The sequence below is a fragment of the Mustela nivalis genome, assembly GCF_964662115.1.
Source record: "Mustela nivalis genome assembly, chromosome: 18".
Taxonomy (NCBI): domain Eukaryota; kingdom Metazoa; phylum Chordata; class Mammalia; order Carnivora; family Mustelidae; genus Mustela; species Mustela nivalis.
In genome coordinates, this window is record NC_139037.1 from 17,339,066 (window position 1) to 17,471,460 (window position 132,395).

The 132,395-nt window shown below is 45.3% G+C and overlaps 6 protein-coding genes across 11 annotated transcripts in view; 4 read left to right on the forward strand and 2 right to left on the reverse strand.

Moving 5' to 3' along the window:
- NFATC3 (nuclear factor of activated T cells 3) overlaps nucleotides 1–43,083 on the reverse strand; it is a 134,869-nt gene extending 91,786 nt beyond the window's left edge. Inside the window, 1 exon segment of the mRNA XM_082711664.1 lies at nucleotides 42,426–43,083. Within this exon segment, the coding sequence (XP_082567790.1) occupies nucleotides 42,426–42,528 (103 nt within the window). The 5' untranslated portion in view covers nucleotides 42,529–43,083.
- A 4,996-nt stretch (nucleotides 43,084–48,079) lies between these two features.
- Nucleotides 48,080–100,769, reverse strand: DUS2 (dihydrouridine synthase 2). Of its 4 annotated transcripts, none has more exons than XM_082711728.1 (16): nucleotides 100,682–100,769; nucleotides 88,622–88,764; nucleotides 75,161–75,206; nucleotides 71,868–71,959; nucleotides 71,011–71,054; nucleotides 69,790–69,850; nucleotides 65,473–65,520; nucleotides 58,542–58,607; nucleotides 58,286–58,356; nucleotides 55,995–56,081; nucleotides 54,499–54,667; nucleotides 52,277–52,398; nucleotides 50,872–51,021; nucleotides 50,067–50,154; nucleotides 48,874–48,947; nucleotides 48,080–48,632 (listed from the first exon to the last, which is right to left on the reverse strand). In XM_082711728.1, the coding sequence occupies exons 2-16, from the start codon at nucleotides 88,745–88,747 to the stop codon at nucleotides 48,395–48,397; spliced, it is 1,482 nt and encodes a 493-aa protein (XP_082567854.1). In that variant the 5' UTR covers nucleotides 88,748–88,764; nucleotides 100,682–100,769; the 3' UTR covers nucleotides 48,080–48,394. The 4 variants fall into 4 exon arrangements, with proteins under 4 accessions (XP_082567854.1, XP_082567856.1, XP_082567857.1 ...); XM_082711730.1 differs by lacking the exon at nucleotides 100,682–100,769 and adding an exon at nucleotides 97,572–97,647; XM_082711731.1 differs by lacking the exon at nucleotides 100,682–100,769 and adding an exon at nucleotides 96,626–96,700.
- A 59-nt stretch (nucleotides 100,770–100,828) lies between these two features.
- On the forward strand, nucleotides 100,829–102,675 carry DDX28 (DEAD-box helicase 28; the record flags this gene model as incomplete). Its single annotated transcript, XM_082711739.1, has 1 exon — nucleotides 100,829–102,675. The coding sequence occupies one exon, from the start codon at nucleotides 100,829–100,831 to the stop codon at nucleotides 102,446–102,448; it is 1,620 nt and encodes a 539-aa protein (XP_082567865.1). The 3' UTR covers nucleotides 102,449–102,675.
- A 3,034-nt stretch (nucleotides 102,676–105,709) lies between these two features.
- DPEP2NB (DPEP2 neighbor) lies at nucleotides 105,710–108,247 on the forward strand. The gene is made up of 2 exons (XM_082711770.1): nucleotides 105,710–106,171; nucleotides 107,302–108,247. Exons 1-2 carry the CDS (start codon nucleotides 106,105–106,107, stop codon nucleotides 107,604–107,606), a joined length of 372 nt encoding a protein of 123 aa, XP_082567896.1. The 5' UTR covers nucleotides 105,710–106,104; the 3' UTR covers nucleotides 107,607–108,247.
- A 7,213-nt stretch (nucleotides 108,248–115,460) lies between these two features.
- Nucleotides 115,461–121,310, forward strand: DPEP2 (dipeptidase 2). 3 transcript variants are annotated; one of them, XM_082711746.1, is made up of 11 exons: nucleotides 115,461–115,617; nucleotides 116,456–116,811; nucleotides 117,145–117,271; nucleotides 117,554–117,683; nucleotides 117,763–117,904; nucleotides 118,193–118,262; nucleotides 118,381–118,557; nucleotides 118,879–118,963; nucleotides 119,591–119,666; nucleotides 120,712–120,847; nucleotides 120,944–121,310. In XM_082711746.1, the coding sequence occupies exons 2-11, from the start codon at nucleotides 116,570–116,572 to the stop codon at nucleotides 121,199–121,201; spliced, it is 1,443 nt and encodes a 480-aa protein (XP_082567872.1). In that variant the 5' UTR covers nucleotides 115,461–115,617; nucleotides 116,456–116,569; the 3' UTR covers nucleotides 121,202–121,310. The 3 variants fall into 3 exon arrangements, with proteins under 3 accessions (XP_082567872.1, XP_082567871.1, XP_082567873.1); XM_082711745.1 differs by having other exon boundaries at nucleotides 116,526–116,811; XM_082711747.1 differs by having other exon boundaries at nucleotides 116,526–116,811; nucleotides 117,581–117,683.
- A 5,163-nt stretch (nucleotides 121,311–126,473) lies between these two features.
- LOC309853557 (dipeptidase 3-like) lies at nucleotides 126,474–131,083 on the forward strand. Its single transcript, XM_082711733.1, has 11 exons — nucleotides 126,474–126,607; nucleotides 126,782–127,191; nucleotides 127,549–127,675; nucleotides 128,163–128,292; nucleotides 128,374–128,515; nucleotides 128,752–128,821; nucleotides 128,946–129,122; nucleotides 129,411–129,495; nucleotides 129,975–130,050; nucleotides 130,508–130,643; nucleotides 130,736–131,083. Exons 1-11 carry the CDS (start codon nucleotides 126,497–126,499, stop codon nucleotides 130,976–130,978), a joined length of 1,707 nt encoding a protein of 568 aa, XP_082567859.1. The 5' UTR covers nucleotides 126,474–126,496; the 3' UTR covers nucleotides 130,979–131,083.
- The last annotated feature ends 1,312 nt before the right edge of the window (nucleotides 131,084–132,395 follow it).

The window sequence follows — 132,395 nt, forward strand, 5'->3', positions numbered from 1 at the left end:
CATTAACCGGCATCCCATAATTTAACTATCTCCGAAAGTCCTAGATTTTTGAACTTTAAAGATGATCTGTGGTTGGTTACCACATTCAGAGTTTTTACATGTATTAAAACAAAAGAAAACAAAAAACCCTGTGTTTAATTAAACCCTGGCTCTGCCATTCCATAGCTGTACAAACTCGGACAAGTTATTTAACCAGCTTGAACCTTAGTTTTCTAAGGCAGTTTTTTTCTTTAAAACCGTGAAGAGGTGGGGCACCTGGGTGGCTCAGTGGGTTAAAGCCTCTGCCTTCGGCTCAGGTCATGATCTCAGGGTCCTGGGATCGAGCCCCGAGTCGGGCTCTCTGCTTAGCAGGGAGCCTGCTTCCTCCCTCTCTCTCTGCCTGCCTCTCTGCCTGCTTGTGATCTCTCTTTCTGTCAGATGAATAAACAAAATATTTTTTTTAAAAACCGTAAAGAGGTGATCAGGGTATCAATTAATACACCCGTGGCAATTTTAGAACAAGCAACCTAATATAACAATTAATATTTAGCAAGAACTCACTACATGTTAATCACCTTGTCTTTCCCTTTTTAAAATTCAAGGTGGATATATCATACTTTTTTAAAATTCTGAAGTATTTCTTAATAAATTATAACACCCTATTTATTTATTTATTGTTTGACAGGCAGAGATCACAAGTAGGTGGAGAGGCAGGCAGAGAGAGAAGAGGAAGCAGGCTCCCTGCCGCGCAGATTGATGTGGGGCTTGATCCCAGGACCCTGGGATCATGACCTGAGCCGAAGGTAGAGGCTTGAACCCACTGAGCCACCCAGGCGCCCCTGTAACATCTTTTTAAGTACACCACTCACTCCACTCTCTCAGCTCCACTTACTGAATCAAGATAAGTAGGAAGATCAGAGCTCCAAAGAAGAAAACCCATATTTGACAGTGACAAAAGCTTTAAAAAATAAACTTTTGGTAAGCATAGCATAAGGTATTGTTTGTATACCCGAAACTAATGTAACATTGTGTGTCAACCATATTCAAAAATTAATTAACTGAACAACAATAATAAGAGGTTTGGGGAAGGGATGCCTGGGTGGCTCAGTTGGTTAAGCCGCTGCCTTCGGCTCAGGGCTCCTTGCTCAGCAGGGAGCCTGCTTCTCTCACTGCCCTCTGCCTGCCTCTCTGCATGCTTGTGTGTACTCTCTCTCTCTCTCTGGCAAATAAATTAAAAAAAAAAGAGAGAGAGAGAGAGAGATTTGGGGAAAATGGTGAATCACTTGTAAGGGGTATTGGGTTTCTTTTTGACGTGACGGAAAAAAAATTTTTTTTAAGATTTTATTTATTTATCAGAGAGAGAGGGGGAGAGAGCGAGCACAGGCAGACAGAATGGCAGGCAGAGGCAGAGGGAGAAGCAGGCTCCCTGCTGAGCAAGGAGCCTTGCTCAGCAGGGAGCCTGATGTGGGACTCGATCCCAGGACCCTGGGATCATGACCTGAGCCGAAGGCAGCTGCTTATTAACCAACTGAGCCACCCAGGCGTCCCCGGAAAAATTTTTTTTAAAAGATTTTATTTATTTACTCGACAGAGAGAGTGAGAGAGAGGAGAGAGCACAAGCAGGGGGAGCAGCAGAGGCAGAGGGAGAGGGAGAAACACTCTCTCCACTGAGCAGAGAGCCCAACAAGGCGCTCTGGGATCATGATAAGCCAAAAGCAGACATTTAACTGACTGAATCACTGATGTGCCCTGGAGTAATGAAAATGTTCTAATACTGACTGTGGTGATGGTTACCCTACTCTATAAATACACTAAAATCAATGAATGGTACACTTTAAATGTGTGAATTGTATGGTATGTGAATTATATCCCAATAAAGCAGTTATGAAAATATAAATCGAAAACATGTTATCTATATTTTATCACAATTAAAAACTTTTTAAAGTTAAAAAGTTGTTTCTTATCTAAGAAGATCATAAACAAATGCTATCACCTAACACTTGACTAATATTTAACATTTTCATGTATGTCTTTGTCTACATGGGTATTTTTTTTTACATAGCTGTGGATTATAATATTTTGGAGATTTTTTTCCTAGCCTTTCATTGAAGTACAAGATACATCACAGAAGTGCAGACATCCTATAGAGCTTGACAAATTGTCACAAAGAGACATACCTTGTAATGGTATCTTTAAAAAAAAAAAAGATTTTATTTCTTTCTTTATTTATTTGAGAGAGAGACAGCATGAACAGGGGCCGGAGGGAGGGGCAGAGGGGGAGGGAGAAGCAGACTCCCCACTGAGCAGGGAGCCCAACATGGCAGGACACTGAGATCATGACCTTAGTTGAAGACAGACACTTAACTGACGGAGCCACTCAGGTGTCCCTGTAAAAGCATCCTTTAAAAAAACAAAACAAAACTCAAAAACCCCCACTTTGGCTTGCTTCCAAGTCGTTACCCACCTCTTAAGAAAGAGTAATCATTATACCGACTTCTAATAGCCTAGATTTGTATAACAAACAACTTGACTTTCAGTGGTGTTTTTTTTTTTTAAGATTTTATTTATTTATTTGACAGAGAGAAATCACAAGTAGGCAGAGAGGCAGGCAGAGAGAGAGAGGAGGAAGCAGGCTCCCTGCCAAACAGAGAGCTCGATGTGGGGCTCAATCCCAGGACCCTAGGATCATGACCTGAGCCAAAGGCAGAGGCTCAACCCACTGAGCCACCCAGGCACCCCTTGATTTCCAATGTTTTTTATATTTTATTGAGGCTTATAAAAAGTTGCTAAGTAATTTTCAAGGCCATGTGTTAAAAGGTCAAGAGTCAATGATCATCGCTATTTCCTATCTGTTATTTTGATAAATAATATAGCACTGAACATCTCTATACACACAGCTTTTTCTCTTCTTTTGAATCCCTTTCCAAGAATAAATAAATACCTAAAGGTGGAGTTTCTAGATCACAGGGTACCCATTTTAGCACATCTACTATGTACAGACATTTGTTTCAAAAGACTTGTTTTAATATGCATCATGTGAAGGACATGAGTATCAGTTTTACTTTAGTTTCTCCAACCAGGATGTTACTTTAATTTTAATGTAATTTAGGAGTAAAAATGGTTCTGTATGAAATATAATGTTTCCAGACTGCAAAAAACAAAATCCAATTAAATGTAGCTGAAGGGAGGGAAGGTATTTTCCAATGTTAACAAGAGGTCCAAAGATAGGGCAATTCCAGAACTGGTTATTTCATCAGTTCAACAAGGTCACTGATACATCAATGTATTTCTATATTACCATTCCACTTTTGGGGTGCTAACTTTGTGTTGTGCACTTTCAACCACATATGTGTATTTTGTCCTAAACCAGAAGCAACATGATCGTTCATTTAAAAAAAAAAACTTTTTTGAGGATTTTAATTTGTCAAACAGGGAGAGATAAAACGCAAGCACAAACAGGGGATGTGCTGAGGAAGGGGCCAGATGTGGACTCAATCCCTGGATCCTGGGATCATAACCTGAGCCCAAGACAGAAACAACCAACTGAGCCACCCAGGTATCCCTAAAAAAAAACATTTTTTGAGTAGCTGCTACAGAACAGACATGTTCTAGACACTGAAAACACAAGAGTAAACAAAGTTCCCATCCTCATAGAGCTTCCATGCCACCATGAAATAAAACGTCTTTAAAAATGGAGTCCAGGTGCGCCTGGGTGGCTCAGTGGGTTAAAGCCTCTGCCTTCAGCTTAAGTCATGATCCCAGGGTCCTGGGATCGAGCCCCGCATCGGGCTCTCTGCTCTTCTGGAAGGCTGCTTCCTCCTCTTTCTCTCTGCCTACTTGTGATCTTTGTCTGTCCAATAAATAAATTAAAAAAATAAAACATATAAATAAATAAATAAATAAATAAATAAATAAATAAATGGGGCCAAGCGGCCAGCAGGGGGAGCTCTCACACCCTCCAAGTCTTCCTCAATTGCAGCCCAAACAGGAAGAGATGAACAAAGCAAGTGAACACCAGTTTACCACCCCAAGGAAGGGGAAGAGAAGTTTTTCTCCTCCCCCAGGCAACAGCTCAGCCAATGACAGTCTGTCACAACAGCCAAAGAAAAGCCTCTATACTTTGAGCTCCAGTTAACGTCAATGGGCTTTTTGATTAAAACAGCCCAACTCCCCCACTTTCCTCCATAAAAATCCTTTCCATTCCCTTTTCTCAGATTTGCCTATGGTTTTGCTATAGCTTGCTTGTCTCAAATCACAATTTTCTGCTACTCCAAATACTCCCATTTTAGCTGGTAAAATAACTGGCAGCTTTATTTTTAAAGTTAACACCAGTAACATGTCAGGTAGTAATACTTATTGTAAGGAAAAATAAAATAGAGGAAGGGGAATCGAAGTGAGAAAAGGACCAAAGTTAATTTAGATAAGGGGTTAAGTAAGAAAAGGATTTTCTCCAGTATCTGAGGAAATACCAAAAGAATAAGAGGAACAGAGCTATACAGAAATCTATGGGGGAAACACTACAGGTGGAGGAAATAGTTGAGTGCAAAGTCCTTAAGACATAGAATTTTGGGGTTTTATGAGAAAAAGCAAGAAGGCCAATGGGTAAAGAACCGAGAGGGCAGAGTCAGGCCTGAGGGTGGAGGGTCACTGGCTAGTAAAGTAAGGCTTCACAGACCATTAGAACAACTGATTTTTATTATGAGATGAGAAACCACTGGAGGGTTGTAAGCAAAGGACTGTCATAATCTGATATATAACAATGTGACCTATATTTAAGAGACTATTGAAATAATCTAAGTACAAAATAATGGAGCATAGACCCTGGGTGATGGTAGGTTGTAAAAGTAGAAAAAGTAGTAAGAAGAGAGGTGGAGTGTTTTGTTTGTGAGGTAAAGCTGACAGAACTTGGACTGGATGTGAGAAACACAGGTGAGGCAAGGATGACACCAAGGTTTGGGGCCTGAAAGAGTGTGAGAACAGTGTTTATAATTACTGAAATAAAGGAGAAATTTGGGAGACAGAACATCAAAAATTCTCCTATGGACATACAAAATGTGAGATGCCAACAAGCTTTCCAAGTGGAGATATCAAGTAGATAGTTTTATAGAAAATCTCAGGTTTACCACATAGGTTTGGGAGTCATTAATGTACAGATAACATTTAATCCTACAAAGACCAGAACAGAGGGGGCACCTGGGTGGCTCAGTCGGTTAGGCGTCTGCTTTTGGCACAGGTCATGATCCTGGGTCCTGGGATCAAGCCCCACGCCGTTGGCCTCCCTGCTCTGTGGGAAGTTTGCTTCTCCCTGTGACCCTAAACCCCTCATGCTCTCTCTTTCTCTCTGAAATAAATAAAATCTCTAAAAAAAAAAAAAAGACCAGAACAGAGGACAAGGGAGTAAGTGCAGATGGAGAAGAAAGCATGCAACTGAGGCATAGGAGAGCCCAAAGTTTAGGAATCAGGGAGAGAAAGAAAAATGAGGAAAGAAAAGGGACAGTCACAGAAATAGAAGAAAACCCAAAAAGTGTGACATCTCAGAAACCCAAGTGCTCATTTATTCAACAATTATTTATAATGTCATTACTATTTTCTAGGAACTGTCCCAAATGCTAGGTATATAAGTAGTAAATAAGTAAATATATAAATAGTAAATAAGATATGCATGGTCCCTGGCTTCATGAAGTGTACAGTCTCAGGGGACATTGACAAAAACAAAAATTAAACATTGTAACTACTACTAAATGGCAGAAATTTCAGAGACTAAAGAAGCAATCTACTTGACAGAGTGTACAGGGACAGCCTTTTTGAGAAGGTGGCATATAAGCTAAAACCTGAAAGATGAATAGGAACCAGCAAGCAATGAAAAGGAGGCTTAGGTAGAGAAAACAATAGTTCAATACAAGGGTTATAAGCAAACAGTCAGATAAGACTTTGGCTTCTTTAGGAAGTGAAAGGCCCAGTATGTGCCTAGAGCCAACAACAGAAGGGCGAGAACAGAAAAGAAGCAAAAGCTAGAAGGATCATGGTAAGAAGTGTGAATTTTATTCTAAAGATAATGGAAACCATAATAGAGTTTCAAAAGGAGAGTGACATAATCTCTATATTATTTGAAAATAACTTTACCTACTACATATCTAGTACCTAGAAAATCCCTGATGCTTATATGTATTTGTTCAAGTTGTTGTCATAAATGTCTTATAGCACTGCAGAGATATGAATACAAAATTTGGAAGAGTGCTGCTTCATCTTCTTCCCAAGTGTCACCAAAGCCCAAGCGCTAGGAATGATACGAGCAGATACTACAACCTCTCTATAATAGTTCTAGCTCCAGATTTCCAACTCAACAATTCTCAAATTCATGGTGCCTTCAGAAACTTGACCATCTCAAGGCTTATTTGCTCCGTGTCCCTTGAGCCACTAGGAGGTCACACACAGGCATGCAGTAATCTGTAAATGTCTTAAACACCATATAGCAAGTGTTGGCAAAATATAGCCCGTGGCCAAACCTGGCATCCACCTGTTTCCATATAGCCTACAAGCTAAGAAGAGTTTCAAATGATTGAAAAAAAAAAAATCAAGTAATACTGTTACATGGCACAAAATGATGTGAAATTCATATTCTGGTGTTCACAAATAAAGTTTTAATGGAACACATCCATGCTCATTTGTTTGGGTATCATCTATGGTTACTCTCACACAACAAGGGTAGAGCTGAGCAGCTGTGAGAGGTAACTGCTTCCCACTGCTACCTGCTCCACTAACAAACTGCAGTGACACAGTTTTAACTGGACAGCATTCTGAATGCAATGCATATTGACATACTGCGACGTCGTTTTAAACTTACCAGTAAACACCTATCAAATCAAAACAGGACAGAGAAAAGCGGACTTCAAATCTAAGTTACACTTCCAGGGCACCCGGAATGTGGGTTATTTTGCTATCAAATTAAATGGCAAGGTATTATATTTATCATCCAATGACATTATGGCTGTGCTATAAGAATACCCTATACATCAGCAATACCACAGTAAATTCATCACAACAGCTCAACTCACAGGAAAATAAAATTTAGGGAGAAAAAAATCCCAACAACAACAGAATACCTTATCATAGCAGAATTTCTTTACAAAAGGGAAAGAATAAAAATGAGGCTGCAACTGAAGTTAGTTTCTGAATGGCTCATTTGTTAGCCAACCACAGAAAACCATCTTCTAATGGTAATTCATTTAAATTGTTTGATTGCAGCAAGTGAAGAGACTTGCTCAGAGAAAATAAACTTGTATTAGCCTTTCAGCAAGCATGGTTGATTGAAAAATTGAGGACACTGGTAATAATATCAGTAGGCAATTGCGTAACAAGGCAAATGGTTTCAAGTCATTCTCCTTGGCTCCTGATGTATAAAAAGATGTTACAGGTACAGGTTACGTTCAATTACTATTTAAGGGTAAAAGTGAAATTTAAAGTGACTGAAGAATTAGCTTGTATGAATAGTCTGTATGGAACAACTTTAGGCAAGAATATTTTTTAAAAAGTTGAGAAAACAAGGACGCCTGGGTAGCTTAGTGGTTAAGCGACTGCCTTCAGCTCAGGTCATGATCCCAGAGTCCTGGGATCGAATCCTGCATCAGGCTCCCAACTCCACGGGGAGTCTGCTTCTCCCTCTCACCTTCTCCTCGCTCATGCTCTCTCTGTCTCTCTCTCTCTCTCTAATTAATTAATTAATTAATTAAATTTAAAAAGTTGAGAAAATAAGAGTTTAGTACAATCTTCATGGATGCTACTAAGATGTATTGTAACTGGTACTGGTAAAAATATGAGAATATTATGATAGTAATATTATGAACAACTGTACACCACCAAATTAGACAATCTACAAGAAATGAGCAAATTCTTACAAACATATAAATTACCAAAACTGACTCGGAAGAAATAGGAAAATCTCAACAGACATATATCAAATAAAGAGATTCAATCAGTAGCCAAAAAATCTCCCAACAGAGAAAGTCCAAAACAAAATAGCTTCACTGGTGAATTCTATCAAACACTGAGAGAACATTCCATGAGGCCTTTATTACCCTGATACCAAGCAAGACAAAGATACAAGAATACTACAGATTGGGGCGCCTGGGTGGCTCAGTGGGTTAAACCTCTGCCTTGGGCTCAGGTCATGATCTCAGCGTCCTGGGATGGAGTCCCACATCAGACTCTCCGCTAAGCAGGGAGCCTGCTTCCCACCCCTCTCTCTGCCTACTTGTGATTTGTCAAGTAAATAAATAAAATCTTAAAAAAAAAAAACACTACAGACTAATATACCTTATGAATATAGACATAAAAATCCTCAACAAAATACTACAAACATTTTTTAAAGATTTTATTTATTGAGAGAGAGAGAGTGACAGACAGCATGAGTGGCAGGGAGGAGGAGAGGCAGCTCAGACTCCTAGATAAATTCTAATATTCTTTTCCATTTCCTATTTTTCTCTTTGCTTAACTCTTTGGAGAATTTCTTCAGCGTGATCTTTCAGTTTTTCTTTGAGTCTGCCATTCATTATTTTAATTTCTAGGAGCTCTTATTTCATCTTTTTTTTTTTTTTTTTTTTTAAGAGAGAGCGAGCATGGATGCATGCAGAGGGAAAGAGCCAATGCAGGGCTCAATCTTGATCTCATGACCTTGAGATCGTGACCTGAGCTGAAATCAAGAGCCTAACACTCATCCAAATGAACTACTCAGACACCCTTCATCTTTTTATAAAAGCCCATGTTCTTGTTTCAAGGTTACAATATCTTGTTTTTTTTTTTTTTCTGAGGTTACTGAGGTTAGGTTTTGTTTTTATTTTTGAGGTTTCTACCTTGCTGCATAGTCTTTTCCCTTCACTTCTCTTTTTGTCTTTAAGGTTGAAGCTTTTCTCAGATGTTCAATGATCAGTAGCCACAGATCATAGCTTATTTAAAATAAGCTATCTGCTTATTTTAAAAAATGAGGCACCAAAGCCTTAATGGCAGTTATGTGATCACAATTGGCACTTGCTAACTTGTAGGCCTAATTGTAGTTTTACTAGGTTACCTTGTTATGTCATAAACTGTAGGTCTTTTCTCTTAGGCTAATCAGACTCGCAAGAGAAGACTCTTTTTTTTTTTTTTTTTAAGATTTTATTTTTTATTTGACAGAGATCACAAGTAGGCAGAGAGGCAAGCAGAGAGGGGCGGGGAAGGATTCGGGGCTCAATCCCAGGACCATGGGATCATGACCTGAGCAGAAGGCAGAGGCTTTAACCCACTGAGCTACCCAGGTTCCCCGAGAAGAATCTCACTATTGTATAAGCCAAGGGAGAGAAGAATATTGGGGGTTTTAATATGCAAGTTTTAAACTTCAATTTCATCAACTCTGTTTTCAGTATGGTTAGCCTGGGGTTTTTTTTGTTGTTTTTTTAAGATTTTATTTATTTATTTGACAGAGATAACAAGTAGGCAGAGAAGCAGGCAGGCAGGTGCCGGGGCTCCCCGCTGAGCAGAGAGCCCGATGCAGAGCTCGATCCCAGGACCCTAAGACCATGACCTGAGCTGAAGGCAGAGGCTTAATCCACTGAGCCACCCAGGCGTCCCGGTTAGCCTGGTTCTTAATAGTCCTGTTTTACCTCTTGAGAAAATCTCCAGTGTTCTGCCTAGAGAGGTGGTCATCCAGTAGTGTGAAGGGAGGCAGTGAGAGAAATTGGGAAGGTCAGTGACTCATTAAACAAACACTGTGCCAATCTTCTTTTCATTTTTACCTTCACCAAAAGTACCTGGTAGTTGATTTCCTAAGTGTCTGGAGTTCTTTGTTGGAAATTAGTTTTCACACTTTTCAGTTGCTTTATCAGTTACCATGTGTTTGCATTGCACCTTCTAAAAGTTCTGTTGTCATGGCTTCATCTTCTGTTCTTTTTGTTCTTGTGAGTTTACACCCTTAAAAAATATCCTTGGGGTACCTGGGTGGTTCAGTCGGTTAAATGTCTGACTTCAGCTCAAGTTATGATCCTGGGGTCCTGGGATCAAGTCCCACATTGGGCTCCTTGCTCACCGGGGAGCCTGCTTCTCCTTCTGCCTCTGCTGCTCCCCCTGCGTATGCACACTCTCTCTCTCTCTGAAAATAAATTTAAAAAAAAAAAAAGATTTTTTTTTTTTAAATGCTTTTAGAGGGGTGCCTGGATGGCTCAGTCGGTTGAGCGACTGCCTTCAGCTCAGGTCATGATCCTGGAGTCCTGCGAGACAGAGTCCCGCATCAGGCTCCCTGCTTGACAAGAGAGTCTGCCTCTCCCGCTGACCTTTCTCCACTTAATACTCTCTCTCTCTTTCTCTCTCTCAAATAAATAAATAAAATCTTGAAAAAAATCCTTTTACAATCATTTAGTGGAGATTCAGTAGGGAATGGGCAAATGTATGTCTTTGGTCCTCTTTCTAGAAGTTCTTTCAATTTGTTTCTGTTTTTACTGAGATAAAATTTACACAACATGCAGTTAACCATTTTAAAGTATATAATTAACTATTTTCAATTATACAATTAAGGGGTATTTGGTGTATTTACAATGTTGTGCAATTGCCAGCTCTCTTTAGTTTCAAAACTTTTTCACCAGCCCTTAAAAAAACCCATACCCATTAAGAAATCATTCCTCATTTCCTTCTCCCTGCATCCCTGGTTACCTCTAATCTGCTTTCTATCTCTATGATTTGCCTATTCTAGACACATCATCTAAAAGGTATCACAGAGTATGTGATCTTTTTTTAATCTGGCCTCTTTCCCTTACTCTAATGTTTCCCACATTAATCAAGGTTGCAACATCTTTGACTACTCTGCTCCTTTTTATGACTTCCATTGTTTGTATGCACCATAATTTGCTTCCCCATTCATCCACTGATGGACATCTGGATTGTTTCTACCTTTTGGCTATTAATAAATAATGTTGCTATAAACATTTGTGTACAAACGTCTATTAAGACAGTATATTTACATTCTCTTGGGTATGTACCTAGAGGTAGATTTGCGGGGTCTTATGCTAATTCTGTGTTTCACTTTTCTGAGGGACTGTCAAATAGTTTTTCCATAAAACTATACCATTTTACATTGCTATCACTAATATATGAGGGTTCCCATTTCTCCACATCCTTGACACTTACTATTATTTATTTATTTTCTAATCAAAGTGACCCTAGGGTGCCTGAGTGGCTGAGATTGTTAAGCATACGACTCGATTTCAGATCAGATCATGATCTCAGGGTGATGAGACAGAACTCCATGTCTGGCTCTACTCTTTGCAGGGAATCTGCTTGAGAGTCTCTCTCCCTCTCCCTCCGCTCCCTCCCCCAAAAAAATAAATAAAATCTTGGGGGAAAAAAATTAAAACCATCGAAGTGGGTATGAAGTGGTGTCTCATTGTGGTTCTTATTTACATTTCTTTAATGACCAATGTTGAAGGGCTTTCTTTCTTATTTAAACTTATTTATTGGGGCGCCTGAGTGGCTCAGTGGGTTAAGCCGCTGCCTTCGGCTCAGGTCATGATCTCGGGGTCCTGGGATCGAGTCCCGCATCGGGCTCTCTGCTCGGCAGGGAGCCTGCTTCCCTCTCTCTCTCTCTGCCTGCCTCTCCATCTACTTGTGATTTCTCTCTGTCAAATAAATAAATAAAATCTTTAAAAAAAAAAAATAAATAAACTTATTTATTTATTTACTTATAAAGTAGGCTCCATGCCCAGAGTGGAGTCCGACATGGGCCTGAACCCACAATCCCGAGATTAACTCAACCAACTGAGCTACCAAAGTGCCCCTCAAACATCTTTTCTTGTGCTTGTTGGCAATTTATCTATCTTCTTTGGAGAAAGGTCTATTCAGTTCCTTCACCCATTTTTAAAATTGGGTCTTTTTGTTTTTGAACTGTAAGAGTTCCTTATATATTTATATATATTTATATATTCTGGATACTCAAACTCATCAGATATATGATTTGCAAATACTTTCTTCCATTTTCTAGGTTGTCCTTTCTTTCTCTCTCAATTTTCAGATTTTTTTTTTTTAAGAGAGGAAATCAACTTTCTGAAGGGAAAATGTCATCGTAACACAGAATCATCTGCAGAGGGGTTTGGTGAATGGCATTTTTCAAGAACTATTTTTCAAATTTTTATTCTTGAAGTATGATTGATAAAATATTATATTAATTTCAGGTGCATAACATAGTGATTCCACAATTCTTTACATTATGTAATGCCTACCACATAAATGTAGTTACCATCTTTCACTAAACAATGTTATTATTATTTGTTAACTGTATTCCTCATGTTGTACTCTTCATCCCTGTGACCTACTTATTTTATAACTGGAAAACTGTACCTCCTTAAACCCCTGCATCTATTTTGCCCATCCCCCTACTGTCTCTCTCTGGCAACCACCAGTTTGTTTTCTGTATTTATGAGTCTGTTTGTTTCTTTGTTTCTTTGTTTGTTCTTTGAGTGAAATGATTTCACATATGAGTGAAATCATATGCTATTTGTCTTTCTCTTTTTTTTCACTGAGCATACTACCTTCTAGGTCCATGCATGTTGTTATAGGTGGCAAGATTTTATTCTTTTTATTTTTTTAAATATTTTATTTATTTGAGAGAGAGTGAGAGAGAAAGCACAAAAGGAGAGTCAGGGAGAAGCAGACTCCCCACTAAGCAGGAATCTAATGCGGGACTCAATCCTGGGACTCTGGGATCAGGACCGGAGCCAAAGACAGATGCTTACCCAACTGAGCCACCCAGGTGTCCCAAGATTTCATTCTTTTTTATGGCTGAATAAGGACTTTCCTTATTTTCTTTATAGTATCTTTTGATGCACAAAAGTTAATTTTTAGGAAGTCCATTTCATCCAGTTTTTCTTTTGTTGCTCCTCTTTTAATATCAATTCTAAGAATCTTTTCCCAAATCCACGAAAATACACCTATGTGTTCTTCTAAGAGTTTTATAGTTTCAGCTCTTAAATTTAGGTCACTGATCTAGTTCGAGTTAATTTATGTATATGGTGTGAGGTGGGGTTCAACTTCATTCTTTTGTATGCAGTTATCCAGTTGTCCCAGTGCCATTTGTTGATTTATTCTTTTTCCATGTAATCATTTTAGCACCCTTGTCAAAAATTAATTGGCCGTACAGGTGCCAGGGTGGTTCAGTTGGTTAAGTGCCTGCCTTCAGCTCAGGTCATGATTCAAGAGTCCTGGGATCAAGACCAGTATCAGGCTCCCTGCTCAGTGGGAACCCTGCTTCTCCCTCTGCCTGCCACTCCCCCTGCCTGGGCACACGTACTCTCTCTCTGTCAAATAAATAAAATCTTTTTTTAATTAAAAAAAATTAAATGGCCATAGATATTTTCGGTTTATTTCTGTATGCATTTATGTTCTATTTAGTCTATATGTTTATCCTTACATCAATACCACACTTCTTGATTACTGCTTTGAATTAAGTTTTTGAATTATGAAGTGGAAGTCTTCATGCTTTTCCCTTTTCGATATTGTTCTGGCTGTTCTGAGCCCCTTTCAGTTCCATATAAATTTGAGGATTGGTCTCATTTCTGCAGAAAAAGCCACTGAAATTTTGGTACAGACCACACTGTCTAAACTGCTTTGTGGAATATTTCAGTGTTAAAATTAAATCTTCCAATCCATGAACAAGGGAATTCTTACCACTTATTTAGCTTTTTAATTTCTTTCAGCAATATTTTGCAGTTATCAGTGTGTAGGTTTTCTACCTCTTTAGTTAAATTTATTCCTAAGTATTGTATTCTTTTGGAGACTGATGTAAACAGAATTATTTTCTTAATTTACTTTTTGTACTGTTCCTTGTTGGTATATGGAAGCACAACTGAATTTTATGTGTTGATATTCTACCTTCCAACTTTCCTTAATTTATTAGTTCTAATTGTGTTTTGTGGATTCTATGGGATTTTCTATATATAGACTCATGCCATCTGCAAAGAGATAGTTTTACTTCTTCCTTTCCAATTTGGATGCCTTTTATTTCTTTTTATTGCCTAACTGCTCTGGCTAGGACTCTGAGTACAATGTCGAATAGCAGTGGTTAAAGTGGCATCTTTGTTTCGTTCTTGGTCTTAGGGAGAAAGCTTTCAATTTTTCACCATTAAGCATGATGTTAGTTATGGGGTTTTCATAAATCCCTTGATCATTTTAAGGACGTTCCCTTCTATTCCTAGTTTGTTGGAGTTTTTTTTTTCTTTTATCATGAAAAAGTACTGAATTCTGTTAAATGTTTTTTTTTTTGTATCAATTCAGATGATCCTCCAATTCTAGTGCTGTAATGATTAATGTTCATATGTTGAATCACCCCAGCATTCCTGCCCTAAATTCCGTTTGTTTGTTTTTTTAATATGCTGTTAAATTTGGTTTTCTAGGGCACATGGGTGGCTCAGTCGCTTAAGCATCTGCTTTCGGCTCAGGTTGATCCTGGGGTCTTGGGAATCAAGGCTCCTTTCTCGGCAGGGAGTCTGCTTCCTCTCCCTCTGCCTGCTGCTTCCCTAGCTTGTGCTCTCTGTCTAAATAAATAAATAAATAGATAGATAAATAAATAAATAGACAAATAGATAAATAAATAAATAGATAAATAGACAATTAGATAAATAAATAGATAGATAGATAAATAGATAGATAGATAAATGAATGAATGAATGAATGAATGAATGAATGAATGAATGAATGTAGGTGCCTTCGGCTCAGGTTATGATTCCAGCATCCTGGGATCAAGCCCCGTATCGGGCTCTCTGCTCGGTAGGGAGCCTGCTCCCTTTCCTTTATCTGCCTGCCTCTCTGCCTACTTGTGGTCTCTGTCAAATAAATAAAATCTTAAAAAAAAAAAAAAAAAAGGCAGTATGTTAGAATCAATGTGGAATTTCACACAGGTACTCATACTATACCCTACAAAAGCAGAAAGAAAATACTTCCTAAAAAGAGATTTTTTTATTTATTTAAAGATTTTTATTTATTTATTTGACACAGAGAGAGAGAGCACAAGTAGGCAGAGAGGCGGGGGGTGGGGGCGGCAGGTGAAGCAGGCTACCCACTGAGCAGACAGCCCAGTTCTGGGCTCCATCCCAGGACCCTGAGATCATGACCTGAGCCGAAGGCAGAGACCCAACTCACTGAGCCACCCAGGCACCCCCAAAATTTTATTTATTTTAAAAGACTTAATTTATTTGAGAAAGAGAGTGAGAGAAAACAAGAGTGAGGAGGTAGACAGGCAGAGGGCAAGGGAGAAGCAGGCTGTCCACCGAGCAGGGAGCCTGACATGGGGCTAGATCCCAGGACTCACAAGCAGTGGGATTGGGGGAGGGAGAAGCAGGCCTCCCGCTGAGCAGGGAACCCAATGCAGGGCTCCGTCCCAGAGCCCTGGGATGGTGACCTGAGCTAAAAGGCAGACCCTTAACGATTGAGCCACCCAGGTGCCCCTAAGAAGAGTTTTAAAAAGTAAAGGAATCCTTTAGGTCCTTTTGCTGCTGAAAAACAGTAGTAATGAACAATTGTTCAAAGGAATTCTCACCCAAAAAGAAAAAAACAGGAGAATCATTTGGTAACCATCTACTTAATATTACGCTCAATTACAGGGACAAAGTCAATAGTGAAGAAAGGTTCTGCCACCACAGCTTAACATCCACATGTAGGAAAAAATAAGTACAGTCAATTCACAGTCATCTAAGAAAATATAGAATATATACTAGTATGATTTTGTTTAAAAAATGCCAGGACAATTTAATTTTTTCCTACAATAGCCATTATAGTGGCCTACAAAGAGAACAATTAGAAAATCAAATCTACCTAGATTATAAATAATAAGCCTTTGTTTGAATCCATTGCATGTGACATTCTCAACAACGGGGAAAGAAATCATGGTAGCAATTAGGTATACAAATTGTTGTTTTGGAAATAGTGACCCACAGATATCAACATTTAGATAGCTTGTCCTTTAGTACAACATCAACATTAGTAGCTTGTCCTTTTTAAGTTACTTATGAATAACCAATATAACTATTAAATACATACTCATGTTTCCAAATGTTACAATGGATTAGTATTATTAGTATTTGTATAATACTTGTATTAACTATAACGGCAATGGCAACTACTATAAAAGACAAAATTCTAAATTACCATGAGAAACTGTGGGAAAGTCTCTTAAAAGCAGAGAAAAAACGGGTGCCTGGATGGCTCAGTCAGCTAAGCATTGAGTCTTGGATTTGGCTCAGGTCATGATCTCAGGGTTGTGAGATGGAGCCCGCATGTTGGGTGCCGGGCTCTAAGCTCATGAGCATGGAATCTGCATGGGACTCTTTTTTTTTTTTAATTAATTACTTATTTATTTATTTTTGTAAAAGAGAAAGAGCATGCACATGAGCATGAGTGGGGGAGGGACAGAAGGAGAAGCAGACTCCCCACTGGGCAGGGAGCCTGATTCGAGTCTTAATCCCAGGACTCTGGGATCATTACCTGAGTCTAAGGCAGATGCTTAACCAACTGAACCACCCTACTTGAGGTTCTCTCTCTTCCTGTCCTCCTGCCCCTCCTCCACTCTCTAAAAATCGTGGGGCATCTGGGTGGCTCATTTGGTTAAGCAGCTGCCTTTGTCTCAGATCATGATCCCAGAGTCCTGAGATCGAGCCCCAAGTCAGGCTCCCTGCTCAGCAGAGAGCCTGTTTCTCCCTCTCCCTCTGCCTGGCATTCTGCCTACTTGTGCTCTGTCAAATAAAAAAAACTTTATATAAAAAAAAAAATAAGTAAATAAATAAAATAAAAAAATCTTTTTTTAAAAAGGCTGAGAGAAAACAACAAAGTGGTCAAATTATGATTCCAACATTAATACAGACTACATTAAGACCACACTAGACAAATAATGGATTGTGTATTATATTTAGAAAGTAGTGTAGAATAACACAAGCCCAAGGCAGGGTGGGGCTCAAAAGAGAAAACATGATGAACACTAAGTTTGGAGTCAAATACACCACTTAATAGAGGCCTTACCTTCTTCAAGTTTATTAATTTATCTGAGTTTCAATTACCTTATCAGTAAATTGAGGATAATATCTATACTGAAAGGTTGCTATGAGTATTCTTGATAATCTGTATCAATATCCAGCATCAGGGTGCCTGAGTGGTTCAGTGGGTTAAGCCTCCGCCTTTGGCTCAGGTCATGATCTCAGGGTCCTGAAATCAAGCCCTGCATTAGGCTCTCTGCTCAGCAAGGGGAGCTTGCTACCCCTCTCTCTCTGCCTACCTCTCTACCTACTTGTGCTCTCTCTCTCTTTGTCAAATAAATAAATAAATAAAATCTTTAAAAAATATATCTAGCCTCATATCTGGAACATCACTAAATAAATGTTTATGTATCCAACACATGCATACATATATAACATTTAAAAGAATGGAAGCAAATCTGGTTCTCAATAATCTGTGTATTACTACTGAGTATAATTTTTATTAAGTCAACAATAGAGTTCTACTGCTTAAAAAAGCATATTATCAGAGTTAATAAAAGCTAAATATAAGAACTTTAAAAGTAGTCATCTAATAAACCACATCGGTAAGTCCTTTACTATAGTGATATGAATGTTAACCCTTACGCTTCCAATGAGTGTACACGATCCATTATTTCAGAAACCAATGTCATGTACTATAGTCCCTCCATTTCTCCCCAAACCAGGATTATCTTTTAGATATCATTTCTTCTCTTAATCCCTTACTACTCTACACTTTCCCCCTACATATCAGGCTACTAACAAGGATGACACCAGACTCCTTTCTGTTCTCAATCTCTTACAGGGCTGGTTCCCCTGAGGACACTGCTTCTCAGGAAGTCATCGTAGTATATAGTTGCTTATTCACCAATTCTCAAATGTGTGCTCTGGGGCCAAAAGACAGAGCCAACAGCACTCTCTCATCTATTTCCACACACCTCTCCCAGCTTTTGCAACATTTCTTACCAGTCTTTGAAAGGTCCACACCATCCAGCTAAATCATCTTCCATCTGTTATTACCATTATCCAATGTCCTCTAGGTCACTGGCATCTGTAACAGGTTTCCTCTACAATCCAAGTCTATTTGACCCTAGGCATCTTCAACATCCAAGTCCTCCATCACCACCTCACTTCAGCCTCTAATTCCCATGAATTTAACCTGGACTTAGACATTGCCTGGGCCGATTTTGCTACATATAATCTTAAAATGCTAAAATTCCAATCTCTTACCACTATCCCTAACTATTCATCACTCTTTCTCTTACTCTATTATACCAACTGTGTTACCTCATCTAGATGCACAGTCTTTTAACCCTTCCCCTTTCTCTCAGTCTTTCACCTCCTGGTTTTACTTACTATCTTATCTAAACTATATCTCCGATTCTAGCACTTCAAATGCCTTCTTCCAGACAGCTCATTTTCGTCTACTCTTTGACCTTCCACCCAGCAGATTTCAACCCAGAATCAATCCAATCATTTGTTTTTCTGTTATTAAACATAAGTTAAGTATCGCTGGGGGAATGGATGGGGCAGGAGTGGTAGGCAGGCAGGAAAAGACAAGACCAGTACAGACTGGAAGAAACACAAATAACAGAGAACCACTATCTCCTACACCACCCTCAAAAATATGATCTCTACAAATGCCTATATTTATCCTTTTCATTTCTTCCTTTCTCAGTAAAAAAGTGACCCATCTCCCATATAAAGCTATTCTTCTCCATCTATGCTCCAAATTCCATTCCCCAGTCCCGTCAGTTACCTTCTCTTTCATTGCTTCAACATTCCCCTTCTCACCACCCACTACTTCCTTCAATCTCTCACTTCCTTTAAGAAGTTTCCCTGAGATCTGAGTTCTTCTCTAGGGTCTTCACTCTTCTTCATCTAAAATACTGTTTTAAGGGACGCCTGGGTGGCTCAGTTGGTTGGGCGGCTGCCTTCGGCTCAGGTCATGATCCCAGCGTCCTGGGATCGAGTCCCACATCGGGCTCCTTGCTTGGCAGGGAGCCTGCTTCTCCCTCTGCCTCTGCCTGCCACTCTGTCTGCCTGTGCTTGCTCTCGCTTCTCTCTCTATGACAAATAAATAAAATAAAATCTTTAAATAAAATAAAATACTGTTTTAAGATGGGGGCAATTTTGATCCCCAGACTGCCAATGTCTGGAGGCAGTTTTGGTTGTGATAGCTGAAGGGGTACTACTGGCACAAAGCAAGTAGGGGCCAGAGATGCTGCAATGTACAACTCAGCTCCCAAAACAAAGAATTACCCAGTCTAAAATGTCAATAGTACCAAAGCTGAGACACCATGCTCTAAAAACTAAATTTTCAGGAGAGCCTAAGTGGTTCAGCCCATTAAGCATCCAACTCTTAATTCTGGCTTAGATCATGATCTCAGAGTCCATGAGATTAAGCCCAATGACCCTGGGATCATGACCTGAGCCAAAGGCAGATGATGCTTAACCAACCGAGCCATCCAGGTACCCCAATAAATAAATCTTAAAAAAAAAAAAAATACTCTCTTTCCAACTCCCTCTGCCTCTCCCCCCTCTAAAAAATACAAATACATTTTCAGAAAAAGTCATGTACTGTTATTGTCTCCACTTTTCACTCATTTTTCAATTTTATCTGGCTTCAGGTCTCATCCATACACTGAAACAGCTCTTAATAGAGAATGAACTTTTATCCACCTCCCTGAAGAAGTAGATGTTAATTACTCCTCCTTAATGTCCTCTACTTGAAAAGCAACAATGAAGACATGAAAGCTGAAAATAAATCAAACAGAAAGTAGAGAAAAATGAAAAAAAAAAAAAAGCAAAAAAAATAAAATATGATGCTTTAAGAAGACCAAATAAAAACTTAGGTTCACACAAAAACCTGTGTGTAACAGTACAGAATTATTCATAATTGCCTAAATCAGGAAGAACCAAGATGTCTTTCAATAGATGAATGTATAAACTAACTCTGATACATCCGTAGTGGAATTCTTCACAGTGATTAAAAGGAACTAGCTATTAATTCATACAATGACATGGATGCAACTTAAATACATTTTACATCGTGAAAGAAACTATACATAAAAGGAAGAGGGAGTGACTGTAAAGGTGACTCATGGGAGGATTTTTTTTTTCATGGGAGGATTTTTAAGATAAGGAACTTTCTATGTGGCAATAGGGTAAGGAACACATAACACTATGCATTTGTCAAAATCCACAGAACTGTACATCACAAAGAATGAGCTTTAATGTATGCAGATTAAAAAAAAAGCCGGTCGCCTGGGTGGCTCAGTGGGTTAAGCCTCTGCCTTTCGCTCAGGTCATAATCCCAGGATCCTGGGATAGAGCCCCACATCGGGCTCCCTGCTGAGTGGAGAGCCTGCTTCCCCCTCTCTCTCTGCCTGTCTCTCTGCAGGCAGAAATCTCTTGTGATCTCTCTGTCAAATAAATAAAATATTTTAAAAAAACACAAAATCAACCATGAGTTTTGGGGGGTGGGGCGGTTCCAGGATGGAATGCACACAATGTAAAAAGAATGTACTATATATAGTATATGTTATAACCAAAAAAAAGTCTCTGGAATATATAAAGAACTCTTCCAACTGAACAACAAAAAGCCAACTCAATTTTAAAATGGGACTATTTTTAGGACTTGGATACAAATTTCTCCAAAGAAGTTATACAAATAGCCGGTGAACACATGAAGAGATGCTCAGCATCACAAGTCATTAGGGAAATGGTAATTAAAATCACAGTGAGAGACCAAAAACAAAAAATAACAAGTATTAGTGAGAATGTGGATAAACAGGACTCTTGTGCACTGCTAATGGGAATGTAAAATAGTGTGGCTATTGTGGAAAACAGTTTGGCAGTTCCTCAAAAAGTTAAACACAGGGGCGCCTGGGTGGCTCAGTGGGTTAACCCTCTGCCTTCAGCTCAGGTCATGATCTCAGGGTCCTGGGATGGAGCTCCACATCGGGCTCTCTGCTCAGCAGGGAGCCTGCTTTCTCCTCTCTCTCTGCTTGCCTCTTTGCCTACTTGAGATCTCTTTGTCAAATAAATAAATAAATAAAATCTTTAAAAAAAAAAAAAAGTTAAGCACAGAATTAATATATGACCCAGCAATTGCACTCTTAGGCACATACCCATGAGAAAGGAAAACATGTCCACAAACTTAGTATATCAATGTTCACAGAAGCACTTAAACAACTGAAAGACCTACACATTGAAAACAATAAAATATTACTGAGAGAAATTATATAACAGCAATATAATAACAATGATATATAAGAAATTAACAAAATACTTTGTTAAATAAATATTTTTATTTTGTAAAATAAAAAATTTTATCTATAGGTTGGAAGATTCAATACTGACATCAGTTCTCCCAAAACTGGTCTATAGATTCATCATAGTTTGGAACACCTGGTGGGATGAGCTGGTAAAGTATATGACTCTTGATTTGGGGGTCATGAGTTTGAGCTCCATGTTGGGAAAAGAAGTAAAGATTACTTTAAAAAAGTAGATTCAACATAATCCTAATCGAAATTCCAACAGATTTTGTGGCTTAGTCGGAGGAACGTCCAACTCTTGATTATTGGCTCAGGCTGTGATTTCAGGGTAGTGGGATCTAGATGCATCCAGCCCCATGCTCAACAAAGAGTCAGGCTGAGGTTCTCTCCATCCCTCTGCCCCTCCCCCATTGCGTGTGCACAAGTGCACACACAAACACGTGCTTGCTCTTCCTCTCTCTCAATCAATCTTAAAAAAAAAAAAAAAAAAAACAGTAGATTTTTTTTTCCAATAGAAATTGACAAGCTGATCCTAAAATTTACATGGGAAAGCAAAAGCAAAACGGATTTAGAATAGCCAAAACAGTTTGAAAACTAACAAAGCTGAAAAAGTGATACCGATTTCCAGTGATTCTAAAAGTACAGTTATCATGAGCATAGTATCAATAAAGGACAGACACATTTTAACATAAAACAGAGTTCAAAAATAAATTCATACATATGGTGGACTTATTTCTGACAAAGGTACAAAGGCAATGCTGGCAATGCCTTTTCAACAAATGGGCCTGGAAAAACCGGATATCCATATGGAAACAAACAACAAACTTGGGTCCACATGTCACACCATACACACACAAAAAATTAACTCAAAATAGATTGTAGACCTAAATGTAAAACCCAAAACTTTAAAACCCCCAAAAGAAAACTGAGGAGGAAATCATCGTGAATTTAGGTTAGGCAAAGACTTCTTAGATGTCACATCAAAAGCACAATCAATAAAAGAACAAATTGATAAATCAAACTTTACCAAAACTAAAAGCTTCAATCATACATATGGGAAAAAAAAACCTAAAAGCTTCTATAAAACACACTGTTCATGAAAAGACAAGACATCTATTAGGAGGAACTCTTTGGAAAGCATAAAAGTGATAAAGGACTTGTGACCAAAAAAGTAGCAAACTCTCGGGGTGCCTGGGTGGCTCAGTGGGTTAAGCCTCTGCCTTCAGCTCAGGTTGTGATCTCAGGGTCCTGGGATCGAGTCCCGCATCGGGCTCTCTGCTTGGCGGGGAGCCTGCTTCCTCCTCTCTCTCTGCCTGCCTCTCTGCCTACCTATGATCTCGCTCTGTCAAATAAATAAATAAAAATCTTAAAAAAAAAAAAAGTAGCAAACTCTCAAAACTGAATAATAAGAAAACAATCCTACTCTAAAAGAGGCAAAGAGGGCACCTGGGTGGCTCAGTGGGTAAGGCCTCTGCCTTTGGCTCAGGTCATGATCCCAGAATCCTGGGGTCCTCATCGGGCTCTCTGCTCAGCAGAGGGAGCCTGCTTCCCCCTCTCTCTCTGCCTGCCTCTCTGCCTACTGGTGATCTCTCTTTCTCTCTGTCAAATAAATACAAATAAAAATATAAAAGCTGAAAAAAAATAAAAGAGGCAAAGACTTGGACACTTGACCAAAGATGATATAGAGAGGATTAAAAAAATGCTTAATAATATTAGCCATTAGGGAAGTATAAATTAAAAACCTAATGAAATATCATCATACACCCATCAATATGGCTGAAATAAGAAATAGTGATGATACCAAATACCAACTAAGATGCTAAGAAACTGGGTAATCTGTGCACTGCTGGTGGGCATGTATAAATCTGGCAGTTTCTCATAAACTGTTGGGAGTTTGGGAGGCAACTGTACTTTTAGGCATTTAAATGAGAAATGAAAACTTACAAACAAAAACCTGTATATAACTGTTCATAGTTACTTTATACGCAAAAGCCCATTAAGTGGAAATAACCAAGTGTTCTTCAGTAGGTAAAAGGTTAAATAAGTTGTAATACAATTCCTATCATGGAATACTTCTCAGTAATTAAAAGGAACAAACTTGGGGCACCTGGGTGGCTCAGTCGGTTAATCATCTGCCTTCGGCTCAGGTCATGATCTCAGGGTCCTGGGACTGAGCCCCGCTTCAGGTGCCCAGTTTGGTGGAAGGCCTACTTCTTCCTCTCCCTCTCCCACTCCCCCTGCTTGTGTTCCCTCTCTAGTGGTCTCTCTTTCTCTCTCTCTGGCAAAAAATAAATAAAATCTTTAAAAAAAAGAGGAACAAACAATACAGACAACAACTTGGAAGGATCATCCAAGAATTATACTGAGTGATAAAAGCCCAACTCAAAAGGCTAACTACTGTAAGACTTAATTTATATAACATTTTCTTGAAATAAAATTATGGAGATGGAGAATAGATTAGTGGTTGCCAGGAATTAGATAATGGGGTGGGGAGGAAGGAGGGAAGTGGGTGTGGTTATAAAGGGGTTAGTGAGATGGAACTTTGTGGTAATGGAACAGTTCTGTATCTTGATTATGATGGTGGTTACACAAATCTACACAGGATAAACTGCACAGAAGCACACACACACACTCTCTCTCTCTCTCTCTCTCACACACACAACTGCATGTAAAATTGGTGACATGTGAGTAAGTTTGGCGGGCTGTAACAAAATCATTTTCCTGGCCTTGATATTATACTATAGCTATGCAAGATGCTATCACTGGTAGAAACTTAAGTGAAGGACTTTCAGAACCTCCCTCTGTACATATATTTTTGCAACTTTCTGTGAATCTATAATTATTTCAAAATTTGAGGGTTTTTTAAAATAGGCAAAAAAATCTCAACAGACACTTCACCAAAAGATATACAGATGGTTAAAAAAAAAGCACATAGAAAGGATTATAAATACACACACACATTATATGTATATATACGTATACACTGAGAAAATATAAAATCAAACTATAGGAGATAGTATATACAAGGAGATAACTACTATCCACTTATTAAAATGCCTGAATTTAAAAAAAAAAAAAACTGACCATACCAGATGTGCAGATATGTATTTCCATTAAGAGGAATGTAAAAGGATACATCCACTTTGGAAAACAGTTAGGCAGTTTCTCATCAAGTTAAACTTATACCTATCATATAATCTAACCATTCTGTTCCTAGGTATTTATCCAAGAGTACAGGAAATATGTGTCTACATAAATACTTACACATGAATGTTTACAGCAACTTTGTTTATAATAGCCAAAATCTGGAAACAATCTAAAAGTCCATCAACAGGTGAATGGATAAACAAATTATGGCATATGCATACAATGGAAACTATTTTCCAATAAAAATGAATAACTTACTGATAAACTAACATAGAAGAATCTCAAAATAACAATGCCCATTAAAAGAAGTCAGACCCAGGGGCACCTGGGTGGCTCAGTTGGCTAAGCATAGGATTTCGGCTCAGGTCTTGATCTCAGGACTGGGGAGATCAAGCTTCTCGATCAGTAGGGAGTCTGCTTGAGAGTCTCTCCCTCCCCTTCCCTCTGCCTCTTCCCGACCCCCCCTGACTTGCTCTCTCTCAAAATAAAAATAAAAGAAGTTCAGAACCTGCTAACCCCGCTCCCCTGACAAAGTGATGTAGTTATGGAATATAGGTGAGGTTGGTGGGGTTAGGTCTCAAGCCAATGACCAAGAAAGAATTCTTGAGACATCTTTAGTGCAAAGCGGTGTTTTTATTACAGCACAGGGACAGGACCCACTGGTAGAAAGAGCTGCACTGGGGTCATGAGGAGTGACCCATGATATACTTTCCCCTCCCTCTGCTCCTCTCCACCCCCACAGCTCATATTCTCTCTTAAAAAATAAATAATAAATAAAATCTTTAAAAAAAAAGCTTATCAGACTACACATTTTTAAAAAAGATTTTATTTATTTGTCAGAGATAGGAGTGCATAAGTAGGGGGAACAGGAGGCAGAGGGAGAAGCTGGCTCCCTGCTGAGTCCTCTAGGACTCATCCAACCTGACCTGAGCAAAAGCAGGCAGACGTTTATAACCGACTGAGCCACCCAGCCATCCCAGACTGTACACTTTAAATAAGTACTATTTATTACTGAAGGAGATCAGAATATACCACCCCAAAATATGCCACTTTGACATAAGGATTATTTGAGCTGAAGGCAATTAAAAATATGCCACTTTGGCATACGGATTATTTGAGCTGAAGGCAGACACAGGAAGAACCCTGCTCTCTCCTTCACAGCCTAAAAGCAGGGCATAAATTTTTCTTTCATAAAGGGGACATAAATTTCCATTGTAAAGTGTTCTCCCTCTTCAGTACCCGGAGGAGTACTCTAATCTGCACAACAAATCTTACTAAACAGCCCTTATTTACCATACATTTCCTAGTCACCTTCCTCCAACTAACACTCTCCTCCCCAGAAGTCCAAACTCCCCTTTTACTTTGTTTAGTCTCCACACCTTATCACTCTGGTAAATTGGTATAGAAGTCTCCCAGATTTTTAATAATGTTTGAAACATTTTATTCAACATTTTATTAATATCTGAATCAACTTTCCCTCTCCTTACCTCCAAATATGCTGCTTCTCCTATCACAACTGACCTGAACTAGAAAAGAAGAAATAATTCTAGTCTCCTTCCTCTATTTACTTAACTGATAACAGGTCCTATTGACTTCTTTCCCCTAAATCTATCTCAGCTTTATTCCCACCTTGCCATCTCTACTCTCTGCTCTTATCACTTCTCAGATACATTGGCTGCCCCTACCACCCAGCCCCACTCCCCCAATTCCTGTCTTAATCCATGATCCAATTTAGCCTAGTGATCTGAGCCACAGATTTGGTGTCCTTCCTCAGCTTCAAACCCTTCATTGGCTCCCTACAATCTTCATTCTAAAATTCAAATTCCTCACTATGACCAAATAGATTTTCCTTCTCTGTCCGAATTTGGATGCTATAGCCTGATCTGCAACCTTTCCAAATTAAAGAACTCTCTAACTTGGGTCTTTGGATATAGTCATCAATGAATCTAAAATATACTTCCTCCTTTGTCTATCTAGGAAACTCATTCTACTGGATTCAGCTCAATGTAACCTCTTCTCTGACCTCTCAAAGTTGTCATTTATGGAGTGCCTGGGTGGCTCAGTGGGTTAAAGCCTCTGCCTTCAGCTCGGGTCATGATCCTGGGGTCCTGGGATTGAGCCCCGCACTGGGCTCTGTGCTCTTCGGGGAGCCTGCTTTCTCCTCTCTCTCTCTGCCTGCCTCTCTGCCTACTTGTGATCTCTGTCTGTCAAATTAAAAAAAAAAAAAAAAAGTTGTCATTTATGCATTCAGAGGGCCTTCTCTCAGTACCTGTATTACATAGATATTGCTTCCGTTATTTACATGTCCACTCCAATAAACTGAACTGTATTCACATATAATATTGATACAATAAATTTTATTAAAAGATTGAATGGTTTTGGGGGCACCTGAGTGGCTCAGTTGGTTAACGCAACTGCTTTCGGCTCAGGTCATGATCCTGGAGTCTCAGGAAGGAGTCCCATGTTGGGCTCCCTGCTCGGTGGGGAGTCTGCTTCTCCCTCTGACCTCTCTCCTCTCAAGCTCTCTCTTTCTCTCAAATATATAAATCTTTTTTAAAAAATTGAATGATTTTGTTCATTTATTCAGCTAATGATTTTGAGTTCCCTTCCCTCTCAGTTACTCTAAGATTTCATACAAAGTCCTATCTAGTTTTTAACCTACTCTTCCCAGTACATACATATCCTTCTATTTCACCATTTAACAAATTCTAGGTTCCTTTCAGGCTAGCCTTAAAGACAATGAATAAAATAAAACACGTAATGCTATTTTGAAAAATCTGGATTGGCTTAACTAGATGACTGTCTTTATGCTACCCTATACATGCATGGCCCTCTGATTCCACTTGTACCATGGAAGGAACATGAATTCACTGTCCCAAATAGCCCACACACCACTCACAGAAACCTATTAGCCATACTTGATTCAGTCTTTCTCTGAATTTACATAAGCTCCCATATCCCAAGAACTTTGATACAGCAAGAAAAAGCAAAAAAAAAAAAAGTAACTGCATAATAAAAGTTGCATTTACATTTTAAAGCTTCTTTGGGCGCCTGGGTGGCTCAGTGGGTTAAGCCGCTGCCTTCAGCTCAGGTCATGATCTCAGGGTCCTGGGATGGAGTCCCGCATCGGGCTCTCTGCTCAGCAGGGAGCCTGCTTCCCTCTCTCTCTCTCTGCCTGCCTCTCCAACTACTTATGATTTCTGTCAAATAAATAAATAAAATCTTAAAAAAAAAAAATAAAGCTTCTTTTATTTTTTTTTTTTAAGATTTTATTTATCTATTTATTCGACAGACAGAGATCACAAGTAGGCAGAGAGGCAGGCAAAGAAAGAGGAGGAAGCAGGCTCCCTGCCAAGCAGAGAGCCCAATGCGGGGCTCAATCCCAGGACCCCAGGATCATGACCCGAGCAGAAGGCAGAGGCTTTAACCCACTGAGCCACCCAGGCGCCCCTGCATTTACATTTTAAAGTTCCTCAACTGCTAACAAGCTGTGGATAGTAAGCACAGAGGATTCTTTTGGTTGATACTCTCCTCCCCACTCCTCAATCTTCTCCTTCCTCCCTAATACATTTTTTCCACATACCTATCTATCCATCCTTCTCTCATGCACCCGTATGCTTCAGGGGAAGTCAACCACATCCTCAGGCCAAGGGATGGGCCTGGCTGGCTGAGAATAATTCCCTCAGTCTTTACCAGTGACTAATTTAGGAAAGGGAATGTAACCCAATTTTGGTCAATGAAACGAAAGGGTAAGTTTGCTGTAGGCTTCTGGAACAGTTCTTCCTAGCTCTTAAAAAGAAAATAGCCAAGCATAGCCGTGTTTGTATCTCTTTCTTCCCCCTACCAAATATATCAACCCCAAATATAACTATTTTGTATATGTTTATTTATTTATTTTTTTTTAAAGATTTTATTTATTTGACAGAGAGAGATCACAAGCAGGAAGAGAGGCAGGCAGAGAGAGAGGAGGAAGCAGGCTCCCCGCTGAGCAGAGAGCCCAATGCGGGGCTCGATCCCAGGACTCTGAGATCATGACCTGAGCCGAAGGCAGCGGCTTAACCCACTGAGCCACCCAGGCGCCACCTTTTGTATATGTTTAAACTAGAAAATTTAAAGTATTACTATTTCTTTCAAATAGCGATCAGATGATAAAAAGTCAATGAAGTTTCAAAAATAACTATCAGCCAACATTTATTAGATTATATAACAAAAGAGCTTTCTTGCCTTTGCTCTGAAAAGGAGAGTTCTGGTAAAGCTCAAAGAACTGGGTATGTGTAAAAGAAGTAGGGAGCACACAAAGAGAAGCCCAAATGGCAGTACTGATCTTGAGAGATAAGAGTAGGTAACAGATAGCAAACTGACCAAAATATCAAAGAAAAAAACTGAATCAGTGTTAGTTGGCTATAGACATAAATCAATTTTACTTGAGATCTAAATTCAACCAAAGAGGGGCACCCAGGTGGCTCAGTCAGTTAAGCATCCGCCTTCAGCTCAGGTCATGATCCCAGGGTCCTCGGATCAAGCCCCGCATAGGGCTCCTTGCTTAGTGCTGCCTGCCACTCTTTCTGCTTGTGCATGCTCTGTGTGTGTCAAGTAAATAAAATCTTTAAACAAATAAAAATTTAAAAAATTCAACAAAAGAAATAAATAGTACATACATATCTTTTGGAACATATAAAAGCAAATGTTAACTTCAAACAAACAACAAAAAAAACTCCCCTAACTAGTAATTTCACATTTTTTAAATTCTTAACTTTTCCCTCATTTAGGTTTAGAGCAATTTTGACAAGTCAAAAAATGCTTTAAATTTTAAATCATAAGTGCAAAATAGCCTGCAAAGTTCACACAACAGACCCTAACCAGAACAGGGGAGGGACTTGTTAAAGAGAAAGGCCAAGTCCTCATTACTGAAAACCTAGAACAGCATGACCTCTTGACCTCCAGATCCACAAGGAAGCAAAGAAAAGAGGCCTAACATCTAAATTCGGGCCTAGCACAGTTAGCTGTGCAGTACCTTCTATTGGCCTGTCTATAATACTGCTACCATTTAAAAATTTCTAGAACAGGCAGGAGCAGAAGCATCACCCCTCAAGCAGCCATTCTGAGCCAAAATCAGAAAATCTAGTCACAAGAACACACAAGTAACTCGTAAGCCCTAGCCCACATATTTTTTGATTTCACGTGCTCATCATGAGTCTTGGTTTCACAAAAGGAAAACCTGAATATATCTGTACTTAAACTCTTTCTGAGAGGCAAGAGACATAGTAGAAAGAGCCTAAAAAACAAAAAACAAAACAAAACAAAAAAACAGGGCCTGGGCGCCTGGCTGGCTCAGTCGGTAGAATACATGACTCTTGATCTCAGGTTGTAAGTACAAGCCCAAGTTGGGTGTAGAGATTACTATAAAACAAAACAAAAACAACAAACAAAAACAGGGTTCAAATGCCCTATCTTCCACTTTACAGATGGTCAAACCCGACACTTGTTTCTTCAGATATAAAACAGAACTAATAAAACAAGGGCACCTGGGTGGCTCAGTCAGTTAAGCATCTGGCTCTTGGTTTAGGCTGGGATCAGGATCTCAGGGTTGTGGGATCCTGCTCAGCGGGGAGACTGCTTGAGGTTCTCTCTCTCCCTCTTCTTCTGCCCACCTACCCGGCCTTGCTAGCTCACTTTCTCTCCCTCTAAAATAAATCTTAAAAAAAAAAAAAAAAAGTGAAAGTAATCATTATCATAAAACTTAGGGATAATATATACATAAAAATACTTTACACATAACAGGTATTCAATTAAATTAAGTATTTATGTAATAGAACAGAAACAGTTCTATAAACCTAATAGAACACAAGTACAAAAAGGAACAGTTACAAAAATGATCAAAATTATAAGCTGTGCAAAAATAACTCTACAATTTTCAAGAAATCAAGCAACTTTTTAGAGAACAAAGGAATAGGAGTCAGAGGTCCTGGGTCTTTGTTTTGCAACTAACTGGTTAAATGACCCTTGGCAAATAAACTTGAACCTCAATATCCTCTATTATAAAATGAAAGGATCATTAGCCAAAAACTATTCTGTGCTTTTTAGCAATGTCACACAACCATAACAAACCTAAACCTAGCTCGACAGTCTTCAAAATAGTGTTTATAAACTGACTCACAGAAGAGAAAAACTATGAAAGGCCATGTGATAGGCAGAGGCAATTCAGATAGAGCAAAAGGTTTCAAACTGACACTGAAAAAAGATGAATAAAATTAAAGATGATAAACTTGTTATTAACATAATGAGGATTATAAAATAGGTAGAGCATAACGAGAAAGACCAGTGAGGAGGCAGGGTATAGATTCAAGGAGCAGGAATCAAAAGATCCACTTGGCTGTGACTTTCAAAAATAATTGGGGGGGAATAAAATTTGAAGAGAAAATTTCATAAATCTAAACAGGAGGTGACCAAGATTTGAGTTGGGTCACAGAGCAGAGAAAAAGAGGAGATAAACTCATATTCAGGAACCGACAAAATTTAGCAACCAAGTAACCCGATAAAAGATAGCAATAAAGTAATCCAATAAAAAATAATTTTAAAAAATGTATTAGGGTGCCCGGGTGGCTCAGTGGGTTAGGCCGCTGCCTTCAGCTCGGGTCATGATCTCAGGGTCCTGGGATCCAGTCCTGCATCGGGCTCTCTGCTCAGCAGGGAGCCTGCTTCCTCCTCTCTCTCTCTCTGCCTGCCTCTCTGCCTACTTGTGATCTCTGTCAAATAAATAAATAAAATCTTTAAAAAAAAAAAGTATTAAAGACTAAAGACATAAGGAAATATGGCCTGAATAACAAGAATATCGCTATGACCTAACATATAATCAGTATTATAAAACCATGTCCTAAAACTCTGTTTTTCAAACAGAAGGTCTGAACAATTTTTTTAATATAATGGAAAAAATGTCAAGGTTATGTCACAGAATAGATGTAAATACTGCTTTATCTGAAACTTCTATCTCAGTTTTCTGTGTATAAACACATATGCCTGTGCTAGGTTGAAACATAAAATGCATTTCTTACTCTTTTTGCATTATGGTCAAAAAAGTTTCAAAACTTTGTATTAGAAAAGTTTTCAAACATAGAGGATAGAATAATATTAAGTCCTCATATATCATTTAGCTTCAACAATTTCTGAATGTCATTTTTTTCCTAAATGTCATTTTTATTGAAATCCTTTACTGAAAGGAGGTGAAAACCATGAAGTAGTATTAATAGCAGAGGAAATACAAGGTTTCCTTAAAACGTATATATTGCAATAAAAAATGAGGAAATAACATTTAGATGAAACTTCCTGTATTTTCCCCACAGGCTTTCCATTTATAAAGGACAAGTTTAATACTTATATTCCTTTAGTATTTAATATGATCTCACAAATGTCAAGGCGTAGACCTTGTTTGCTCTGAAATGTTCACAAAACAAAAAACTTTACGTGTCAACTATTTTTGTGAGTTAATCACTATAAATTACATACCAGGATTAAAAACCTAGTCTTGGGGTGCCTGGGTGGTTCAGTTGGTTAAAATCTGCGATTCTCTTTTTTTTTTTTAAAGATTTTATTTATTTATTTGACAGAGAGAGATCAGAAGTAGGCAGAGAGGCAGGCAGAGAGAGAGAGAGGAGGAAGCAGGCTCCCTGCTGAGCACAGAGCCCGACGTGGGACTCGATCCCAGGACCCTGAGATCATGACCTGAGCTGAAGGCAGCAGCTTAATCCACTGAGCTACCCAGGCACCCAAATCTGTGACTCTTGATCTCAGTTCAGAATCCTGAATTCAAGACCCAGGTGGGCTCCACACTGAGTACAGAGCCTACTTTAAAAAACAAAGAGGGTATATCTGAGTGGCTCAGTCAGTTAAGCGACTGCCTTCGGCTAGGGTCCTGGGATCAAGTCCCACATTGGGCTCCCTGCTCCACTGGGAGTCTGCTTCTCTCTCTGCCCCCCCTCCTCCCACTGGCTCTCTCAATCTCTCTCTCTCTCTCTCAAACAAGTAAATAAAATCTTAAAAAAAAAACTAGTCTTAAAACTAAGATCAAATTCTGGGGCACCTGGGTAGCTCAGTTGGTAAGCATCTGCCTTCGGCTCAGGGCATGACCCCAGGGTCCTGGGATTGAGCCCCACATCAGGCTTCCTGCTCAGTGGGAAGCCTGCTTCTCCCTCTCCTACTCGCCCTGCTTGTGTTCCCTCTCTTGCAAGTCTGTCAAATAAATAAATAAATCAATAGGGAAAAAAAAAGAATAACTTCTCTAGTTTCATTTCATCATAAATCTAAAAAGTTCAAGAGAACTGATAATATTTAATAAATATTAGACTGATGGATATAAGCAAAATAGAACATTAATATTTGCAAAAATAATTTCAAGCCTAGGGAGCCTGGGTGGCTCAGTCAGTTAAGTGACTGATGAGTGATCTCGGCTCAGGTCTCAACCTCAGAATCGTGAGTTCAAGCTCTGTCTTGGGTGCTGAGCCTCGATTAAAAAAACAAAGTAATAATAAATAATAATAATAATAATAATATCATCAAGTCCCTAAATTACTAAACAATAAGTGAATTTTTCTAACCCCTAAAATATTGGAAAACATTTTAAAAATTAAGAAATACCAGGGCACCTGTGTGGCTTGTTGATTGGGCCTCCAACTCTTCATTTCCACTGGGGTCATGGGTCTTGGAATCATGGGCCAAGACCCACCTCAGGCTCCACCCTCTGTGTACTTTTTAATTAAGTGGATAAAATCTTTTTAAAAATTTTTTTTAATTTTTTATAATTACTTTAAAAATATTTTTATTTATTTATTTGAGAGAGTGTGAGTGGGGAGATGGGTAGAGGGAGAGAATCTTCCAGCAGACCCCCCCTGAGCTGCGTCTGGTTCACACCTCCAGGCCTCCAGCGTTTGATCACACCCATGAGATCACGACCTGAGCTGGAACCAAGAATCCAATGCTTATTCCTAAAAAATATCTACTTGAAAGCACACCAAAAGATCAGTTCACTGTTTATTTCTGTGCACTAACTCATCTCACCGTACCACTACTAATACTAATTAAAGAGAGAAATAGGTTTTGTAAATCAGACATATCACAGCTGATTTTTATATTCTGTTTATTTGCTAAACCAGTTTTTGTTTATTTTTTAAAAGGTTTTTATTTACTTATTTGAGATAGAGTGCCTGAGCATGCAGGAAAGAGGGGCAGAAGGAGAGAAGCAGACTCCCTGCTGAGCTCTGAGCCTGATCCCAGAAGGGAGATCACTAACTGAACCTACCAGGTGCCCAGCTAAACCAGTTTTTTTTTTTTTTTAATTACATGCAACAGCAAATCCTATTAACTTCATAATGCTATTTTATTTTGTTGTTGTTCTAAGTAGCCTCGCAAGGAGCCTAATAACAGGGCTTGAACTCAGGACCCCAGATCCAGACCTGAGCTCTGGACACTTAACTAAACCACCAAGGCGCTCCTCAGAGTGCTATTTTTTTTTTTTAAGATTTTATTTATTTATTTGACAGACAGAGATCACAAGAAGGCAGAGAGGCAGGCAGAGATAGAGGAGGAAGCAGGCTCCCTGCGGAGCAGAGAGCCCGACGTGGGGCTCCATCCCAGGAGTCTGGGATCATGACCTGAGCCGAAGGCAGAGGCTTTAACCCACTGAGCCACCCAGGCGCCCCCTCAGAGTGCTATTTTTAAACATTTTTCTGGGACACCTGGGTGGCTCTGTTAGTTATAACATCTGCCTTTGGCTCAGGTCATGATTGTAGGGTCCTGGAATGGAGTCCCACGTCGGGCTCCCTGCTCAGTCGAGTCTGCTTCTCCCACCCCCCTGCTTGTGTGCTCACATGCACACTCTCTCTCACTCTCTCTCAAATTGAAAACAAAACAAAACAAAACAAAAATAACATTTTTCCTATCCTAATCTAACACCTTAAGGAACTTGAAGAGTTTCTCAATGTCATTTTTTAAAACTTTCTATTATGGAAATTTTAAAACATACAGTAAATTCCCATTTAGCTAACATCAGCATCAACAATTTTTTAAAAGATTTTATGTATTTATTAGAGAGAAGGTGAGCATGTAGGCGCACGAGCAGGGTAGGGAGAGGGGCAGAGGGAAAACTCCCTGCTGGGGAGGGGAGTTGGGTTCTGCTCAATCCAGGACCCTGAGACCATTACAGGAGCTATTATATGATTGTCATATAATGTACATGAGCCAAAGGCAGACGCTTAACCAGTGAACCACCCAAGCAGCCCCAACAATTTTTTTTTTAAGTTTGTTTGTTTATTTCAGTAATCTCTACACCCAAGGTAAGGCTCGAACTCACAGCCCCAAGATCAAGAGTCATATGCTCTTCAAGGGAGCCAGCCAGATGCACTTAGCTTCAACAACTTTTGAATATCATTTTTTTCCTGTCATTTTTAATTTAACAACTTTTTAAAAACACTACTGAAAAATATTTATATTTAAGTACAACTCACAAATTGCCCATTAACGTGTTCTGGCCAATGATTAATTACCTTCATGGAAAAAATGTTTTTAGAAATATTTTTTCATATGATACAATAGTGAAAAGTTATTACTCAATATTAATTTCAAAGCTCATTTAATCCTTTTTTCTAATTAAAATAAACAGCAAAGCTGATACAAATTTACCACAGAGGGTATGTCTCAGTCGGTTAAGGGGCTGCGTTCCACTCAGGTCATGATCTCGGATCCTGGGATAGAGCCCCGCATCACACAGGTGGCTCCACAGGAAATCTGCTTCTCCCTCCCTCTGTCTCTCTTTGCCCCTCCCCATCATTGGTTTTCTCTCTCCCAAAAAATTAAAAAAAAATTTTTTTTTAATTTTTACCATAGAATTTAGAAATATAAAAATTATTTTAAGACACTGAAAATTTTAAAAAATCAAAAACTATCACCTGGTTCTGTAACATAAAACATATTCAAATTTTACATTTTGTAGGAAAACGGAGACTTCAAAATTACTTCTCCTGTGTACCAGAGATTTTCTAGCTTTCGAAGACATGTAGTTCCTTTACACAAAGGATAACTGTCCCAATTATTAGATTTCAGGTAGTAATTTAAAGAAAGAAAGTTCAGAGACCATACTACTTAAATCTTATAGGCCCAATTGTTCCTCTCTTCTAAAGTCTACTGAATTCAGGCAAGCAGGTGAGAGCTCTTTATTATAATTATATAAACATTACCAGAAATGCTAAAATATATGCAGATCCATACTATATTTGAGTTAAAATTATGGCTGTTAAAATGCTTACTCTTGCTTGTGACTCTCTTAAAGCTTCCATGAACAAACTTACTCCTCTTAAATTCCAGTGTTACTTGAACCTCATATGGCATGCCTGGGCAAATTTGATGACTTGGATTTTGTTTTAGAAGCCAGGCTTACTGCCAAGTCTGCTGTGTCTACTCCCCTGACCCACCAGGACAGCTTTAGACGACACCTCTCGTATTTATGTTACTGCTGTGAGCAGTCAAACTGCAGCTTACTATCAAATGAGGCTCAACCTACTCAGGTTTCCTAACTCTTACGAGTAATGCAACTAACTTCACCTTCTTATGGCTTCCTCAACCCCACCTCTTATTTAAAATAAAACATCACCATACTGAATCACGAACTACTCAATACTAATAAGGAAAGTAAAGGACGCATTAAGTTCACAATCAGTAACACAACTGCGTATCTTCTCTTAGTAGGCTTCCATTTTATGTACCAGTACTTCATTACATTCTGCAAAGAAAAACAAATTTCACATTTTCCTACCAAAAATGTCTTTATGATCACACTTTACTGAAAGAAATAAATAAAGAGCAAAACTCAAAAGCAGAGCTTGGGATATGCCCTCATTAAAAATACATACGATTACTGGCAAAGTTTACTGGCTGTCACAGGGAAAGGCAAGTCATACGATAAACTGATCCTACAATTTACCTTAAATTAACACCTTAAATGCCCTTAAACGCCGAAGATACAGGTCTTACAAGACCCACAATTGCTTGGCCATGTACATAACACCCAAGTTTTAATTTTTATAACATGTAATATAAATACTACAGTATTACTTCTACTAAATTTAAAAAATATGCCAAAATGTCCCTTTTGTATTGGCAAACAGGAAAACCTAAGAAAGTGCAGGTATAGCAATGCTCTTACATATGATAGATCCATCACAAAATTCTGTTAATATCCCCAGGAGCACCTACCCCTATCAGGAAGTGTCAAAGAGACAGAATATTAAATTATTCTTCCAAGTGAAATAACTGAAATGTTTGTCAGTGACTCGATCACCAAATACATATTCTCACTGCATTCAAGTCTAAAAAAGTTGACCTATGGTATGAAAGTAAGGCTCAGCAGTAATCCTCTCCTCATATACACTACCTAATGCACTATACAAACACACCATTAAATTTCTACAGGAAACCATAGAAGCAACTTCCCTTTTTTCATACTGATTTAAATATCCAATTATACTTAGTATGGTTAGCAAATCAACCAACTTCACACCATACTGAGTAACAGTTTAATTCCAGAAAGTAGAAAAACATAAAAGCAAGTGACCTTCAGTACTTTTATTTAGAAAAATATGAGAAAGGAAGTTAACACTGAAAAGAATAGAAGATAAAATAAAAATGTCTAAGACAAGTATTCCAATTTCTCTAAGCAAGGTTTAATTAACTGGATCTCCTCCCTGTCCCTACTCACTTTCAGTGTCTAAGTTTAGCACAGGGAAAAGGGTCTAGGAAAAAAGAGGAAATAAAAAATAACCTATCAGTGTGTGTGTGCGTGCACACGCGTGTGTGTTAAGAAATGTTAACTATCAGCACTTAATGAGCACTACTGGACCAAAAACTGTGCTAAGAGTTTAAATATATTATCTCACTTAACATCAGATAAAACAAAAACTTTAAGTAAAAATTATCAATAAAAACTGTAAAGTGAGAAAATTATCTTAAATTATAAAAAACACATGAATCAAATTTTCAAGCACTAAACAAAGAACACTACAAATTAAAGACTTTGACAATCATCTAGGAAAAGTTCCTCAGATTTACATAGGAAAAGTTGTGTATTAAAGTGATATCCAATAAAATTACACATATCTTGTCCTAAAGCAAATTTCTCAAAAAAATGCATATTGTATCTAAGATATTTCTCCCCTCTTAAAAAGCATCAATAGAAAAGATACTATGCAGTTAGTATATGGCACACACTCCTCCCGGTGACTCTCATTGAGGACTAGAAAGTCAATATTTAAGAACAGACCAACCCTGAGAGTCAAACTTTGAATTTGAAAAGATTATTATAACATCAAACTAAATTAGAGATACACAATCAGTACCTTCAAATATAGCACCAGAAGCTGCCCTTTATAATGGCAAATAATGTTAGTGAAATGCATTAAACACTAACCAATTTAAAATTTTCTATTTACTATTGAAGTTTATCTTCATCTTGAAGCAAGGTATTAAGTAAAAGAAAATTTAAATAGAATAGTTTGATTCATTATTAACTGAAAAAAAATCAAAACTAGCACTGTCCTCATAGCTAAGGACTCCAGGGACTTAAATTTCCTTTAATGGAAAAATCTCAAAACACCTCACTAAGCAATAATCTTAAAAACTCAGTCATGGAGGGCGCCTGGGTGGCTACGTGGGTTAAAGCTTCTGCCTTCGGCTCAGACTGTGGTCTCGGGGTCCTGGGATCGAGCCCCCCATCGGGCTCTCTGCTCGGTGGGGAGCCTGCTTCCTCCGCTCTCTCTGCCTGCCTCTCTGATTACTTGTGGTCTCAACTCAGTCAAAGGGTCATCTGGGTGGCTCAGTCATTAAGCATCTGCTTTGGGGCGCCTGGGTGGCTCAGAGGGTTAAGCCTCTGCCTTCGGCTCAGGTCATGATCTCAGGATCCTGGGATTGAGTCCCGCATCGGGCTCTCTGCTCGGCGGGGAGCCTGCTTCCTCCTCTCTCTCTCTCTGCCTGCCTCTCTACCTGCTTGTGATCTCTGTCTGTCAAATAAATAAATAAAATCTTTAAAAAAATAAAAAATAAAAAATAAATTTAAAAAAATAAAAAAAAATTAAGCATCTGCCTTTGGCTCAGGTCATGATCCCAGGATCCTGGGATAGAGCCAGGTTGACAAGTACCTTGCTCAGCAGGAAACCTGCTTCTCCCTCTCCCACTTTTTTTTTTTTTTAATTTTTTATTTATTTATTTGACAGAGAGAAATTACAAGTACCCTGAGAGGTAGGCAGAGAGAGAGAGAAGGAAGCAGGCTCCCTGCTGAGGAGAGAGCCCGATGCGGGACTCGATCCCAGGACCCTGAGATCATGACCTGAGCCGAAGGCAGCGGCTTAACCCACTGAGCCACCCAGGCGCCCCTCCCTCTCCCACTTTTATGTTCCCTCTCTAGCTATCTCTCGGTCAAATAAATAAATAAAATTTAAAAAAAAAAAACTGTCATAAATGTATCCAACATTATCAAGTATCAAAACATCTAATTTGTACTTTAACAAGCTTGCTCTTAGAACATTCTCTAAATTCAACTCCTCTACTTATCCGCAGTTCCTATCCATTATCCCTTCCTCCAAATATTTTTCAAAAATCTTCCGTATGGAAATTTACACGTAATACAAACCAAACCCTCAAAGAGATGGAAAACCTTCAGTCCCAAATTACCAAGATCTGCTGTCTGATGGGACTGGCCACTAAAAGCCAAAGAACTGAAAAAAGTCTCAGCAACTTCCTCTACCACAAAAAAAAGTTAGCACTGACTGAAAACTTAAGCAGTATTTATTCATTAATTCAACACATACTGGGTGCCCACTTATGTTAAAGGCACTATGCTAGGCACCAATCATACAACTATGAACATAATACAGACACTATCCCCGCCTTCATGAAACCTTCGATCCAGTAAGGAAGTGAATCCATAAACATGTAAACACACTGATATAACCCCGTACCGACCTTAATTTTGCCAAACTATTTTATTATATTTTATTTATTTGAGAGAGAGAATGAGAGAGAGAGAGCATGAGAAGAGGGAGGGTCAGAGGGAGAAGCAGACTCCCTGCCAAGCAGGTAGCCTGATGTGGGACTTGATCCCAGACTCCAGGATCATGACCTGAGCTGAAGGCAGTCACTTAACCAACTGAGCCACCCAGATGCCCTCTGCCAAGCAATTTTATTCTCATGTCTCATTTTACTGCATTTTACCATCCTAAGAGCATGTCAGTTAATCTACTTGTTCCCTCAAACTACCACACATAGCAGCACCTAGGTGGCTCAGTTGGTTAAGTGACAGCCTTCGGTTCAGGTCATGATCTCTGTATCCTGGGATCGAGCCCCCTATCTGGCTCCCAGGGAGCCTGCTTCTCCTCTCCCTCACCCTCTCACACTGCTTTGGCATTCTCTGTCAAGTAAATAAATAAAATCTTCAAACTACACACTCATCATTATGCTTACTAAAATGAAAACTAATTTTGTGAACAAGTAATTTTGAACATATAACACATCCTTCTCAGGAGAATTTTTAAATTAGCTGCTACGTATTCACAGCAGCACTATTCACAATAACCAAAGGTCCAAATGTCCATCAATGGAGGAATGGATAAGCTGGGGTATGTATACAATAGAATATTATTCAGCCATAAAAACGAATGAAGTAATGATATATTCTACAACATGGATGAACCATGAACTACTATGCTAAGTGAAAGAAGTCAAACACTTTTGTATGACTCCATTTACATGAAATACCCAGAATTGGTAAATCCACATAAACAAATCCCAGATTAGGGACTGGGAGGCCAGGGAGTGGGAGGGAACAAGGGAGAATGAGGAACAACTACTTAAAATAGGTTTGGGGTTTCCTTCTGCAGTGTTGAAAATGTTTTGGAACTAGATAGAAGAGGTTGCACAACACTGTCAATGCACTAAATACCACTGAATTGCTCACTTTAAAATGAGTATGTCATATGTATTTCACCTTAACTGGGGGGGAGGCTTTAAAAAAATAGCTACCATGATATTTTAAAGTGAATTTTTTATCAAATAAAACTGCTCAAGTTTTAAGTTTGGGAATTTCAGGTATAGGTCAAGTTTCAAACCCTAACTCCTCCTAGATCCATTTTAATACCAAAATGGTTTTGGGGGTTTTATGGCAAAAATCATTTCTTAAAAAGCTGTTTTCATAGCTCTTAAATGTTATCCAATATTTGGATGTACATACAATTCCTACTTACATGAGGAAACTTCTTTATTGATCATGAATTTGGTATATAACATACCCTAATCAAGTCTGTGCTCAATAAAAGTCTGTAGAGATCATTAACTGTTTATCTTCTTTATAATAAAAATACTCATTAAAATGGTTTTTTACCTTATTAAATCCCAATAATCTAAACACAAAATTCAGTGCTACTCTCTCCACAAATTCCCCTTTTTCCATTGCTACCTATGTGGTAACACATACCACCACTCAGTCTGCACAGGGGCATAATTATTTGGATTATATGCCCCCCCCCACCCATTTCTCAAGCTCCTTGAGGGGCCTCAGCCCTCTTTTGTGTCCAACACAACACTACAAAGTACCTAACAGTATCTTCAAGGTAACAGGTGCTCAGTCAGTGGAACTGAAATAAACTCAGGCAACAAATAACTACTGTAATTTACTATGTTGAAAAAGACAATGTATAGGGGCGCCTGGGTGGCTCAGTGGGTTAAAGCCTCTGCCTTGCGCTCGGGTCATGATGCCGGGGTCCTGGGATCAAGCCCCACATTGGGCTCTCTGCTCTGTGGGGGGCCTGCTTCCTCCTCTCTCTCTCTCTCTCTGCCTGCCTCTCTGCCTACTTGTGATCTCTGTCGTCAAATAAATAAATAAAATCCTTAAAAAAAAAAAAAAGACAATGTATAAAGACTAAAAGGGTTGATAAGACAAATACTGTCCAAAAAATCCTTAGGCTTTCACGTTCAGATATGTATTTCAATGCAATGCTACAGAAAAGTCTGTGGAACATCAATATCATCATGAAGTAATTCAACTAATACCCAGAAAGGATAAATAGAGATCAGTCTTATCCATCTCTCTTTTGAAGTTCGCCTGCATATGCAATAGGGAAACTGAACTTAATGAACCACAGTATTCCAAACCAGGTCACTTGAGAGCTCTAAGTCCCCAGCCATCCTGTTTCTATTTCCTGATTGGTCTGACCTCCAAGCATTATGGTGCCCAACCTTCCCAATTCACCATCTCTAAAACATCTTCTGAGGTGAGGTTTTGACTGAAACAAAAATTGACTTCCAGAACTTTCTAGAATTATGAAGGCACCCCACTCTTTTTTTTAAATATTCCGAAACATTTTGCTCAAGAAAAGAAATCCAGTTTTCAGAAAAGTCCCGTTATAATTACTCTTCAAATTAAATGTGGGCCATAAACTTGCACAAGTGTTATTAACGCGATGGCATTACTCTCCCAACGAAGTAGATTTAAACAGACATGTGCACGAATTTTTGAGAACTCCTACACCTCAAGAATGTGCTCCTTTCTAACAACAACAAATGTTTAAAACCTGGGATAGATGAAAAGCCAAGCGCGCTTACACTTCACGGGGACAGCTTTTTCTCTGCACCACGCTGGCAAAAGAGCGACAACCAGACGCCACTTGGGCAACGGCCCGGACCCTCGGCCTCCAAACCGCAGGCGTCCACTGGCCACAGGCGTCCCGGAGTCGAGTTCCCCCCTAGTTCGCCTCCAGCCAAGCCCGCGGCCACTTCCACATCGCTGCGACCCACATGCCTCTTCAGCAACTTAAATCCGCTCTTCACTCACCGCACGCACAAACACACAAACATACACACACGGCGTTACTAACCCCAGGACAACCAAGGTACAGGGAAGGGACGAGCTCGTGCGAACCAAGAGAGGAAGGGACGCTCGCTCTCCAGTCCCGCCCGGCACGGCACCCACCTGCAGGCCGCGAGCCCGAGGGCGGCGGCGCCGGCGCCCCGTCCTCGCCAAAGACGAGTTTGAAGTCGAGCTCGTCGTGGGCGCCACAGTTTGCAGTAGTCATCGGCGTGGCCCAGGGTGCTTGCGACTCCTCCTCTGGCGGCGGCGGCGACGGAGGCGGCGAAGGCGGCGGCTCTTCAGCGCCGCTTCATGCCGGGCCGCGCGGGCCAGGAGGTCGCGGTTCCGCGGCAAAGTTTCCGGGCGGGGACCGTGACACCGAGCGTTCCGTTCCAAACTCGAGAGCTGGCCGCGCGCCGAGCCGCACCAGGAGCCGCCGCCACAATCTGTCGCTGGTGCCTACGCCGCCACGGCCACCTTAGCAGATATTCTCCGCCCCCCAACAGCCGCCTCCGCCAGCGCGCTGCCGCGCAGTGTAGCACGCCTAACCCCGCCCCCTACTGCGCGCCCAGACACCTTGCTGCCCATAGGTCACTGGCGCCACAGCTGCCCAAAGGCTCCGCCCCCTCACCGGCCTACCGCGTGATTCCCCCTCCGGGAGAAGGAAGTCACGTGCACAAGGAGCGTAGGATAGCCCCACTACCTCCTGGGAGTTGTAGTTCGGCTGCTATTCTCTCCTTAACTTCTAAACCAGGGCCCTCTAATTGGATTTGAGTGCAATCCAATCCACCCGCCAATCGAAGATCCCTTTCCTTATTGGGCAGAGCTCACGTCGAGTGGGGTTATGGGTTTGGTGATCGGTGGCCGAAATGTTGCTCTGATGGCTAGGTTTCAGGAAGGTGTCGGGGCCCGAGAGGGTTACGTGAACGCCACTCACGCACTCATCCTGCCACCCCAACCCTAATGGTGGAGTCTAGGGATGGCAGGGCTGGGCCGAGCCTTCAGCTAGGTTGAGGCGGAGTCGGAGGAAACCTGCGCAGCTGCCGGAGGAGTCCTGAGTCTCAGCTCCTCAACAATGCAGACCCACCCCTTCGGGGCGGGGCCCACGCCGGGTGGCAGTGCCTTTGTCTGTCCCTACCAGCTGGCAGCTGCTCTCTGGATAGCCGGCGCATTCGAGGCCTCGGCAAAGCCCCACGGGCAAGGTCGGTCCGTGGCTGAAGCCAATTGATCCAAAAAACCGGTGGTGAACTCGCACCACTCACGGGCTCGGTGACCTCCGCATCCCGGTGCACATCCGTGAAAGCGAGAAGACCCACTACCCAAACTGGGTGGTTGTTAGTGGAGAGGAAGTGACACCGTGTCTGAAGAACTGTTTTTCGCTCTCGGTCCCTCCCCAGCGGGCTGGTCTCCCCGTGAGACCAAGGATGCCTCCTCCTGGGCCTGGGGTGGAGGCCGTGCCAAGGGACGCTGATCTCGCTTGTTTACTTAGGGCTCCTTCAAGACCGTGTGGACTGGGAGCTAAGAGAAGTGGCAGTGACCTACTTCCCTAGCTCCAGGCCCCACAGGGCACAGTATCTCTAGAAGCAAGTTGCTGTAGGAACCCAGGGCACTAGGTGTCAGAGGCTTGGGTGCAGGTGCAAGGGCCCAGGCACTCACCCACAATAAGGTGAAGAAGACAAAGTGGAATGCTTTATAGAAAGGTCTCAAAATATGGGGCGCCTGGGTGGCTCAGTGGGTTAAAAGCTTCTGTCTTCAGCTCGGGTCATGATCTCAGGGTCCTGGGATCCAGCCCCGCATCCGGCTCTCTGCTCAGCAGGGAGCCTGCTTCCCCCTCTTTCTGCCTGCCTCTCTGCCTGCTTGTGATCTCTCTGTCAAACAAATAAAATCTTAAAAAAAAAAAAAAAAAAAAAAAGAAAGGTCTCAAAATATGGACGAAAGCCCGAGCTACTAGGGAGCCCTAGGGTGGGCCTAACTAGGCCTTAGGTCAGGACAGGTAACATCCAGAGTAGATGAGATGCTCATCTTGGATAGGTTCATCCCTGAGGTTAGAAAATCTTTCCTGCCCCGTGCTCTGTACACATACCTGAGCTGGACCTAGGGAAGCAGAGATAAATTGGTCTCCCTTCAGGGGTTGGGGGAAAGGAGACCAGCAATTCTATAATTACTGTGCAAAGAAATTAGGGATGTACCAGGATCTCCAGGAAGGTTCATAATCCCCTGAGGTTGCAGGGCCTCCAAAGGACTAAGTAGGAACTGGAAAGATGATTGAGAGGTGAGGAAGATAATCCAGGCAGATAACAGATTTTAAAAACTTAGAAATCAAAAAGCACTGGCACTCAGCAGAAGCCGAAGGTAAGACCAGATGAATGGGCAGAGAGCTACAGTCCACTGCAAAGTATCTAGACTTTATCCTGAGACCAGTAGGGAGCCATGAAAGGATTGAAAGCAACTTACATATTCAGAATTCTGGCAAAGGGGGAGGTTAGGGACACAAGAAAATAACAGGGGTCAAAGAGAGGGAGTAATCAGCACTGTGTGGTTTAAATATCCTAATGAGCAATTTCAGGATGTGTTGTGGTCCCCCTGCCTAGACCGTTCCCCAAAATACCTCCCTAGGTTGTCATCTGGATTGAGAAAACAGACCTTTATCTATCCCCTCTGCCCCATAAACCAGGGACACAACTAGCCAGGCCAGGGGGAATGCAAGAGATAGATTCTGGAGCTATCAGTCCCACCACTGGTAAGGGACCACACACAGAAGCTAGAGATGGCTTAAAAAATTCACCCATTCTTCAAATGCATACATCTATGCATCTGTGCAATCCATCTGTGTATCCCAACCACTGTGCAGCTGGAGAACACTCAGAAGGGATTACATTTTAGGAAGGTTTCTGGTCTGGAAGAAACTGAGAACTCTAACCTAGATAAGGACTGGAGCCACGGTGGGCACTGACTGCAGGAAAAGTGTTATCATCTTTGTCAGAAAGACTGCAATGGCTAAGAGCCCTGCAGGCTGGAACGCAGGCCCACCCCACTCACACACACCAGTACATGAAGTCTCTCTACCCCTTTTCCTCAGCCAGGACCTCCCCTATCAGCTCTTCCTCAGGGCAGCTCAAAAGCTCTTGTAAATGGCAGGAGGCCATCTGACCTGCCTCCAGCCTTCTGAGAGCCCTGTGCAACCAGGTGGCCAGGGGACTACCGCAGTAAATAGGACCCCAGACTGATGGACAAGGACTATGTGGGTTTCTGTATACTCCTCTCCCTCCTGTGTGAATGTGAGTCAAGCCTGAGATTTAGGGGAAGCCATTACTTTCATAGGCCTGGTCCTGAGCCCCCAGTGTTGAAGGCTCTCCTGTGGCCTCTGAGCCATGGGATGGTACAGCTTAGGTTAGCCCAGCCCAGCACTTTTTGTTCCACATTAGGGGAAATAGGAGCCTTGGAGGAAAAGTCAGGGTTTAGAAAAGTTCTTTCTTTCCATGCCACATACCCCATTCAACAAGCTTGTCTGATTGTTCTTTTGTGCCTGCTCCCCACACCCACACCAAGGCTGGCCATAGCGGCCACAAGAACTGCCCTTGAGCAGCTCCCAAGCTGGGCAGAGGCAATACCGGCCAACTACAACTGAAGAACGTTGGATGCTGAGGTCAGCACAGAGTGCTGAGAAGACAGGGTCAGCACTTTGTCCTCAGACACTAGCCCGAGGAGTTTGGACTTGATCCAGAGGGCAGTGGAGAGCCACAGAAGGGTTCTGAGCAGGACTGACAGCTGGAAAGAACTAAGTGTGCAGGGTTAAAAGATTCCCCACTCATCCGTGCATGAAGTCCAGTCTTGCTGTGGCCTTCGGAAGATGTGACACCCCCTCCAGCTTTAGTCATCACTCCTTCTCATGCCCAAAACCATGTGTCCCCAAAATGTGATGAGCTATGAGTAAGTCTTCAGTCTAGGTGGCTGGAATGGATGAATACGTATTATAGACACCGGCCCATAGAGGGCTTTGGGCATCTAAGTGTCCTGAATTTAAGGTGGGAATGGTGAGAACAATGAGAAGAGCTTTCAGACCTGACTGAGCCCTCCCAGTTGGTCCCAGACTTGTGTAGGTCACTCTGAGACCAGGGCAGGTCTCACTCAGGTATGCTAATGTGAGACCATTTGAAGGCCAACATATACCTGGGATATACCTGGGATCTTGGCCAGATATCCTTAGTTATGAAATATACATGAGCCCCTTTCCACCTGCTCCCCTGTGAATGACCCTCTCCCCAGTGCTTTTCCTCGGCCCTCTAACTTCCCATATTCCAGCCTCTCTTTTTATTTTTCTACCCTCTTAACAGCTGAGCTTTACCCTGCCTCTCCTTCCCCAAAGCCCAGAAATAAACCTAACCCCACCAGAGAAGGGGCTTCCCCAGGGAAAGTACACTGGTGGTAGAAAAGGCGGTAAAGCCCAACCCCACAGGAGAAGTGGATCTTAAGACTTGGTATTTGGCTACCACAGGGTCCTTCCACAAGCTCTGACTAGCTCAGGATGCCCAGGGTCCACTAGGGCCACCCTGTCTGCCCTGTTCCAGTTGGGATCTAAGGAAAGGGGGCATTTTAACTTAGACAGTTTTTTTGTGAGAAAAATCAGACAGAAATTGTGCCTAAAGCTTGATGCTGAGACCGGACCAAGCCTCAGCTGTCTCCTAGGTGGGGTCCCTTCTCTTGGAGTGCTAGTCTAGGAAGCTAGGGCAGCCCCAGCGTGAAGTGACCCCATTAGCCACACAGTGCCCCAATCACAGGCCTATTTATCCTCCAGCCAGCCTCCTGCAAGCAGAGAGCAGCTGATCTCCCTCTCCTCTGAGGGCCCTCAGGCCCAAAGAGAGCTAGAAGTGACTTTCCCAAGGTCAGACGGCAATGGGCTCCGGTAGGCGGCTGGTAGTGCGGTAGCCTTATCTGCATACAGGAGAACAAGTGTGAGGGGAAGGGCGGTTCAGGGACTGAGCTGAGACCGAGGCCTCACATGCCTGATCTTCCATTCGGGCCACCAGGGCCAGCAGCCTGGCACAGGGGCCTGACCCCCGGGACAGGAGAGAAACATAGCCTTGGCCTAGAGGGGAACGCCCCTCCCCAAAGAACTTGGGAAAGGGGAGGAGAAGTAGTGTGTTTACAGTGGAGGAAGCGGGGGTGGTACAGGGCAGGGACCTTTGGTCAGAACGCCCCTCCCAGTAAGAGGGGGAGGCCCCATGAGATGTGGTAGCCGTTTGTTTGCTTCTCACTGCCAAGAGGAAATTAAAGATAATCTGCCACTTCCTTCCGGCCCAAGTGGGATAGTGGGGGCTGGTGGCAGGCAGTGGCGTGGGTGGGCAATTGTGAGGGCCCTAAACTGCTGGCATCAGCATCGTGTGTCCTCAGTGTCCCCTGTCTGGAGCAGAGACCTCATCAGGTCTGGGCTCCAGCTAGCTGGGGGTCAAACCCAGGGCCCCCCACACTCACCTGAGCTGGTCCCTTCCGGGAGCACCAGATACCCTAATTGTTCCCCAGATTTTACAGCACATCTCATCATGAAAATTCATTGATGGGTAGTACCTCAGGTTTGCCATCAGTAGAATGGGCTTCTTGGGCCTTCCTGGCCTTCCAAGTCCTGTGTGCATTCAAGATGATACCCCGTCCCCCACTTCCACGCAGACCCAGAAGGATATGCTTTAGGGAACTCCAACTCCGCACAGAGGATGGAAGTAGAATAATTATGCCAGGCCCTGTGTCTGTGTGTGAAGATGCCCAAGGCTAAAGCAGCCAGCTGCGGGGAAGGATGGGCAGATCTTTATTGCACTGTTCCAATGTCAAGATGAGGAGACACCACCTGAAAAGCTCCTGTTTTCAAAGAAAATACTGAGGTCACTGGGAACTCGGCCTTGCTACTCAGACCCACCAAGGGAGATGTGCACCCTAGGCACCCTCTAGCCTGTGCTCCAGGCTGACAGCCCAGGTCAGGACCTCGTAACTCCTGCCAGGAACAGTCAGAGAATTGTCCGATGGCATCTGGTTCGTGGTCTGCACCCACAGACATTTTACGGCCAGGCTCCTGAAGCAGGTGACCAAGGTAGGGACAGTGCTCACCAGCCTCCCAGAGGGCTCTCTTCACCACTTCCCAAGGCCACAAAGAGCTTCTTGCACAGCTCCCCAGGCACCGTGTGCTCCTGATTTCTGGAACCCTCAGGGTCTTGGTCAATGGCCTCCCGCTTGCGCTTGTGCCAGGAAGGGCTCTCCTCGCCCAGGCGACCCTCAGGGAGGCCCCGGCTCCGCAGACAGACGATGGCCGCAGCCTGCTCCGCCAATTTCTTAGACTTGTCCCTGGGCAGATGAGGCAATGGGACAATAAGGCACGTAGGTAGGTAGGCTGGGTGCAGGGCAAGAGGCTGGACAGGCCTGACTCTATAAACCCTTGGCAAAGATTCTAACAAGATTGAGGAAGGGGGTCATTGCCCGGGGATGTCCACTGCCCAGGTACACCATCCTCCCCAAACCCTCTTCTGTCAAGGCTCGGTTCAGGCCCTTCATCCCAAGCCCCATGTCCACTGATAAGGAAACTCACCATAAGGTAGACTGGTACTTTTGCTCAGCAACCGTCACAACAGAGCAAAAAAGGCGATCCAGGGGGCGCTGAACCTGGTGCAAAGAGAGGAAAGGAAATAGGGATGGCTGCATGGGGGCAAGAGGAATGAGCCCTGGGGCTCACCTGCTAGGATCACGTGGAAGACAGAAAAAAGGAAATACCTCCCACCTAAGTTAAATGAAGGCTACCCGTATCACATGGTCCTCCCCAGGAGAAGTGCCTGGTCCATCTGGCGAGGAAGAAAGGCAGATACATAAACAGACAATGACACTCCAGTGTGTCAGGAGGTCAATCACGTACCTAAGCCAAGGGCCATCAGAGCCCTTAGCGCGCGTGACTCTGGATCCTGCTCCTACTGACATCTGGATGGGCCAGGTCACACAAAATGAGGAGAAATTCACCAGATGGCAAAGGGGTGAGAGGGGACAAGGATGGGGCAGAGAAGGTACACTTGGCAGAACAACCAGGTGATATGGTTGGACAAAGAGCTGAGTGGATGAGACAGGAAGCAGAAAGGCATGTGGGGAGCCTTGCGCTCTGTGCTGAGGTGCTAGGACTTGACCCCAAAGATACTGAGGAGAGGAGACTTGAGCAGGAAGGCAGAGGGCAGATTTGTTCTGGAAAAGTCACTCTGGGAGAGGACACACGTCCTGGAAGGAGATCAGAGGTAAGAAGGCTAGTCCAAAGAGACAGAGCAGCCTAAATAAGGCATGGCCATGGGGACCAAAGGAGGTGAAGCAAGACTGTCTTACCACTCCTTACCACTACTCTGAGCCCTACTGGCTGAGGCCTGGTCCAGACACATGTCTGTCTAACTTAGGTTTGAGCATCCTTCCTAAGTAAGCCACCTGGTCCTTTCCAGAGAAGTCTCCCTGGTCTAAGCAATACCACCGGCAGAGACTGGCCCAAGCAGCCCCCTTACGTAGGTCTCAAGTTCAATTTTATGAAAGTGGTCAGAATTTGACAATAAGCCCACTGTCACAGGGAAGGGACTATCACATCAGCAGTCGGGCCGCCAGCAACCACTGCCATGTCCATGGAGGACAAAGCCAGGCTTCAGTCAAGCAGTCTGGAATTCAGGGTACGAGCTATGGGTATGCTGGGAGCAATGGCACCGGCTGTGGGAGGCACTGTAGAGCAGGATGCAGGGCAGGCCACAGCCAAGAACTCACCGTGTCATACACAGGCTGCGCCAGCTTCTCCTTCCGGCACCATTCTAGCAGGCACATCTTGGGGGTGATCTGGGGTGAGTATGCTCTCCTAGGGCAAGGAGGGGAAGGAGTCAGGCCTTGCCCACAATCACCACAGGCTGCTGCCTTAGGATTCCTATACTTATTCCCCTGAGCTCCCATTTCTGTCCTCCCACCAGTGGTGTGGGGTCTGGATTCTACCTAAAGGGAAGATGGGCTTCAGCATGCTTGGGGAACTAGGATACAAAGTGAACTCCCAGCACTCTGAACTCTAGCCTGGAAAACAACTTTCAATAGTCAAAAATGGGTGGCTCAGTTGATTAAGTGCCCTAACAGTTGATCTCAGCTCAGGTCTTGATCTCAGGGTTATGAGTTCAGGAACCCCGCTGGGCTCCATGCCCAGTGTGGAGCTTATTTTAAAAAAAGAAGAAGATCCAGTTTGCCCCACAACACAAGCCAGAGGGATTGGGTGGGGGTTGGGAACATAGGTGGCCAAGCAGTGGTCTGGGATCTAGCTCAGTACCCACCCTTATTATGTCCCCTGAGTTGTGGGACAAGGCGATTCAAGGAAAGAAGTTTGGTCACCCCAGGACAACACCCCTGACAGTGCTGCCTGCCCTTTAGGAACCATCTTCCCCAAACTGCCTTCTTTGGGATGCTGAAAAATGAGAACAAGGATCCAAACGAAGAAGACCTGTGGTCCCTGAACTTGACATTAACCATGTATAGCAATCAGCCAGCTGAGGCCATGGGCCCTGGCCAAGCAGAGGCCAACCTGGAGACCTACCGGTCAAACTTGACAGCCATCTTAATGACACCAGAGGTGTCTTCAGCTGGCTCTGCCGCAGCCTCTGGGGTTCTGGCCAAGAGTTCAGCCCGCCGGGCATTTAGCTCTCGTGTCATCTCCTCATAGAAGGCACCAAGACCAAAGGCCTCACTGTGGAAAGACAAGCAGAGCACAGCAAACCCCTTAGTGGACCCAGCATCCAGGAAACTACTCCAAGAGCCCAGGGTCTCACCGCTGAGAAATGACCACCCCACCCTCCTACCCCCTCCCACACGCACGAAAACACCACTGAGACCTAGCCATCAGGAGGTTCCCCTACCTACCCCTGGGATCAGCCTTGACTGGCAAAAAGTGAGTGTGAGCCTCTGAGGCTGGACACTGGAGGGCAGGCTGGGCTGGGTGGAAAAGGCTGTAAAGGTCACCTCTAGCAACTGAGCCCAGCCTCTCTTCCAAAGAAGAAAACACAAGCAAGTGTCCCCAGCCAGCAGTGAGCGAACTGACCTACACTGAACAAGTGCCTGGATTATACACAGCCTCATCCTCATGTGGGCCCAAGGGAGGAAGAGACAGAGGCCACGACCACTAAGTGGTTCCCCACTTCCTGCCCGAGCCACAAGCAGTTAGGCCTAGCCTAAACTGAGGTACCACCCAGAACTACAGAGTTCTACTCTTTCTCTCAAACTCACAAGATACCCGAGTCAAGCTGGTTAAGCTATGTGGGGTAGGAACAGAACCAACACCACAAGCCCAGGTTTGGGAAGAGAGTTCTGACAACTCTTTCCCCTTCTAGCAAGCATCTTGAAGGCTAAAGCATATTCATGAGGATGGGTGCCTGGGCACAAGTGTGGTTTAGGAAAGTTTCTAAGGAGGGAGGAGGAAAGAGCGTTCAGGCAGAAGACCCAGCATGAGCACAGATGTGGAGCTTGGGAAAACAGACAAGCAGACAGGGAGCCAGAGGAATAGGTACCAGGCCAGGTTGTGAGGATCTACACCAAATGCAGGGGACCAAGGGGGAGCCTCCCAGACTGCAGTTATGGGTTGAGGGCACAGGCTCAGGCCAGGGGCTCAATTCTACAACCCCCATCTCCTGACCATTGGGTCTAGCGTGTGACAGATCTTTTACTATGAAAGCCCCTTCCTCCAGAATTCCCAAGCCCAGCCCCTATATTCCTCCATCCTACCAGCATTCTACTTCCCCAAATTCTGCTGTGAGGTCAGTCCAGGGATGGAAAGTTCCAATGCTTCATTAAGTTTCCTCTTCTGTGAGGAGAAACTGTACCACAGCCCCACTCCTACACATCCACCTCCAGAAGCTGCATCCTTGGTCCCCAACAGTCAGTTTAGGGCTCATAGTCAAGCCTGGCAATGTCTGCAAGGAATGACGGACAGCCATTGCCCCTCTCACCAAATTTCCTGGGAAGACTGGGCAGCATGGAGCAACCTTCCCTGGGGCGACTCCAACTGTTCTCGTAGCATCTGGCACAAGCAGTACTTGGTGTTGGTGTAGTGGTTCTCATACTGTATGGCCTGAGGGAAGAAGCAGCATGAGCCCACTTGCTGCCCAGGCAGGCTCTGAGGCCTAAGCTGTGCCCTGATGGCAGAGAAAGGGGCTCCAAGGGGACAGCAGAGGTGTGCCTGCAGCTGGGGCACTGTGAGCCCATAAGGAAAACCACCTCCATCCTGGCCATCTACTCCTCCAGCGAGCAGTACAAAGCTCAAGAGTCACAGGTGAGATCCAGGGTTAGGAGCACACTCAACCAGACAGGCCAAAGGATGTCCAGAAGTGTGGGGAGCGCCTCCTGCTTCAGCCACCACAGACTACCACAGAGGACTTGCTGCTCTTCCAGAGCAAGGACAGGGAGCAAGTCAGACTCTGGTGTGGCAGGATAGGGGCAAGATTCTTCTGTTTCTATACACAGTGGATACCTTCCTTGCCCACATCTTAAATAACCTGTCTCCAACATCCCACCTGCATGGGAAAGCACAGCACCCTCTACCAATCATGTTCACATGTGACCTGTCCCCTCATTGAGTTTCACAAGTCTCACAAGCGTGAGGGGCAGCTGTCACCACTATTCCTGACAAATGCGGGCTCAGGGAGGCAAGCTGACTGTACATAGCAGGACACTAGAAGCCTGCCTGGCTGGGGCAGATAGAAAAGCACTGGGTGAGAGATGCCCTGGCCCTCTAGAACACCCTCCCAGCCCTCACCCTCTGTATCCTTTTAATATCCCCACCTAGGCCTATGTCTTCAGCACCTGGGAAGGCGGCATGACACGAAGAGGACAAAGCAGAGATCTGCTGGCAAGCCCCAGCTAGTGGCAAGGCCTTGATTCAGCTTGTCAGGGACAGAAGGCACCTGGCTGGACCAGAAGCAGCCCTGCCTTTGCTTGCAAGCCACTCCTTTCCTCCAGGACAACAGCTCTTGAGGAGCTGCCAAAGGACACACTGAGTAGGAATGATAACATCACCTTTCACAGGGAGCAGTACTGAGCTTATCTTCCCTGCTATAGACGTGCCTGCCAGCTGCAAGAGCCAGACAGGTGGCCTGGGCTAAGGCAACCCACCCCCCCTTGTCTCTGGCTGGCCCAGAGTATGGGAGAGCCCAGTAGTCACCAACCTGCCCAACAGGACATGTGAAACCCAGGGAATGAGGGCTTGTAGCATCAAGCAGGGGAGGCTCTAGAACAGAAACTGCCTATCTCTGGACAGAAGCCTCAGGGCCTCCTACCATCGCCAACTTGCACAGTCCTGGGGATACCCATAGGCCATGGTGGCCATAGCAGCCATAGGCATGGCCATGGCCTAAAGAGGGTATGGGCAGTCTGAGGATCTGAGAAGCTCTTGACCCTCCCAGAGGGTGTGAGCCCCAGTATTGAAGAGGATGAGGGCTGGACTCTCTGCTCAGGCTCAACACACCGAAGAATTAGAAGTCCACTGACTATCTCTGCCTGCAGACATGTTCAGAGTCTCACAGAATTCTAGGATTGTGCCAAAGGGACAGGGCAGGTGAACTGGTCAAAAAATTCCTTTGGAGGTAAATGCCTCTGCCACTACCATCGAGATCTCAGTAAGAGGAAAAGGTTAAAGTTAGGCTAGTCCCTAAATCAGAGGGTAAAGGGTTCTGGGAATTAGCAAAAAAAAAAAGTGTTTTAGAAGTGATTCTGACTTATGACCAAAGAGAAGTCTCTATAGAGATAATCTGTCCTCAACAACAGCTACCATGGCTCCTCCAGGCTGTGGCTGCTTAGGCGCCAACCGTTTGGCACGGTTGTCTTCAGTGATACCGACACCACTGTCACTGTGAGTGCATGTATGGCAGGGGGTTATGAGAGAGAAAGGGAAAGACATCACATGTTTGGACCCTGGCAGCATCCAGAATCCAGGCGTCCTTACTATGACCCCCACGCCTGGAAGCTTCAGAAGGAGGTGATGGTAGGGGCAGGCCTCCCCAGCACGCTGTCTCTACACTGCAGTCAGGGAGACCTAATGCTACATTACAAGAGCTAAAAAGAAAAGGAGAGGCACAAAAAGGCTGCTGGGGGCTGGGGGCTCACCCAAGGCGCTTTTTGCAGGAATGTGGCAGACAGTGAGAAATGTTTCTTTTGAAAAAGCGCATAGACGTACATATCGGATGTACTTCTGCATGACCTCCTCCAGGGGTCGCAGACCCTCCTTGAGAAAGATGGACGGGTTCCACATGGCAGCTCGGGCCACCATCACCGAAGAGGCTGCTGTAGCTTGTCGGAAGTCCTCTATGTCCAAATACTTTTGGATGTGGTCGTGAGATCCTCCACTGAAAGGCAACAGGAGAGTGAGGCTGGCCCCATCCTTATACTAGCATTTTCAGAAAAAGGCAATTCTCAGAGCTGCTGAGATTAACTATTTGGATTTGGCCAATCCTTCAGCTACCAGCACTTCGGGAGACCAGAGGTCATAACACACACCCCACTTCGGGGTCAGGAACTCCACGTCAAATAATGCAGTGAAACAGCCTGAACCAGGCCTCACACGTAACAGGTCTCCCAGAGATTTTACCTTCCTGCCTCCTCATCCTAAAGCCATCCCCAATCTGAAGACTCAGGTCTGTCAATAGATGCTGGGATCACAGGAAAACCCCCAGTCTGGGGGGCACCTATGCATCTACTAATGGCTGGGTCAAAAACCACAGACGCGGTGGTGATTATGAGAGGAAGGAAGGAGGCCCAGTTTGGTTGCAATTTCCCTTCCTGCCACTCTGAGGCCCCAAGGGCCCCCTTGGAAACCGCTGTTTGCATCCGTTCCACTAGAAGTGACAGCCTCAATCCAGAGACAGCGTTTTATGTATTGTGGGGAAGACCCTTGGGTGGCAGCAGTAGCAGCAGGACCCAGGCTCTCGAGTAGCCCTACCCTCTCCAAGCCACTCCTACAAGTCCTTGGCCTAGCGACAACCAGGCCTGGCGAAGACCCCCAACCTTAGCTCCCACCCTCCCTCCTTCCCACCAGTCAGGTGTGCCTTTTGTCAGGGCTTCAGGGCTTTGGAACTTCTCTGTTCCCATCCTGTCCTCAGGCTCTGCGCCCTCCTAAGGTGCAAGGCTCCACTGGATCCCAACTGGCCCACATAGCCAGCTCCCCAGTGACAACTGGACACTATCTTACTATTAAGCCTCCGAGCTGGTCATTCGTGCCTCACAAATGTCTCTGCTCCTGGTCCTGTAGCTGCCCAGCATGCTTTGGACTGTGACCTGCCTTATGCCCCCTAACCATACCTCAGTACACTCAGGCCTGGGACTACCCACCCTACACCCTACATACCTAACTCTGGGTGTGACATCACTTTGCCTGGGGCCTGCTGCAGGGGCCGCCTTCTGGCTCTCCCAGTCCCCTGAACACTCCCTTATCTCAACCCCTTTATCAGAACGTGCCTGGCCTGCTGCACACCTACATCAGCCACTCACCAGAGGCCAGGGGACATGATACAGACTTTTCAACCTCATGCCCAACCTCATTTTTTGCCCCACCTTTTTTCCTTTTCCCTCAGATCATTTTTTAATACTATCTCCATCCACTTTTCCTATGTCAGCTCAAATCCCCCAGAGTAAGGTGGAGCATAAAACAGTAAATGATGAAGAAGAGAGGCTTACTTGGCTATGACAGGAATGGAGAGGGCTTCAGCAATGGCTCTGATGGCTTCACAGCTGACAGGGTGCTGAGGTCGTTCCTCCCGCTTCCTTGGAAATACAGAAAAAAGATGGGGCCAAGGGCTGAGGCCATGTCATGGTTCAAACAGTTTACCTTAGTCAAACCCTACTGTCCTCCCTGCTGAACCTCAGGAAGGACACATGGCCATGAAGAACAGGGTTCTGGACTGCAGAGGACGTCTCTCCATGACCTCTGCGGGAGCAGCATTGGCCCCTGCTGGGAAGGCAAGTCCAGCCTTACAGGCCTGCAGGTGAGGCATGGCTGCAGAGGTGGCCTGGCTCCCAAGGTCACACTGCCTTTCCCTGGCTTTCCCTCACCTCTGCCAGAGATGAGGAACAGTGCTATAAGAATGCTGCCTCTACTGCCCCGGCCCTGCCCTCCCTATGAGACTGGGAACAGCTGCTGCCCTCAGACTGGCCACTCCCACACAGCTGTCTATGTTGAGGCCAAGTTGGGCAGCTGATCCTGGGGAAAGGTACCTGGCACAGGGTAGAACCAGCAACCAGGACAGGCCTCTCAGATCATGGCTGTCACAACGAGCCCCAGCAAGGAAGGACCGCAGCCTGGGGCCCCTCTTTCCAAGGTTAACTGCAAGAAGTTCTTGTGTATGAGTCAGTCTTAGGGATACTGAAGTGAGCTCTGATCTAAGTTGTGCTAGGAACAAGCAAAAGAGATGGGTGACCAGACAGCTCTTGTTCAGGTCTTGCCTGGGCCCATCCCTTTTGGTATACTCTTCAACAGAAGGGTCAGGGGCCACAGGACCTCAGAAGGCCTGTCAACCCATCTTCTACCTCCACCTCCCCACAAGCCCCGCAGCCAGTCTAGTCCATCCTCAACAGCTTTGATGGCCTTAAAGCCCTTCTTGAAACGCACCCAAATCTGTCTTCCTGGTGTTTCCAACTACTGGCAAAAAGAAATAGCTATATTTATTCAGAGAATACCATACGCCAGGCACCGTGCCAAGGCTATATATTCATGATCTCATAAAAGCCTCAAGACAACCCTATAAAACAGAAATTATTTTAATTTCCAAATGAGGAATGTGGTACTCAGAGAGGTTAAGTGATTTGTACAAGGATACACAGCCAACAAGCAGCAGAGCCAGGAGACCAAACCAGGCAGCCTGAGCCTAGAGCCTGCTGTGGCAAGTAGGGGCATGTGTGTACGAATGTATGGCCTTTCACCGCCCCCTACTGGCTTCAACCCACAGAGCTCTGCTTTTCTCTTTTCCCTGTTGGGAGTTATGGGTTCTACTCGTCTGAAATGCTAGAATAGAAACAACCAGCAAGCAGTGGGCTGTTCCAACAAGACCCCTGAACCCAAAAGGAGTAACATTCAGAGAAGGTGGGTCACTCTGGCCAAAGTCTGTTTACCTGGGATGTACAAAAGCACATCGTAGACACAGGGAGCAAAACTGCCTGGGAAGCCAAAAGCAGCTGTCAGCATCACGTCAGCTCCCAGAAGACAGCACATTAGCTACAGATACAAGGGCTGTTTCAAGTAGTCATTGTGACAGCTGGCAGTCCAACGAGGGCAGACAAAAGAGACAGTGCCTTTAAAAGAACAGCCATCTGCCTGGGATCATTCAAGGGAGAAGCCATGACCCAACGTAGTGGAAAGAAAATGAGATTCAGAGTCAGAGTTCTAATTCCACCACTTCCTGGCTGCATGGTACAATTCTGAACCTATCACTCAATCTCTACCATTTACACATCCTGAGGGTATGGGCGTTTCTTCTTCCCCTTGAATCTTTAAACTCAGTCTTCCTCTTCTTCGGTCTTTAAACTCAGTGCAATGTCTACCACCAGGAGGTGTTCAGTGAATGAAACAAAGAAGAATGCCAGCCTATAAAGGGTTTGACTGCCCTCAGGACTTATAGGATGTTAAAGAGCTAGGCAGAGGTAAACTGCATGTGTAGAAGAAAAGTTCACTGTCCCCTGGGGTCTGGAGAAGCATTGTTAAGATGGCTGAGGACGAGGGCGCCTAGGTGGCTCAGTCCATTAAACATCTGCCTTCAGGTTGTGATCCCAGGGCCCTAGGACAGAGCCCTGAGTTGGGCTCCCTGCTCAGCAGTAAGTCTTGCTTCTTCCTCTCCCACTCCCTCTGCCCTCCACCCCCCACTCATGCTCTCTCTTGCTATCTCTCTGTGTCTTTCAAATAAATAATATTAAAAAAAAAAAAAGGACGGCTGAGAACCTCCCTCAAGTCAGTCACTAGATATACAACCACTCACCTTCCGTGAACTGTGACAGCAGCGATGCCAGTCCTCTCTATCCGCTTCACAAGGCTCAAGGTATCTTCCAGCTGAGGAAGAGGACAGCCCAGGGTGATTACTGAAGCTACAGAGGGAACAGCTAGCTGCCAGCTCAAAAAAGTGGGTTCACCAACCCCTCCTCCATCCTAATTCAGCTCCTGGAGAATCATTCACCACCCCCCAAATCAACACATCCAGAGAAAATGGACCTTGAAATGTAAAACACCATCCTTACCGATGGCAGGATGCGAATCTTGCAGGTCACAGGTCTGCGTGTCCCTTTGACAAGAGTGCTGAGGATCTGCAGTGAGGAAAACACAAACTATTCTGGAAAAACAACCACAATGCTCATACTAATTAACCATGCTACAGACCTGTGCATCACCATGGCATGGACAAGTCTATGTACATGTATGTGTCCTTCCTTCCCTACACTAGCACCCCCGCACCAGAAGCCCCTTGCCTGGTACACCATGGTGTGCATATGTTTGGTAAGTGGACGAATGAGTGGATCTTCATGCACGCCTACGTAGAACACAGTAATCCTTTGCCAGGTAAACATCAGAATCTTCTGGACAGCCTAAGAAATATAGAACCTTAGATTCCACCCTGTACTTCCTAAATGGGTCCCTAAGTGAGCAGGGCTTAGGAATATGTGTTTTCAAAAGACTCTGTCATTCAGCCATTAAGAAATGAGGAAATCCTACCATTTGCAAGAAACACGGATGGACCTTGAAGTGTTATGCTAAATAAAATAAGCCAGAGAGTTGGGGCACCTGGGTGACTCAGTGGGTTAAAGCCTCTGCCTTCAGCTCAGGTCATGATCCCAGGGTCCTGGGATCCAGCCCCGAATTGGGCTCTCTGCTCAGCAGGGAGCCTGCTTCCCCCTCTCTCTCTGCCTGCCTCTCTGCCTACTTGTGATCTCTGTCAAATAAATAAATAAAATCTTTTTTAAAAAAATAAGCCAGAGAAAAACAAATACGGTATGATCTCACTTATATGAGGAATCTAATAAAAAGGAAAGAAACTGGAAAAAGAAATCAGATTTATGGTTACCAGAGGTGTTGGGAGCGGGAGCTGGAGAAGGTGGTCAAAAGGTATGAACATGGGGCGCCTGGGTGGCTCAGTGGGTTAAGCCGCTGCCTTTGGCTCAGGTCATGATCTCAGGGTCCTGGGATCGAGTCCCGCATCGGGCTCTCTGCTCAGCAGGGAGCCTGCTTCCCTATCTGTCTCTCTCTCTCTGGCTGCCTCTCCATCTACTTGTGATTTCTCTCTGTCAAATTAATAAATAAAAGCTTTAAAAAAAAAAAAAGGTATGAACATACAATGTACGACATAATGCCTGCAGCTAACACTGCTGTATGATACCTGGGAAAGCTGTTAAGAGAGTAGATCTGGGGGCACTTCAGTGGCTCAGATGCTTAAGCATCTGCCTTCAGCTCAGCTCATGATCTCAGGGTCCTGGGATCAAGCTCCACATTGGGCTCCTGGCTCAGCGAGGTGTCTGCTTCTCCCTCTCCCCCTGCTTCTCTCCCCTGCTTATTCTCTTTCTCCGTGTCTCAAATGAATAAACAAATAAACAAGCAAATCTTAAAAAAAAAAAGTATAGATCCTAAGAGTTCTCATCACATTTAGTTTTGTTTTTCTCCTTAAAGTACAGTTGACCCACAATGTGACATTAGTTTCAGAAGAGTTTTTTAAATTTTCATTTTATTGTATCCATACGAGATGAGGGATACAGAATACAGGTAAGCTTACTGTAGTAACCACTTCACAATATATGTAAATCAAATCATCATGCTTGTATGCCTTGAACTTACAGAGTGATGTACATCAATTTCTCAGTAAAACCACAAAATCTTTCCAATTTTTAAAAAAGGTTCAGTCTGGGGTGCCTGGGTGGCTCAGTCAGTTAAGTGTCTGCCTTTGGTTCAGGTCATGACCCCGGGGTCCTGGGATTGAGTCCAGCACTGGACTCCCTGATCAGCAGGGAGTCTGCTTCTCCCTCTCCCTCTACCCCTCCCCACTGCTTGTTTGCGCTCTCATATAAATAAAATCTTTTTTTTTTATTTTTTTAGAGGTTCAGCTTAACACCCTCCCTCCTCAACGTGATTCTAGGGCTCATTCTGACTGAAAAGACATGGCCGAAAGCTTCTTTCCTGCTTGAAACCAATGTTCTCCATGTGCTGTTCCAAGATCTGGCAAATGAGGGAGCCAGGAAGGTTGTACAGGTCCTGCCTGAACCCTGTCCTCATGAGCCTCTATTTCTTTCTTTTTTTTTTTCTCCTCATGTGCCTCTCTTTAGGCGGGCTGGATACACAGAAGTGAAATTGGCAAAGGAAAGACAACATATTCAACACATTAAAAAGTATTAATTTGCAAAGTGATTGCAAAGGACTTCAAAGAAAGATCAAGAAGTCACACAGGAAAGAGTCAGATCACATATGAACCAGAGATCGAGAGACATGCAGATGACAATGAACGTCTGCCGCACTGCTATATTCTTTCCTCGTCAAAAATTTCAGGCTCAGGGCACATGGCTGGCTTAGTTGTAGAGTATCCAAATCTTGATCTTGAGGTCACGAGTTCAAGCCCCACACTGGGTATACAGAGATTACTTTAAAATAATAATGTTAAAAAAAAAAAAATCAGGCTAGGCAAGTTGGAGGGAAGGTGATCAAGAGCCCTCTTCCAAGAACTGGATTGCCGGCAGAGCACAGGGGATGCCCAGACCACTTGCGGTCAGACAAGTGGGGGCAGCAGAGAGCCAGATCGCAAGAACCAGTCAAGGAGGGCTTTCTCTCCAGCCCAAGCAGAGACTGACCCCTCCAGAAGACACTAGACCAAAAGGCTGGGCTGACAAGGCAGGTAGACAGATCACGGACAAGAGAGGGTCTACTGGCCTAATAAGCACAAATGCCAGGGACTGGCAGGAAGGAAAATCCCCAGATGCCACCCCAGGTGGTGGACTGGGCCTGTGGTCCTCTGGCAGGCCTGAGGGGGCAACTATCCTTTGGTGGGGCAGGGGTGGGGTAGGGTGGACGACTGCCAGATCCACTGAGAGACACAATAAAAATTCTCCCTCTAGTCCTGTCCTTCAGGCTGACAGTACCATCTCTGGAAGTTTCCTTTGCTAGTGCTGACTTAGAATCTGCTGATATTTGGTGACTAAAACAACATCAGCTGGTTTGATCCAGTTCTGTTCTACAGAACTTCCTTTGCCATATTTCATCCAAGTAGCTCTAAGCACTTTCTTTTTCTTGTGCATGTTCAGAATCAGGAAGGAAATTAGTAATCAAAATCCCCAGCCACCTGCAAAGGGTCACATTAAGGGGACCGGGTGAATAGAGACTGCTTCTGGCTAGGCTCTAGCATGAAACCCTGCTGGACTCAACTCTCCCAGATCAAAGTCAGACCACCTGTCTTGTGGTTTGAAAGTCTGTGAGGGAAAAGGACCTGAGGTAAGCTCATAACACAGATAACACTGCATATCTACCCACAGTCAGCTAGATCTCCTAGCTGACTCAGGAAAAGCAGACTCTTAGCTCTCCTGGTTGTTGCAGAATGGGTAGAAAAAAAGATGGGAGAGCACAGGCTTGGGAATCACTGGGAACTGAGTTCAAGTCCTGGCCCTACCAACTGTTAGTCATAGCCCCAGTGTACCATGCACAGGGGAATGCCCTGGGCAGCCAGAGGGGCCCATGAAATCTTGGGCAGGGGTGAAGAGAGATATTACTAACTATAGTCTAAAAATGAGGGTTTTTTTTAATTTTTAAGATTTTATTTATTTATTTGACAGACAGAGATCACAAGTAGGCAGAGAGGCAGGCAGAGAGAGAGAGAGGAGGAAGCAGGCTCCCTGCTGAGCAGAGAACCCGATGCGGGGCTCAATCCCAGGACCCTGGGACCATGACCTGAGCCAAAGGCAGAGGCTTTAATCCACTGAGTCACCCAGGTGCCCCTAAAAATGAGGTTCTTAATCTAGGGAGGTTACATCAGAGTTACCTAGCAAGCCTTTTCAAAAGACTAATACTCCTTCCCAGCCACTATCCACCCCAAGGGTATTACAGAATTTCAATAGATAGAATCCTTATTATTATTATTATTATTGTAATAAGATATATATAACATAAAATTTTCCATTTTAAACATTTCTAAGTGTATATCTCAGTAGCATTAATTACATTTGCAATGCCATACAACCATCACCAGCACCTATTTCTAGAATTTTTCATCACCCCAAACAAGTATCTCTATTTTGAAAAAATTCTGCAGGCAGTCCTGAAATGTTCCCACAGACAAAACCATGGACCTAAAACACCAGCCTGGAAAAACTTACAAAGTTCTCAGCCAGGTCACCCAGTCTGCCAGCCAAGTTTGAACATGTATCTAATCTAGTTCACTATTCTTGGGCCCCATCTGGCTTTGTCGTGGAAGCCTGCAACCTCCAAGAAGCAAACCCCATTCACAAGTCCAACTGGTACCATCCAGCCACTCCACCAAATGGAAAAGGAATGGAATGAACTGAGCAGTGTAACTCTGCTGCCTCATGTACAAAATGCGCCTTATCCAAAAAGGGGCCATGGAGAAGACCGAGCCAACAGTATGGGAGGGAGAAGCCAGGAGGCTGGAGGACAGGGTTAACAAAAATGTCTGTGGGCACATGTTGTAAAGCCAAACCATCTCACAATGGGGCCCTCTCCCCAAGTGTGGTGATGAATTTAACATCCACAGTTGTCCAAATCCACTCCATCTCACACAGAGGTGTCTGACTGGAGGTTCCTAAGCCCAGACATCTACTGATGAGACACTTGTTATAAGTGACACCCAGGCACCCTAAAACTGATAGACCATCAAGAGGGGACAACTGATAACCAGGGTAGAGGCCACAAAACCATGGCTCCAGCCTTAGCTCCGCCTGCTACTTATTTGCTACATACTCTTGAGCAAATTGCTTGTATCTCTCTGTGCTTTAGTTTTATTATTCTTTTTTTTTTTTTTAAGATTTTATTTATTTGACAGACAGAGATCACAAGTAGGCAGACAGGCAGGCAGAGAGAGAGAGAGGAGGAAGCAGGCTCCCCGCAGAGCAGAGAGCCCCATGTGGGACTCGATCCCAGGACCCCGAGATCATGACCCGAGCCGAAGGCAGCAGCTTAACCCACTGAGCCACCCAGGCACCCCATAGTTTTATTATTCTTGATCAAACAGACATTAACAAATGTCTCCTCTGTCTATGTCAAGGGGTTGGAGGAACAAATTGAATATACATAGATATATATACTTGCACCTATCTGCACATGGGAAAAATGGAAAGGCAGCAAAGCCGTCAACACACTGGTCTTCCTAGATCCCAAAGACAGCAGGGCTGGAGGAGTACACACGGTCGAGCTGCTGCAGAGCAGCCAGCACAGATACCTGCAGCTTCTATTTAGTGGCGCGTTAGTCCTTGCTGCTCTAGCCTGTGGGAGCCACTAGGAGGCTTAAAGCCCAGACAGGGGGGTGGGAATGGAGAATGAAAACAAAGGAGCTAAGAGGAGCAACAAACAGAAAGCTGAGGACTGAGAAAAAAGTAAAAAGTATGTATGGTGTAGCAGAAAATGTCACACAGGCCCTGGCAGCTCCCAACACGGGTGACAAAAGCCCACCTGTCTGCAAGGCCTCATAAACCTGGTCTTTGGAATCGCCAAGGGAAGGGGACCAGAGGTGACCAAGTACAGCTTGCCTCACATGACACTGGCCTGATGGCTCTCAAAGCTGCTGGCAGACTCTACCAGGAGGGAGGAGACCCATTGTTGCAAGCCCCCTGGGAGAGGCCATCCCCACCCCCAACGCCACTGAGTCTGTCCACAGTCCACACGTAGCCTGGCATATGCTCTCATGAGCTTCTCAGAAGGGACACAGGTCACACAGAGGAGGTTCTAAATACTCCTCAAGGCCCCAGCTCTCAGTCCACATGTTCCTAAGCCCTGAACTTTTGAGGAACTCCAAGGCTGCTGTATGCTCGCTCAGGGGTTCCCAAAGCTGGCTGTACATCACAGTGACTGAGAAGCCTTTTGAAAATTTCCCAGACTCCGGGGGCACCTGGCTGACTCAGTCAGTAGAGCATGCAACTCTGAATCTCAGGGTCATGAGTTCAAGCCTTGCGGTGGACACAGAGCTTACTTTAAAAAAAGGTGGGAGTGGTGCCTGGGTGGTGCAGTTAGTTAAGCAACCAACTCTTGGTTTCAGTTCAGGTCATGATCTCCGGGTTGTGAGATCAAGCCCTGTACTGCTCCGCACTCAGCACAGAGTGTCTGCTTTAGATTCTCTCTCCCTCTGTCCCTCCCACCCACATGCTCTCTCTCAAATAAATCTTTTTTTTAAAGATCTTATTTATTTATTTGACAGACAGAGATCACAAATAGGCAGAGAGGCAGGCAGACAGAGAGAGAGAGAGAGAGGGAGGGAGGGAAGCAGGCCTCCTGATGAGCAGAGAGCCTGATGTGGGGCTCAATCCCAGGACCCTGGGATCATGACCTGAGCTGAAGGCAGAGGCTTTAACCCACTGGGCCACCCAGGTGCCCCAATAAATCTTTTTTTTTTTTTTTTAAGATTTTATTTATTTATTTGTCAGAGAGAGAGAGAAAGAGTGAGCACAGGCAGACAGAGTGGCAGGCAGAGTGAGAGAGAGAAGCAGGCTCCCCGCTGAGCAAGGAGCCCGATGCAGGACTCGATCCCAGGATGCTGGGATCATGACCTGAGCCAAAGGCAGCTGCTCAACCAACTGAGCCACTCAGGCGTCCCAATAAATCTTTTTTTAAAGATTTTTTTTCTTTTTTTTGACACAGAGTGAGTGAGGGAGAGAGCACAAGCAGGGGGAGAGGGAGAAGCAGACTCTCCACTGAACAAGGAGCCTGATGTGGGGCTTGATCCTTGGACCCTGGGATCAGGACCTGAGCCAAAGGCAGATGCTTAACTGAGCCACCCAGGTGCCTCTCAAATAAATACATCTTAAAAAATTTTTTTTCAAAAAAAAAAAAAAAAAATTTCCAGGTGGATTAACTGATTCACTAAATCTTGGCCGGGGGTTGGGGGTGGCAGCAGTGAGGGTGGATATGTGTTCCAGATGACTCTAGTTCCCAGGCACGTTTAAGGACCTCTGCTTGCACTTCTGCAGGACTTACCTTCTCAATCTTGTCAGGGTCTGATAGCAGAGCAGCTCCCATTCCTCCCTAAGGAAAAGCACACAGAGGGTCTTCTTATAGCTGGAGGAAGGTGCTCCCTTCCCCGTGGGATGGCAATGCGGAGTGGCAAGCGGGCACCACCCCGGCACTCACAGCCAAGTTTCACCGGCAATCAGCACTTCTAGTCAAGCAGGAGGAAGCAGCATCCAGGCCCATAATGTCAGAGATCAGAGTTGGATGAATACTGAAAGTCATCACTCTGATCCTCTTTGCAAAACCCACAGATCCATCTACAAGTGGGTGCCACAAAAATTGTTTCTCAGGAGTGCCCATTCTCTACCCAGGGTCTTAGAGTCTTAATAAACTAAACCCTACAATATGGCAAGCCCTTAAGAAGGCAATGAATCCTTTTCCCTTTGGAATGAGATAGAATATGCCTTTGTCCTATCCTCCCAACACTTGTTTTGGTACCATCACCGCCAGCAAAGCCACTTAGAGGAACATAACTGGCAAATCTTGGCCAGGCTCTTCTTCCCTGCCAGCAACAATGCTCCAGACCAATGTCAAGCTCTAGAAAAAGCCCCAGCTAGTGGAAACCAACAACCGAAGGAGCCACTTAAATCTTGACCTTAACAACAGTAGCTGCCTCTTGATGGTGGGATTATTGATGACTAGTCTTTTTTTTTTATGCTTTCACCAAGTTCTGGACAATGGTATGAACTACTTTAACAGTCGGGGAAAGGGAGGACCTTTCCAAAGATGAACCCATTAAAAAATGAGGTAAAGGGAGAAAAACAAATCCAATAAATAAATCCTTTGTCAGTACATAGACTGCATACTGATGAAAGCTCACAGGATGTGCTCAGAAGTTTGACGTTCACGTATTACAGCTTAATTTCATTTTTAAGGATGACAGATTAGAATCGGAGGACCCAGAACCACCACAGACTTGGCCAGCCGGAGCCTGCATGTCAGAGGAAACTGGGAAGGCAGAGGAGCCACTCACCCTGGCCCCGTCCGTCCACCTCACACACAGTCACAGCCTTTCCTTCTGGAATCACAGGATCTAAAATCCAGGCCTTCCACAACAATGGCTTTGTCCATTCGTATTTCCTCCCTCCCTTCCTTCCTATTTAACTTATTTGCTGTTTTTGAATACGTAACACATTAAAAATGTTAAAGGTTCAAAAGGGTAAAAAGTAAGAACTCTCCTTCCCTAAGAAATGAAAAAGTTTTCAATTTGTACCTTTTATAAAGCTTCAGTTTTTGAACCATGAGAAGAGAAGAGGGTGGCTCTTCACGGGCTATGTACTGGTATAGCATACTGGTAGTATCTGTTCTGACTGGTCGGGGCCAGTGCCGTGCCAGATGTTAGCTATTTTGAGGAGCACCCCGACAGTGAGAATTTATTCCTTATGCCAAACCAAATAAAAACTTGGTTTCCTTCCCCAGGGAAAACCAGTGTCACTAGTTTCTTGTGTGTCTTTCCAAATATATTCTATGAAGAGAAATGTAAACATATGTAAACATCCATCCCTCATCCTTCATATATAAATGGTGGTATACAGTATCTAATTTGGCTCCTTACTTTTCCATCCCACAATGTATCAGGGAGATTAATTACGCCAATAATTTAAACTCTGTTCCTTACATATCTCAGAAGCACAAAGGAGTAATTAGAAGACGGCAAAACAAGGTCCCAAGTTTTCCACTCCTCATCAGCAATTTCAAACCTCCGTAATTCCTTGAAATAACTGTCTACAAGGCCCTGTGGTTTTCAAGTATCCAAAAAGCCTTCGCTTCAAGTAATCTTTTGCCTCCTGGCCTAAAGCCAAAGCCCCCAAGCCATGTAACTCCAGGGAGCAGAGGGGCTAACTCTGGGCAGTGGACCCAGGGGAACACCTGCTATGTCTACACTGCAGACCCTGACCACACATCCTGTGATAAGCTTCTCAGCGCCAGCCCCACAGGACTCCTTCTGGTGCCTCACATGCAGCCAACCTGAAGCTGTCCTTGTTACTTGCCCCAAACACACTCTTCCTCCAGCAGTCCCAATGAGCAGAGAGCCCAATGCGGTGTTTGATCCCAGGACCCTGAGATCATGACCTGAGCCAAAGGCAGAGGCTTAACCCACTGAGCCACCCAGGTGCCCCCAAACTTGGACTTCTGATATTTCTAGCCTTTTGGAACAGAGGAGCCATATGATCAGAAGACAAACTGTCCTCCCGGCTGCTGTGCTGGTCTTTCCTCCCTCTACCCAACACTCACCCCACCTCCCCACACCCAGTCTAGTCAGCTGCCACCCAAGGCCCTATCAAATGCTGCTCCAGCTTCACTTCTCCTCTCTCCATCCTCAGTCTCTGCTACGAACCCAGGATACTCATCTCCTAAGTCCATGTCCCTACCCCTAGCCCATTTCTACTCGAATCTACCAGACCTGGCTTTCAAATTAGTATTTCTATCACAGAATATATTTGGAAAGACACACAAAGAAACTAGTCTAGTTTCCCCTGGGGAAGGAAACTAAGTTTCTGATCATATGGCTCCTCTGTTCCAAAAGGCTAGAAATAGAAGTAAAAGTTCGGGGGCACCTGGGTGGCTCAGTGGGTTAAGCCTCTGCCTTTGGCTCAGGTCATGATCTCAGGGTCCTGGGATCAAACACCGCATTGGGCTCTCTGCTCAGCAGGGAGCCTGCTTCCCCCTCTCTCTCTGCCTGCCTCTCTGCCTACTTGTGATCTCTGTCAAATAAATAAATAAAATCTTAAAAAAGAAAAAAAAAGAAAAGAAAAGAAAAAGAAGTCCAAGTTCAGCTAATCTGGCCCTAACCAAGATTTTCAATCCTGTGCTCCTCTGCTTCCTCTTTGTCTTCTACTCCCCAACTCTCGAGTCAAATCAAGGTTCTCTGCCTCTGTCGCATCCTGGCCTTGCCGGCCCCCTGCTCATCCACTCCCTCTGCCTGCAGGGTCCCAGGTCATATCAAGGACCACATTTCCCTAGAAGATACTCTGTTTAAGGGCTGCCTTTCTACTCCTTTTTCCGAGCTGCCCCCGCACTCTGCTCTGATCTTCTGATAATGACAAAGGGAACACAAGCATTGCATCCTCTATTTTTTTTTAAAGTATATCTCAGTTTTATTCAAGAAAAAAACCCTGTTCCTAATTTTTTCTTTTAACGTTTACATCATTAATTACTCAGGCTTGAGTGCTTTGTGTCTGCAAATAAAATTTTTCCTGAAGTGTTTACAGATAAGTCACATTGCATCACAGCCTTTACAAGTAAGGATTTGTGTCTATTTTCTAAAAATACAGATATTCTTGAGGCACCTGACTGGCTTAGTCAGTAGAATGTGTGACTCCAGTTTCACGGTTGTGAGTTTGAGTCCCATATTGGGTATAGAGATTACTTAAAAATAAAATCTTTAGGGACAGGGTGCCTGGGTAGCTTAGTTGGTTAAGTGTCTGACTCTTGATTTCAGCTTTGGTTATGATCTCAGGGTCATGGGATCAAGCCCCACATTGGCTCCACGCTCAGCAGGGTCTGCTTGATATTCTCCTCTCCCTCTCCTCTTCCCCGTCCCCCTATACATTTTTTCTCACTCTCTTCCTCTAATATAAATAGATAAATTCTAAAAAAAAAAAATCTTTAGGAGCACCTGGGTGGCTCAGTTGGTTGAACATCCAACTCTTGATTTGGACAAAGGTCATAATCTCAGGGTTGTGAGAACGAGCCCACATTAGGCTCTCCACTGGGCGTGGAAACTGCTTAGGATTCTCTCTCTCCCTCTGCTACACCTCCCCCTCCCCTGCTCTCTCTCTTTCTCTAAAATAAAATACTAAAAATTTTTTTAAAAATCTTTATTTTTGTTTATTTATTTATTTTTTTTAAGTGTGCACATGGAAGCAGGGGTGGGAGATGGGGGGTGGTGAGCAGAGAAATAAGCACACTCCCTGCTGAGCAGGGAGCCAATATGGGACTCGATCCCAGGACCCTGGGATCATGACCTGAGCTGAGGGCAGATGTTTAAGTGACTGAGTCACCCAGGTGCCCCTAAAAAAAAAACTTAAAAAAAAAAAAAAAAAGAATAGAGATATTCTAACAAAACCATAGAAGAATTATCAACTTCAAAAGTTATACTGATACAATATTTTAAGCTAATCTTCTATGGTCCATAATCCAATTTTGGCAGTGGACCTAAGAATAACCTTTTGAGCATTTTCTCCATCTAGTACAGGATTTAGTCCACAGTCAGGTAACGTCTTGTTAGTTGCCTTTACTCTGTACCCTACATTTGTAAGGCATATAAGGAAATCAGTTTACCTTGGTGGAATACTCTTTTGGACAGCCCATGTTTACATCAATACCAGCCACATCATTTTCCCTGGGAAAACATGAAGTAGAAAAGATAATAAAGATCCAACTTTAGGAGAGAATTTAGAGTCAAAGGCATGGATCTGTGCTCATGAACCTCTTACATTACCCTGGCCCTATTAAATATACCAACCCTCAGTGACAGAAGGTGAAGAAACTGGTCTCTGAAATGTACAATTGCCTTCCCCAAGAAGAGTTCAAGAGGAAGAGCCTACTGTGTGCAAATACCTACAAAGGACTAGTTGTAGCAGACCTTGATACTTGGTAATTATATCCGATAATCCAAATAAAGAGGGACAGCCCCACTGAACTTGATCCCAGAGTTCCAGTTCTGACTGGGGTATTAAAAGCCATTTGTCAACACACAGAAGTGACAGGAGTACAAGAGCACCTTCCCAGACCACTGGCTCTAGAAGAAGCTACAGGAGTGCCTTTGCTTGCTGGGCTGCACAGCTGGCTTACTCCAAACAATTTTCAGATATGGAAAGGACCGTTAGCTCATCTTCTGGTGTGTATAAAGTTAACAGTCTATAGTTAATGCCTGAATTCCTTCCCAGCACTAAAGTAATTAATAGCTAAATTAATCACTCACTACATGCCACATACTGTGAAGACATTTACGTGCATTATCTCACTTACCATCACCTATAATGCCAGAGGTAGGTAGTACTACCGGTCTCATTTCCTAGATAAGGAAACTAAGTTCTCCTAGTTGAAGTATGGTCAGTAACTTATGTAAGGTCACTCAGCAAGCAGCAACCCAGAAATCCAACCCAGGTCTGTCTAACTCCAAAGCCCATCTCCTTAACCGCATCACTCTTCTGCCTTCATTAATTTAAGGAGCAATAATCCTTACCTACACTTCATGAGACTCAAAACCTTAGGGCTCATAGTCACAAGAATCCCTGGGAAGGGAGCTTCATGAATAAACACTAAAGAAGAGTGGCCTGAACAGAGATTATCTGGGATGTGGGTACAATGGGTACATGAGTCCCAGGCCAGCCCTCAGATGCCAAAACAGAGGGGAAAAAAAAACAGACACTCTTAACCTGGAAAGAGAAGGTAGAACACTAAGAAACATAAGGTGCTCCCCTCCAAGGTCACCAGAAATAGTAAAGCTCCCCAGCCCACAGGAGAGGCAAAGGCAGCCCCAACAAGGGAAGAACTTACACAAGTCTGGCCACAGCAAGGGCTCGCTCTGCATCTGAAGTCCCCTGGGAACAAAAGAGGCTCCATCAGGCACCATCCCTGACACAGGTATACGAGCACAGATGCACAAACACCTCTATGCACACCATGTACGTGTGAGCACATGCACATGGACTTCAGCAAGTACAGTCTGGCTGGCATTCTTCTATTCAACAGCCAGCCCACTGAACTAGCTCACTGTTGGAGGTGAAAATTGAACCTGGAAGGCCTAGAAAACATCCTCAGTGCTGTGATTACTTCCTTTTTACAAAAATAGCTGACAAAATTTTAGAGTGAACATTCATTCCTAAACTCACCACTTACATGCTAAAATTAATATTTTGCTATATTCACTTTATCATATGTCTATCCGTTGTTATTACCATTTTTTTAAAAACGTAAATTTCATGCAGAACCTATTTCTGAAAAAGTACTAAGAAATGCCCAAAGTGAGAGAAGAGCACTATAGAGTCATTACGAGACTAATGTAAATTAACTGCTCTTGAGGAAACCTAGTTTTATTTCTCTGGGAAATATACAGACTGTACAAAAACAAAAAACATGAACCGAATAACCAGTTTTATTGGGTTAAAAATATAGAAGTCATGCCAAACAGACAATTCCTACAACAAAGGGAGTTATATTTGACCCCGGAGGCATGTCACAGGGTGCCAAAGCTTGATTTCCTTTAACGGTCTCCAACAGTGTGAACACTCATGAACAACTCTTTGGAAAACATTAAAGCAGAGTCTCAGAGAACCATCACTAAGCAATGGAGCCCAGGCACTGAAGGATGAGTAACCCTTGAGAGGGCACTCAGCCCCCGGGGGATCTCATACCATCTGGAAGACAACCCGGCTCTGTTCTCTTTCGCAGGTGCGGAAGACTACCCGGTCATCAGGGGCGACAAAGTCCACTGTGCTGAGCACCTCTGCAAGAAAACACAGACACGGGACGCCTGGGTGGCTCAGTTGGTTAAGCAGCTGCCTTCGGCTCAGGTCATGATCCCAGCGTCCTGGGATCGAGTCCCACATCGGGCTCCTTGCTCAGCGGGGAGCCTGCTTCTCCCTCTGCCTCTGCCTGCCATTCTGTCTGCCTGTTCTCACTCTCTCCCCCTCTCTCTCTGATAAATAAATAAAATCTTTAAAAAAAAAAAAAAAAAGAAAACACAGACACGCCGGGCCACCCCGTGAAGAAGCAAGTTCAACCTAGCTCTAATCCCTGCAAGAAAACACAGCAAAAATATCACTTTGAAGGGGAAAAAGGGATACTGGAAGTAACAATTCTTTTTTTTTTTTTTAAAGATTTTATTTATTTATTTGACAGAGAGTAATCACAAGTAGGCAGAGAGGCAGGCAGAGAGAGAGAGAGGAGGAAGCAGGCTCCCTGCTGAGCAGAGAGCCCGATGCGGGACTCGATCCCAGGACCCTGAGATCATGACCTGAGCCGAAGGCAGCGGCTTAACCACTGAGCCACCCAGGTGCCGGAAGTAAGAATTCTTTAAAGAAGCCAGTGTGCACATGGAGGTCTCCAAGGTGCAGGTGATGTCCTAGTCCCTGACTGAGGTGACAGGAGTTACAGGCTGGTTGCTTTCCAGTTATCTGTCACACTGCATGCTTATATTTTATGCATTTCCATTTTATGCAGTGTTCATATTGCATAATTTTTAAAACGCTGTAAAAAAAAAATGTACATATGTAGAACCTTGTCTGCGTTTCAGATTCAGCCCAAATTTTCCCACAGGTCACTCTGAAGTTGAGGAAAATTGCTGTTTCTTAATTAATTACCGTGTGCTGGAGATTGCAAGTGCAGATTCCTACATCACAGTCAACCCTCATTATGTGCACATACATACTTGCAAATTTGCCTGCTTGCCAAAACGTATCTGTAACCCCAAAATCAACACTCATGGCATTTTCGTGGTCATTCACAGACATACGCAGAACTGCAAAAAAAGTCAGTCACCTGATGCATGCCTTCCCAGCTGAAGTCAAACAAGGCGAGGCTCTACCTTCTTATCTCAGCTCTCACACTGCTCACACTGTAAATAAGTGTCCATATGACAGCATACTTCATGTCTTTTTTTTTTTTCATTTGCTTTTGTTGCTCTCACTGTTGAAAATGGCTGCAAGCACAGAGCCAAAGTGCTATCTAGGGCTCCTAAGCACAAGAAGGGTGTGAGGTGCCTTAGGGAGAAAATCCACGTTAAACAACCTTTGTTCAAACATGAAATTAGAGTATTGCTGTCTGTGAGTTCAAAGTTTAAATAGAAACACACACAAAACAAGGTTATGTACTGATCTGTTAGTGACAATGTTGTGACCCGAGGCTCGCTCATATTTCCCCTGAGGGCAACGGTTCAGTATTCGCTAATTTGGTGTTTGAAGCAACTTTATAGAACATAACTACTGCAAATAACAAGAATTTCATATGTTCTTCTTAATAAAGCTCCACAGTACATGCTACCATTATTAGTTTTCAAAGATGACTGTCACATGAAAGAGATCCAACATCCAACATGGCAGATGGGAGACGATGCCTATCCTGTGTATTTATTCTGAGAAATAAATGAAATTTTAATACACATAAAGCACTTCCATAAATGGAAGCTGTTATTATCAACCCAGCACTAAACAGATTAGAAGATTAAAAAGGGAGGGGCCGAGTAGTGACAGGTTGGTAGAGGCAATGGAAGTGAATTCCAGCAGCACAGGCTCATGACTGGCAGGAGAAAGTCTGAGAGAAGAACCACAAAAACAGTGTGTTTATACTACAGCTTTATTTATAATAGCGAAATACTGGAAACCCCGTTAAAAGCACTGATGAAATCAATTCCAACATAGTTACCTGTAGGTACCAATACGGGAAAAAGTCCTAGTAAAAAAAGGTAAGGGGCAAGGGCGCCTGGGTGGCTCAGTCGTTAAGCGTTTGCCTTCGGCTCAGGTCATAATCCCAGGGTCCTGGGATTGAGGCCTGCATCAGGGTCCCTGCTCGGTGCAAAGCCTGCTTCCCCCTCTCCCACCCCTCCTGCTTGTGTTCCCTCTCCTGCTGTCTCTCTCTCTCTCTCTGTAAAATAAATAAAATCTTTAGGGGCACCTGGGTGGCTCAGTGGGTTAAAGCCTCTGCCTTCAGCTCAGGTCATGATCCCAGGGTCCTGGGATCCAGCCCCGAATTGGGCTCTCTGCTCAGCAGGGAGCCTGCTTCCCCCTCTCTCTCTGCCTGCCTCTCTGCCTACTTGTGATCGCTGTCTGTCAAATAAAATAAATAAAATCTTAAAAAAAAAAAAAGTAAGGGGCAAAATATGCAGAGCATGATCCCAAGGAAGGGCATATACAGAAACATGCTCTTTTTTTATATACATGCTTTACTATACATGTAAAAATCATGTATTATTCCTCTTAGTGATTACTTCTTCAAATAAGAGATTGGGGGGATTTTTATCTTCTAGGTTATGTGGGTCTGTATGTGGGTCTTCTCTTAACAAAAAATATAAATCTAAAACAATTAAAGACAAAATTGAGTCATAACTTCTGGTGAACTGATATTAAGATTTCACAAATGTGTATACATTTCAAAAACCTCAAACAACACCACAACTCTAAGCAAAGCAGAATCAGCCTCATCAATAAAGCAGAAGCAAAACCACAATTTAGCACAACCATTTCTATTGCAAAGTACTTACATGCACCTTATCTTACTGATTCTCACTCCAATTCTATGATTTAAGTAAAGCAAGGGTTCTGATTTTCATTTTACAGCTGAAGAAATGGAGGCAGAGAAGTCATATGACTTGCCCAAAGTCACAGCTAGAGAGTGGCAGGACCAAGAACAATGCTGAAGCCACCCTGACCCCAAGGCTTTTAAGGCCACTTCTCTACTATGAAACCCATTAATTTCTAAGCCTGCAAGCCTGTGGGTGGAAGGTATATTCAGCCTATTTCACATCTGGCTTTTTGTCAGAGTTTCTGAATAGTAGTGACTGTTGTCAAGGGAGCACATGATCCACGAAATCACGCAGCCAGACAAGGAGCACACTAGAAGGACACAGTCACCCCAGGCAAGGGCAGGGTTAGTTAGTGCTGCTTGGGCCTGACCAGGCGCACACACATCCTGGGACCAGAACCACACTCACCATTGACAACTCTCTTGCACTGAAGCATCTTGAGGTCAATCAGCTCCTGTGGAGGAAATCAGAGGGCACTTGTCAGTGCTGGTCATGTAGGTCCTGGGTATGGGGGAGGGACCAAAACTGGGGGTCACTAATAGGGGGGAGTTGCTTGGTCTGTCACCCTACTACCAAAAACAAATCGTGGCTTTGGGGGAATGTAGTGCTGACCTCCCTAAGCATGGCAAGCAGGAGCCTAAGTGAGCGACCCTTGATCAGCTGCTCTTCCCAGGGACCTTGAAGATGTTGGGGGCCTAGAAAGGATGAGCCACTCAGGGACAGACAATAGACCAGATTATGGATACCTGGACACTTTCCTCCCCTACTAGTCTCAGTTCCAGTCTATCCCCTCAAAGAACCTCCTACCTCATCCCTACACAGAGCAGACAGTGATGGGCGCCCAGGAAATGTCCAAGAACAAGAGTGGGACCAGAGAATAAAAGCAAAGGGAGGCAGATTTGAGATCAATTCTATAAAGATTTTTATTTATTTATCTATTTGAGAGAGAGAGAGATAAGGAGAGAAAGCACAGCAGGGTGGGGAGGAGGGGCCAGGGGAAAGAGAAAAGCAGGCTCTATGGGGTCAGATCCTGGGACCTCGGGATCATGACCCAAGCCAAAGGCAGATGCTCAACCTACTTGAGCCTCCCAGGCCCCAAGATCAAGTCTAAAACTCCTGACCTACATGGGTCACACTGTGGAAACAAAAGGGCTGAACTCTTTAGCTCTGGACATTTTCAAACAGACTCAGGAAAGAAAGGAGAAAGAGGTTTCTTCAAAATCGGGATCATGAAAATGAAGCGAAAGTCCCGTCTCCTGAAGGACTGAGATCCTCTGCCTCTTGGGAGGAGACAACTCTACTGCTTTGTTCAGTGACCCCTTCAATAGATGTGTAAGATAAATCACAAGAGCCAGGTACCTGCCGCACTCCCCAGAAGCTCATGCCCAGGGGTTCTGCGGGTCCAGAATAGAGGAAGAAACTCTGCCCCCTGGCATGCATGTCCATACTGACTACCTATGAGCCTCAGCAAGTTCCAACTCCAGCCAGGTGAGTACAACAGCCTTTGCTCCCTCACAGAGCATGTAGGGTGAAAGTGGCCAAAGGGCACCTATTGCATCCACGGGGCTCCCCCTAGCAGACTCATCACCCAGGTTAGTACACACCGTAGGTGTTTCTGTGGCTATTCCCTCCATGTTGCATTCAGGTCATAAGTACCTGATATCCACCAGGCCTGGACAAACAAATCACTACCACCAAACAGTTATGGATACATGGTTGGCATCTAAACCCCAAGAACTGTGTGATGTCCCAAGGGATGGACACAGCTCAACACAGAGCCCCTGGAGCCAGTGATCTTAGTTGCAGGGGCAGGCAAAAAGGCAAGTGGAGAAGTGGGCAGCACTGAGTGCCCTGTGCTCATAAAAAGCAGCTCTGCAGCCAGCCTGAAGTTGGGCTGGAAATGCGCAGGTTAAAGCAAGGCAAGCCCTTGCTGGGGCCCCAGCCATGCCAGCAGTACCGTGCCCCCTTTGGGATTCCCAAACCCCCCTCCCCCAAGTCATTTACTACTTCTTCAAATGCCAGTTATAGATATCCCTATAATATCTTTACCATTAGACTATGAACCCCCTAAGGAGGATCCTGTGTCCACACAAAAAGGTAGGTTTTGAGGCTTTTGAGGCCAGGTAGCCTGGGCCCCAACCGGAGGAGTTAAGGCAAAACAACTCTTGAAATATCTTATTCTCTTTTCAGTTTCCCTACCACATCAAAAAAGCCTTTGCAGCCTGGATAATGTCTCACTCATCTTCCAATCACTAGCATCTAGCATGTTGCAAGGGCTCACTCAACATCTGCCAGAGCCTCTTCAAGACCTTGCCCGCAGATGTTCAACTGCTGAAGTGGAGAAATTAAATTGTCACCAATAAAACCACAAATGTGTCTCCTCACCCACGTACCCTCAACACCACTATAAAATTCATCAACTTTATTCATTTCAGTTAGTTCTGCGGGGATAAAATGGAACCTCATGGTTTCTTTTACTGTATTTCCTTGATTAGTGAAAACACTGTTTTTCCAAGTGCTAGAGTTTATGATCCGTGCATCTTCATAGCAAACTGCCTTTTACACCTACACAAGTTGTAGGAAAAAGTCTACTCTTTGTCAAATTGGATATTGAGTTCTTCCATCTTAGTTATCACAAGTATTTTTCTTCTACCACTACTACTTCCTCAGGTTTTTTGTGTTTTTTTTTTTGTTTTACCTACACCCTGGTTTTTTTCTTTCTTTCTTTCTTTCTTTCTTTCTTTCTTTCTTTCTTTCTTTTTTTTTTTTTTTACCTTTTTAAAAGATTTTATTTATTTATTTGAGAGAGAGAGTGCACACTGAGCATGAGAGGGGGAAGGGTAGGGGAGAAGCAGACCCCTTGCTGAGCAGGGAGCCTGATGTGGGACTCGATCCTGGAACTCCAGGATCATGATCTGAGTTGAAGGCAGTCGCTCAACCAACTCAACAAACTTCTTTTTCTATTTTTAATTGAAGTATAGTTGATATATAATATGGTACCTTCAGGTATACAACACAGTGATTCAACAATTCTATATATTATGAAAAGCTCACCACAAGTTTAGTTACCAGGTGTCACTACACAAAGTTATTACATTATTATTGACTATATTCCCTAAGCTGTACTTTTTAACCCCATGACCTACTTATATTATAACTGGAAGTGTGCACCTCTTAACTCCCTTCACCTACTTTACCCATCCCCCAACCTCCTCCCCGGCAACCACCAGCCTGTTCTCTGTATTTATGAGGATATTTCTTTTTTTGTTGTTTTTGTTTATTTGCTTTGTTTTTTAGATTCCACATGCAGTAAGATCATACAGTATTTGTCTTTCTCTGTTATTTCACTTAGCTTAATACCTTCTAGGTCTATCCATATTGTCACAACCCTCAATTTCTATTATACATAATGTTCTATTTTTATAGAAGAGACCACCTTAACTTTGCCATGAACAGTGCTTTCTACTTTCTAAATATATCTCCATTATATATTTAAGGATATAATCTAAATTGTTTTTTTCTTCTTTTTAACATTAATTTAGATTTTAACTTACCTGAAAATTAAGGCCATTTGTAAGTCATATTTTTCTGCAAATAACTACCCAATTTTCTGGATAACATTTTATTTAATTTTAAAGTAGGCTTCATGCCCAGTGTGGGGCTTAAACTCAAAACCCTAAGATCAAGAGTCACACGCTCTCCCAACTAAGCCTGCCAGGCATCCCACAACATTTAATTTTAAAATGGCTTAGGAGTATCTGGGTGGCTCAGTCAGTTAGGCATCCAACTCTTTTTTGTTTTTGTTTTTTTTTAAGATTTTTTTATTTACTTATTTCACAGCGAGAGAGAGAAAGTTCACAAGTAGGCAGAGCAGCAGGCAGAGAGAGAGGGGGAAGCAGGCTCCCTGCCCAGCAGAGAGACTGACGCAGGGCTCGATCTCAGGACCCTGAGATCATGACCTGAGCCGAAGGCAGAGGCTTAACCCACTGAGCCACCCAAGTGCCCCAAGCATCCAACTCTTGATCTCAGCTCCAGTCTTGATCTCAGCTTAGGTATTAATCTCAGGGTCATGAGTTCAGCCCTGAGTTGAGCCCTGCCCAGCATGGAGCCTAGTTAAAATAAATAAATAATAAAATGCCTTATCATGTATGGGCTTATTCTTTCTTGACTGTCATGTGTTACGTTCCTATATCTGAAATACACTCTGCCACCTTCATCTTCTCCATTCCTCTTGGCTTGTTTTCTCTCCCTGAGCTGATCATAACATTCATCCCCAGTTTATCACCAGTGTCTCTCCAGGCCACCTTTCTACCCCCACCTCTGGTATGCACAGGTACTTTTAGCCTCCAGTTTGGTTGAAGATCTTTGGTATATCCTTTATTTTCAGAAATACCAATATACTGAGATTGAAAAACTAATCAATTTCCCCCTCAGAAAAAAAAATTAATGCCAAAATGAATAATGGGAGCCCCTGAAGGATAAGAAGAAGGGATAGAAAGCATATTTGAAGAAACAGTGGTAGAAAATTTCCCAAATTTGATGAAAAACAATCCTAGTAAAATAAATCCTAGTAAACCTAGGATTTAGTAAATCAACAATCCTAGTAAAATAAACTCAAAGACAGTCACACCTAGAAATAAACAAACAAACTGATGAAGACCAAAGGCAAAGAGAAAATCTTGAAAACAGCAAGATAGAAGTGACCTACCATACACAAGGGATCCTCAGTAAGATTAACAACTAATTTCTCAGTTGGTTAAGTGTCTGCCTTCAGCTCAGGTCATGATCCCAGAGTCCTGGGATTGAGCCCCATGTCAGGCTCCCTCTTCTGCAGGGAATCTGCTTCTTCCTCTTCCTCTGCCTCCCACTCCCTGTGCTTGTGTTCTCTCTCTCAGTCAAATAAATAAATAAAATATTAAAAAAAAATAAGAACTGATCTCTCATGAGAAATGATGAAGGCCTGAAGAAAACAAGGTGGCAAAGACTGCATACCGAAAACAATAAAATACTGTAGAAAGAAATTAAAGGGGATCTAAATAAATTAAAGACATGACCATGGATTGGAAAACTTAATACTCTTAAGATGGAAATAGTCTCCAAACTGAGCTACAGATTCAATACAAACCTTATCAAAACCCTAGTTCCTCTTTTTGCAGAATTTGATAAGCTGATCTTAATATTCATATGGAAATGCAAGCAACACAGATTAGACAAAACAATCTTGAAAGAGAAAAACTAAGTTGGAACATTCATGCTTCCTAATCTCAAAAACTACTACTAAGCTACAATAATCAAGACTGTGTTGGGGGCCTGGGTGGCTCAGTAAGTTAAGCATCCAACTCTTGATTTTGGCTCAGGTCATGATCTCATGGTCATGAGATCGGGCCCAATGTTGGGCTCCATGTTAGGTCTGGAGTCTGCTTAAGATTCTCTCTCTTTGCCCCTCCCCTCCCACTCATTCTCTCTCTCTAAGAAAAAAAAAAAAAATAGACTGTGGTACTGGCATAAGGATAAACAAATAAGTCAGTGGAATAGAACTCAGAGTCTAGATACAAACCAAAACATCTATAATTGACTGATTTTTGACAAGGGTACCAAGACAATTTATTGGGGAAAATTTGTCTTTTCAATAAATAGCGCAAGAAAATAAATTTTGATGAGAGGTAGGAACTCCTCACATCACATACAAGAATTAACTCATCAAGAAGAACTAAATGCAAGAGCCAAAACTATAAAATTCATAGCAGAAAACACAGATATGTCTTTGTGACCTTAGATCAGGTAATAATTTCTTAGAGATGACACCAAAAGTACAAAAGAAAAAAATAGATAAATTGGACTTAATCAAAATTAAAAACTTCTATGTATCAAAGGATACTATCAATAAAGTGAAAAGAAAATTCACAGAATGGGAGAAAATATTTGTAAATCACATATGTGATAAAGGTCTATTACAGATTATATAAAGAACTCTTACAATTCTTAGAATAAAAAGACAAATAACCCAATTTAAAAATGGGCATAGATTTTATTAGACATTTCTCCAAAGAAGATATACAAATGGCCAATAAACCCAGGAAAAGATTCTCGACTTCATTAATCATTAGGGAAATGCAAATCAAAACCACAATGAGATACCGCTTCACAGCCACTAGGATGGGTATAATCAAAAAGACAAATAATTAGTGCTGGCAAAGATGTGGAGAAACCGGAAACATCATACTGGCAAGAATGTAAAATGGTACACCTGCTTCAGAAAACAGTCTGGCATTTTCTCAAAGGGTTAAACACAGAGTTATGATATCTATTTTTTTCTTTTGTACTTTTGGTATCATCTCTAAGAAATTATTACCTGATCTAAGGTCACAAAGACATATCTGTGTTTTCTGCTATGAATTTTATAGTTTTGGCTCTTACATTTAGTTCTTCTTGATGAGTTAATTCTTGTATGTGATGTGAGGAGTTCCTACCTCTCATCAAAATTTATTTTCTTGCGCTATTTATTGAAAAGACAAATTTTCCCCAATAAATTGTCTTGGTACCCTTGTCAAAAATCAGTCAATTATAGATGTTTTGGTTTGTATCTAGACTCTGAGTTCTATTCCACTGACTTATTTGTTTATCCTTATGCCAGGTCTATATTCTGCTCCCAGGTCTATATACCCAAGAGGAATATACACAAATGTTCATAGCAGCATGGTTCAAAATAACCAAAAGGTAGAAATAATCCAAACATCCATCAACTGAACGGATAACCAAACTGTTGTATACACATACAATTAGTTATTAGTCAACCACTAAAAGAAACGAAGTAGTGCTACATGCAATGACATGGGTGAACATTAGGAACATTACACTAAGTGAAAGAAACCGGCATGAAAGACTATATATGGTACGATCCTGTTTATATGAGATGTTTAAAACAGGCAGATCTATAGAAATAGAAAGTAGAATAGTGGTTTCCAGGGACTCAAGGAGGGAGAAACTGGGGAGGGATTGCTAACAGATGTGAGGTTTCTTTTTGGTGTGATGAAAATGTTCAATAGTTGATTGTGGTGATGGAGGCATAATTCTGTAAATATACCGAGAGCCACTGAATTGCACAATTTGAATTGGTGAATTATATGGTATGTGTGAACCTTATCTCATTAAAGGTGTTAAAAGGGGAGCCTGGCTGGTTCAGTCAGTAGAGCATGCGACTCTTGATCTTGGGGTTCTAAGTTTGAGCTCCATGTTGGATGTAGAGATAACATAAAAATAAAATCTTTTCTTAAAAGATTTTACTTGTTAATTTGAGAGAGAAAGCATGAGTAGAGGGGGAAGGGCATAGTGAAAGGAAGAAGCAGACTCTTGGCTAAGCAGGGAGCTAGCCACAGGGCTACATCCTAAGCTGAAGGCAGACACTTAACGGACTAAGCCACTCAGGAGAACCTAAAAATAAAATCTTTTTTTTTTTTTTAAAGATTGTATTTATTTATTTGACAGGCAGAGATCACAAGCAGGCAGAGAGGCAGGCAGAGAGAGAAGGATGCTGAGCAGAGAGCCCGATGCGGGGCTCCATCCCAGGACACTGGGATCACGACCCGAGCCGAAGGCAGAGATTTTAACCCACTGAGCCACCTAGGTGCCCCTAAAAATAAAATCTTAAAAAAAAAAATGTTAGGGCAACTGGGTAGCTCAGGTCGTGACCCCAGGGTCCTGGAACAGAGCCCCACATCATGCTTCCTCCTCAGCTTCTCCCTCTGCCCCTCTCTTTGCTCAGACCTGCCCTCTCTCTCTTTTGCAAAACGTTTTTTTTTTTTTTTAAGATTATTTATTTACTTAATTGACAGAGAGAGAGAGAGATCACAAGCAGGTAGAGAGGCAGGCAGAGAGAGAGGGGGAAGCAGGCTCCCCACTGAGCAGAGAACCTGATGCAGGGCTCGATCCCAGGACCCTGAGATCATGACTTGAGCCAAAGGCAGAGGCTTAACCCACTAAGCCACCCAGGCACCCCAACAAAATCTTTTTAAAAAAAATTTTTTTTTTTTTTTTTTAGATTCTATTTATTTATTTGACAGAGAGAGATCACAAGTAGGCAGAGAGGCAGGCAGAGAGAGAGAGAGAGAGAGGAGGAAGCAGGCTCCCTGCTGAGCAGAGAGCCCGATGCGGGACTCGATCCCAGGACCCTGAGATCATGACCTGAGCCAAAGGCAGCAGCTTAACCCACTGAGCCACCCAGGCGCCCTAAAAAAAAATTTTTTCAATGTTAAAAAAATGCTTAGAGGAACAACTCTGGGTCACTTGACAAAATCAGAAGATAGAGGATAGATCAAAAAAAGGATTATATCAATTAGTTTTACTGAAGATGATGCCTATATCATCATTGTATAGAAGAAAGACTTGATTCTGGTAAAATATCAATGAAGTACTGAGAAGTAAGAAATTATAGTGAATGAAACTTACTCTGATAGTTAAGGAGAATGCATGAAACTAATTTAACATTGTCAACTGCATTTCAGCTTAAAAAATTAGTTAAGGGGTCCCTGGGTGGCTCAGTTGCTTAAGCATCTGCCTTCAGCTCAGGTGGTCCTGGGATCGAGCCCTGCATCAGGCTCCCTGCTCAGTGGGAAGTCTTGCTTCTCCCTCTTCCTCTGCTGCTCCCCCCTGCTCGTGCTTGCTCTCTCCTGCTCTCTCTCTCAAGACAAATAAATTTAAAAATCTTTAAAAAAAAGTTTAAGTGGCACATGGGTGGCTCAGCTTGTTAAGCCACTGCCTTTGGCTCAGGTCATGACCCCGGAGTCCTGGGATCGAGTCCCACATTGGGCTCCCAGCTCTGCCAGGAGTCTGCTTCTCCCTCTGACCTTCTCCCCTCTCATGTTCTCTTTCTCTCTCAAATAAATAAATAAAATCTTAAAACAAAGAAAAGAAAAAAGTTTAAAAAATTAGTCTAAGGAGAAAAAATATATACATTAGATAGAACACAAATGATAAAACAAATCAAGCAAAAATGTTGACCATAGGTTAATCTGGGTATGGATGCAACTTTTTAATAATCTTTTCCCTTTATAAAGTTTTTTTTACTTTTTATTGAAGTATAAACATACAATAACTTTTCTATAAATCTGATTTCTTTTTTAAGTTTTTTTTTAAGTGGGTAAAACTCTATTTTTAAAAGATTTTATTTATTTATTTGAGAGAGAGAGCATGAGAGGGGGTAGGATCAAAGGGAGAAGCAGACTCCCTGTTGAGCAGGTAGCCCGATGTGGGACTTGATCCTGGGACTCCAGGATCATGACCCGAGCTGAAGGCAGTTGCTTAACCAACTGAGCCACCCAGGCATCCCTCTTTTTTAAGTTTTAAGAAATTGCCCATTCTGGGCAAAGAACCTGAATAAAAATTTCTGCAAAGATTATACAGCAATGGCCGGCAATCATCAGAGATATGTAAATTAAAACCACAATGAGCTATCACCTCTCACCCATTAGTATGGCTATTATTTAAAAAAGAAAGAAAAGGAAAACAACAGAACAGAACAAGTGTTAGCAAGGACATGGAGAAATTGTTCACTATTGGTAGGATTATAAAATGGTGCAATTTTTAGGGCAAATAGTATAGAGTTTCTTCCAAAAATTAAAAACAGAACTACCACCTGATCTAGCAATCCACCCTGTAGATATATATATCCAAAAGAATTGAAAGCAAGCTCTCAAAGAGATATTTGCATACCTATGTTCATAGCAGCACTATGCAAAATAACCAAGATGTGGAAGGACCCAAATATTCATCAACCAATGAATGTATAAAGAGAATGGGGCATAAACATACAATGGACTATTATTCAGCCTAAAAATGGAAGGAAATCCTGCCACATACTATAACATGGAGGAACCTTGGGGACATTATGCTAAGTGATACAAACCAGTCACAAAAAAACAAGTATCACATATGCTTCCACTTCTATGAGGTACCTAAAGTAGTCAAATTCATAGAAACAGAAAATAGGAGAGTGGTTACCGGGGCCTGGAGAGTTGGGGTAAGGGGGGAGTTGTTTTATGTGCATAGAGTTTCAGTAGTGGAAGATGAAAAGACTCTAGAGATCTGTTTCACAACTCAACACTACCAAAGTGCACATTCAAAAATGGTTAAGATGGTAAAAATTTTTTTTAAAGATTTTATTTATTTATTTGACAGAGATCACAAGTAGGCAGAGAGGCAGGCAGAGAGAGAAAGAAGCAGGTTCCCTGCTGAGCAGAGAGCCCGATGTGGGGCTTGATCTCAAGACCCTGGTATCATGACCTGAGCCGAAGGCAGAGGCTTAACCCACTGAACCACCCAGGTGCCCCTAAGATGGTAAATTTTATGTGTTTTCTTACCACATGCACAAACAAACTTTAAGTACCCATTCTGGCAACCAAGGGCCTCTTCAGAACACTCACTGCCTCCTCCCTTAGTCTTATTTAGTAAAAGGTTTAAGTCTAACAGGTAGGTGTGTTCTTACATTCTGGGCAACTGGAGTCCCCTTGTTTTGTTTTATTGTTTTTAAAGATTTTATTTATTTATTTATTTGAGAGAGAGAGAGAGAGAGCACACAAGCAGGGGAGTGGCAGGCAGAAGGAGAGAGAGAAGCAGACTCCCTGCTGAGCAGGGAGCCCCATGTGGGACTCGACCCCAGGACCCAAGGATCATGACCTGATCCAAAGGCAGTTGCTTAACCAACTGAGCCACCTCAGCACTCAGTCGCTTGCTTTTATAAAAAGGAATAGCTACATAACATCTGAGGGACTCCTGGAAAACCAGTATCAATAAGGCAGAACTTAGTGGGGAATCAGACTTCTGCTGAGCTAGTTCATCTTTCTTCATCCTTTCTTCACCTCGAGCTTCTGAGGGCTTTGCAGAGCTTTTAAGGAGGTGCGTGCATGCCTGGTATTTCCTAGAGCCTATACTCTGGTCCTGTGAGGTTGGTGGGACGGTTTAACTAAAACCCCAGCTGGACCACCTCATGTGAACCCAGAAGATCATGCAGGCAGCGGGCCTGCACAGCAACACTGGGCCCACCAGGGGGCAGCAGGCACCATACTGTGCCAAGTTCAGTACTCCGCCATCCCTGGCCACCTACCAATGCTAAGCAAGGGTCCACTGGCCAGCCTGCCTTTGCTCTCCGCAGGTGTTATGCCTGAGTGGAAGGCCTAGGTGTCCTCTGGCAGAGGCTGGTTTGTTTATGAGTCATCTTGACTTTGGCAGAGGCCGGTCCGTTTATAAGCCGTCTTGACTCTCCATTGTAAACACCCACCAAGCATGCTGAAGGGGGCATCATAGGCAACAAAACAACTGCTGAGCTCTCTGGGACTGATATTTTTGGTCCTCATTCCTCAGGCTCTAAGTCCATGAGTCCTTGCAGTCCCTCACAGTCCATGAGTCCTCACAGACCATCCTCCCAATCCTCTTCGAAATCCAAGAAGTTTGGAGAGCCAGGAGGGAGCTGGCTAAGAAAGGCCACACTTAACCCACAGCTGACTACCTGAGGGCCTGAATAGAGGCTTGAAGGATGAGGGACCAGATAAACACTGCTCAGTGTACTACCACATTGCCCTGCGACTGGCCTCTGGACACAGGTACCTCCCTGCCCTGGGCAAATTCTGGCAGGTTGGAAGGCTTACGGATGCCCAGCTCTCATTTCTTGGGACTTCCTTGCCTCTATTTCAACAAACCTCTTAGAAGTCAGGTCCTATACCCATGACCCAAAACTCGGGAACCTCGCTTTCTGACTCCCACATGTGGACAACACATGCTCCCTCTCTCCCACTTCATTTTGCGAGCACCCTAGATGGCTCTGGCCCTGCCTGGCTACAGACAGCAGCATGCCAGTCCCCAGCCATGGGCATCCCCTCAGGCTCTGTAGTTCTCCTTCCCATAAAGCTGAAAAACAGCATGACGATGCAGACCGAGCTGCCAGGCAAATCTCCCAGTGCCCATTCTCCACAGCAACGGGACCAAACTGCCCTCACTTTCTTCTCAGGTCCCTACCCCACTCCTGCCACCCTCACCGCCAGCAGAGGACTGGCTTCCCACATCTTGTAAAACATATCTCAGGCAAAACCCTTTGGCTTCCCTGCCTTCCATGTTTCCCCCATTCTCCTCCCTGCCCTGTCTTGGAGGCAGGCCCCACTACCTCATCTAGAATCCTGCCCCTCCAAGTCCAGGCCCTACCCACCCCACACCAATTTGCTGAATCTTCAGCCCTCACCTCAAGGCAAAGTGCTTTCTCTTATGTTGCAAATATACAAGTCACCTAGAAACAACTCCCTTCACCCAGCTTCCTTCATCTCCCAGACCTGCACGTACTCTTTTCTTCCATTCACCTCTTGAATTCCTGAGGGGTAGTGGGCACCTCTGTTTCTACTTCCTCATTTGCTGCTTACTCCGCAATCCGTTGCCCCCACAAGTGTTTCCATCTCTGTGCCACAGCTGTCCTCCAATCGTCAGGTTTCCCTATCACCTTTTTGGTCCTTTTGCAATGGATTTCTCTATATCATCTATCACACTTGACAGACTTGACTTTTGCCTTCCCTGACACACCTTCTTAATTTGCCTATTTCTCTCACTCTTTTACTTTTTTAAAGATTTTACTTTAAGTAGGTTACAAGCCCAATGTGGGGCTTGAATTCACAACCCCAAGATCAAGAGTTGTATGCCCTACTGACTGAGCTAGCCAAGCGCCTCACTCTTACTTTTCTATCATAAATTACTTACCTGTCCCCCCACATACAAACACCCAGTACATTAGGGTATATTCTTCCCAAGTTCCCTCTTAAGCCCTCCCTTCTCTCTATACCAGTGGCTTTTTAATTAAAATTTTTATTTTGAGATAATTGGAGGTTCACATGCAATTGCAAGAATGTGGGCTCCCAGGGGTGCCTGGCTGGCTCAGTTGGTTAAGCATCCAACTCTTGATCTCAGCTCAGGTCTTGATCTCAGAGTCATGAGTTCAAGCCCCGCATCAGGCTCCGTGCTGGGCATGGAGCCTACTTTAAAAAAAAAAAAAAAAAGTGAACTCTTATGTACTGTTTGCCCAACCTCCCCAACGGTAACATCTTACAAAACTATAGTGTAATACAAGCAGGATACTGACACTGAGAGTTTGGTCACAGAACAGTTCCATGAACAGTTCCAACAGTCCCATCACCACTGGGATCCCTTTTATAGCCACGGTCCCCATCCCACCAGCAATGCCTTTCAAAGATAGAAGTATCTGAAGCACTTGAATAGCTTCTTCTTCAACTTCTCACCCACACTAAGGAGACATATCAGGACTGGGGATGGTGAGTGGGAGAGAATTCTCCAGATAATTCTGTTATATGCCCACCAGAGAAACACTGCTCACACCCCAACACTATGTAATATCAGCTACTTCTGTAATGCTGTTTTCCTAGAAAATACTTTCTAAGCCTGAGTGTAAAGGCCTACTACGCTCCAGAGCAGCCAGGATGTAGGCAACCCACTAGGTATGACCACCAGAAAATCCTGTGGCTCTCAAAACCAACCCCATCCAACCTCCCTGCTCCTTTTTCTCCTCTTCCTAACCTTGAGTTCATTCACACAGGCACGAATGTCTATTCACTCGTGCGGAGGCCAGGGCAGTGACCTGATACAACACTCATCTAATCACCCAACCCAGGGATCCCACAAGGCCTCCATGCTGCCCAGGCTCCTGACCCTGAACAGGGCCCAGAGAACTCACCAGTGTCATGTTTGTCTCCCGCTGCCTTCAGGGAGTGCCTGTGAAGTAAGTGCCCATTCTGCCCCCAATTAACTCCTGACCACTCCCACTCACAGACAAGGAGGCCACAATGGTGGCAAAGGCCTCCGAGAAAATCAGGAGCCTCTTACCTCACAGTACACGATGTCTGCTCCATAGTCCAGGGCCAGCAGCCGCATTGGAAGAGTGCCTACCCGAACCATAGGGGCTAAGATGAGTTTGTTGCGGTAGCACAGTGAGAGGCTATGCTCAATCATTCTTCCTCTGCTAAAGCCTGCAGAAAGGGAAAACAAGAGTCTGAAATCCACAAAAAGAAAATCTTCTCTGTTATCCAGGGCAGACTTTTCTTCTTCTATCCAACACACAGGACTTTGTTTCCCTTTTCTCTGATCCTAAAAATCAGGCATGTTTATTCATTCATCTAAAGAATAATAATTATATGCCTAGTTTGGGACAGTCACTGTCCTAGTCTTTTGGATAATTAGAGAACAAAACAGAAAAACTTCTGCTCTAACAGAACTTTTATTCTAGCAGGGGAACAAAGGCAAAAAAATAACATAAAACAAATTACATAGCATGTTGGAAAATTGGTAATGCTATGGAGTTAAAAAACAGGGAAAAAGGAAATTGAAAGCACGGGGGCTGGGTTAAAAGTTTTTTCCATTTTACTGAGATGTGATTGACATATAATGTATTAATTTAAGGTGTACAACATAGTGATTTCATATATGTATATACCAGAAAATGATTACCACAGTAAGTTAATATCTATCACCTCATATATTAATAATTCTTTTTATTGTAATGAGAACTTTAAAGATTGACTCTTAGTGAGGTCTCTGGGTGGCTCAGCAGGTTGGGCATCCGACTCTTGGTTGCGGCTCAGGTCATGATCTCAGGGTTGTGGGACAGAGCCCCATAATGGGCTCTGCACTCAACCCACCGAGTCAGCTTGGCATTCCTTCCCCTTCTGCTCCTCCCCCTGCTCCCTTTCCCTCTCTCTCTCTTTCTCAAATAAATAAATAAATAAATAAATAAATAAATAAAATTTTTTTTAAAAGATTTTATTTATTTATTTGTCAGAGAGAGTGAGCACAGGCAGACAGAGTCACAGGCAGAGGCAGAAGGAGAAGCAGGTTCCCTGCTGAGCAAGGAGCCCAATGTGGGACTTGATCCCAGGACACTGGGATCATGACCTGAGCCGAAGGCAGCCGCTTAACCAACTGAGCCTCCCAGGCATCCTGAATAAATAAATAAAATCTTTTTAAAAAGATCCACTCTCAGCAACCTTCAAATACGTTGCTATAGTTGCTATGTTGTACATTACATCCTCAGAACATATTTATCTTCTAACTGGAAGCCATATCTTTTTTCTCTTTTTTTAGAGAGAGAGAAAGAGAAGGGGGAGAGGAGGAGAAGACGGAGAGGAACAAGCAGATTCTGTGCTAAGCACAGAGCCAACACAGGGCTCGATCCCACAACCCTGAAATCATGACCTGAGCCGCAATCAAGAGTCAGACTTTTAACCAACTGAACCACTTAGGCGCCCCAGAAGTTCCTGTCTTTTTACCACCTTCACCCATTTACCCCACACTCCCAGCAGGAAAAATACAAATACATGGTATATTAATTGTATATTTTACATTAAAACATAAAAACATTTATATGAAAATATGTACATTAAAATATAAAATTTTAAATAGGGAAACCAAGATAGGCTTCAATGGAAAGATAACATTTGAGCTAAGACTTGAGTTAGCCAAGTTGGTATCTAGTGGAAGAATACACAGCAGAAGAGGGCTCAGTGGGTTAAGCCTCTGCCTTCGGCTCAGGTCATGCTCTCAGGGTCCTGGGATCGAGTCCACATTGGGCTCTCTGCTCAGCAGGGAGCCTGCATCCCCCTCTCTCTCTGCCTGTCTCTCTGCCTACTTGTGATCTCTCTCTCTGTCAAATAAATAAATAAAATATTAAAAAAAAAAAAAAAGATACACAGCAGAAGAGACAGCCAGTGCAAGGGCCCTAGGGCAGCAGCTTGCCTGGTGTGTTAGAGGAGCAGCAAGGAGACCAATATGGTTGGAACACAAAGAGAAGAGAAAGTAATGAAAGATACAAAATGTCTCAGCAGTAAGCAGACAGGACACAGTAGTCAGATCCCATATGGCCTTGAAGGACACTCTACAGGCTGTTAGCTCTTCACAAAATAGAAGCCAGTAATAGGTTTTAAACAGAGGAGTAGCATGACTGAACATGTTTTCTCAGGATCATGGTGACTGCTATGTAAAGAGCAGAGCAGTCTGTTGGGGGCCAGAGTAAACATAGGGAGACCAAGTACAAAGCTCTTTGGTAACCAACATAAAAACTGATGGTGGCTCAGGCCAGGGAGCTGGTATTAGAGGTGGTGAGAAGTGATCATATATCCTAAGTATACTTTGAAAATAGAGCCAACAGGAGTAAAAAGAAAAAAAAATCCAAACCCCATATCTCAGAGAGAATTGTTAACATTTATTTTAGCAAATATGGACCCTTCTAAAAAGTCATGAAGCTAGCTAGCCAATGCTCTGCTCTGCTCAGTTACTGTTTCCATTTGCTTTTTTATTATTCAGCCCATTCTGCCGGGCCCTCACCTCACTGCTCCACTAAAACTGCTCAATGTCACCAATGACCTGAAAGTTGTGCATCAACCACTCACCTGCCCACAATCTTGTTTCACTAATAGTACAGTGACATGGTTGAGCCTCCCCTCTTCCTTGACCCCCCTGACCCCATACTTTCCTGGTTTTTCTCCCAACTTTCTGCCCTGCTTTTCAGTGTCTTTCCTGGTTTCACCTCCTCTACTCACTTGTTTCCTCCTTAGTCTTGGGCCCCTTCCCTTCTAATTCCACACATTCTCCCTTGCAAATTTACTTATTCCCATGGCTTAAAATATTGGCATCTTGGGGCGCCTGGGTGGCTCAGTGGGTTAGGCCGCTGCCTTCGGCTCAGGTCATGATCTCAGGGTCCTGGGATCGAGTCCCGCATCGGGCTCTCTGCTCAGCGGGGAGCCTGCTTCCCTCTCTCTCTCTCTCTGCCTGCCTCTCCATCTACTTGTGATTTCTCTCTGTCAAATGAATAAATAAAATCTTAAAAAAAAAAATATTGGCATCTTTAAAGATCACCAGCATATTACACCAACTGTTCAATACACATCCCCACCTGGGTATCTTAAGGACGTCTTATACTAAGCATGCAAAAACAAGATCTTGATCTGCGCTCCTAAGCTGCCTCCTCTATCTTCATTAATTCATTCAACAGACATCTATTGAGCCCCTGTGATATGCTAAGCACTGACTGGCACTATGAGGAGGAGGAGGTACAGAAGAAGAGAGGCTTATAGAAAGGGAACTTACAAATACTTGTGAAATTACGGCAATGTACAGTGCTATGAAGGACATGAGGTTTTGGGAAGCTGTGCCAGCAGGAAATGGATGAATAGGGGGTTGAGAAAGGCTTCCCTTAAGAAATAATTTCTTCTTCTTCTTTTTATTTTTTGTTTTTTTATTTTATTTATTTTAGAAAAAGAGAGCAAACTCAAAAGTGCAGGGAAGGGATACAGCACAGGGGGAGGGAGGGAGGGGAAATAATCTCAAGCAAACTCTGCATTGAGCGTGGGTCCTGACACAGGGCTCTATCTCACAAACCTGAGATCAAGACCTGAGCCGAAATCGAGAGTCAGATGTTTAACCGACTGAACCACCCAGGCACCCCAAGAAATAATTTCTGATTCAAGATTTCAAGGGAGAGAAGGTGTTAATCAGGCGAATACCTGGAGAGAAAATGTCTCCCATTTCAGCAACTAGCATTTCCATTCACCCAATGACTCATCCTTAATTCATATTCCCCACATTTAATCTATCGCTAACTACTGTGGAATATAGTTATAACTCTATATAACTCAAAATATAAATATAACTCTAATATATAACTCTAATATGTAACTCTAATCCATCTGCCTTGCTCCATCTCCACTTGATCTTAGCCAAAAGGCCGAGAAGCGATGCTTTGCTCCATCTCCCGTGCCACCATTGTGCAGGAAGCCAGCCTCCTAACTGGTCTCCCAAATCTAATCCTACCCCCTCCTATCCTTTCTCTTGATATTGTGTGGCATTTGAAAAAGGCAACTCTGATAATACCCCTCCCTTGTATATATCCTTCAATGGCTTCCCTCTGAGTTTAGGAGAACTCCCAAACCCTTCTGATGGCCCACCAAACCCTGCATGACCTGTCCCTGCCCACATCTCCAGCCTACCTCGAGCCTCTCGCCCCCTCACTCTCCTTGTCCTGGCCACCCTGGACTTCTTTGAAAGTCTCCCACACTAAGTTCTGGGGTCTGTGCACTTGGAATCAATCCTCTCTGTCTGGAAGACTCTCCCTGACTCAATCATACACACCCACACTGAGGTCCTCTTGACCTTGAATGTCCCCTTTTTGGAGACAATTCCGTATCAGACCAACCATCTAACTTCAGGTCCCTGGTCACATGCTCTCGCAATACTTTGTGCTTCTCTATAGCTCCGTTACAATCCCCATGTGTCCACACTGATTTGTGTGGTTTCTTGTTTAACCTCTAGCTCCTGCTCTAGGCCACCAGGACAAGTTCCACAAGGACAGGAATATGACTACCTAGTTTACTACCAGGTTTCTAGCCCTGAGCCTAGTACTTGGCCCTTAGCAGCTGCTTAGAAAGGAAGGCAGGACTGAATTCTTACTCTCTGGCGGCTAAGCACACCCTCCTAGAGGGTGGTTGTTCTGGGAACTCCCTCTGGCACCTGCCAGCAGTGCCTGACCAGGCCTGCCTCCAAAAAGACTCCTTTCAAAGAAAAGAGGCAGTCCCCACCCTTTCCCAGTTACCCTCACAACCATTTGCTGGGCCCCAAGATCATACCCAGATCACCAATTCAGTCACACAAACTGAGACGATCTCTCTTTCTTTCTTTTTTTTTTTTTTTTCTCTCTCTACCATTCTTTTAAGGGCTGGTCTTCTGACAGGTTTGGTTATCTTCTCAGACAGTAACCTTAACTTCAGTTGCATAGATACAAAATCCCACTAATTATAACACTTTCAGACTGAAGATAACACTACTCAGGGAAAGCAACGAATGGGAAAAAACTTTACCATTTACCCTTCCATGTAAATTTTCCTAGAGGCTACGACCTTGCTTAAAAAGCAATTTCTTTAAAATACAAATTTAGAGTTAAAACAGAAGTCAAGCGGGATGCCTGGGTGGCTCAGTTGGTTAAGCAGCTGCCTTCGGCTCAGGTCATGATCCCAGCGTCCTGGGATCGAGTCCCACATCGGGCTCCTTGCTCTGCAGGGAGCCTGCTTCTCCCTCTGACTCTGCCTTCCACTCTGTCTGCCTGTGCTCACTCTCACACTCTCTCTCTCTTACAAATAAATAAATAAAATCTTTAAAAAAAAAAAAAAAAAACAGAAGTCAAGGGCGCCTGGATGGCTCAGTGGGTTAAAGACTCTGCCTTCAGCTCAGGTCAGGATCCTGGGGTCCTGGGATCGAGCCTTGCATCAGGCTCTCTCTCTCTCTCTCTCTCTCTCTCTCTCTGCCTGCCTCTCTGCCTACTTGTAATCTCTGTCTGTCAAATAATTAAATAAAATCTTTTTTTAAAAAGTCAATTAGGGGACGCCTGGGTGGCTCAGTTGGTTAAGCAGCTGCCTTCGGCTCAGGTCATGATCCCAGCGTCCTGGGATCGAGTCCCACATCGGGCTCGTTGCTCGGCGGGGAGCCTGCTTCTCCCTCTGCCTCTGCCTGCCATTCTGTCTGCCTGTGCTTGTTCTCTCCCTCTCTCTCTCTCTGATAAATAAATAAAATCTTAAAAAAAAAAGTCAATTAGGATTACATATTCAGATAATTATCCTATTTCCCACTCAAAACATGTGTAGATAAGAAAAAATTAAAGTGACCTATTATACTTATAAGAGAAAGAGGTGATACAGCATCTCTCTATTAAGATTCCAAACTCTGGAATCAGACGTGCACTGGAACCCCAACTCTGCCCCAGGCAGATGAATGAACCTAATGGAGGCTCAGCCTCTCCCTCTGGCATATGAGGCTCCCACAGAATCTATGTCAGGCGGGATGCTGTGAAAAGTCAATTCTATGATGCACAACAGCTCCCAACACACAGTAAGGATTTGTTTGTTTGTTTTTAAGATTTTATTTATTCATTTGTCAGAGAGAGAACGCACAAACAGGCAGAGCGGCACGCAGAGGAAGAGAGAGAAGCAGGCTCCCCATTGAGCAAGGAGCCCGATGTGGGACTTGATCCCAGGACCCTGGGATCATTACCTGAGCAGAACGCAGGGGCTTAACCAACTGAGCCACCCAGGCATCCCAACAGTAAGAGTTTAATAAATGTTTTTCTTTTTTTTCAAAGATTTTATTTATTTATTTGACAGACAGAGATCACAAGTAGGCAGAGAGGCAGGCAGAGAGAGGAAGAAGCAGGCTCCCTGCAGAGCAGAAAGCCCGATGTGGGGCTCGATCCCAGGACCCTCGGATCATGACCTGAGCTGAAGGCAGAGGCTTAACCCACTGAGCCACCCAGGCGCCCCAAGAGTTTAATAAATGTTAACCGCTCTCACTATCTGGCTTTTACACTTTCAACACATTTGAAGTCTATTGTTAGATCAACAAACATCTACTAGTTCTTTTAGGATGAAGGCACTGTGTGAAGTGTGGAAGGTAAAGAAATGGCAAGAACTGAGCTCTTGAGCCCAAGGAGCGTCTCAGCTCTGCCACTGCCATCTATCAGGTGACTGACGACAACAGCCTGCAAACCAGTCTCTCTGCTTCCAGGCTCATTGTGTTCAATCTAAGTTCCTTCCAGCAGCCGGCAGGGTCTTTCAAAACACAAATTGGGACAGGATATTCCTATTCTCCACAGCCTTCCCTTCTGCCCTTACAATTAAGTCCCAGCTCCTTCACATTGCAAACAAGTCTGCTCCCTGCCTTCCTCAGAAGCCCTATCTTTCATCTCTTGCCCCTGCCCTCTTAACTCCCCCATGCTAAGCTTCATCTCTTCTGAACTATTCCTAGTTCCCCAACCTAGCCTGCTGTCTCTCAACAAACTGGCCTGTAGTCTCTGAACAAGTTGCCCCTGCCTAGAACCCAGATCCCTATCCCTCTACCTGGCTGACTTCCAGCAGCCTTTCAGAACATCACCCAGATTCACTTCATCCAGAAAGCCTTCCCTGATATTTATCTCCCAAACACAGAGTAAGGGCATCTCCTCTTAGCTCATTCCTATCCTGGGATGGAATATACTCTTGTAATTATAAGAGCAACTAACTGTCAACCTACCTCCCTCATCACAAGGGGAAGGCAAGCCCTGCATCTTGCTTATCACCAGGTCTTTGTCACAGAGCACAGAAAACACAATCTAGCATAAGTGTTAGGGTTTGTTGTGGAAAGAAGTTAACAGGTCAAGTGGCAATGAGAACCACAATATGACCCATGCTTCAGCCACAGAAGGGCTCTATCGCAGACAAATGTGCTCTATCACAGAGCACTTCAAGTGCCTTGCCATACCTCATTTGGTTAGAGCAGACAAATGACTACCCCACTCCCTTGCTTACCAAGTGAAGGACTGCGAGCTCTTTATGCAACTTGCATAAGAGCCATCACTTGAGTGAACAAGACTCAGGTAAGAAAGCAGCAGGAGATGAAGTGGGGGCAGACTCTGGAGATGATGAGGAGATGAGCTGTAGGCCACACACATCCTCTAACAGCTTTTGCGTCAAGGGGTGACAAGGCCATGGCTGGGCTTTAGCAAGATCATTCAGAAAACAGATGATGGGCTAGAAAGTGAAAGACCGGAAGGAGACAAGGAAATGGGTTAGAAAGAGGGTGAAATGATGTAGGCACATAATGACATGGGCTGATAAGAGAATGGCCAGCACTTGCACAACAGTCCTGATGCAGGCAGGGTAATGAAGGAACAGGGAGGGAATACTAACAGCCACTTTTTATTTTTGCAGTGCCTCGCAATTCCCAAAGTGTTTTGTTTATAACTGTGATTCTCAAACAGGGTGGCACATTAGAATCATCTAGAAAGGCTTTAAAAAAACACCAATGTCAGGGCACCTGGGTGGCTCAGTGGGTTAAAGCCTCTGCCTTCAGCTCAGGTCAAGATACCAGGGTCCTGGGATCGAGCCCTGCATCAGGCTCTCTGCTCGGCAAGGAGCCTGCATCCCCCGGTCTCTCTCTGCCCACTTGTAATCTCTGTCTGTCAAATAAATAAATAAAATATTTTTTAAAAAACAACAACAAAAAACAAAGTCCAGGTATTACCCCTCCCCCCGCCAAACCAGTTAAATCAGAATGTAAACTCCACTAGGGCAGGAATTTTACCTGTTTTTCTCACTGTCTGTCTGAACAGTACCCAGCACATGCATGGTGCTCAGGAAACATTTACTCAATGAATAAATGAATGCAAGAATGACTGTACCATTATCACCTGAGATCTAAGGGCATCTGTTTAAAACTCATAGAGTCAGTTAAGCGGCTACCCTCGGCTGGGTCATGATCCCAGACCCCTGGGAGAGAGCCCCATGTTGGAGCTTCTCTCCGTCTGCCTGCAGCTCTGCCTACTTGCGCTCTCTGTCAAATAAATAAACAAAAATCTTTAAAAAAAAAAACCTTACAGAGTAACCAGATAATGTGAGTTACCATGGCAGCCCTGGGAAAAAATACTACCAGTTAGACCTCTGCTCTCAGGAGCTTACATTCTTTCTACAATAAGTAAAACTTTCTTATTTCTAAAGCACTATAATATACATGTATCTCAATAACAACTAGAGGTTACTCGAGGTAAGCAGAAGGAAAAGAGAGGAGCCTTATTTAGTGGCTGATGAACTGACAAAAAGAAATTAAGGACCATGAGCAGAGAATGGCTCAGACAGATTCCAACCCTTATGAGATTTTGAATTAATCATATTGTCAGGGTTTGAGCATGGTGAGAAAGCAGCCATATATTAACTAGCTTCCCTGCCCCCAAATATTTGGGCAGAACCCAAATGCAAGTACATACCAATGTATTATTCTTTTCTGATAATTCCTTCAGTGTATCTGTTCTGGGTTGGTGCAAAGTAAGAGTTTGTTTTTATCTGAAAAAACAGTGGCACATGTAAATGGATAAAATCTGTTGAGTCAGATGTCCAGGAAGCTACATAGATAAGGAACAAGGAGCCCTGAGTTCTTGAAAAGAATCATAGAAGTAGTATAGAATCACAATATCTTAGAGTGTCCTTTGTATCAACTTCCCTCTACCATATTGCCAACCAGCAGTCATCTGGCCTGGATATAAACTTTTCAATGATAGAAAACTCAGCACCCTCAAGACAGATCTGGGCAATTCTAGTTGTTACAGCAGTTCTTTATTATCAAATTTAGCATCTGCCTATTACTTACGAGTCCCTGTTCTGCCTTCTGGAGTAGTACACCCCACAGCACACCTCATCTCTCTTCCATTTGGCACATGCCCCAGATCCATAAGGATGGTCTTGTTCTCTCTAAATTTCTCTTCTCCAGCTTCACTCCCTTGAATCACTTTTTCTTGTGTTTATGACCTACGGGGCCTCCAACATTCCTAATCCCAAGGTCAAAGCAAGCAATGGCATCAATATACTTGCTACAGATTCTGAGGGTGAGGAAGAGCCAGTCAAAGAGCTTGTCAAACACGACTACCTGTAGTAAAAGCACTTGTAACCTCAGCCACTCTTCTGTCCTCATGCTCTATGCAGGGCTTCTCAACAACACACTGTTCACCTATTGGGCCAGATAATCCTTTTTGTTGGGGGCTTTCCTGCGCATTGTACAATGTTGAGCAACATCCCTGGCCTCTGCACATTAGATGCCAGTAGCACCTTCCCAGATGTGACAACTAAAAATGTCTCCATGTGGGACGCCTGGGTGGCTCAGTTGGTTAAGCAGCTGCCTTCGGCTCAGGTCATGATCCCAGCGTCCTGGGATCGAGTCCCACATCGGGCTCCTTGCTCAGCAGGGAGCCTGCTTCTCCCTCTGCCTCTGCCTGCCATTCTGTCTGCCTGTGCTTGCTCTCTCCCCCTCTCTCTCTTTGATAAATAAATAAAATCTTTAAAGAAAAAAATAAAAATAAAAAATGTCTCCATGCTCAGGATGCCTGGGTGGTTCAGTCAGTTAAGCGGCTGCCTTCAGCTCAGGTCATGATCCCAGGATTCTGGGACTGAGTCCCACACTGGGCTCCTTGCTCAGCTGGGAGTCTGTGTCTCCCTCTGCCTGCTTTGCATGCCGCTCCAGCTGTTTGTACTCTCTCTGACAAATAAATAAATGAAATCTTTAAAAAAATAAAATATGAAAATGTCTCCAAAGTCTGTCAAATGTCTCAGGGTGGGGCAGAGGCAAAGTCACCCTCACTTGAGAGCCACTGCTCTATCCAATGACTCTGTTCATCTGTCACTACTCAAAACTCTCCTCTGATGGTTTAATGGTAACTTTCCAGAAAGTCTACTTATGTATCAAAATGGCATTTGAAACTTTAGAAGTATTTATCTTTTGGGGAACAATATGCATTGGTGAGGATGTGGAGGAAAAAAGAACCCTCCTGCACTGTTGGTGGAAATTAAAACTGGAGCAGCCACTGTGGAAACAGTATGAAAGTTTCCCAAAAAATTAAAAACAGAATTGCCATATGATCCAGCAATTCCAGTACTAGGTTTTCATGCAAAGAATATGAAAACATGAAGTAAAAAAAAAAAAAAAATATGCATTCCTATGTTTATTGCAGCATTGTTTACAACAGTTAAATTATAGAGGGAACCCAAGTGTCCCTTGATAGATGAATGGATAAAGGAGAAGTGGTATATACACACACACTGGAATATTAACTATTAAAAAAAGAATGAAATCTTGCCATTTCCAACAACATGGATGGATTTAGAGGGTATAATGCTAAGAGAAGTCAGTCAATCAGAAAAAGATAAGGCGTTTTTTGGCAACCTGAACATCTGAATTCAAGTAAAATATTCTGTCTGACCAGGGCTATGTGAGGCAAGCCTCACATATCTGATCACTCAGTAAATTAGAAGGGCCTTTCTCACCACTATTTAAACAATTTAGGGGGCGCCTGGGTGGCTCAGTGGGTTAAGCCGCTGCCTTCCGCTCAGGTCATGATCTCGGGGTCCTGGGATCGAGTCCCGCATCGGGCTCTCTGCTCGGCAGGGAGCCTGCTTCTCTCTCTCTCTCTCTCTCTCTCTGCCTACTTGTAATCTCTCTCTGTCAAATAAATAAATAAAATCTTTAAAAAAATAAAATAAAATAAAAAATAAAAAATAAACAATTTAGGTATCTGAGAAGCCAGTGGAGGTGAGTGTACTACAAGAATGGTAGTAGCTTCAGGATGAAAAGTTGGCAGGGGAGGCAACAGAATGGAGAGTGAATCTCAGCTGAAAAGGGAGGAAAAGGGGCGCCTGAGTGGCCCAAAGGGTTAAAGCCTCTGCCTTCGGCTCAGGTCATGATCCCAGGATCCTGGGATCAAGCCCCGTATCCGGTTCTCTGCTAAGCACGGAGCCTGCTTCCCTTCCCCTCTCTCTGCCTGCCTCTCTGTCTACTTGTGATCTCGGTCTGTAAAATAAATACATAAAAATCTTAAAACAAACAAACAAACAAAAAAAACTTTTAATTAAAAAGAAAGAAAAAAGGGGGGGGGGGTACAAAGAGAACGGTCTGCTTGATATAAAGCCTGAAAATCTTACTTTCCACTTCACAGGCCATCAGAGGGAAGCGGAGTGGGGGAGGGGGAGGTACCTAGAGCTAAGACACCTGGCCCTTGTCTTCTCCCCCAGGCCTGACCATACATTCAGACTCTCAATAAACATTTACCACAAGACCTTGCACGGGGACCACATCTGGGAAAACACCACCGCACCCTCGGAATTTACGGGAGAAGACCTGCACTGACAAGCCATCAAGGAAGCGGTGGGAGCGATAAAGGAGTATGGCAAGGCTCGGACACCCAATCGCCAGAAGCCCTCCGCCCCCCGTCATAAGACCAGGCCCCCACCGCCGCGTAGCGCCGGACCCCAGAGGCTGCCTTCATCAAGCCCGTCTCCCCAAGGCTGGACCGGGTCTGGATGTCGCCAACCCCTGTTCGGACCTACAGACCTCGCCGCAGTTGAACTTTGCAGACTGTCCCTCCTTCCTCAGGGTTCGCCAACTCCGAGAGCCTTGCTGAGCCGTGCCAGACACCGTCCTCGAGGCCTTGCGCGCCCGTGACGTCATTGCCATGCGCCTCTCGCACACCAAAGCACTATGGCTCTGGCGCGGCCGCCGCGGGTGCTGCGGCTCACGGTTCGGTTGCTTTTGGCACCTCGACGGGACCTAGCGGTCCGCGGTCCGGACGAGCCCCTGCCAGTAGTTCGCATCCCGCGGGCTCTACAGCTGCGGCAGGAACAGCGGCAAAGCGGACGGAGTTCCCCGCGGCTGGTGCTGGCGCGACCTGGCCGGCTGCTGATCTCAGCGCGGCGGCCAGAGTTGAACCAGCCGGCGCGCCTCACGCTGGGCCGTTGGGAGCGCGCGCCACTAGCTTCGCGAGGTTGGAAGAATCGGCGCTCCCGCAGGGACTACTTCTCTATCGAGCGAGCGCAACATGAGGTACCAGCGCTACGGGACTCCCCATCTGAGGGCAGCTTCGCGGCTCTTGGTCTGGAACCCCGCGTGCTGCATGCACTACAGGAGGCAGCTCCCGAAGTCGTTCGGCCTACAACCGTGCAGTCGCGCACCATACCCCCTCTACTTCGCGGCCGCCACATCCTTTGCGCTGCGGAAACCGGCAGTGGCAAGACTCTTGGATACCTACTACCTCTGCTTCAGCGGCTCTTGGGCCGGCCAACCTTGGACTCGCACAGTATACCAGCTCCTCGAGGCCTGGTCCTTGTGCCTTCGCGAGAATTAGCCGAACAGGTGCGGGCGGTGGCCCAGCCCTTGGGCGTCTCCTTGGGCCTTCACGTGCGGGAGCTAGAGGGAGGCCGTGGCATGAGTAGGATCCGGCTGCAACTGTCCAAACAACCCTCAGTAGATGTACTAGTGGCCACTCCAGGAGCTCTGTGGAAGGCCCTGAAAGGTCAACTGATCACCCTGAGGCAGCTCTCCTACTTGGTGTTGGATGAGGCAGATACACTATTGGATGAAAGCTTCCTGGAACTAGTGGACTATATCTTGGAGAAGAGCCATATAGCAGAAGATTCTGCTGACTTAAAAGACCCCTTCAATCCCAAAGCTCAGTTAGTGCTGGTGGGGGCCACATTTCCTGAAGGTGTAGGCCAACTGCTAAGTAAAGTTGCCAGCCCAGACTCTCTAACCACCATCACCAGCTCTAAGCTCCACTGCATCATGCCTCATGTTAGACAGACATTTATGAGGCTGAAGGGAGCAGAGAAGGTGACTGAGTTGGTGCAGATTCTCAAGCAGCATGACAAAGCATACAGGTCTAGCCGCTCGGGAACTGTTCTGGTGTTTTGTAATAGCTCCAGCACTGTGAATTGGCTGGGATATATTCTGGATGACCACAAAATCCAACACCTAAGGCTGCAGGGACAAATGCCAGCCTCAATGAGGGCAGGCATCTTCCAGTGCTTCCAGGAGGGCTCCCAAGACATACTCCTCTGCACAGACATAGCCTCTCGGGGCCTGGACAGCACCCATGTAGAGCTAGTTGTCAATTATGATTTCCCTCTCACCCTGCAAGACTACATCCACAGAGCTGGTAGGGTGGGCCGTGTAGGAAGCGAGGTGCCTGGCACCGTCATCAGCTTTGTGACCCATCCCTGGGATGTAAACCTGGTTCAGAAGATTGAGCTGGCAGCGCGCCGGAGGAGAAGTCTTCCAGGAATTGGGTCCTCAGTGAGTGAGCCTTTGCCCCAGCAAATCTGATGGCAGCCAGCTTAAATGTGATGCCATTAATAGGAATCTTTCCCTTTGTCCTGGGTGGGTGAGCACAGTTGTCAGTAGGATGCACTGGGCAGCCAGTCACCTCTCCGAAGGCCTGGTGAGCTGTTTCTGGCTTCCAAAGGTAGATGGGCCAGCACTGCAAAGTGAGCATGGTTCTTTGTAGTCTTTCACATGAGTTCTGAAAAATAAAGTAGATTTTTGGCATTGTATTATGTCATAATTCCAAACAGTAAATGATGTATTTATGGGGCTCTTCTAATAATAGTTACCACTGGGGTAGAATTCATTGGATTGTGAGAAGATTCACGCTCCAAACAACACATCTGGGACCGAGGCACTTCCATTGCTGTTTTTTTATTATTTTTATTATTTTTTTAATGTTTTTTAGAAGAATATCTTTTTTTCTTTTTCAGAATTATTTATTTATTTATTTGACAGACAGAGATCACAAGTAGGCAGAGAAGCAGGCAGAGAGCGGGGGAAGCAGGCTCCCCACTGAGCAGAGAATCTGATGCGGGGCTCGATCCCAGGACCCTGGGACCATGGACCTGAGCAGAAGGCAGAGGCTTTATTTAGCCCACTGGGCCACCCAGGTGCCTCTATTTTTATTATTTTTTGAAGTTTTTATTCATTTGAGAGAGCAAGCACGAGCAGAGAGGGAGAAGCAGACTCCCCACTGAGCAGGGAGCCTGAGGTGGGGCTCGATCCCAGGACCCTGAGATCATGACTGGAGCCAAAGGCAGACGCCCAACCAACTGAGCCACCAAGGTGCCCCATTCCACTGCTCTTCAATTAGTAAACAGATTTTATTTCTTGCCCCCCAAAACATCCATTAAGCATCCCAGAGAAAGGGGATGTGACTAGCAGAGAGATTTTCTTCAACAGTGCCCATGGCAAGCTTGGGCATTCTTGGTGAACTCTCTCTGGGACGTACTGGCAGAAGAAGAGAAGACAGACAGACTGACACAGAAGTATTGGTGTGCATTTCCAGGCTCTAACTTCTTTCTCATCTCTTGTGGCAGGGGAAGAGAAAAGAGAAACTTTTTACAAAACTGGCAAAATAAGCATATAGCATTCTCTGCTTCATGGAACCTCTGCTAGGTTCCAGTTTCTGCATCATTCTATAAGCCTAAAGTAATGCACAGTTGAGATCAAATACTCCACAAAACAAAATACTTGCACACTGAAAATAATGAGGTTGCAGAGAAAAGAAATGGGCATGGGGCAATCTGCCAGGAGAGAATATTATACTAAATGCACAATCATAGCTCTCTTTTTCATATGAAGAAGTTTGAGGCTCAGAGAGTTAAAAGAACTTACTCAAAATCATACAAATATGACAGAATCTAGTCTACCTGCACTAAGGGTTGAGTTTTATACCATTATACCAACTCTCAACATTGCTCACTTTGACTCTCAAAAGCAACCCAGTTTGGACAATAATTTGGTAACTCTATCCATGGATCACTCTGGCAGTACTGTTAAAAATAGATTCCAGGGAGGGGCGCCTGGGTGGCTCAGTGGGTTAAGCCGCTGCCTTCGGCTCAGGTCATGATCTCAGGGTCCTGAGATCGAGTCCCGCATCGGGCTCTCTGCTCAGCAGGGAGCCTGCTTCCTCCTCTCTCTCTCTCTGCCTGCCTCTATGCCTACTTGTGATCTCTCTCTGTCAAGTAAATAAATAAAATCTTTAAAAAAAAAAAAAAAAAAAAAATAGATTCCAGGGCCACCTGGCTGGCTCAGTCTGTAGAGCGTGTGATTCAGTCTCTGGACTATGAGTTCAAGCCCCATGAGGGATATGGAGATTATTTAAAAATAAAATCCTAAAAAAAGAGAATTACAGGGGTGCCTGGGTGGCTCAGTGGGTTAAGCGTCTGCCTTCCACTAAGGTCATTATCTCAGGGTCCTAGGATGGAGTCCTGTATCGGGCTCTGCTTGGCAGGGAGCCTATTCCCCCCTCCCCCGCCTGCCTCTTTGCCTACTTGTGATCTCTGCTGTCCAATAAAATCTTTAAAAAATTACAGATTCCTGAACTCAACCATTTGTCTATTCTCTTCTGCCTTCCCCAGAGATGGAGTCATGTCCCGATAAGCCTTCAGTAACCTTTGCAGGTCAGAATGATGTTTTCAGACAAATAATCTCTCTGGAGCCTTGGGAGAATCTAAGTGGTCTTCTGCTGACCCACCTACCAGAAACAATCTCCTCCACGGTTCTCCCCTTCACACTTTTCCTCCTCGCTCTCCCCAAGGGCAGTCCACTCTAATCAGGCCTGACTTCCTGTGTCCTCTAACACACACCACATTATATTCAGGCAACCCTGGAATAGAAAGAAGATGATGTGGTTCTCAACCAGGGTTGCCCAACCTCTCAAATAGTAGTCCTGTCATTTTCTACCTCCAGGACACATTCCCTTAGCAACTGCCCTGGGAAACAAGCATCCCATCTTTGCATATTCAAGGTCAGCAAGATGGGGGTCCCCTCCTAAGGAAGTTCATCTCTCATTGCTAGGAGGTTCTTGGCTGCACTATATCCAAGGCTGCCCCAAATATGGTTCTTTCCTGTGGGCCTGATCAGGCTAAGGGCAGAGCTGTCTATTTCCTCCACCTCTGAGTAGGACCCAATCAGCTTTTGTAACGTCTCTTCAGTTTGACCATGTTTTTCACCCACACTTCTGCTGAACCCACACTTGCTCCTGTCAGTGGTAGGACTGTTATTACAGTATTTGCTTTTTGTGGGGAGAGGTGAATGTAATAATTAAATTGTCATTTTGTATTGTCTTTTTGTCATGAATTTGTTTTGAATTTTATACTAAAGTGGGCCCATCATTCCCACTTTGTGAAGCTGTTCAGGACCCTCATTTTGCCTTGGAGCACCTTTAACCTTTCTCCCAGTGTCACTTTGAAATGTGATGAGCTTGTCCTCACATTCATATCAGGTACAAATTCAGAGTCCGACTTGAAGCCCTACCATAGAGCAGAGCACTTCTCCACTACTTATGCAACCTTGCATAGTCCCCCTTAACCTCTTGGTTTATCGAGTCCTCAGTTGTAAAAATGTGAGGGTTCTATGAATTTACATTTGGAGCAGGACAAGTTCAAGAAGAGCTTGTCTTTGCTTTTATTTTCCCAGCTGGAATGTCTTCATCTCCGCTCCCTGGGTCCAAATCTAACTTATCCTTCAGACCCACTGCCAAAGAGCCTTCTACACAAATCTCTGCCTCTCCAGCTGTTGAATACTTAGGGTCAATGCCGTACAAACTAGCTGTCTCTTAGGTTAACCTTGCCACTCAAGCCAGTCGCAGAATGTGGGTTTCCCTTGCCCTTTTCGGTCCCCGGGATTATGCCAGCTCACAGGTATGCTCCACGGGGAGTGTTTACTTCACTAGGACTGGCTGGGGAGAGAAGTGTGAGGGCCCCAGCAAGGTGCTTCTCTGCCTCCACCCTGCTCTCCTCCACAAAACCCTGAGAGCCTGAAACCTGTCCCTCAAGTCACAGATTCCTTATGTGACCTCACTGGGTAGTGATGACCTCACAGGCCTTCTCACAGTTTCCGTGGCAGGGTAACTACACAGACCGTGGTGCTCTCGGGGAAGCTTTCTTACCAGTTCTCTACTGGATACCAATCTGTTTGGTTGCCTGAGAATGTCTGACCGGATCTTCTATATTCATTCTAACTTGTCCTCTGTCCCCTGGGAGGGCAGCACAGCAGGTAGGCTTAGGCCAGGCATCTGTCCAAGAGTCCCTGGTATACACACAACTCCGCCTGGCTGCCACATGTTCCTTTTGGGCTTGCCCACCACACCTCAGAACTTAACTAGCTGTAAGTAAGACAAATGGCCGGGGGCCCCCTGAGGGACTTACAGTGTTCCTGCTCACTGCCGAGGAGTGAAACGTCATCCCTTGGGCAACTGTTCAGAAAGCTTCTAATGTTTACAAATGCAGCCTTTCCTTTTAGGCTACAAGCTTCTTCCATTCTGACCCTTTCCGGCTGGCCTCTTAGCAAAAGTCAAGTGAATTTTTGTCCGCAAGTGATAAATGGGGCAGGTTGAGGAAGAACCATTGAGGCCTCCTCGTGAATCTCCGCTTCAAAGCCAGGCAGCTTCGCCGTGCTGTTGCATAGACGTGCACAAGGGTTCCCTGAGACACACCCCAGACTGAGTGGCTGAGTACTGGGGAAAGGTGGTGTCATATTGGTGGGAAGAACAGAAGAGTCAAGGAGAGAGATGAGTGATACAAGACAAGAGAGCTGACGAAATAGTGTCCTAGGAGGTTAGGTTGACGTGAGCCTAGACTTCCTATCTAAAATCTGGTTCTGAAGCTCCTGGTCACTCGGCCTGCACATTTGGCCTTTTACTAATCTAGGTAAAAAGTATCAGAGGGCTAGAGGTCAGTGTGGTTGGAAAAGGCAACGAAATGGGGCCCAGGAGGAGTTGCCAAGGTGGGTGGGGTTTTAGCCCATTTATATTACTTTTCCAATACCTCAAAGGTTTTTCCATTAAAGCCTCAGAAGTGACAGACCTTAAGAAATGCTTTTTCTGCTGTGGAAGGGAGGGATGGAAAGGATCCTGGTGACAACTGTTTTCAGGTTCTACGGTTTCCTCTGAGAACGGGGAACAGATTTCCTGGTCTCCTGCTGCTGCCCTAAGCTCCAAAGAATCACTTCTGCAGCCATATTCCTTCTCTAGGGAACTCACAGAGGTGATAGGCCAAGGCTGTGTTTTGGATACAGAGCAGATTAAAGGGCTTCAGCCAGAAACTGGGAGAGACATGAGAGGGGAGGTCCTGGCAGGTCACTGTATGTAGCAGAAAAGGCTGATGAGATCTGATTTTTCCTTCCAGCAGCTGTGGCTCCCACTTCTCCTCCTACACCTGGTCACTACCATGTCCTCTACCGAGGTTGTGGAGAAACCCAAGTGGGCTGGCATGGGGAGACATACTGCCTGGTTGGTGGCTACCGGACCTATGGGGATGCTCCTGTGGCCACCCCAGCAAAGGTGGAAGCAGAGAAACCAATTCCCAGCCGGGCTCCCAAGAGACGTCGAGCTCTGACAGAGTCGGATAAAGACCTAGGTTGCTCCAGCCCCAAAATTCGGCGATTGCAGCATGGTGGCCGGAGGATGACCCCACAGAAGCTTGCTGGCTGAGCCACTCTCCAGGGAGGGAAAATGTTTAACCACCCAAGACAGCTAATGCCTCTTCCTGCAGTGAACCCCACTGCCCATCATTGGAGATTAGAACCTGAGCCATTCTGTCTGAGCTTTCGTCAGCCAGGAGCCTCCTTCCATACTAACTGGCTATAGACAAGGAGTCTTAAGAACTGAGGCTTGAAATGAGAGGCTGCTCTGAACATCCCAGGGCTGAAACTGGCCTGGAAGAAAACCTTCTGTTTCTCTGCTCAATACTTCAGAGTCCCTTCTTGGGAAGAAGAAAGAAAAGTCTATTTTTTGAGCCAACAAGGATCCCAGAGCAGAGAGAGGGTTCAGACTGGTATCAGCAGGGGCCCATCTATCAGATGGACTCCTGTCCTGAGTCATTGCCAGCAGCCATCAATACAAACCAAGAGGAGCCGGGCTTTTTGAAACTGAAAAAAGCAATCTGTGTCTACCCAGGGAGCCCCGTGTCTGGAGTTCCAGGAAGCAGAATAAAGAGACCCAGGAAGACCCACTCCCCAGCGTAGGAAGAAAATGGAGAGAGTTGGGTGTCACCACCACTGAGGCTTATGTGCTCCTTCATTTCCAGCCCTTTCTGGCCCCAGGGGGATTTCTGACTGTTCAATAAAACGATTTTGTCTAACATATTTGACTTGAAATCCAGCTTGTCCAAGGCCAGGCCCCAAACCCCTCTCTTCCCTGGAAGTACATTCCCACATGCGGAACCTGTAGTCAGACCTTCTGCTTCCAAAAAGGACCCAAGTGCAGCTTCTAATGGTGCGGCTCTCTACACCTGTGCAGATAGGGCAGGACCCGGACGGGTTCTTTAAGAAATCAAGAGCCTGATGAGAACTTCCCTTTCCATGTGCACGTGTGCGTGCATGCGTGTGTGTGCGCGCGCATGTGAGTGTGTGTGTGAGAAAAGAGGCAGGTCTGAGGAGACTTTGTCAATCCACCCATCCATCCATTTACTCCATAAATATTTATTGAGCACCTACTAGTTGCTCGGGCTGTATTAGTGAAAAAGATGACAAGCCCCTCTCCTCAAGGCATCCACAAACTAAAGAAAGACACAAAGGATATAATTTCAAATGTAAGTGCAATAAATGTAAAATGGGATAAAACGGTAGAGTGATGAGGGGCATGCTAGGTTCCACAAGGTAGTCAGGGGAGGCTTCTTTGAGGAGGGGACAGCTCAATGAAGATGTGAAGAACTGGAGGAGGAAATGGCAAGTGTAAAGATCCTGAGGCAGAAGTGAGGCTGGCCTGTTCTAGGACCAACTGAAAGGCCAGTGTGGCCAGAGGGAAAAGACAAGAATAAAAGATGTGGTTGGAGAAGCAGGCATGGGCCAGCCCACAGCAGGCCTCATCAGCCACGGTGAGGAATGTGGATCTTAAGTGTGATGGGAAGTCACGGGAAGAAGTTGAGCAGGGTAGTGAAATGCTCAGATATAGATGCTAAAAATATCATTCCGACTACTGTGTGCCATGGCAGTGGGGAGCTGGCTGTTACCAGCGGAATGTCTCTCTCAGCAGTTAAGGGGACTGTTGGTCCTAGGGAGTGGGGGTGGGGGAAGATCAGCAGAGAAGGAATAAGACAGGGTGTGTACAGGCCTGTGTGCCAGGTCTACCTGCCTTAGCATCCCAGATCCAAAGTGGGTACCGTCAGCAGCTTGTAGCCCTCAGGCCCAGGTGAAGCCCCTCACCTTGCGAACAGCACACACACCCTCGAGGGCCATACCAGCAAGAGTGTTGTTCCTCTTCCAGACCTTCAAGGCTGGGAAAGGTCCTGATAAGAAGTTTCCCTAACCGGGCGCCTGGGTGGCTCAGTGGGTTAAGCCGCTGCCTTCGGCTCAGGTCATGATCTCAGGGTCCTGGGATTGAGTCCCGCATCGGGCTCTCTGCTCGGCAGGGAGCCTGCTTCCTTCTCTCTCTCTCTGCCTGCCTCTCCATCTACTTGTGATTTCTCTCTGTCAAATAAATAAATAAAATCTTAAAAAAAAAAAAAAAAAAAAAAAAAGAAGTTTCCCTAACCTACATTAGAGGAAAGAGGCACAAGCCCTGGGGAGTTCCCACTATAAATCTCAACCCCCAAAAGACAGCGAATGCCTCTTCCTGCAGACACTCCCACTACCCACTGCTGGAGATTAGACCCTCAGGCTGCTTTCTGATACTTGGTGTGACCTAGGAAGATCTGCGATCCTGGAGGAGTCGGGTAGGTTGGCAATTCCCAAACACGAGGCAACAGACTTAACCTGGGCTCTCAGGAAAACTAGAGATCCCCAGTACATATACCAGTCCTACTGAATACATTTTTAGGGTGGGATGTGGAAACCTGTGGTTTTAAATTTTTCCCATAACTCTGATTTTATAGGAAATACAAGTGACAGAGGGACCTGTGAAATGACAACTTGGATGCAGTCAGCAAATTCCAAGACACAGGGGGGCTCTGAGGCAGGGTGTGCCATGTACAGCCTGTTGTTGCCAATCTGATAGGCCTCAGAGATAAGCAGGCTAGGTCGAGCAAAGGGACCGCAAGTCTGAACTTGAGGCTAACTGAAAAAAATCATATATGCCACATCATAAATGTTTGGTCAGAGCTAGTTCCCAGCACCTGGTGTTCACACAGCCCATCCTCCCAGATGCCTCTGTTAGAAGATGTGGTAGATAACTGGAAACTTGTCCAGCCCCTTCATGGCATTCCCCAGCACAGGGCCAGCTCCAGAACATGATCAGTAGGGAATATCTAGACAAAGAGATGATGGGAAGGACTTGAACCCTCTCCTGGTGAGAGAAGCAACAGCTGGAAGTTAAGTCCATGGAACCTCAGTTGGACTTGGCCATGAGAACACGTGTAGCTCCTAGCCCCCCTACCTTTCCTCCCCTTCAGCCATGTTCAAGGCGGGTTCCATCCTCGGGCCAGGAGCCCACTCTCTCTGCCACTGCTGGCTTCCCCAGATGGCTGTCTTATGTCCCATGAAGCCGCACTGAAGACAAGGCCAGTCCAGTCCAACTTTGGTGAGCCTGGCAGTAGGGAACAGGAGATGAGTGGCACGTGCAGAAGCAGACCGGACAGACCTTACCAAATGGCTGGTAGTCATTCTCTAAAGTTCTCCCCCTCAGGGCCTGGAGTACCCACAGAGAGGATGCCCAAAGAGATTAAAAAACAAAACAAAACAAAAAAACTCCCGAGTAGCCCTGGCCTGGGGTCCCAGAGAGCCCTGGACATCAGGAAGCTAAGTACATTCCTCCACCACAAACTCAGTTCCACTGTCCTCACAAGTTGCCCCCCAAAATATGAATTCCCCTACCCAATGTTCTGGATGTGGATTCAAGGAGGTCTCCAGACAGAGGGGCACAGAGGTCAAGAAAGGGCATCCGTTTGTTGGGTAACTGCCTTGGACCCAGAGTGGTCCGAGATGGAGAACTGAATCAGAGGGCTCAAAACCGAAAAAAATCTAAGAGTAAGGGAATTCTGGTTCCCGATCCCAGCTCCATCAGCCGGCTTCATTGAGCTGAACCTCAATTTTCTCACCTAGAAAATGAGACTGGTTAAAAACCTACCTTGTGCAGGCACCTGGGTGGCTCAGTAGTTAAGCATCTGCCTTCAGCTCAGGTCATGACCCCAGGTCCTGGGATGGAGCCCCGCACTGGGCTCCCTGCTCAGCAGGAAGCCTCCTTTGTCCTCTCCCACTCCCCCTGCTTGTGTTCCCTCTCTCGCGGTCTCTCTGTCAAATAAATAAAAATCTTTGAAAACAAACAACAACAACCAAAAAAACCTACCGTGTGGGCTGTTGTTAAAATGGATTGGACTAGGGGCACCTGGGTGGCTCAGTGGGTTGAGCCTCTGTCATCGGCTCAGGTAATGATCTCAGGGTCCTTGATCTGAGCCCCAAATCGGGCTCTCGGCTCAGCCAGGAGCCTGCTTCCCCCTCTCTCCCTCTGCCTGCCTCTCTGCCTACCTGTGATCTCTGTCTGTCAAAATAAATAAATAAAATCTTAAAAAAAAAAAAAAAAAGATGGAATGGACTACAGCACATGGGACTGGTAGCACAGCCTGGAACACACAGTAGCTTTGGCTGCTCTGACAACATTGTCACTGTTGTCATGTGCCCTTGCTCTATGAAAGAAGGAAAGGCAGGTGTTGACTGAGTTCCGAGTCGACTCGCTCTTCAAGGAATGTTGGTTCAGCCTTTGCTGTGCTCAGGCGTGGGGTCCGAATAGGGTGGTCATGGCCTCACTGAGTTCACTGGCCAGCTTCAGCAGGGCCAGCCCCTGCAGACAGCAGTGAAAAGGATACGGACTCAGGCAAGGAGGAGGAGGAGGGGGGAAAGGTTCCAGCAAGCGTGAACCCAAGCAATAGGAGAGGCTCATCCACGTTTCCATTTTTAAAGAAATTACATTACCAAAGAGGGTTTGGATCTGTCCGAGTTCTCCATGATATGCCCCCCTCTCTAGGCAACCAAATGACACAGTTCAGAAGGTGTCATATGAATCCCAGGGACTTCCCTGTAGGACCTTTCTCAGTGGAACTCCTGTAGGCCCCGCCTCTCCAGCCTCCCCCAGCTGATGGCACTACCTCCAGAACATGGGACAGCAGGCAAACCAACCTCAGGGCCAGAGTCCCAAGCCCTGTGAGCTTTACACTTAAATGATGGAAATATCTGGTCCTGGGAAGCAGCCCCGTCAGACACTTCAAGCCTGCAGAACACTACTGTGATTTGCTCTGGGGACCCTGCGTACTGGATCCTCCATACTGCCTGAGATCAGGCAGAGTCTGGCTACAGGAGACCCAAGATGGACAGGAAGGCTGGCAAGGATGTGGAAGACAAAGGTGGGGATTAGAAAGGAGGCCAGTTGGAACAGGAGACAGAGACGCACTGGTGCTTACTGCACTTCTCCCAGCAAGGTGGACAGTGGCTGCCTTTTGAAGAAGGAAAATAAGCTACCTGTTGGCCACTTCCAGAAGGGTAGCCTCAGCTCTGTGATTGGAGGATGCGTGTCCCTGGCAGCCAGGCTGTCTTCTGGCCACAGAGACTGTTGCATCTTGGGAAATTGGCTCTGTCCATCCTCGTGGCAGCTGAACCAGAGTGACAGCCAGAAAGGAGGGGCAGCAAGGAGCCCTGAACGAGGATGAACATCACCTGGGCAGTGCTGGAGACTGAGGAAGCCCCTGGCTCTGCCCCCCACTCCCGCACTCTGAGTGTGTGAGGGGGCCTCTCACTCTGACAGTTTTCTTCCCTGCATATTCTTGTGATACACTAGAGAGCAGTGGCCTTGGGTCAGCTCTGCCACAAAAGTAAGCTTGGTCCCAGGAGAAGCCTGTTTCTATCACTGCGTCCCTGGCAGGCCTTGATTTATGTCAACACTACACTGGTGAGGAATTTGAAGAGAAGGCGCTTACGCACCCCTCCCTGGTGTCAAGATTTCCTGCACTGGCCCTGCCTCAGCAGCCCCACCAGTGGGAGGCTAAGGGAACAACACATAACAAAGCTCTGGCTATAGGCAGCAAAGCAAGAGGGCAAGAGGGTTTATGCCATTTGCTGAGACTGGAGAGACAAGCAAGCCAAAGAAAGGAATCTGGTAGACAGACCTATGTGAGTATGGTAATGGCTTTCTTCCTAAAAGCAGAAATCCTCTCCAGATTTCATTTTTTTTTTTTTAGGATTTTATTTATTTATTTGACAGACAGAGATCACAAGTAGGCAGAAAGTGTGGCAGAGAGAGAGGAAGGGAAGCAGGCTCCCTGCTGAGCAGAGAGCCCAGAGATTTCTTTTGGTTAGTAAAGACAGGTGCTAACATAGGTCTTTCATAAAAGCAAGGTGGCATGACGCAAACTTTCTGAAAGCTGTGGTACTCATGGTTTTACTCCATTCTGACTTACAAAAGTTCTGACTTCAACTAGTGGAAAACCTGTATCCTAAGAGCAATGGGAAGGGGTGCCTGGGTGGCTCAGTGGGTTAAGCCTCTGCCTTCAGCTCAGGTCGTGATCTCAGGGTCCTGGTATTGAGCTCCCCATCAGGCTCTCTACTCAGCAGGGAGCCTGCTTCCTCCTCTCTCTCTGCCTACCTGTGATCTCCCTCTGTCAAATAAATAAATAAAATCTTTAAGAAAAAAAAAAAGAGCAATGCAAAGCCACGAAAGAACTTTAGGTAAGAAGATGACAGATTTTTCTCAAAGAGAGATAGGTCTGGCTGCTCAGTTGGGGAATGGACTAAAAGTGGGGAGACCAGGAGGAGGTGAGAGATGAAAGTGACTGGAGCTGGGGAAGAGGTAGTGGGAATGGAGAAAGTACCCCTGGGAGATGTTTGGAGGTTGAACCAGAATGATTTGGAGATGCTGTTAAAGGGGAGAAGTGAGCAGAGGGTTCGAGGCGTCACCGATGACATTCAGGTCAGCTCTGGAGGCAGGCCCTGGGCTTCCCCCCTTGTTTCCTCTCGTGTATACTGCCAGAACCTGGATAACTTCTCATAGTCCCTCCCCCAAAATTGTCCAGGTCTGTCCACAGATGCTGGAGTCTTCTAAAAGGCAAGCAAGCGAGCGAGCGAGAGAGCGAGAAAGAGAGAGAGAGAGAGAGAGAGAGAGGAAGAAAGGGAGGGCGGGACAGAGAGAGGGAGGGAGGGAGGCAGGGGAGGGAGAAAGGAATGGGACAAGTCTTCATTAGTATGTGTTTATGTCCCGCTGCACAGGACAGGGTAAAGAGATGGCCTCGGGCGAGGTAAAAAGAAGAACAGGCCACCCGGCTAAAACCCCCTTGCTCCTTGAGTATGAGCATTCACATGTCCCTAACCATATAAGGGTCTGGGTATGTCTGTGTTTCTGTGATTGACTTTGCATGCTAGTCACCGCAAGGCCATGACTAGCGGTGTTAATTAGCTTAAGGACCGAAGTGGAACATTACTGAAAATTATTCCCCCTGGCTGGTGGTCTACAGAGATGGTGCCCACTTTCTCAGGTTCAGCACTGCCTGTTTCTGCTGGGCAACAGTTTCCTTCAAGTCTTGGGGTGTAAGGCATATGATCCCTGGAGAAAAGCTACCCTCAAAAATTAAATTCTCCCTTCTTATTTCTCTGTCAGCAGCTGCTATTTATTCTGGATTTCCTCCCTACCTCTCCCCATTGTTTATACTCCCACTTCCTGGGGGCCAATTAAGAGCAGAACAGACAAATTGTTTATTCCTCAAACTAACATTTTTGTCTTGGAGACCAGCTGGTCCAAGAGTTTCTCCTCCCTTTCCACACTCACTGGCTTCATGAGTGAGCGTGGGGTGGCTGGCCAGCCATAGAGGGAGAAAGGAGGGAGCCAGGTCTGAGCTTGAGCTCGCCAGCCACCCAGGGCAAGGACATACCCCAGGGGACACTCTGCCGTGGGGCTTCCCAGAGAACCCTCCAGCTGCAGCAGTCAGCAGACCCAACCCCAGCACAGTGCCACCGGTTTGCCCTTCACCCCTGCCTGACTACACCAGGCACCATCATCTGCACAATCACTCAGATAGACCCAAGCTGGCAGAGTTTTCCTCACTTCCTTTCTAGAGTGGTTTCTAAGGTCTCCAAATTTAGGTCACTACCCCTGCACAGGTCACTACTGCCACCTGGAAAAAGTTCCAAAGGTGAAACAGCTCCAGAAGGTGCCAAGGTTCACAGTGGAACCTTGAGAGACTGGGGAAGAAGGAGTTTCGGCAGAGACCTTGAGGCCTCTCCGTGGTGGAGCTTCTGGGAGAGGATGAATTCCACTGTTTATATGTGGGATGGGTGTGTGTGTGTGTGTGTGTGTGTGTGTGTGTAGGGAGGTGGTTCCTGGAGAAGGCAACTAGGGTGAAGGCCTGAGGCTGGGAATGAGGGTGGGGCCTACAGAGGAAGAACGCAACTCAGCCTAGAGTTTTCTGGAAGAGCTAGAGCCACAGGAGCAAGAAGATAAGACGAATGTAGCCTCAGAACCCAGATGCCAGGCCTTTCCTTAGGAGCCATATATCTGACTTCAGTGAAGACCAGGCTTCCACACTGAGGTAGGTGGGACCCTGACCAACAGCCCAGCCTGAAGCTCTGGGAGGAATGTTGCTGGGATGGGGGGGAGGGGTGCTCTGCTGCCCTACAAATGACTTTATTTCCTCCCACTCAAAGAGCTTGCTGAGTTCCTACTCTGTTCAGTAGGCCACCCCGACACCACCACCACCCCCACCACCACCCCACCCACCCCCTGCCTTCCCCGCCCCCCCACCAAGGTTGCTCAGTTCACATCCCAGAAATCTCTTCATTCAGAGGTGTAGCATCTCCTGAGGAGGGAGCTCTTGCCTGAGACTGACTGGGGAAAACAGGGGGAGGGGCGCCCCTGAGAGTTCCCAGTTCAGGCTTGAGTCCCCCACGGGATGGACAAGTAGGCAAGGAAGTAATGTAGGGGAGAGAGAGGTCAGGGGCAGAGGGCCTCTTCCTGAATGCAAAGTCCTCAAGGTTAACCCCTCATTTCCAGAAACTGTCTCCTCCCAACCCCACCCTCACTGTGGCTCAGCAGCAGGAATCCGAGAAAGCTCAGAGTACTGTGGCCACAGACATTTGCATGTAGCCCTCAGGGTGGCTGGTGCAGGATGCAGGCAGATTGGGGACCAGATGTGGTTGAGAGAGGCTGCTCTCTGGGAGGAGCGCCCCAAGCCTTCTCTCCTGGAGAGCAAGGTTAGAGACAGTAGCAGAGCAACCTGGGTTAGTCCCTCGGAGCACTGGAGACGAGGAGAGAAGGAAGAGAGGAGAGGAGTCGCGCAGAGGGTGGTGTCGGGTTGGCTGGGGGCGGGCGGAGCGCACGCTCTGCGCGCCCGGGTCAGAGATCCTACGAGTCTGTTCTCCCCTTGCCAGACCGCGCTGCGGTGGTCCGAGTCGACGTTACGGACTCTATCGCCACTCTCTGTCCTTCGCCACCCCTCAGGCTCTCGACACTGGCCCCCGCCTCTCTGTGCCGCCCTGAGCAGCATGCAGCCCCTGGGCCTCGAGGGTACCCCCGCGATCCGCCGGCGACCTCCGCTATGTCTCCTGCTCCTAGTGCTGCTGCTGCCGCCACGGCCTATAACCAGTGCCCAGAACACACCGGGAACCTCCAGCTCCCCGACCCCGCCAGCCACTCCCAGCTCCTCCGCCACGCTGGGGGCTTCCAGCGCCCCAAGTCTGCGGGAGCGCGCGCGAGCCCTGATGCGGGACTTCCCTCTCGTGGATGGGTGCGTAGGTGCGGGCGTGAGGGCGGGTGGAAACTGAGCCCACCCCAAAGCGGGGAAGGAATTCTCAGCATGCAGGGCTAGTGAGGAAACTCCCTCACACCACCCCTGGACGCACTCTCCCATCATCCTTGGGTGCCTTTCCCTTCCTCTTTCATTCGGTCCCTGGTGGGAACCCCCAGCGTAGTCCTCAAGGGGTTCTAGTATAGTCTGGTGACAGTGTGGTCTGGAGGGGTCATTCCCTGCACCAACCTTGGCCCAGGTCTTGCTTGATCCCAAAGCCCAAGGAACCCACCCATTTCACCCTAACCGGACCTTGCCTTGCCCTCCCTCTAGCCACAACGACATGCCCCTTGTTCTGAGGCAGTTTTACGGCAACAGACTACAGGATGTCAATCTGCGCAATTTCAGCCATGGCCACACCAGCCTGGACAGGCTTAGAGATGGTCTCGTGGGCGCCCAGGTACCACAGGGACGGACGGAAGGGCTGAGAGGGAGTGTGAGGACCCCAGAGACCACAGGTTAGTCACATGGGAACTCAGTTATAGTAGGGCCTCCCAAAATACCACAACATGGATGCTGGGGCCTGCAGGGGTCACAGTGAATTCGTTTGGTGAGCATCCACAGACCACAGAGCAAGCAATGCATTATAAGTGACCACTTCTGCTCTGTGGGCTGTGAAGGCAAGAAGCCCAGGGAGCTTGAAAGCAACCCCTGCCCAAACCAACCCATGGCCTTCCCCCAGTTCTGGTCAGCCTACGTCCCCTGCCAGACACAGGAACAGGATGCCTTGCGCCTCACCCTGGAGCAGATCGACCTCATCCACCGCATGTGTGCCTCCTATTCTGAGTTGGAGCTTGTGACCTCAGTTCAAGGTAGGCAGATGGGTGGAGAGTGTACTTGTCCGAATACCCCAGCCTCTGAAAGTGATCCCTCTGACCTACCTGTCCCCAGCTCTGAACAACACCCGGAAGTTGGCTTGCCTCATTGGTGTGGAGGGTGGCCACTCACTGGACAGTAGCCTTTCCGTCTTGCGTTCCTTCTATGTGCTGGGTGTGCGCTACCTGACATTCACTCACACCTGCAACACACCATGGTGAGCACAGTGTAAATGGTATGCGTCCACTGATGCAGGCATCTGCCCAAGATCACACTGGGGCTCAGACCAAGCTTTACCCCTGGGATCTGGCACTGACCCTGGAGTGGGAGGGGAGCAGGGGTTCCCAGAGCAAGACTGGCTTCCCAGTAGGCACTGCTTTGTGCCAGGCACAGCCCAGCTTGGGTCCCTGCTCTTGCTGCAGGGGGATGCAGGTCTAGAGGATTCAGTGGGCTCTTGTGGCCAAGTCAGGGCCACCATTCAGACTGCCTCCTGGTCATCCTGCAGGGCAGAGAGCTCAGCTAAGGGCATCCATTCCTTCTACAACAACGTCACTGGGCTGACCAGGTTCGGTGAGGTGAGGATCCTAGCTCCATACCCTGCCCCCTGTGAATGTGCATGCCCCACCAGTTCCCTACAGAAAAATTCATGGGCAAGTGCACCCCTGATGCCCTTTCCCCAACCTGTCACTGCAGAAAGTGGTGCTGGAAATGAACCGCTTGGGTATGATGGTCGATTTGTCCCATGTCTCAGACACTGTGGCTCGGAGAGCCTTGGAAGTGTCACGAGCACCTGTGATCTTCTCCCACTCGGCTGCCCGAGGTGTATGCAAGAATGCCAGGAACGTTCCTGATGATATCCTACAGCTTCTGGTGAGAGACTGCCCGGGCCCTCAAACCAAGAGCCCTTGAACCTGAGCCCCTGTTCCCTCAACTTTCCCAAACCCTAGGCTGCCTCACAAACCCACAGTCCATAGCCCCTGAATTCTTGAACTCAGGTGTGGGGGTTCTAAGCAGTAAATACTGCAAGACATTTCCATCCCAGCCAGAGTGGAGTCTCCTCCATTTACACAAACCTTGAGGTGAAGTCTCCTTTGATGTCAAACCCAGAGCTGAACACCTTCTTCATGGGAGCCTAGAGGCAGGTGGGTATTTCGGGGGCAAAGCTGAGTGTCCATTTGTCCACCCCTGCAGAAGAAGAATGGTGGCATCGTGATGGTGACTTTGTCAGTGGGGGTGCTGCAATGCAACCCATTAGCCAACGTGTCCACTGTGGCAGGTAAGCCCTGCCTGGGCTCTCTGAAGGGCTCTGATTTGCACCTGAAGCCTTGCAGCGGGGAGGCTCAGTACAGCCCCAGTGGTCTCACTCATTCTTGGCTGCAGGCACAGCTCCTAAAAACTCAATGATGAATGGTATAAAACACCTTGGTGCCATTTGGAACTGAAGACACAGAGTTGGTAACTATGATACTCACGGGCATAAGGGAGGCATTCACACATAGAGCCCAGGTGCCAACCATCTGTGCCTCTGCAGGGGCTCCCAGAGCTTCCTGCCCCTGTCTCTGACCAAGGGACTGGGCAGCCCTGTAAGTCTCTGTGGTCTTTGTCAGTTGTATTCTTCGTCCCCCGTCATTCTCCACACCCATGGAAAGGAGCCACCATGGTTCTCAAGGAGACTGGAGGCAGGGTGATTCTGGATCAGAAGAAGCCCAAATGGGGTCTACTCCAAATCTAAATTCCAGTCTAGAGTCAACTGGCATTAGCCTCGAGTTGGCACACTGGGTGCCAGGCCATGAAGGGACTGGCCTGTGCGGCCTATAGGCTACAAGAAGGGGAATTGGTAGAGTGTGGTCCCCATCCCACCCCTGCCCTGGAAGCCCCACGCTGCTGACTCTCCATCCCCCAGATCACTTTGACTACATCAGGGCAATCATTGGATCCAAGTTCATTGGGATTGGCGGAGATTATGATGGGGTCAGAGGGTAAGTGCTTCCCTATGGCTTGTCTAAGGCTCGCTGTGCTACAGTAGGGCCTTGATAGTCACTGTGCCCACAACACTGTGGTCCTCACAGCTTTAGGCCCACCTTGTCTTTCCCCACACCCAGAGTCTATTTCCTGGGCCTTACTGCTTTTTTGCAACACTTGGCCCCACTCTAGGTCATCATCTGCCCACCCTTAGTGCCAGCAGAGCCATTTTTAAGTTTTATTTAAGTAATCTTTACAACGCAATGTGGGGCTTCAACCCATGACCCCAAGATCAAGAGTCACATGCTCTTCCGACTAAGCCATCCAGGGTGCCCTGACCCACTGCTTCTGAGCAGACTCTTAGCAAGTTCTGGTGTGAACTGAGCATTTCCTCTGCCTGCAGCTGGGTCTGTGCCTGCAGGAGGTCAACCCAGTTCTTTTTTTTTTTTTTTTTAAGATTTTATTTATTTATTTGACAGACGGAGATCACAAGTAGGCAGAGAGGCAGGCAGAGAGAGAGTGGGGAAGCAGGCTCCCTTCTGAGCAGAGAGCCCGATGAGGGGCTCAATTCTAGGACCCTGAGATCATGACCTGAGCTGAGGGAAGAGGCTTTAACCCACTGAGCCACCCAGGTGCCCCTCAACCCAGTTCTTAAAAAGCTTCTCTTCTTTTTATAAACGGAGGGAAATTTTGTATTCAGTGAAAGACAAAGATCATTGTGTTTTTTGTTTTTGTTTTAAATGGGGCTTGAACTCATGACTCTGAGATCAAGATCTGAGCTGAGATCAAGAGTGGGATGCTTAACTGAGTGAGCCACCCAGATGCTCCAACATAGATCTTAATAGTACAATTCAATGAGTTTTTATGACGACTCAAAGTGGTTAGGAGCTTCCTTCTGCAGTATAACGAGCAGGTCTGAATCACTTACCTCTTCAGGTGTCCCTTTCCCATATCTGACCAAAGCTAGGGGTCAGTAGACCTGGACACAGAGGGCTGTGGTTCTGAGTCATGAACAGGGAACAGGGCCGAGGTTCCACAGCTGGCTGGCTCGCGGCCACTCAGGTTCCCTCAGGGGCTGGAGGACGTGTCCATGTACCCGGTTCTGATAGAGGAGTTGCTGAGTCGCGGCTGGAGTGAGGAAGAGCTCCAGGGTGTCCTTCGCGGAAATCTGCTGCGGGTCTTCAGACAGGTGGAGCAGGTATGCTGCTGGGCTGGGCAAAAGAGTAGCACAGGGGTGTGAGCAAGTGTGTTGGAACTGCTATGGGAGCTGCTGACCATGGACTCCTACCTCCAGGTACGGGAGGCAAGCAAGGGGCAAAGCCCGCTGGAGGATGAGATCCCGGATGAGCAGCTGGGCAGCTCTTGCCGCTCTGTTCTCTCACGTCTGCACCAGACACGGTACCTGGCTCCAGACCAGAAACGAACTGAGCCTTCAGAGCCTTGGACACCTAAGTGGTCACCTAGACAATCATTGTCAAGATCTCCCCCCAGAATGGCTCCAGGCCTCACAGTTACTGCTGCCTGTTTAGTCCTCATTCTGTGGTTCTGGTGACCCAGCTAATCCTACCAGATGTTACTACGGCAGCTACAGACACTGCACAATGTTCCCGCCATCATGCAGGCACAAACATTTCCTGAAAATAAATGTTTTACACATGGAACCAGGCATGAGTATCCTTCTCTGGGCGGGGGCGGGGGGGGGTTGGATGGTGGCACAGGATCCCAGTTCTGGTGGTTGGTGGGGACCCTGCAGTCAACTACCAGTTACTTAGGTAAGACCTGAGTCTCACTAGCATGACCCAAGAAGACCCCAGTGGTTGGGCTCAGCACTGGAAGAAGACAGTGGATGACACATGCTCCAGCTTTGGGAGAATGGATCTTCCTCTGGGTTGCCTCTCACTAGCTCACTCAGTCCACATCCTGACCCACAGCCTGGGGATCTTTTCTTTTCTTTTTTTTCTTTTTTGTTTAAGATTTTTTTTAATTTATTTATTTGAAAGAGATAGAAAGCACACAAGCAGGAGGAGTGGCAGGCAGAGAGAGGGAGAAGGAGAAGCAGACTTCCCAGTGAGCAGGGAGTCCGATGTGGGGCTCGATCCCAGGACCCTGGGATTGTGACCTGAACTGAAGGCAGACGCTTAACGACTGAGCTACCCAGGCGCCCCACAACCTGGGGATCTCGAAGGGAACTCCGGTTCGGATTCCCAAGAAGGGAACCTGCCTGGATCACAAATAATCTTTGTTCCTATTTGGACAGAGCCCAAAACACCAGGCTACATGATGGGCCACGGACCTTCCCTGGATGTGGACCCACCCCCTCCCATGTCCCTCAGGGACTTCCTCTCTGAGAAGCACAAGCTACTTAGAAAACCACACTATCTTATTCCCAGGCCATTAATGATAATAGCAACTGCATTAATAATAGTCAAAATTAATAGTTAATGCTAATAATGACAGCTAATAATAATAAATATGATAATAATGACTAATAAAAATAATAGTTAATACTAATAGTCTATGCATACCCCATGAATGAGTAATTTCACCCCAGGTATATATCCAACAGGAATGCATATATAGGTTTTCCAAAAGGCATATTAAATAATATTTAAAGCAGCACTTTTCATAATAACCCCAAATGGTATAGTTCAAAGCCTGGGTGGCTCAGTCAGTTGAACATCAAACTCTCAGTTTTGCTTACTGGAATTTTATGCAAATTTAGACATGGCCTTAAAAAATTTTTTTTAACTGTACCAGTCACAGTGGCATCCTATAAAAGAAGTTTCATAGGCTACAGTTATTTAGAAATTATTTAAGATCCTCACTTGGTCAAGAGAAATTGCCAAACATTCAATCTCTCAATAGTAAATGAGCTAAACCAAGGGGGAGATTTTGAAAATATTATTTATGAGATGTTCATTGTCACATACTATCAGGGAAATGCAAATGAAAACCACAATTAGGTATCCCCTCACAGCTGTCAGAATGGCTAAAACCAACAACACAAGAAACAACACATGTTGGCAAGACTGTGGGAAAAAAGGAACACTTGTACGCTGTTGGTAGGAATGTAAGCTGGTACAGCCATTGTGAAAAATAGGATGGCGGTTCCTCAAAAAGCTAAAAATAGAACTACCCTACAGAGCCAGCAATGGCACTACTAGGTATTTACCCAAAGAATACAAATACACTAATTCAAAGGGATAAATGCACACCTGTGGTTATAGCAGCATTATTTACAATAACCAAATTATGGAAGCAATGGGCCACCTGGGTGGCTCAGTGGGTTAAGCCTCTGCCTTTGGCTCAGGTCATAATCTCAGGGTCCTGGGATCAAGCCCCACATTGGGCTCTCTGCTCAGCAGAGAGCCTGCTTCCACCTCTCTCTCTGCCTGCTGCTCTGATTACTTCTGATCTCTCTCTCTGTCAAATAAATAAGTAAAATCTTTAAAAAATTATGGAAGCAGGCCAAGTGTCCAATGAATGATGAATGGGTAAAGAAGATGAGGCATATATATATGCATACAAACACACAATGGAGTATTATTCAGCTATAAAGAAAAACTTATGGTGCCTGGGTGACTCAGTGGGTTAAGCCTCTGCCTTCAGCTCAGGTCATGGTCTCAGGGTCCTGGGATCAAGCCCCTCTTTGGGTTCTCTGCTCAGCAGGGAGCCTGCTTCCCTCTCTCTCTCTGCCTGCCTCTCTGCCTACTTGTGATCTCTCTCTCTCTCTCTGTCTGTCAAATAAATAAGTAAATAAATAAATAGATTTTGTTTTAAAAAAATGTAATTTTGCCATTTGCAATGACATGGAATGGAGCTAGAGAGTATAATGCCAAGCAAATAAATCAGTCAGAGAAAGACAAATACCGTATGATTTCAGTCATGTGGAATTTAAGAAACAAAACAAAGGAAAAAAAGAGAGAGAAAGAGAGACAAATCAAGAAACAGACTCTTTTTTTTTTTTTAAAGATTTTATTTATTTATTTGACAGAGATCACAAGTAGGCAGAGAGGCAGGCAGAGGTGGGGGGCAGGCTCCCTGCTGAGCAGAGAACCCGATGTGGGGCTTGATCCCAGGACCCTGAGATCATGACCAGAGCCAAAAGCAGAGGCTTTAACCCACTGAGCCACCCAGGCGCCCCAAGAAACAGACTCTTAACTGTAGAAAACAAACTGATGGTTATCAGAGACGAGTGGGTGGGGGGGATGGGTGAGACAGGTGATGGGGATTAAGGAGCGCACTTGTTGAACCCCGGGTGATGTATGGAATTGCTGAAACCAATATAATATTGTGCACCTGAAACTAATATAATGCTGTATGTTAACTAACAAGAATTAAAATAAAAACATACAAAGCCCAAATTAAAAAAAAAAAAAGAGGAAAATTGTATTCATGAGCTTGCCTCCATTAAAGCCAGTTAAGTAAAAATTATAATAAATTCTGGTTTGGGTATGAATAAAATAATGTGTGAGTTAATACACCTACTTTTCAGTTCTTTAATATTTTTCAACTATTTTCGTGTTCTAGAGAAGTTCATCTTTGAAAATGTATATCGGAACACGTGTTTTCCTTTTCCCTCAGGCTCCAAATGGGCTGCAGTTTGCGATATTACTCAGAAAGTTCTAATAGTGCTTTCTCTTCATTTTGCCTGTTCACTCCCTTCTTGACTCTTTTGGGTACACTGAGTAGCCCCGTGAGATTACCTTAATCCTTTTACAGATCCTTCCAAGCAAAGCTGATCCAGCTCAGGGCCCATTTAGGAAAAAATGGGAAGAGGTGGTAGGAAATAGAAGCTTATGGGAGGGCCCTATGCTGCTGGGGGGCAGACCTCTTGAGGACAGGACCTTGCTCAGCAGTGCAGGTGTTCTAAACATGAGGGGCTGCTCTGTGACAGCCTGCAGCTAACTGTCACTGCTGGAACAGAAAAAAACTGCCTTTCAGTTTCCTCTGTAGCCCCTCTTGGCAGAATGCCAGGAAGCCAGCAAGGGGGCTGGAAAATATGGTTTTAGGAGTTTGAGCCCCAGCCTCACAGAGCAGAGCACAGAAGACTGCATCTGGAGTTGAGACAATCGCTTAATAACCAGAGGTGCTGTAGGCCTGCGGTGGGTTCCCTCATTCATTCTCCCGGCGCGTACTTTTGTGTTCTAACTCAAAACTAAGTGTTCATCAGGGTCCCCCCTACTTTGATGACTCTTCAGACCACAACACCCCTTGGGGAAGAGAAGCCCAAAAGTCGGGCTCATCTCTGGGTTTCCACCCTCGCTGGATCCTCATCAAGTAATTTTTAAAGTGTCTTGTTTAACTCTCTGTTGTCTTCAAGAAGATCCTTTTTATATTTTTCCCAACTTTTCCAATCATTATCAGGAAGAGTATAACTCTGATTTACTTAGTAAACCAAAACCAGACATTTGAAATTGTGTTTATGTATTAATTTGATGACATTAAAAATTAATTATAAGCATTATGCCCTCTCTTTTCACCTAAGACTATCATAGGAAATAGCTGTATGTGCAATACTTCTGAACTTTTTAAAAATATATTCATTTGTTTTTGAGAGAGACAGAGAGAGCAGAGCGGGAGGGACAGAGGGAGAAGGAGAGAGAATCTCAAGCAGACTCCTTACTGAGTGTGCAGCCCGATGCAGGCCTCCGTTTCATGAACCTGAGATCATAACATGAGCTGAAACCAAGAGTCAGATGCTTAACTGACTGAGCCACCCAAGCACCCCAGTACTTCTGAACTTTCAATAAACTATTAGCAAATTCATCATTCATTGTCGTTTATATCACTTAAATGAAGACCTCCTGTAGCAAGACAGCTTGGTATATGAGAGACCAGAATGAACATTCTCCCTCCCTTCTGTCTCTCTCATTCCTGAGAGAGCCAAAGCTGGAGGCAGCAGGGTCAGATTTAGTCCTTAACCCCCAGGCATGAGTAGGGAGCAGGACAGGAGGTAGGGGTGACCAGAGGTCAAGGCCCTTCTCCTGGTGCCCAGAAGGGGAGGCCCAATTATCAGGGAGCTCAGATGGGAGAATAGGTGTCAGGTCCAGTTACAGAAAGGAAATGAATCAGATTTTAGTCTGCACTATAGGCCCCTCTCGGACTATAGGACCTGGTACAGACCCAGGAGGCCCAGATGCCACCCAAATGCAGTTCTAGATCAGTTCCCAGTGCATCTGCGTTTTTTCTGCAGAAAACAATGAATTACACTGTCCAGGCCTCTGGCCATCCTGGAAACAACCTTGTCTTGAAGGAGGATTTCTTCCCACATGAAATCATGTGTCAGACTAAGCCCCCTCATACCCTTAAGCAAGAATTCTTGTCCCACTGTTCTATGCCTTTGAGGACCTTCCAGCTCCTCCCTTACAGACAGCTATCCTGTCCAAACCAGACTTTTGCCGGGGCTATTGTCCAATCTGGGATGCCCTCTCCAACCCCTACCAATACAGACCCCATCCTTCCAAGACTCAGCTGCTGTGGTGCCTCCACTAATCTCTTATTAAACTGGCCAGCCTTCACCAGCACCACCCATCCCTCAGCCAGGAGGACCATATTACCAAAAAGAAAAAATGTGACATAAATTGGCCAGGGAGTAGCTTTTCCAAGATGGCTACGAATAACTAATGTTTAGTATCTAGAGTCTTTTCTTGTGCATGTATTAGCACATAACAGAAGCAAATTTCAATACTAGATACTAAAACAAAATGGTCCCATTATATTATTGTTATATTTCATTTTTATTAAAAATACATAGAATCTTTTTTCTCTCAGTCAAGAAGTACCGATTCAATTTACTCTTTTTCCTATTGCAGGGTGGGGCACATTCCTGAAACTAAAACCCCACATGGACCTGCGACCTGTCCGGCTAGGGGTGAGATTGGGAAGACCGCTGCCCCCCACCCCCGTCCCTGGTCTCGGAGCTGTCGGTCCCTGGGTCCCCGGAGCCAGGAAAACAGTAGGTGCAGGGGTCAGATCCAGGAGCAGGGGGCGCTGCAGAGGCTGATCCGGGCCGCTGGGGCGCCCTCCGAGCTGGGGGTGGAAGTCTGTGTCGCCCCCTGCGGCCACTATGCGAGGCGGCGGCGTCGTCCCCTGTCGGTGGAAGCGTTCCGCCCGCCCGCTTCCTCACTAGGCCGCGCCGCTGGGTCACCTTACTAGACGGTCGGTCGGGACCCCATCGCCGCGCTCTACCCCTCGCCGCCCCTCCTCTCGACATCGGCCCCTGCCTACCCGTCCCACCATGCGCAGCATGCAGCCCCTGGGCCTCGAGGGTACCCCCGCGCTCGGCAAGCGACTTCTGCTGCGTCTCCTGCTCCTGCTATCTCTGCTGCAGTGGTGGGTAACCCACGCCCAGACCACGCCGGGAATCCCCGGAGCTCCAACCACACCAGCAGCCCCCAGCCCCTGGGCCATGCCGGCCTCCGCCAGCTCCCCGATCCCGGCGGTCACCTCCAGCTCCCGGACCACGCCGGCCACCTCCAGCACTCCAAGAATGCGGGAACGCGCCCGGGCCCTGATGCGGGTCTTCCCTCTCGTGGACGGGTGCGTAGGTGCGGTCGTTGGGGGCGGATGGAGACCGAGCCCAAAGCTGGGGAAGAGGTTCTCAGCATGCAGGGCTAGTGAGGAAGCTCCCTCATAGCATCCCGTGGATGCACTCTCTCCTCCATCACCCAGGCCCTCTCCCTCCATTACCTCCGCCGCCCCGTCCTGGTGTACACACACCCCCCCCGCCCCCACCCCCACCCTCCGTACTCCCTCAGCTGCACCTCAGGAATCCTTCCATATTGCCGCTGTGATACGGAGAAGTGGACCAGGACAGAACAGGCCCAGGTGTGTCAACATGTCCTGCCTGACCTGGAGGTCATATCTTCAACTCTAACCTTGTCTTGATATCCCCAGCCACAACCATTTGCCCCAGCTCCTGAGACAGCTTTTCCAGAACAGACTACAAGATGTTAACCTGCGAAATTTCAGTCGTGGCCAGACCAGCTTGGACAAGCTTAAGGAAGGCCTCGTGGCTGCCCAGGTACCACAGGGATACACAGGGTGCTACAGCATGGCTGAAGGGGAATGCTGGGGCCACAGAAACCTGGATAGGCAGACCTCTGGGTGATTAGAATCATAGGACACACAGTGTGTCATCATGTGGCTGCCGGGAACACTGGAGGCCAAGGCAGGCCAGCCACATGGGTCCCCAGGCTCTGTGGAGATACACAGAAAGTGACTCAAAGATCTCTGGTGAGTGTGGGGGCTGCTAGAGCCAAAAGACATAGTGGATTGGCCTCGGGGCATTCACACAACACAGGGACAAACAGCAGAGAATGGTGTTCCACGGTCCACAGTCTGACTGCTGGCAACAAGCTTCACAGTCATCAGGATACCACAGGGTCATGCAGTATTTCATTCTGGGCCACTGACCCAAAAGAGTAGCTTGGGGGCTGAGGAAGAGTGGCAGGCCAAGGACTTCGGAGGCCACCCTAATCTCACTCCAGACCCTCGGGGCCTACCTCTAGTTCTGGTCAGCCTACGCCCCCTGCCAGACCCAGGACCAGGATGCCCTGCGCCTCACCCTGGAGCAGATTGACCTCATTCGTCGCCTGTGCGCCTCCTACTCTGAACTGGAACTAGTGACGTCAGCCGAAGGTGGGCTGGCAAATGGGGTGCAGTTGGGAGCTCCCTCTGGTGGTTCTGGTGCTGACCACTGGATTATCCATCCTCTCCCAGGTCTGAACAGCACTGGAAAGCTGGCCTGCCTCATTGGTGTGGAGGGCGGTCACTCACTGGACAGCAGCCTGTCGGTGCTGCGTGCTTTCTACCTGCTGGGAGTGCGCTACCTGGCACTCACCTTCACCTGCAGCACGCCCTGGTAAGCGCAGCGCCCAGCCAGGGTGAGCTGGCACACGGCGTGGTGGGGAAATGTCCAAAGAGGTGAGGACACAGGAGTCCACCCCAGCTGGCCCCTCACACTCCCAGAAAGCAGCTAGCCCAGGTCCTTACTCTGTTCTGGATGGATGGACAAATGGAGGAACTGCAGAGCCCTCAGGCGCTGTTGCCCGTGATGTGTGGCCTTTGACTAACTGCCCTCTTCTGGCTCTCCTGCAGGGCAGAAAGTTCCACCAAGTTTAAACACCACTTCTACACCAACGTCAGTGGGTTGACAAGCTTCGGTGAGGTGAGGACTCCTGTTCTATACCCTACCCCACCTGTTCCCTACAAACAGAGAATATGCTCGTATGTGCGTCCTTGACATCTCCCCACCTCAAAAATAAAATTAAAAAAACAAACTGTCTCTGCAGAAGGTGATAGTGGAAATGAACCGCCTGGGCATGATGGTGGACTTGTCCTATGCATCAGACACTTTGGTACGACAAGCCCTGAAGGTGTCTAAGGCTCCCGTGATCTTCTCCCACTCAGCTGCCCGGGCCGTGTGCAACAGTGTGCTGAATGTTCCCGATGACATCCTGCAACTTCTGGTGAGTAGCTACCTCAGCTCAAACCCAGAGGTAGGCCTGCTTCATACAAATGTTCTTGACCTTAAGCGGAGCTACTAGCACAGGCACCATCCTTGGATCCAAGGCTGGTTAACCACCCCCATCTCTGAAAGTCAAAGCCAAATCAGCTTCACTCAGGGACCCAAAGGTGAAGCCTCTTCCAGCCCCTGAAGCTAGGACCAAGCACTGTCCTACCAGGGTCCCCAGGGCCCAGGGCAGGCCATCAGGTCAGAAGAGCCAAACTGAGTGTCCGTTTGTTTATCCCTATAGAAGAAGAATGGTGGCATTGTGATGGTGACGCTGTCCATGGGAGTGCTTCAGTGTAACCTGTTTGCTAATGTGTCCACTGTGGCAGGTGAGCCTCACGTCCACTTATGCCCTTCTAGCTTGAGCCTATGACCATGGGGGGCCCTTGGGACAGCTCCAGCAGTTCAGCATGGCTGTTGGGCAACAGGCAGACCTCTGACAACCCAGGGGAGCAGACACAACTCTTCACTGCTACCCAGATCTGGGGCCACAATCAGTGCTGGCGTGTTTGGGAGAAGCAACTGCCTCTGTCTCTGAATCTCTTTGCTCTCCCCTCTCTGGATAGGACAGGCAGGCTCTCAAGGAGCCCAGAGGCAGGGTGGCTCCCAGGCAGAAAAAATTCTAAAGGTGCAGCTCTGAAGTCCACTGTTCATCCTCGAGCCACTTCAGAACTCACAACTGGCCCGGGGCTCCATGAAGTCAGCTGCCATGGTGGGGAGCGCTGTGGGCAGGAGAACTGACCAGGGCTGAACTTCCCCATGGGCTAGCTCCAGCCTATGCTGCCCACCACTATCCCCTACCCCATAGATCACTTTGACCACATCAGAGAAGTCATTGGATCAGAGTTCATCGGGATTGGCGGAAATTATGATGGGTCTGGTCGGTGAGTGTTTCCCTGGGGTTTGTCCCGGGCAAGACAACAGGGAGTCCTTTAGTCTCTGTTCCCATGCCATGGTCCTCCCATCCTTCAGACCTTGTCTATAGGCTCTGGTTTTCTAGCTCCCCTGGTATTTCTACACTACCAGGGCCTGTTTCCTGGACTGTCCCTGCCCCTCCTGTGGCCTGGTGGACCCACTCCCACTCCAGATCATCGCATTCATTAAGTACCCCCCTTTGCCCAGCACATGCTCCACTCCCAGCCCAGCAGATCTGTTTTGGTCCAGTCATCTGCTCAGGGCATAAGCCACAGCTCAATCTCCAGGGAGCTCCCAAAACGACATTCAGTAGCCTGGAGGACATGACCTTCAGTTTTCCATCTGTGATTGGGGCTGGTGGGATGGTGGGCCCTAGACCAGAATCAGGGCTGAGGTTCCAGAGCTGGCTGACTCACCGCCACACAGATTCCCTCGGGGGCTGGAGGACGTGTCCACATACCCAGTATTAATAGAGGAGTTGCTGATTCGCGGCTGGAGTGAGGAAGAGCTTCAGGGTGTCCTTCGTGGAAACCTGCTGCGGGTCTTCAGACAGGTAGAAAAGGTATGCCGGGCTGGGCAAAAGGAAGTTGCAGTGGTTTGAGTAGATGAGGAGGAGTGCTATGGAAGCCACTAACTGCTGACTCCCACCCCCAGGTCAGAGAACAGAACAGTGGGCAGAACCCTGTGGATGATGAGTTTCCAGACAGGCAAGTGGTCAGGTCTTGCCACTCCCACCTCCTGTCTCAGCCTCAGAGTGGACACGTGGCCACACGCCTGGAGGTGACCAAGTGGCCAACCAGTCAGGTCCTCCAGAGGCCCTCAAAAGCCTCCCCACACTTTGTTCTAGGTCCCTTGGCTGCTGCCACATTCTCAGTCCTCACCCTGTATCTCTGGTGACCTGGCCATTTCCCCCTGAGGTCACTGGGGCAAAGTCTCACAAAGTGCCCCTCCTGCTCATCCAGACACAAGGATATGCTGAGAATAAACATTTTTGAGTATGGATCCTGGTGTGAAAGTCCTTTCTTCTCCCCGGGGAGTAGGGGAGTGGGGTCTGGTGGGCTCCTGGTTAGTAAGGGCTCTTTTAGGTCTACCTTCAGTGGCTCAAAGTGAATGGACTCCAGCTTTGCCTCTTTTGGGAAGCACAAAGGGATCTTACCATATTCCTATGCCAAAAGCCCGAGCCCAGAGAAGAACACAAAGGAATCCATTTCTGTGCAGTGTCTATGCCATCATGGAATGTGACAATAGGTAATTTCCCAGTCTCTGAAAGATTCAAGTGTGTGTGTATGTGTGTGTGTTTAAGAAGCTGAAACTGAGGGACGCCTGGGTGGCTCAGTTGGTTAAGCGGCTGCCTTCAGCTCAGGTCATGATCCCAGCGTCCTGGGATTGAGTCCCACATCGGGCTCCTTGCTTGGCGGGGAGCCTGCTTCTCCCTCTGCCTCTGCCTGCCTCTCTGTCTGCCTGTGCTCACTCGCTCTCTCTCCGAAAAATAAATAAATAAAATCTTTAAAAAAAAAAAAAAAAAAAAGCTGAAACTGAGGGGCACCTGGGTGGCTCAGAGGGTTGGGCCTCTGCCTTTGGCTCAGGTCATGATCTCAGGGTCCTGGGATCGAGCCCTGCATCGGGCTCTCTGCTCAGCGGGGAACCTACTCCCCCATCTCTCTGCCTGCCTCTCTGTCTACTTGTGATCTCTGTCAAATAAATAAATAAAATAAAATAAAATAAAAAAGAAGCGGGACACCTGGGTGGCTCAGTTGGTCGGGCCACTGCCTTTGGCTCGGGTCATGATCCCAGCATCCTGGGATCGAGTCCCACATCGGGCTCTTTGCTCGGCAGGGAGCCTGCTTCTCCCTCTGCCTCTGCCTGCTACTCTGCCTGTGTTCGTGCTCGCTCTCTCTCACACACACACACACAAATAAATAAATAAAATCTTTTAAAAAATTAAAAAATAAAAATTAAAAAGGAAATAAGCTGAAACTGTTACCATTTATAATTAGTAACTTGTTTGGAAATGTCAAGAAAAAAATTTATATAATGTTAGATTTTTAAAAATAAAGTCCTGATTTGTTGTTAAACTGACTTTTTAGTAGAAAGGGAAAAATCAAACTTAAAGAGAAGGGGTGCCTGGGTGGCTCAATGGGTTAAAGCCTCTGTCTTTGGCTCAGGTCACAATCCCAGGGTGGGATCGAGCCCCACAACGGGCTTTCTGCTCAACAGGGAGCTTGCTTTCTCCACCCCCCCCCCCGTCTGCTTGTGATCTCTCTGTGAAATAAATAAATAAAATCTTTAAAAAAAAGAAAAAGAAAAGGAAACT

What these genes read in the sequence shown, in the direction of transcription:
- DUS2 (XM_082711728.1), bottom strand. Translation starts at nt 88,747, where the DNA reads ATGATTGAGCATAGCCTCTCACTGTGCTACCGCAACAAACTCATCTTA. An exon ending in GTGCAAGAGAGTTGTCAATG is followed by an intron (nt 71,960 to 75,160) that starts GTGAGTGTGGTT and finishes GTTTTCTTGCAG; the next exon opens with AGGTGCTCAGCACAGTGGAC. An exon ending in CAAAAGAGTATTCCACCAAG is followed by an intron (nt 65,521 to 69,789) that starts GTAAACTGATTT and finishes GCTTTTCCTTAG; the next exon opens with GGAGGAATGGGAGCTGCTCT.
- DPEP2NB (XM_082711770.1), top strand. Translation starts at nt 106,105, where the DNA reads ATGTCTGACCGGATCTTCTATATTCATTCTAACTTGTCCTCTGTCCCC. An exon ending in CTGGGAGGGCAGCACAGCAG is followed by an intron (nt 106,172 to 107,301) that starts GTAGGCTTAGGC and finishes TTTTCCTTCCAG; the next exon opens with CAGCTGTGGCTCCCACTTCT.
- DPEP2 (XM_082711746.1), top strand. Translation starts at nt 116,570, where the DNA reads ATGCAGCCCCTGGGCCTCGAGGGTACCCCCGCGATCCGCCGGCGACCT. An exon ending in ATGGTCTCGTGGGCGCCCAG is followed by an intron (nt 117,272 to 117,553) that starts GTACCACAGGGA and finishes GCCTTCCCCCAG; the next exon opens with TTCTGGTCAGCCTACGTCCC. An exon ending in GATTATGATGGGGTCAGAGG is followed by an intron (nt 119,667 to 120,711) that starts GTAAGTGCTTCC and finishes GCGGCCACTCAG; the next exon opens with GTTCCCTCAGGGGCTGGAGG.
- LOC309853557 (XM_082711733.1), top strand. Translation starts at nt 126,497, where the DNA reads ATGGACCTGCGACCTGTCCGGCTAGGGGTGAGATTGGGAAGACCGCTG. An exon ending in ACTAGTGACGTCAGCCGAAG is followed by an intron (nt 128,293 to 128,373) that starts GTGGGCTGGCAA and finishes ATCCTCTCCCAG; the next exon opens with GTCTGAACAGCACTGGAAAG. An exon ending in AATTATGATGGGTCTGGTCG is followed by an intron (nt 130,051 to 130,507) that starts GTGAGTGTTTCC and finishes ACCGCCACACAG; the next exon opens with ATTCCCTCGGGGGCTGGAGG.